This window comes from Girardinichthys multiradiatus, chromosome 7 (genome assembly GCF_021462225.1).
Source record: "Girardinichthys multiradiatus isolate DD_20200921_A chromosome 7, DD_fGirMul_XY1, whole genome shotgun sequence".
Lineage (NCBI taxonomy): Eukaryota > Metazoa > Chordata > Actinopteri > Cyprinodontiformes > Goodeidae > Girardinichthys > Girardinichthys multiradiatus.
The window spans coordinates 24,026,643-24,170,821 of NC_061800.1; the positions used below are offsets into that span (position 1 = coordinate 24,026,643).

Here is a 144,179-nt window from a genome sequence, read left to right on the forward strand (position 1 = left end):
ATTTTAAGAGTGAATATGACTTGTAATGTAAAGGCATTTTGAGTGGTCAGTAAGTCTGTGAAAGCCCAATATATATCAGGTGTATTTACCTTCCTAATTTGTCTCTGGTGTGGTGGCTGTGGACCCTGATTATGAACAAATGCTCTCCATATGTATCACATATCTCCATTGTTTAGATGCACTAGGCCTACATGCATGATTGATGTATGATGACGTGTTACCTAGCCGAGTCCAAATACACTCCCAATAAGAATTGTATCTCTAAAGCCTTGAATAAGTTGTTTTTTATTCTCCTTAAACTATTTTCAGTCTGTAAATTTACAACTAAAACCCTAAGTATATCTTATTATGATTTTACGTGACAGAACAATACATAGTAGCACATAACTGGAAAGCGGAAACACCGTCCCCTTGGTGAAACACAGTAGTGGCAGCATCATGCTGTGGGGATGCTTTTCTTCAGCAGGGACCGGGAGGCTGTTCAGAGTTGATGGAAAGATGGATGAAGCTAAATACCAGGTGACCCTGGTATAAAACTCCTTAAAGGCTGAGACTTGACATTTTACCTTACATAAATTTCATTTGAGCAAATTTCACATCAAGCAAAATCTATCAGATAGTCACCACAGTGTCATTTAAAGTGGAACACACCTTTCATTTGTTTAACCTATTTTTTGCCTGAAGAAGGCTTCTTTATGTGCTCTCTAATTTTGCATGAATCTATGGGGAAAAAAACCCTCTAATGTTTAGGTTCTCTCTGTGAGATGGAGTGTTTCTGTATGTGAAGGCAAGCATGGCAGCCAAGTCTTCTAATTGTTTATTTGTGTCTGTTTAGCTCAATGGTAGTATGTCACTTCGGTTTCTCTGATCTGTCTGTGAGGGAATGATTCATGCAGACAGCACTGCAGATTGTGCTGGAGATTAATCAGTAGACGCATGTTGCATTGTGCATGTTCATTCATGTGTAGATGCCTGAGAGAGGACTACATGTAAATGTTTATGTCCGTGAGCACATTGCTAGAATGGAATCTGGCATGGCTTTCTCCACCCATGGTGGGCCCCTCTCAGCCAGATGGATGGTCTCACCCAGTGTCAGTGAGGTGACAGCTGACTGGCCTGGTCTTTCCTGGCTGCAGGTCTGGATCCTGTCCTCTGACGGCTCCTGACAGCTTCTGGGTCTCCCCCTTACCTCCTTCTCATAACCTTGCATCATGGAAACACCCAGTTTACCAGAGAAATCAATTATGTCTCGCATGGCAGTTTTTATGAAATGTAAATGATATGAGCCACTCACTGGAGGAACGACACCTGCACCCATAACAGTTCTAAAGGAAGAAGCCAACGGACATGTGATTGAATAATTAAGCTGTAAAACATTCTTCACAGAGGGAACAAGTAATAGCCTCAGTAAGATAACATGTCACGCTTCAGATTGAGAAGCAATGAGAAGTTATGTACCATGTTGAAAACCTCATTAGGTAAGCTACAAACACTGTCACAACATTTCTCATGAAAGTTATAAATTAGACTTATCCAGGCTACTCCTGTCACTTCTCATATCAACCCAGCTTTCCCTCCTGACTCCTTCGTACTCTCTGGTTCTTCAGCAACCTCTGTTTCAGAGCCCAATGGTCTGCGCCGCAGCAAACTGGGGACTCTGTGGGGACTTGTCAGTCCACGCGAGTCATTATTTTTAGGTCTCCATGCAGCAGGGCAGCAGGTTTCAGTAGGACGGAGATGGGGGGCTATGATAAACCAAACTCATGCTAATGAGACAGCTCCACGGGGATGAGAAGAACACACACGGAGCAGCTCAGGAGACGTCTGCTGGCCTCCCAAAGGTAATTCCCTTAAATGAAAAGCAGACCACGCGCTAGTCATTGCTGCATCGAGGGGGTAAGGATGAATAGTGATGGGGTAGTGTTTCAACACACCTCCTTGCGCTCTTGTTACAGGGCTGAGATGAGAGGAGGCAGAGGTACAGTGTTCATGAACTCCCTGCTGATGCTCCTTTTTTTTACCCAATTATCCTTGACTAGAATGACTTGTGTTACACTGGCCGTGTCACGCAGCTTTGGAATGGGTACTTTATCCTATCAAGGCTCTTTCATTTTTCAAATTAGGTGCTGCTTTTTGCTTCCAACAAAGGACGCCAGCAGGACTGAATTCTCTACATCTGGGAGACATTAGGGACACATTGAAGAGGCTCATTTGGGGCTCTTGTTAGCTCACCTGGTGCTTTAAGTAGGACCATTAATCCCAAGATACTTAAAGCACGATCTGCTCTTCACATGTGCATGTTCGATGAGAAAGATGCAGCAACCCTGCTCCAGCCATTACTATCAAAGTGTCCGAAAAATGTGGACCTAATACACTTTCCAGATGTTCTCCCCCTACATTTCATTTAATCCAATACTTCTGCAGGCCACTGTCCAGCCATAAATCACTGCATGCGACAGGAGGAGTGTAAGGGGATGTGGCCTCGATGCGAGGGCTACATGCTTGATTCATGAGCTCACAGCAAATATCTTCAGAGCACAAGTGAAACAATTAGCTGTTACCTTAACCCTCGAGGCACCACAGCCTCTTCAAGGGCTTTGACATCAGTTATAAGCTCCAAAGGCCCAGCTCAAAGCCACAGGGACAGCAGGACTTTATAAGACTGATTTGGTTTTATGTGGTATTTTGGATGACAGTCTACCACAAGCCGCTGCACAGTATTGGTAACAGTTCATGGCTTGATTTGGTCTGACCAGTGTCTGAGACAGCACGTTGAACAGATGTCCGAAAAAATGCGATTCTTTCATCCATCTAATGTAGATGTGCTATGTGTCAAAGACAGCTATTAATCTCTGTAAAGCACTGGGGCAGCAGGATAACAACCCTAAACATACAGCTAGAGCTAGGTTTAGATCAAAACGTATTGATATGTTAGAGTGGCCCAGACATGGTTCAGACCTAAATCCAAGTTTTAATCCAAACCTTTAAAATTAATGTTCACAGATTATATCCTCCCGTGCTGACTGGTCTTGAGCTGTTTTAGAATGGAGAATGAACAGCATGATGCTACCACCACTATGTTTAATCATAGGGATGGTGTGTGAAGGCTGTTGTGCAAGGTTAAGTATCCACTACACATTGATATTTTTCCTTCTGATTTACAACTGTGCAAAACTTTGCTTGCTCCATCAAATAAAATCTAAATAATTAAGGTTTGCAGTTTTATCACAACAAAATGTGAAAAGATTTAAAGAGTATGAACCTTTTGCAAAACACTGTATATTAAGAGTAAACATGCTGAATGAAGCATTGATTTTTAAACACATGATTTTCTTCCTGTGAACGCAATCTGATTACCCAACGTATAATTTGTTGATCCTCTTCAGCCAAGCTGTGAGAACTCCAACCCGGACTTACTTTGTGTTCCTCTTTCACAGACCAAAATCCAGATCCAGAACAAATCATACAAGGTCAAGATGGATATATTAGACTCTAAGTTTCCTCTCCAACTGTGATTCAGTTACAGAGGCCGTAGGGAAATTGTTTCATTCTAAATCTCTCTCCTTCCTGAAAGACTGTCACCTCCATCCTACCTTCTTTTCCAGCTCTTATAAACGGCCACTGGCAGGTCTGAGATCTTTTAATGCTCAATCCATCTGTTCCCTGCCTTGTGTGCGAGAAATGAGCCAATCCATAATCTGTAGCTTCGCTGGGAAAGGTGGTCCGATGTAGTGGTGAGAACGATCGAGCTGGTTGTAAGGTTTTATTTCTCTTGAACAGTTCTGTCTGGCGCTGATATCTCACTAAAACAGGAGGGAAAAAAGGGCATAAAAGCAGTTTGTTTTCCAGTGATCCGTTACTCACACCTTATTAGTCATTTCCTAACTAGCTCCCTGCCCTCTATATGTAATGATGTGTGAATTGGAAGTTTAACTGTGTGAGTGTTTTCACACCCTGCTCTTAACCCCCAGCACAACAAAGGAGCTCTGAATCATGTTTTCCTGCCACTCAGGTCAATAAATATGACTTGGGAGGTGATAGCTGACCTAAAGTTAGCAGGTCAGAAAATTAATAACAACCAATTCCAGTGTTTAAGCTGTTACAGAGATTATCTCTCAAAGTTCGTAAAGTATAATGAAGTTTGAAAGCTGGTGCAAGCAACACTGGATCTCTTTAGCGACAATAAGAGGCCTGACACTGTTGTCTCCAGAGAGCCATCTCCTCTGTGCCAATAATATACCCCAGAGCGGCTGCACGTATTGTCTTAAGATCATCCTGTTATTTATTCTAAAGAGATGACTTGCATATGTCCCCACTGCAATGCCGTCAAGGTTAAAGCTCTCATCTGCACCAGAGGAGAGATGGAGAGAGTTGGCAAGAGTGATAGATATCCTCCCAGCTGCAGTCACTAAATGGTGTCTCTCGTTTCCATCTCACACCTCACGGCAAGGTACAAACACCCACAGCAAATGACTTCCAGAGACCCTCATGTGAGAGGTTTTGCTCCCTCTCGTCCTGTTTGGGTTCGCACCTTGGATGAAAGTATAATAAGAGGTAACTCGAGGGAACACCGTCGCACAGCAAACGGTTACAGTCAGCATCAATGGGAAGCAAATGTGGTGATGAATAGAATATTTTCCATATCAAAGAAAGACATCAGTCTCTGGGATCACTGTACCTTACCGGCGTGCAGTGAAGGGTCTGACTGATAAATGAGGAAACTAATTAGAGGAAGTAGTCTTGTGGTTCTACAAGGAAGCTGGACATCAAGGTCTGGGTCTCATGTCACCAGGTTTGTAACATGGATCAGTAGGGATGCACGGCGGCACTGACCCCACACTGACAGACAGTAAGCAATTCTCAGCGCCCTCTACATGTGAGAAGAAGCCCATTACAGCTTCTCACATTCATCATGTGCCCAGTAAATGTCAGCACAGGATCTGTTGCAGACCTGGCATGTAAACGAAGGTGAAACCAAACAAAAATAGGTCATAACCTAAATGCTATCACCAGCTTCCTGCCTCACATTCAGTTTAGCTTCTGACCCCTTGTGCTCCAAACTGCTTCAGCTATCACTGACGGTCTATTTGTAACAGGTTCTAAAAGATGTCTGCAAGATACAGTGCCTTGCACAAACACCCAGACCCCATGAACCTTTTTATCATGGTACAACCATAATTCAATTTATGTTTATTAAGATCGTGTGAGACAAACAAAGAAAATAGGGAAGGTTAAGAAAAATGTTGCATGCATTCTAATTTGTTTTCAAATAAAAATCCAAAAAAGTGGTGAGCATTTGATTTCATGTACCTTGAGGCAATATTTAGAATAACCACAACTCTTTTTGGCTTGTCTCTACCAGCTTTCACATCTTTATACTGACATTTTGCCCTTTCTTCTTTGCAAAACAGCTCAGACTTAGTTAAACTGGATGGAGACCATCTGTGAACAGCAATTCCCAAACCTTTTTCAGGTCAAGATGATGACAAGTTACTATGGGACTCTTGGCTGCTCCCCTTTTAAGACCTGGATTTGTTCACTAATACTCTCCAAGTTCTAGTTCTCTGACTTCTGAAGGCGGTATGTTGTACTAGATTTCTTTTAGAGTGTCAGAATAAAAAAGACTGAAGGCAAACTCATGCCACACCTTAAATGTTTTCATTGTTAAAATACGTTAAAAACCGTGTATAATTTTACTTAAACTGTACTTTGTACAATGCTTTCTGTTGCTCCTATTTTTCAGAGTCCTGTCCAGCAGAGTAACACTCAGAATTGTTATCTGAGTGCCAGTAAGAAGCCCAACAGATTTACTTTCACAAGTGGAGCATTACGGCTTTCTCTATAATGCTCCGCTTGATATAAATATATAAACTTTATTAGACATTGCTTTGGGATTATTTCAAATGCAATGGACACAGAGACGGAAATGAAAGGGAAACAAAGAAGAAAGACGGAGAGAGAGGTGGGGCATGAGTTAAAAGGGAAGAATAGAGGAGAGAAAGAAGGATAAGGAGAATACAAGATAACACCCTAGAAGTGTGCTTCTACACCTGCAGAACAAGGCGAAGAAAGAAGATATGTATGTGTATCTGTAAACACCTGAATCCAAACGCCTCCCAGGACCCAAAGGCAGACACAGAAGAGATTGGAGCCACAAGACATCCAAAGGCCCGCCAGAGCCCAGGAGCCCAATAAAATACACTGGTTTGTGGTCGTGACATAAAAAAAATTGTGAAAAGGTTTAAGCGGCATGAAAACTTTTTTAAAAGAACAATATGCAGTAAATCATGTTCATAACTTTGGTTTGGTACCACTTCAGAGGTAGCAATAACACATTTTAAAAATAGCACAGACACAAAACAGGCACCAAGAATCGCTTTTATACTACTTCTGAGTTGTATTTCAGGAACATTTTTATTACATTTCAGGTCACTGGCACAGTTTGTTAGTGAACTGTTCATATTTAATTAAATATATAAATTGCAAAAGCCATTTAGAGGGAAAGAATGGAGCACATTTGTCTCTTAAAGTCTGGACACTTCCACTGGGAATAGCATATATCCACTTTCCCTTCACTGACATTTTCTTTTACTTTTTAACAAGCTTGCAGAGACACATAAAGCTAGGTTTGTCCAGAAGAAGGTTGATGTAAAGCTTTGGACTTTCTACTGATTCTCAGAGAAATTTCTCCAAGAAAAAAACATATTGAGAACTAATCAATGTAACATGTACAATGACCTGAAGTTCTTTTTTTCTCCCTAAATACTTCCTAAGTCGTGCTCTCTTTTGCTGGTATTATTACACCCTAATGTTTCCTTTGTTTTTTTCATTTCATCAAGCGTATTTCCTCATTGTATCATCTTTCATAAACATTGTGTTTTTGTAATAAATAAAATAAATACTTTGAGGGTTTGCAATGACTTAGAAATATGGATCTATTACAAATGGGCTCCTGATAAATAAACATGTGCCTGCGAGATCCTCAGAGACTCGGAAAGCTCAGAGAGAAACAAAGCCATGGCAGTGACAAAAGAAAGAACAAAATCCTCCACACGTCATGTGGTCTCACCGTATCCATCAACTTGAAAAGGGCGCTTTACAAAAGGTGGATGAAATATATGTATTTGGTTCATGGATTTGACATGGAATTACTTGAACCCATGCCGAGGCATAAATCCATCCTTTCCTAATCCTGTGGTAACACATAAACGGTCTCCTTCTCAGATGACACACAGTGAAGTGTTTTTTAGTTTTCTCCTTTGTCTTGCAGTGTCCTATGCTTTGAATACCTGCCTTTGTGTAATTTTGATGTAAAGTCATTGAAAGTTTTTTTTTAATTTATTCTGCAAAGTAGGTTGTTCTTTCTCTTGCTGCGGTAATGCTGGAGGGAATGGTACAGCACATTTTCTGGACTCCTGCTGGCCTATTGGTTTGCTGCCATTAGAAGGTTACACTCAATATAATTGATTGCTTTAAATATCTAATGGCAGGTTACTGATACCAAGGTAGACAAGGCTTTTAAAAAGCTTTGGATTAAAACATTTTAAGTCATGCTTTTACATCCTAAGGTTTCAAGTCCTTTTATAAGATACAAGTGTAACTGGAGCTTTCTCTTCGCGAGTGAAGCATGAGAAAACTCCAGGGTTAGGTGTTTGTGTTTTGAGTTTTGTGTCTCTCTCTTTCTCTGTTTCTCTGCACTTCCCTGTTCAGTTGCTGTTAATTTTATTAGATTAGTTTCATAGTTTATTCTGGTGTTTTAATATTGCTGTTACTCCTTTGTGTTCCCACTCATCTGTGTTTATTAGCCTCCCTCCTTCAGTTGCTCTGCATTGTCCCAGCCACCAGCTGCTCCACATGTCTCCTGATTAGCCCTTCTAGTTCATGGGTCAGTTCTCCACCCTGCCTCTGTATTTAAACTCACTGGTTTTCATTGCTTGCCACTGGAACCTACTGTTTATTATGCCCAGTATGTCCATGACTGTTTGCCATCCCCTGTATGCCTTACCTGGTCCATGTCTGTAACGCTGCCCATGTTTTGTGTTCTTACGTCTCCTGTAAGTTTACCTGTTCAGTTGTGTCATTAATAAATACTAAATAGTGGCTTCAATGCTCCTGCTTGCACATTGGTCCTGCTGAACACCTCCATAATATGACACCTGATTCTGCACACTGCAGGAAAGCTGGCTAAAATAAATTGTACATTTTGATTTAGTTGATCACTGAACAGTTTTTACCAATGTCATGATGATCCTTGTCTTTCTTCTTATGTAGTGCACATACCTGTATTTCATATTGTTCTTTATTGTTTTTTACATCTTTATGTCACTGGTGTGTTTTTATGTGTTTTCAGAAGCTGAGACATCTGCCCATATTTACTTCTTGTGTCAAATCATCCCCAGGGTATGACATTATTCCTCTTTAAGGTCATAGACAGTCACCTCCAGCATATTGTGGCTTTTTAATTACAACTTTTGTGTTGCTCTATTTAACTATGTGATTCTGAAGTGGATCATTTTTAAATACATACCATAATATTTTTGAGTTGAAAATTTGTATATGTTATCGTACCATTTGATAAAGATGGATGAGGTGACTTCAGAACTCCAACCCTCCTTGACTTTATGTTTGTGTTAGTACTGTTTGTGATTTATGCTTCTTGTCTCTAAATACCCTTAAAATATATTAATGACATTAATAATAAATTTCACCTTACATCAAGTAGTAGCTCCTGGTGATTTTTCTCAAAGGCTGTTGACATTTAGTTGTCATGATTCTTGAGTGCTAGATTTGTTTTGTTTTTTTCCATTATTGTTTCTTATTTTTGTTATGTTCAGTGTTTATCATCTCCTCCTTGAACCGCCACCTTAACATGGTGGAGGGGTTTGAGTGCTCAAATGATCCTAGAGGCTATGTTGTCTGGGTCCTAAATGCCCCTGGTAGGGTCTCCCATGGCAAACAGGCTCTAGGTCAGGGGTCAGACAAAGAGCGGTTGAAGAATCCCTCATGAGGACGAAAACATCGAGGCACGTGACGTCGCCCGGTACGGCGGAGCCGGGGTCCCACCCTGGAGCCAGCCCTGGGGTCGGGACGTGCTGGAGAGCGCCTGGTGGCCGGGTTGCCCACCACCTTCAGGGGGAACCGTGAGGGACCGGGCAAAGAGGATTGGGTGGCGGACAAAGGTGGAGACCTCAGCGGCCCGATCTCCGGATGTTTAGGCTGGCTCTAGGGACGTGGAATGTCACCTCGCTGGGGGGGAAGGAGCCTGAGCTTGAGCGGGAGGTCGAGAGATATCGACTAGAAATAGTCGGGCTCACCTGGCCGCGGAACACTGGACCAGCTCTATACCCTCTACAGGGTGCTCGAGGATTCATGGGAGTTTGCCCAACCGGTTCACATGTGTTTTGTTGACCTGGAGAAGGCATTCGACTGTGTCCCTCGTGATGCCCTGTGGGGGGTGCTCCAGGAGTATGGAATCGGGGGCCTTTTATTAGGGGCCATCTGGTCCCTGTACGAGCGGAGCAGCAGTTTGGTCCGCATTGCAGGCACTAAGTCGGACCTGTTCCCGGTGCAGGTTGGACTCCGGCAGGGCTGCCCCTTTTCACCGGTCCTGTTCATAACTTTTATGGACAGGATTTCTAGACGCAGCCAAGGGCCGGAGGGGGTCTGGTTTGGGGACCAGTGGATTTTGTCTCTTCTTTTTGCAGATGACGTGGTCTTGCTGGCCCCCTCTAGCCAAGACCTACAGCATGCGCTGGGGCGGTTCGCAGCCGAGTGTGAAGCGGCTGGGATGAAGATCAGCTCCTCCAAGTCCGAGGCCATGGTACTCGACCGGAAAATGGTGGCTTGTCCTCTTCAGGTTGGAGGGGATTTCCTGCCTCAAGTGGAGGAGTTTAAGTATCTCGGGGTCTTGTTCACGAGTGAGGGATAAATGGAGCGGGAGATCGACAGACGGATCGGTGCGGCTGCCGCAGTAATGGGGGCACTGTGCCGGTCTGTTGTGGTGAAGAGAGAGCTGAGCCGAAAAGCAAAGCTCTCAATTTACCGGTTGGTCTACGTTCCTACCCTCACCTATAGCCATGAACTTTGGGTCATGACTGAAAGAACAAGATCCCGGATACAAGCGGCTGAAATGAGCTTCCTCCGTAGGGTGGCTGGACACTCCCTTAGAGATAGGGTGAGGAGCTCAGCCATCCGGGAGGGGCTCGGAGTAGAGCCGCTGCTCCTCCACATCGAGAGGAGCCAGTTGAGGTGGCTCGGGCATCTATGCCGGATGCCTCCTGGACGCCTTCCTCGGGAGGTGTTCCAGGCACGTCCCACTGGGAGGAGGCCCAGGGGACGGCCCAGAACACGCTGGAGGGACTATGTCTCTCGGCTGGCCTGGGAACGCCTTGGGCTCCCCCCGGAGGAGCTGGAGGAGGTGTCTGGGGAGAGGGACGTCTGGGCGTCTCTCCTGAGTCTGCTGCCCCCGCGACCCGGTCCCGGATAAGCGGAAGATGACGAGTACGAGTACGAGTGTTTATCATCAGTTAGATGTTCTCTTATTTATTATTTGCTTCGTTTTTTAGTTTATTCCATGTAGATTGTAGTTTATTTTCCCTTCTTTATTTTGTGTTCTGTATGTTTGTTTAGTCCCAGGATCTACCTTCACCTGTGTTTGCCATGCCTCTCTCTTCCCCTGTATATAGCCCCCTGCTGCTCATAGTTTATTTCTGGATTCTACTGTTTGCCTGCCTGCTCCACGCCTATACTTTTGCCCATGCTTCACGTCCTGTTTCCTTCTGTGAAACACCTGTGACAGGAGAATGTGCGATCCCTCACGCAAACTCTGACCTATGCATAGGTCGTTTTGGAGACGGGAAAGTGGCAATGCAGCTGGTGAGGTGGGGAATTGAAGTCATGATTCCTCTCAGACATTCAATATCACTCCATACCAAACTTTAATCATAGTTCAACGTTATCATAAGCATTCAAAACTGCAGTGTTATTAATGCTTGTGCTGGTGAGCCGTAACTATACATAAGGACCTTTTACATAAATATAAAATGGCCTATAGGCCGACTTAAATCTTAAAACAAAGTTTTCTCTACCATCATTTTCCCCTCCCTGAGGGTGATGTGTACCTCAGATTAACACAGAAGAAATTGTGAGGTGTGAGGCCATAACACTGAGTGCTGTAAACATTTAAATACCGTGGTGACACTTGAGAGTAATGCTGCGTGATGGATGCATTGGCGTATGATGCTAACTGTCTAATATGCCAATTTAGACTCCCTAGGTGTTGCTCTTGGATCTATGTGCTGATCTGGGTCCAGTATTGGAGAGACTGACCTCCTGGAACCACGCCATCCCTGTTCAATTACAGGTGTTAACCAGTCACACCAGCACGTATTAGCCGACAGCTATGTGTTTAATTTCAACTCTGTGTTAAGCCACTTTTAAGAACAACATAATTCTGTAAAATTGTCCATAGGTCTGGGATAACACATCCAGAAAATATTCTTTTGACTTTCCATCTCACTTGCCAACACCTCGATTTCTGCATTGGTGAAATTGCGTTTCTTTTTTCTTTTCTTGGTGGTTGCCATTTTTAACCATGAAATAACATTGGTCAGCAGGCTCATTTAAATACTCATTGATCTTCATGGGGTGCTTTGCATTTACCATTTATGTACGAATGTGGGTGTGTAGAGGGCAGAACATGAGGCGGAACCTTGTACGCAAACTTTGAGGTGCAGCTGATTTATAAAGGGAAAACTTTTTGCTGGTGTGCGTGCACGTTGTTTTGAAAATCTGAATTTTCTTTTTTGGCTTTTGGGCGTACATACACTTTTAGTATCGATCCTACACAATGTTTTGTAAAAGAGACCCCAGATATGTTAAGTATGTTACACTGTGAATTAAATGTGTGTTTCCATACTTTGTAACTTATTGCATTCATATCAAGTAATTTTGGATTTGGGGATGCAGATTACATGTAAATGTTTTATAGATACACCAAAAGATTATGCAAAAATGTCAAAATTTAACACATTTGCTTCATATTTAAATAAATTATAAACAGAGATGCAATAAAATCACAGACAGCGACAATATTAAAACCATTTGGTTAATTTGTTGTCGGCGTATGCTGAGTCTTTGTTAGAAATTATAACTCCATATTTCATCCGGTACAGAAAACAGTGTTTAGAGGTCTTTCAAGAGATGATTTCATGCTTCTTGATGTCAAAACACTTTGTCCCATATTGCACCTCCATTCATTCAAGTCAGAAAGAGCTTTTTTGCTGAATGCTGCTGTAAACACAAAGTAGCTGAACTCAACTCACCTCTCAGTTTCTTTGGACTTTTCTTTAACTCTGCCTCAGAGGGCAGATATTTTTCTTTGACGCAAATCTTGTATAGGTGTGCACAGCAGTAAATAATTATTTTACTGCTGTTATTATTTCTCATATGGAACTAAAGAAAATGTAGAGTGGAGACCAATCATGAAGCTATTCACTAAAAGCAATGGATTACTTTTATTGTCTTATATATTGATGTTATCGTCTCAGTGCCTAACAGTAATTTTAGTTTATTTTCAGCTCTATTAAACTGCATGTGTGTTGATTCACCTCAGAAAACAGGTCCATCAACCAGGAAAATGCAGTCATTTCAGACAAACCCTTGTCCAAAGTCAGAGACTCAGATTGGCTACTTTGTATGTGCCTTTTTTTGTATATTGTACAGCAGTGACAGAAAGGACCCCTTTACCCTCGTAAATACATCCAGAAGGAAATGATTAGTTCTCAAGATGTAAAGATAGACGACTTGCCAATTTAAACCTCTTTATGAATATTTTGTCTGTTCCTTTTTATTGTTAGAAGAGATGCTTGTCCAATTCACCTAGAGAGCCAAGCATGCATGTCACCTTGAGCCCAGCAAATTGTCCCACAAAGACATGGCATGTGAAAAGATGTGGCTTTTTAGTGTTTGTCTGCCTTTCAAGAAAATGCACCATATCAAGTGTCCCCAAATTAGTAACAGTATTGCAGGTCGCAAAACATGGCATCTCCTTTAATGTGCAGTGACATGATCGTGCCCACACTCTCTCATGTTGCAACATCAGGAATGCATTTTCGACTAATATGGGGCTTCTCAGCCATGTTCGTGCATTTTTGAGGAGACCAATTTGTAAACCCAGATTGTGAAATTCGGAGAAGTAATAAATCAGGACATTCAGCAGGGATGTAATGAGTGGTTGAAGTGTGGGCTTTGGAGAGAGATTAAAAAAATATGTGCTTAGTCATAGCAAGTATTTTTCTTATTTTCCTTTTCTTGAAAAGGAGCTTCGGGCAAATGCCAAGCAGAAAGTTAGTCATTAAAAAGCACATGTAAGCTTTGATGAGTCGGTTATCTGGGAATCTACAGTCCTTCTTTATCTTTTTACTTTTCCGTCTTCATTTAAACTGTAATTGGCCTAATGCTTCCTACTGTCAAGATTAAAAAAGGACATTTGCCCACAATGAAATTCTTGTTTACCTTTATTTCTGGTGGATTGTACTTTTGTTTTATGCAAAACCTATTTGGGCAGGTATGTAACATGGTCAGGTTTGCATACATCTGACACTAAATACCATAACATTAGGCATGGGCTGGTTTTAGGTTTTATAGCTGTGTTAAGGTTTTGAAACCTTTGCAATTACATACAGTTGATATGACTAAAGCCTTTTTTATCTAAATATCAGCAACATTGCAAGGTTTTCTCTGGGGTTTAGAGTGACACTCCCCCTCCCCCCCCTGTTGCTGCAAGCTGATTATTAAACAAGAATTTACCAGTTTTCCTGAAGTAAAAAATATCCACTCAAAGCTTGGAGCTGTTCAGTTCCTGACCACAACAGATGTAAACTTTCACCCACGAGAACTACTTTTCTTCAAGCATCTCAAAAATATCCTTGAAGGAACTTATAGATCAGAAAAAAACTCTATTTCTTGCCGATAGTTTCTCTTATGTGAATGCTCCTATTTTAGAAATTTAGAAAAAGCCTTAAAATAATCCACGATAACTTCACATTTAGAGGTGAATAATGTGGTGAGCTCGACTTTTCATTTATTCAGTAGCATGAATGATGTTGGTAACTGTCAGGATCTGGGTTTGTGTTTTTGTTTTTGTGCTTGCTACATGTGCTCATTCTCAGGTGGTGCTGGAGTTCTCAGGTGTGCTGGGTGACAGGTGCGACTTATTCCACTGATTGCCAGGAGGAGTACCTAAGCGGGAGGCTGCCAGCACTTCAATGCGAGAGTGTTTTGCCACAGTGGTACAATCTCGAGCCACACTCTGAGGCTATGCTATTCATTCTTCAACCTCGTTTAACTTTGTTTTTTGCTCCTCTGCAGATTTTAAAAGCCTAAGCTTTGGATCTATGTCACTAAGTTTTTTGGACTGTGTTTCTGAAAGTTACTCTGGAAGATCAAGCCTGTCTTCGTTCTAAGGATTCCAATCCTGTGATCTACCTTCGTTTGGATTTGCATCAAGCTGGCAGCTTCCTGTCCTCTTCATCTCCTGAGCCAACCCACAAGCATACCCTGTCCACCCTCCAACGTAAGCCACCGCACATCGAACTTGTTTACGGTAATCTTAGGTCCACAGAACAACACCAAGTGAACTCTTTACGGATATACTTGCTTAAGACCTGGATCCTGAATCTCCTTCCCCCTGGCGACCTGACCATCATAACTCAGTAAGCCAATCTCTGTATCAAAATAACTATTTGCTCTTGGTTTTGTTTTTCCCTCCTTTACCCGTACTCATCCATTCTCTTCACTTCTCTCCTTACAGTGAGATATTTCGTCCGTTCCGTTCCTGACTATATCTTCAATAAACAACCTTTATTTTACTTCCTCCTCCTGAGTGTTCTCTGTATGTGGGTCTGAGCTATTTTCGAACATAATGACAGAACACTCTCGCCAACAAGACCCAGCAGAAGCACTCAGGAGGACTCTCTCTGAACGGGCTAACCAGATCCAATTTCATGATTCCTCTCTTTGTTCCCTTACAGAACAGATACGTAAAACCAACCTACAGATAGAACAGATCACCACCATGTTACAACAAACGCTAGGTACTTCATTCACCACTCCTCCAGATGGCGCTTCTGCGTTTCCGGAATCCTTTCAGTCACCCCATTTTTGTGACGTCACATCCCCTAGTCCGGAGAAATTCTCTGGTGAGGTAGGAAATTGTGGGGGTTTTTTGCTTCAGTGTTCTTTGGTGTTTAACTGGTCCCCCCACTCTTTTCCTCATGATAATGTAAAGATATCATATATAATTGGATTACTGACAGTAATCCAATTAGACCACTGTAGTGGTCTGAAGCCAGTTTCCCTGATTGCAGGGAGTTTGGTTGTACAGGTCCTTCTCAAAATATTAGCATATTGTGATAAAGTTCATTATTTTCCATAATGTAATGATGAAAATTTAACATTCATATATTTTAGATTCATTGCACACTAACTGAAATATTTCAGGTCTTTTTATTGTCTTAATACGGATGATTTTGGCATACAGCTCATGAAAACCCAAAATTCCTATCTCACAAAATTTCATCCGACCAATAAAATAAAAGTGTTTTTAATACAAAAAACGTCAACCTTCAAATAATGTACAGTTATGCACTCAATACTTGGTCGGGAATCCTTTGGCAGAAATGACTGCTTCAATGCGTCGTGGCATGGAGGCAATCAGCCTGTGGCACTGCTGAGGTCTTATGGAGGCCCAGGATGCTTCAATAGCGGCCTTTAGCTCATCCAGAGTGTTGGGTCTTGAGTCTCTCAACGTTCTCTTCACAATATCCCACAGATTCTCTATGGGGTTCAGGTCAGGAGAGTTGGCAGGCCAATTGAGCACAGTGATACCATGGTCAGTAAACCATTTACCAGTGGTTTTGGCACTGTGAGCAGGTGCCAGGTCGTGCTGAAAAATGAAATCTTCATCTCCATAAAGCTTTTCAGCAGATGGAAGCATGAAGTGCTCCAAAATCTCCTGATAGCTAGCTGCATTGACCCTGCCCTTGATAAAACACAGTGGACCAACACCAGCAGCTGACACGGCACCCCAGACCATCACTGACTGTGGGTACTTGACACTGGACTTCTGGCATTTTGGCATTTCCTTCTCCCCAGTCTTCCTCCAGACTCTGGCACCTTGATTTCCGAATGACATGGAGAATTTGCTTTCATCAAAAAAAGTACTTTGGACCACTGAGCAACAGTCCTGTGCTGCTTCTCTGTAGCCCAGGTCTGGGGAATGCGCCACCTGTAGCCCATTTCCTGCACACGCCTGTGCACGGTGGCTCTGGATGTTTCTACTCCAGACTCAGTCCACTGCTTCCACAGGTCCCCCAAGGTCTGGAATCGGCCCTTCTCCACAATCTTCCTCAGGGTCCGGTCACCTCTTCTCATTGTGCAGCGTTTTCTGCCACACTTTTTCCTTCCCACAGACTTCCCACTGAGGTGCCTTGATACAGCACTCTGGGAACAGCCTATTCGTTCAGAAATTTCTTTCTGTGTCTTACCCTCTTGCTTGAGGGTGTCAATAGTGGCCTTCTGGACAGCAGTCTGGTTGGCAGTCTTACCCATGATTGGGGTTTTGAGTGATGAACCAGGCTGGGAGTTTTAAAGGCCTCAGGAATCTTTTGCAGGTGTTTAGAGTTAACTCGTTGATTCAGATGATTAGGTTCATAGCTCGTTTAGAGACCCTTTTAATGATATGCTAATTTTGTGAGATAGGAATTTTGGGTTTTCATGAGCTGTATGCCAAAATCATCTGTATTAAGACAATAAAAGACCTGAAATATTTCAGTTAGTGTGCAATGAATCTAAAATATATGAATGTTAAATTTTCATCATGACATTATGGAAAATAATTAACTTTATCACAATATGCTAATATTTTGAGAAGGACCTGTACATGCCTGGTTCCCACCGTGAAGCATGGAGGAGGAGGTGTGATGGCGTGGGGGTGCTTTGCTGGTGACATTGTTTGAGATTTATTCAAAATTGAAGGCATACTGAACCAGCATGGCTACCACAGCATCTTGCAGCAGCATGCTATTCCATTCGGTTTGCGTTTAGTTGGACCATCATTTATTTTTCAACAGGACAATGACCCCAAACACACCTCCAGGCTGTGTAAGGGCTATTTGACCAAGAATGAGAGTGATGGGGTGCTGCCCCAGATGACCTGGCCTCCACAGTCACCGGACCTGAACCCAATCGAGATGGTTTGGGGTGAGCTGGACCGCAGAGTGAAGGCAAAAGGGCCAACAAGTGCTAAGCATCTCTGGGAACTCCTTCAAGACTGTTGGAAAACCATTTCAGGTGACTACCTCTTGAAGCTCATCAACAGAATACCAAGAGTGTGTGGAGCAGTAATCAAAGCAAAAGGTGGCTACTTTGAAGAACCTAGAATATAAGACATATTTTCAGTTGTTTCACACTTTTTTGTTCAGTATATAATTCTGCATGTGTTAATTCATAGTTTTGATGCCTTCAGTGTGAAGCTACAATATTCATAGTCATGAAAATAAAGACAACTCTTTGAATGAGGTGTGTCCAAACTTTTGGTCTGTACTGTAGATGTTCACTATTTACCTATTTACAGCTGTTTAAAGTTTTTAAATCAGCTAGCTGGCAGCCTGTTTTACTTAATTGTTGATATTGTAGCATAAATGTTTATGAAACACAACTAGGTTTTTCCCACTGTTATGTGTAGGATTAACAATCATATTGACCTTAGTCATAGTCAAATATACTGTATTCTTAAGTCATTAAAGGATGCAGATATTTTAAACATGTGGCCTCAGAGTATGTATCTCCAAAGATGTTGTTTGCTAAGAAATCTGTTTTCTTCTGCAAGGCCTGGCAGATCTGTACAGACAAAACATGGGAATAACCTGGGAGCCTCTGCCATTAAAGAAACAAGAATCTGCCTGTTCATTTCAACCTAAAACTGTTTTGTACCCAAAGAAATTAGCAAAATTCACACCCCAGATTGAAAAAAAGGAGGATCAGGAATCAACAGCAATTCAAAGATACTGATCATTTGGATGACTACAAAAAGAGGTGAACTTCGCCTGGATTAGGGAGACCGGGGCACCTCATGGAGGCAGGCCTCCTGGAGGCAAGTGCCTGGTGGTCAAGCTTTGGCTCCTGGGCCGGTGGAGTTTAAGTATCATGGTGTCTTGTTCACAAGTGATGGTAGGATGGAGCGGGAGATGGACAAACAAATAGGAGCTTCGTCTGCAGTAATATGGGCGCTGCTCCAGTTAGTTGTGAAGTAAAAGCTGAGCCAAAAAACAAAACTCTTCATTTACTCATCCATCTATATTCCAACACTCACCTAAGGTCATGAAATGGATCATGATCGGAAGAACGAGATCCCGGATACAAGCGGATGAAATGAACATCCTTCAGAGGGTGGTTGGACTTAGTCTTCGAGCCTCAGTGAGAGCCTCCTTCATCAGGAGAGAGCTCAAAGTAGCCGCTGCTTCTGCACATTGAAAGGATCCAGCTGAGGGGGTTCAGGTATCAGACCAGGTTTTCCGTGCATGTCCCACTAGGAGAGCCCGGGAAAGACACAGAACTCACTTGAGTGACAATGTATATTTATTTGGCTGCCATCATTTTACAATATTTGCAAAGAAAAACCTACAAATATGAATGATCACTAACTTTTATACCTATAAAATCTTTACTAACAATTTACTTAGATGTTCTTTTTTCTCAATAAATGTCAATACCAGGGTTTAGTGAATGATGGAAATAATTTAGTTTCACTTCTCCACACACTGGTCATCAAATTGAGTTTAATCCACTAAAAATTAGAAATGATTTTTTTTTTTCACTGTTCTTAAGATGAATTGATGCATATTTCTTACATTGTTTACTTTATACAGCAAGAGACAAGGACAAGCATGCAGAACCTTCTGATTTCACCTTTAGTCTCACTTTAGTTGCTCTTTTTTTATTTGTTCTTTGGTTATTAATAATTTCCAGAGGCACTTGATACTTTTAAGGTAGTTGAAGACCTGATCAGTGTTAGAGGATAAGAAAGTTTGGTTTTAAAAAAAGCCCTCACTGAACCAGCACGTTTTCAAAATCCATTACTGTGGGCTTCTTGGACCGTGGAGTGTAAACACACAGGATAAAATGTAATTTAATCAAAAGTCAAATGGAAATATCTAATTTGTTTAGTTTATTTTCTTACAATGTACCTCAGACTTTAGAACATAATCATTAGCACTGAAAGTCTTTGGGAAGTTGAATGCTTGATTATCTATTTATCATCTTGAAGAAAAACACAAGGTTGGATCAAAAGTGTGCAAGAAACACATCAAAATTTCATTTTAGGGTTAAATTGCACATGGAACATATTCTGTGTGTTTTGTTATTTATATTATCTGCAGTGTATTTATTAATGTTCCCTGACGTTTATGTAACTGATTAATTAAATCATCGCTACTCCTCACAGAACAACTGTGAGTACCTATCAGTTTAATTACACTGGAGAGCGGACTCTGCTGCCAGAACTATATGAGTAGAATCAGTCGCACAAGACTGAGCTTGGGAAATGTTTATTTTTCCCAAATACTAAATGGTACCCTGGGGATATTAGCCTTCACATACCACTTTGTCTCCCACTTCAAAGCTGCTGCTGACAATCAACTGACATGTTTCTCTGAGCTAACTTGTCATCTAAGCAACTGCTTGAAACTGAGAGGGCCATGTTTTATATAAGCAGGTTTTCAGGGCATCATTTGAGTTTAATTACAAAAGAAATAACTCTTGGAGACACAGAAATCAGAGAAATAAAAAAGCTCCACAATTGCTTATGTGTGGATCTTTTTGTTGCCCATAGTCAAACCTTAAATTTGTCTTCACAAACCTTACTGATAGAAAGACAAACTGTGCATAATTACATTAACTTTGCTGACAGAAATATAAGATGTTTATTTAACAGGCTTCTGTTTGATTCTTGGGGTTTTTATGACCAAGTTTGTACTGTTCTTCTGCTTTTTAGTACTTCGCAAACAAATTCTCACATTCCTTTAATTAAAGCCTCCTTCAAAAAATGTGTTTGTAGGAAGGAAAGGTTATATTCTGTGTGGGAAAACATTTCTACGGGCAATTCAAGACTGTTTGTTTACCCAAAGATCCGTCCTCCCGGTCACTCTAAACTAAGATTGTGTTTGCAGGCTTAAAAGTAGCACAGTTTTACTTCCAGGAGCCTTTTTTATTTGGTTTCTCTATCTTCCAAGGCTGCTGCTGGAGTTTTACATGCAGTAAGCTGACAATCAAACGAGACCTTGGGTCAAATGAGCAATTAAAATTGTTCATGGCAGCCAGGATTTTCACACCTGACAAGGTGCAGAGGTTTTTACAAAGCTAATGAGGCATCCTTCTTACTCTAGTCAGGAGGTGTTTGCCTGGAACTGCTTTCATGGTTTATTGGAAGCTTTCGCCACCTCTAATGACTCACATATTCAGGATGGTTGTTTTTAAATATGGAGGATGAAGTCTGGAATTTTAACACTTTTTTTTTTCTTCATCTTGAAAACCTTAGAATGAAAAGACATCTGCAGGTTATTCACTTTTGACCTGATGGACAATTCTGCTTGATCTTATTTTTTTACATCTTTAATCCCTTCTGTTTAGCTTATGCCATTGTCCACCTTAGTTTACATTTTGTGATCAGAGTGCTTTTAAAAACGAACTGTTAACAGAGGAGTGACAATGCTTCCAGCCATGATATTGGGTTCACGAGAATGAAATTAGATGAGATTTTAGCCATTTTTTCATAGAAACTAAACATCCCCCTTTTTCAGAAATAGAGTAAATATTTCACATTTCAAAATCTGTGCATTAAAGAAATTATAATTAGGTTAGAATATTTTCTAGACAATGTTGGACTGGTAAATATATTGTGTTCTGAGGGTCAAATGAAAATAAAAGCATTGTTAATTCACCATTTTTGTGTTTCCACAAACAGAATAAAAGTTTTCATAAACCTTACACTTTAAACCCTCATATACCTTACACTTAATCTCATTAAAAATATTGTTCAGTGCCATTATCCAGTTCAGACTCTTCCAAATCTGCAAAAAGTGTGAAATTGCCCTTTAGTTTAGTGCAGCAATAAGAAGCTACAAAGCAGATGCTAACCTTAGTGTTAGCATCTAACAGTTAGACAGCTGTCATATTTCCAGGGCTTAAAAATTGTATCTTGCTAATCAGTTAAAATTTTGTTGACTTTTTTTGTTCAACAAAACAAATATGGCATTGGAACTGAACATATACTAAAGCTCATTGTAATAGACATTTAATCATCGATATTTGTTTGTACTCATCTGTGGCAAAAGGAGTATATAAACACGTTGTGTTTTATTTTACTTTGAGTGACGCATAAGCCTCATGGATCATTAACAGGTTTTGAGGAGACGAGTTGCCGCTGCTGCTCTATTTGTTTATGCTTCCATATGGGTTTATTTATTAAATATGTAGGAATGTTACAATTTCCCTCTGACTGTTCGGGATTATGTTACAGTCTCACACCGCCGAGTCCCTAAAATGTTCCCTAAAATTTGGCAATGGGTGTGTCCAGCAATGCAACACCATGAGCAAGGCTGCTGTTGCAATTAATCGGATCTGTTCAATGTTGCTGCTTAGGATGGTGTTCACTGTTAATATAATTGTGGACTGATTGTAGGAAGGTTTATGAAACACTGGATTCATACTGAAAATGACTATGTTTCTTGTTGTCTTAGTGTTACTGCATTTCAAATTTATTGTTAATTTAGCAGGGATTTTTATGTTATTGTGGGCCATAAATTACTTTAAGCAACAAAAGTATTAAGAGCTGTTTGGAGCCAAAAGAGCTGGCTCTTTTAAGTAAGCCGAGTATAAAGAAATGGTTCTCTAAAAGAAGCTAGAGTTCACATCTCTAGCATACAGCTTAAAATCGGGGGATCATAATAATACCTTTCCCTTAAGTAACTGGACAGCGAGTGCATGTTGCACTGTGACAAGAAACACGTCGTTTGAACATTGAAAAACCTGTGCCACAAAATCCTTACACTCCTAGTAGTTCATGCCTTGAATGCCATCAAGGCGGCCAGTCATTTCACTTCTTCAACAATTTGTACTTTTGCAATTTTGGTTGTTTTGTACTGGAGTTTTTCGAGGGTAGGAAAACCAATCTGGCATTAGATGTTTTGTACCAACACCCAATGTAAGAAAATATAATTATGGGAAAATAATATACATAATTTATGTATTTTAGTATTATCTATATCAATAATTCAGCAAAATACTTTACTACTTAAAGAAATAAACTGATATGTAATTGTTAAGTACATGCATAAAAATGGCTTCATAACTGGTGATGTTAACGTGTGGGTGCGAATTGTAAAAGGGACAAATTAAACTGGAGGTACCATCAAATGCTGATTTGGGGTGAAATTGGTTAAAAATACTTGACATTTGTTTTGTACTATATTGGTTGGGGAATTGTTTCCGGCCTGATATTAAATCATAGATAATGTTGCTTTCTCGCATCTGCTTTCGGAATATTTTTGGCACAACTAACAGGATCCATGACAACATTTCATGGGGGACATGTTTGCATGCTAGAAGTAATATTTCTGTTGCAAACAATATTTTTGGCACTTTCAGTCCATGCAGGAAAAAGAAAAGTGAAACTCAATATAATACAATGTCATTTATGTCTCTGACAATTTTTATGCATCAAAATAATGTAATGACAGGAAATGTGTCTGTTAATTACATATTTTGAGGCTTCTCGTAACAGATCAAATAGTCTGGAGCAAAGTGCAGGAATGCACACAAGGATGGTAGCTCTGAAGGCGTACTTACTGTAATGAGAAGCAGACAGGCGAAACTCTGAGGCACATTGTTGTGCACAGGTTGGCTCTGGATTCCCGTCTCATCCCTGCAGGCTATAGACCCATGAATATTTAAATGGGAATGGGACTTCCTCTAAACATCAATCAAAAGCCCATTTATTCAATTACTGGCCCCAGATCTGAGATGTTCAACCAACAGCAGCTTCTGATGAGATGGGGGCTGCCCGTGGCACTCCCTGGGAATAATATTCCAACCATGTGGACAGTCAGTCAATTAAAAACAGTTCCTCCATGGGCTGGCAAGGCTTCAAAAGAGGAAAGTCACTGGATATTTATCCAGTGACGCTACTCTTGGAAGAAACTTTATGTTCATTGAAATTGGATCGGGATGCAGCAATGTCATCTTTCTAAAGAAATATTACCCCTCCTCTCTTGAAAAACAGTTGCACTCAGCGTGAAAATGTTTTCTCGTAAAGGATCAAATTTAAGGTACTTTCTTATCCTAAAAATATTTCGTCCATAATCAGTTCCAGAGGCTGACATTATTTCTTTTTTATTTGAAAAGTAAAGGCGAAAGAATTGGAGAGGTACATAATATTTTTGCATACTTTGAAAAAATGAGAGAAATAAACCATGAGGGAAAAAAAGAGGTCTATTGGACACCTGTTCAAAGGAGTCCTGTCAGGTTTCCGCCACGACAAGATAAAAGTTTCACCCTGGCAGAGGATCAGTTAATTGAAGGTGTGTCGTTTATAGTCATCCTGAAGTCTCTGCCGGTGAACAATTGCACAATATTTGCCGTCTTTTAACTGCAGCAAAGAGCGGTTTAGTCTGCAGAGAGGCTGTGCTTGACACAAATCTATCCCGTGTTAATAAGAGCTAGAGTGCTATTGTTTGCAGGCAGCGGCGGCCTGCACATCACATGGAGAGGCTGAAGGACTGCTGAGCAATTTAAAGAACACAACAAGTTGTTCCTCAATAGGAGCTGGTGCTTTTGTATCATCTTAGTCCATTTTTGCTTCCTGCTCTTGATCCGGTAATACTAATCAGGTTAATGAAGCTCACAGCATTGTATCCTGCAGCAAATTTTGATTTAGTTATGCGAACATGAAAGCCTGTATAAAAGGTTTAAAACTGCAAATAGGAGGGTCGTGGTGAAATATTGCATTAAATACAGTATGCTGATTAAAGGAATAGTTGATGCTTTGGAAAGCATACATAATGGGTTCGTATAGAGAAAAACGTACTGAAGAAAAAACATTTGATATGATCCCCATATCTGAGCTAATTGATCATCAAATAGGGTCTGTTCTTCATCAAGATCATAAATAAGACAAACACTATTAGATTACATTAATCAAAAGCAAACAGGTGTGACCTTAATTTCCTATTTGAAAACATTGATGATTCATACTGCTAATTATAAAGGGAAGTAGCACAGAGCTTCATCCAAGCTTCTAATGTGCATCAGTTGCAGACTTAATGTATAGTATGAGTTATAGAAATCCCATCGTCTTTATTAACGCTACATAAAGACTGCTCTTCTTGAGGCATTCCTTTGCAGAAATTGAAAAATCTGCAAAATGCTAGAAAAGAAACATACAAACTTTTCTGTGTATCACTTTAATTAATGTACAACATCTGATGTTCAAACTCAATAAAAACAGTTGGTCAGAAAAGGATAAAAAGGAAAGCCAATGAATGCCAAGTATGGCATGTAGAGGAATCTTTGCAAAATGCTAAATGTGCTTTGTGTACATCTATGGCTTGAAAAATCTGATGTGCAAAGATCAGTGCACTGAGTAAAGAAAATAATCATGTGAACCAAAGTGGCAAAAAAATAAATAAAGCCACAAAAGTCCTGTTTGCAGTCTGCTTCAAGCCATATAGAAGATACAGCAAATGTGGAAGAAGGTGCTCTTGTCTGATGAAAGCTTTTTGTCCATGGAAAACAATGATCATGAACAAACCAACCCCACTGTGAACTATGGTGGTGGCAGCATTATAATTTGGGGATACCTCCCTTTAGTGTGGACATGGAAGCTGCTCAACTCAGTGTTGATGGGAATAGGGATGGAGCCAGATACAGTGAATCTTTGGGGAAAATCTCAAAAGACTTGAGACAGGGATTACGTTCCATCTTCAAGCAGGACAATCTCACTAAAGATTCCGGAAGAGCATTTTCTGTAATGGTCCAGTCAAAGTCCAGACCTAAGTTTAGTTAGGCCAGTTGGCAAAAGTGGCAAAATCTCACAATGTTGGAAAAACGTTGTGAGCAGTTTACAGTATATTCACAGTGAAATATGGTTCAAATTGTTGATTTATGGGGACTGAATGCGAGCATACATCACACTTTTTAATTTATATTTGGATATCTATCTATCTATCTATCTATCTATCTATCTATCTATCTATCTATCTATCTATCTATCTATCTATCTATCTATCTATCTATCTATCTATCTATCTATCTATCTATCTATCTATCTATCTATCTATCTATCTATCTATCTATCTATCTATCTATCTATCTAAGGGTGGTCAAACCAAATATTGATTTGATTTAGATTTATCTTCTGTTCATTCACTGCATTTTGTTGATTTATTTTTGAAAGTATTCTTTGTTTACACCATTTTTACACACCTGCACAGTACTGCATATATATATATATATATATATATATATATATGGAGAAGGCATTTGACTGTGTCCCTCGTGATGCCCTGTGGGGGGTGCTCCAGGAGTATGGAATCGGGGGCCCTTTACTAGGGGCCATCCGGTCCCTGTACGAGCGGAGCAGGAGTTTGGTCCGCATTGCCGGCACTAAGTCGGACCTGTTCCCGGTGCATGTTGGACTCCGGCAGGGCTGCCCTTTGTCACTGGTCCTGTTCATAACTTTTATGGACAGGATTTCTAGACGCAGCCAAGGGCCGGAGGGGGTCTGGTTTGGGGACCAGAGGATTTTGTCTCTTCTTTTTGCGGATGACGTGGTCCTGCTGGCCCCATCTAGCCAAGACCTGCAACATGCGCTGTGGCGGTTCGCAGCCGAGTGTGAAGCGGCTGGGATGAAGATCAGCTCCTCCAAGTCCGAGGCCATGGTTCTCGACCGGAAAAGGGTGGCTTGTCCTCTTCAGGTTGGAGGGGAGTTCCTGCCTCAAGTGGAGGAGTTTAAGTATCTCGGGGTCTTGTTCACGAGTGAAGGAAGAATGGAGCGGGAGATTGACAGACGGATCGGTGCGGCTGCCACAGTAATGGGGGCGCTGTGCCGGTCCGTTGTGGTGAAGAGAGAGCTGAGCCAAAAAGCAAAGCTCTCAATTTACCGGTCGGTCTACGTTCCTACCCTCACCTATGGCCATGAACTTTGGGTCAGAACTTTGGAAAGAACGAGATCCCAGATACAAGCGGCTGAAATGAGCTTCCTCCGTAGGATGGCCGGGCACTCCCTTAGAGATAGGGTGAGGAGCTCGGTCATCCGGGAGGGGCTCGGAGTAGAGCCGCTGCTTCTCCACATCGAGAGGAGCCAGTTGAGGTGGCTCGGGCATCTATGCCGGATGCCTCCTGGACGCCTTCCTCGGGAGGTGTTCCAGGCACGTCCCACCGGGGGGAGGCCCAGGGGACGGCCCAGGACACGCTGGAGCTCCCTTGGGCTCCCCCTAGAGGAACTGGAGGAGGTGTCTGGAGAGAGGGACGTCTGGGCGTCCCTGCTGAGTCTGCTGCCCCCGCGACCCGGTCCCGGATAAGCGGAAGACGACGAGTACGAGTATATATATATATATATATATATATATATATATATACAGTATATCTGACATGATTTTTATTCCCGTTCGTGTGACATTCAGTGTAATCTGGCAGAATCTAGAAAGGTTCAAAGGGCATTCATATTTTTGAAAGGCCTTATGATGAACCTTAAGATAAAGTGGCAAATCCACATATTGGATTAGAAAGAAACCAACCTGAAGCTCAAGTTTCAATCTACTCAAGAAGCTCATTGGGAAGAGCATAAGCTAAATGTGAACACAAAAAAGCTAAAAAGAACGTGAAATGTTCTGAAACTGGCTTTGGGTTAAGACTCTTAATTGACTAATAATATCCATGAGGTTTGGTGGTAATGTCTGTGCTCCTTGTTATTTTAAGATTGTAGATTCTTTTTTTTTTTTTTTACCAGAAATTAGGATTTAGGGGAACAACTGCAGCTTGTTCCTGATGAGTAAAACAGAAATGCTCTCTTCTGAGATTACCTTCATGTTTGAAGGTGCGCAGCAATAGGTGATGGAGCAGCATCGCTGCCTTGGTCTGTGCTACATACAGCTGTGAGAAAGCTCCGGTCATTAAAAGAACTTTGCATCGTAGGAACAGTATGATGGAAAATGTTTGTGGTTATAAACCTTTTTCACAACCTTTGTTTACCTTAATACCGGGAACTTGCCCAGAGACAAAATGTGTTTGGTCAGACAGTTTGCAACACAGTTGGAGGGTACAACACAGTAATCACAATTTCCACTGTCTCTTCTTCATATAGCTCCTACTAAAATGTAACAGTAAACCTGACTTTATCAGTGAATAAATGTAGATAATTAAAAATACCTTCGAGGTAATTTGTAAAGCAATTATATTTTTCTCCTTGTATTAAATATTACAAGTTAAGAGAGTTCACGTTCAAGTCTTATTCTTGGCCAGGCACCCAAACTTTTAGGAGTGACTTCTATCTTCACATCTTCATAAATATAACACAAAGTGACAGTGGTATTAATCTTCTTATCTCACTGTCAGCCAGAAAATGAACATGAAAGTGCTAAAGATGTTTTTTGTCATTGCTGAGGTTTTATTTTGGCTTTGCATTTCTTTGTAACGGCGTGGTTCACAGATTTCTTTTTTTAGTATCTCAACAAACTGAAGTAGTAGACATACTTTATATACATGTTTTCTCATCTTGTTAAGTGTATAAAATCTATAGTTAGCTGACGCAAATAAAATGTGGTACATAACTTGTAATAGTTTTACATCATGATCACGGAGTTAAGTACAATGTTGAATTTCTTAACAAAAAAGGACAGAAATGAGTTTGGTTTCACATGAGATTAATTGAAATGCATTGCAGACATCCTTTAAAAGGATGATGGTAAAAGACTGTCAGAGCCCAAAGAATCTGCAATGCATTAAGAGCCTCGCTCAAAAGAGCGGATGAAAGGCGCTGCCCTCGTATTAAAAGGGACTGCTGAGGAGGTGAAGGATTCTCCTCGAGAGAAATCAGAAACACTCTTTTCCCACTGGCACACTGACAGTAACTCACAGGGCTGTCAATCCATTTTAATCAAATTACCGTGAAGTTTCAAACGTTCTATTTTAAAGGCGGAATGACATAAGTCTGAGAGATTGCCCAGCTCACATGATGGGGGTCTGTTTTCAATCAGATCTGCACAATATTTCATTGTCTATTGAGTTTTGCTTGAAAGGATTGCGAACATGAGCACGGACGGTTCCAGAGATGAAGTGAGTTCAGCGAGATCATTGGCATGTTGCATAATGGAGCAACGTGTGAGGAGAGATGAAGGGTAAACAGGGCACAAATCAGATGAGGCAGTAAATCTTAATATAAAATGAGCTTTAGTTCGCATGACTGTTAGAGGACCTATTGGGACAAAAGCTCCATGTTCATATGTCAACTGCAGGTCAAACTTCAAAGTTGATTCCATGGCTTTGCTTTTGTTTCTTCCATCTTTTTGCAGGTGTTTAACCAAATACATTAGCTTGTGTGACTGTAAGAATTACACATGAAGCAATTAAAAATCACACAATGCGTTGCCTCTGGGATCAGATGTACTTTTAGAAGTCTTTTGATGTCAAAATTCTATATTTTTTAGACCAAGATTTCCAGGGTTTTTAGTCATTTTTAGTCTGTTTTGTAAAGTATAATAAATAAAGTTTACTTTGAATGACAGGCAGATATTTTTATGGATGGATGGATGGATGGACAGACAAATCCATATATGGATGGAGAGAGTGGTGAATACAACTTTTACAAAACAAATATGAAAAGACGTGAAAGAAAAGTGTGGAAATCCAGATATTTATAAGGGTGTTTGAATTGAGCTGAAGCTGGAAAATAGTGGATGCTCCAGAGTTCCACCACATAAAATAAATAAATTGTCCAAAAACCCATCAGACAGCTGATAATGTAACTTTCCCAAAGGTGGATGTAGTTAACAACCACTTACCATCAAAGCGTGGAAAAAGGATGATTGTTCCTAGTTAAGCTGTGTTGCAAAAGCCTTTTTTGAACACTTTTTCCATATGTTTTTCTGCCTCTCAGGAGTGTCATAAACATGTTACAGGCGTGCACGGGCACAGTGCAGCCTGTCCTGACACTGAATCACAGGATTCCCTCAACTCACCTAAATCTTTGCTCCACTCAACACCTCAATGTGAGCGGAAGTGTTTATGTTGCAAACTGGGTTGGAAAAGCACGGTCGCAATGGTGCGTTTAGACAAGAGATTTATTGTCAGGATGTCACAGGTCTTCTTTGTTTTCCCAATTCACTCGGTGCAGGTTGGACGGAGACTCTTCCAGCATCTTTGCATCTGCACATTTCAGTCTGGTAATTATTTAGTAAATTAAGCACTTCACAAAGCTTCAAGGGCAGATTTATCATATTGCTCTGCCCACTGTGTTCTTCCAAGTATGCTGAGGAAACAGAATGCCAGTATTATGATCATAAATTAAAGAAATTAAAGTATTGAATGTTGTTCACAATTAGCATGCTTCATTAATAAGAGTTTGTGAAGGTCTTATAAGTTACATCTAACCTCCTTATGTGTATAGAATGGATCCTTTCCATCTGTGTATTCTGTATTTGAAGGACATCATTTATAAGGTTGTTTATGTCTAGACGCTTAGTGTGGATTAAGGTCATTCAGACTTCAAAATACTCTAGATCCTCCCTCAGTCTTAAAAGAAAACATGTAAAAAATGCAACACAAAATGCTGGCTATATTTCAATCTTGAATCTATCCCAAAACTGTAAAAATGGATTAAATATTTATTAGTGTTTTGTGGATAAAAGTGATTATTAGGAAGGAGGGGAAAAATTAGCTGTAGGTGTGTCTTAAAGTGTTGTGCTTGGGCCACTTTTTTTAACACGCTACTTGACTCATTTGCCCACTCAGATGTATGCAGACCATATCGTGATTTTTACATCAGCTTAAAGCTTTCCCTTGGTGTAGTTATTGATTCCACTCTTATATTTAGGAGCCAGATCAAAGAGGTAGTTTAGTTCAATCTGCTAAATTTAAGAAAGATTAGTAATAGCATGTCGGAGAAAGCTGCCAGTGTCGGGGTTGGAGTTCTCTGTGTTTTTTTTTTTTGGTATTGTTTTGTTTGGTTTTCTAGAGGGCGTTGGAGAGCAGAAGCGGTGAGGCAGGTGTTCTCTATTCACCGGTGTTGAGGCTCCAGGAGTATTTAATCAGGAGGCAGCCAGCATGTCAGCGCTCGAGTGTTAGCCTTTAGTGGTACCATTCAAGCCGACTTTGAGCCGCTTCTCGTATTGCTTGCTTCGACTTTGTTAACCTATTTTGTCTTTTCAGTATACCATGTTGGTGACTACCTGGATGTTACCCAGGCTGGCCACCAATGGATTTTGCTTATGAGACCTCGTTCCAAGTTTCCCACGGATGGATCTACAAACTGGTGTCTCGCTAACGCTGTGCTGCTGGATTTCCTCCTGCTGATCTTTTCCTGGATTCGACCTCCGATCCTGCCTCCACGAAACCTGTCCACCCTCCACCGCTCCACTCGTGCCCACCATACAATCCTCCAAACACCGTTAACGTCCCAGGGACTAAGTATCTTGGCAGAACTCACCTCCGTAGTCCCACGCTCTTTCCTCCGCCCCGACTCCCTCTCCTGGCGGTTTGTCAACAACCAACTAGTAAGAAACAGAACACCATTAGTTTCCCATCTTAGTTACTGTCTTAACTTACCTATGCTTTCTTCCTTACAGCTTTGCCTACTGTGCCAAGACCGTACTTACTTCTGTGCTTTCAATAAATCCGTAAAACACTTCCTGGTTTCCTTTGAGCGTTTACTGCATTTGGGTCAGAACTATCCGTAAAACGATGACAGCCAGGCCATTCCTGTCTCCATTGATCTATTCCCATATAGATTATTATATGAAGTACCTGAATTAGGAAGTAAATTCCTATACAAAAGACGACAAAAAAATTGGCAAGAAACCACAATCCTATTACAAGTTCGATATTTTTGAAAAGCATAGCCTTTTAAGCTATAAAAACCTAATTGCTTTGAAAAGATATTTAGTGTAAACAGTATCAAATTAGTCCAAGGAAGTTGTGGGTAAAAGACTGGATTCCTATTTAATCTGTTGTATATATTTTCATCTGTAGTAGTAAACAATCTCATTATTTGGAGACTTTGTTATTAGGCAAACATGATCAACCATATATTCATCAAATAGCATAATTTGACACAAAAAACAAAGTTTTTCAATTCAAATAAATGTTGTTGTATGACTGAGTCAATAAACAGACATGTACAATCCATAATATAATGATGCATAGCAATTTCTACCTTGACTTAGTGAAAGCTGGAATGTTATGCTTATGCTTTTAAGTTTGGGTTCATTCAAAATGTCTTAATGTAAGTAAACCAGCAACTTAACACCTTACACTTTTCTAAATCATTCATCCAAGTAAGGAAATTAAATTTAGTGATACAAAGCTTTCACAAAAGAAATTTAACTTAGTACAGTCATTAGAGCTAGTGCATTTTAATGGAAATTTGACTTTACAAGATTACATACTCTACATGAAATGTATTTTCTTAACATGTCTCTCTACCTAGTCCAATTGCTGCATAATTGCCTAAAAGGCCAAAAAACAAAACAAATCAGATATTCTATGGGTTTATGTTTTAAATGTGGCTGTGTAGTAACATTTACCTATATAGTTCACTCTCAAAAGTGAACAACTTTACAGCTTTGTAACTATGTCCCTGCTTGTGTGACTGGATACAGCAAAACAAAACAGATTATGTTTATTACAAGTTCTTTTCAAACAAAAAACAACAAAATCATGCTGTTACCTTTGATTTAGAGGTGTTTCCTATGTATCCCACTGGTGTTTATTTCCCATAACCGGCAATAATCTGTGCATTATTATGAAGCACTTGAGTAGAGTTAGAAATGAGAAAACAGCTGTCTACTCCGAGGCACTGCTTAGTTCTGTCCACAGTGAACATGATATAGTTTTTTTAATGTTTATTGGTTTTTTGCCTCAGCACACATTCAGACTAAGAGCTAAAATTAAGGTCCGTCATAACATTATGCTGTTGTTTCTGGCAAAGAAATAGTCATCATTCAAGGCAGAAATTACATCAGATAGAAAAACCTTTATTTTACATTACTTAGAACAAGCATTTCCATTTAGATATCTCAGACAATAACTGTTTCACTTTTGATGAAATACAAGGTATTATTAGTGTAAACAAGATAATTATTAGCACTTTTAAACCTTGAATCGCAGCAGACAAAAAACATTTCCTAAGTAGGTATTTTTGGAACAGCACATTTTTTCTACTAACAAATATGTCGTTATAGTCATATGAAACTAACATCATAAACTCACAAACCAAAATCGTATTATATGCTTCTGTAATATGTTCTTTACAACCAAATCTTTTAATATTAGGGAAGAATCTTAAATCTGTGTACTCAGAACAAAGGTGATTTATATTTAAGTGTGCAATAATGACTTTGTCCATTTTTAAACTAATCAGATATTCACAGCAGGACCCATTGCACTCCCGATAGGTCTGTCAAAAGATACAATGACCAGATCAGGAGCGAGAGTAGTTGACTTTTACCAGGCAGGTACTCTATTTGACATCGTGTTTTCTTAATGAGAGCCAGCTGTCTGCAGCATCAATGTTCAGCTTCATACTGCAATGAAACATGAATGTTAGAGCCCTAAACAAGTCCAGATTCACAGTACACCACAGACTGAACCTACATTCCCCTCAGTGTTACAATCAATGGTGTCTGTGATCATCAGGGGTGGAAATGAGCTCTTAGCCTTTGAACACACACACACACATGCATATACAAGATGAAATGCGTCAGATTCATTATATAAACTTTGCGGTTTATGTGCCTGGTGCTAGCTTTTTTTAGATCCACATCTCTTACAAAATGAAATTAAAAAAATGTTTTTATTCTGGTGTTAATTTAGTTTGGGAGAAGCATTTGCCTTTGTGGCCACTGATTGCTGATATAAGCTGTTCTTTTACAGTCTAATCAATTTCATGCTCCCTTCACAGCACATTTCTAATTTATGATTTATATGAGATGTTGAAACACTTCCCAATGCTTTTATTCTGAGCAACAATAAACTTTGATGCCATCTTACCATGGAGCACACAAACGTTTATCATTTGAGGTATCAAGCATATTTAGATACTCAGGAGTTCTTTCATGTAATGTGAAAACATAGAAGACAGATGGTTGCTGTTTTTCTAAAGGGGGTTTTTATATCTCGGCCAATCAAGGAGACCGAGCATTGTCGTCTGATACGAAGAACCAGGTGTTTGTTTACCATAAAAATGTGCGGCGTAAAGTTTGGGGATGAACGGCACTTCAGAAATCATTTTCACTACTTTTTCTCTTCTGTCACTCTGTCATTTTAAGAGAAAGCAGAGGCGTTGGAGCATAAAATTACACCTGTCACAATATCCTCTTACTATAATAAACACTTTGGGTTGCATATTATTTACACGTCTGGGTCAAAGCAAAGAGTTGGGGATGTGTTTGAAAATGTGTGACTCGATGCCTGCCAGGAGGAAGCTCTGTTCTCCCATGACGATCTCTTTTTTAACATCCTCTGTGTGGATCCAAGCTGAACTCAACCCCCTGACCCCTTCCTTGTCCCCGCGCCCGGGTCTTGCCCTTATGCTGCTGTCCATCCTCCTGGGTACAGCTGACCTGTGAACTCTGCCTTGCCTCCAAGGAACAGCTACCGACCCCTGAAACAAAGACTTCACAGGAAATAAAAAGAACACAAGACGGAAAGTTTCCTTTCGCTGCTGGTCAGACCTGGGGGGGAGTGAATTACATTGTGAAAAGATGACACCAGACTGTGATGCCAATTTAGAAGTGTCAGCTGTTGTACTTTGAGTCCTTACCCTTAAATATATAATTAAGAGTTAAGCTTCTCTTAGAGTGGCCTGGCCATGTTGAAAAGATTCTTTCACCATACTTCCTTACTTCATTAATTAGGAGGAGGTCACTTGGGTCAGCATGTGTTTATTCTCAGGAAGGAGCATAAAGGGATTAGAAGTAATCAGAGGGGATTAAAAACAGCTATTAGCCAGATGGATGGTACATTCCTGCCTGATCTTTTCACTTCTGCTGAGAGGGATTCTTGGTTCAAAAAGGTTTGCACAGATAAGGATTCCTCTAGCTACACTTTCTTTATAAACACAAACACACTGGATTTCTTTCTTACCTCTGGTAAAGTCTGTATATTCACTTCTGAAGTTAGAATTGTTATAGAAAAGAGAATCTAGAGCCTCTAGGTGTCATACATTGTTGACAAGGAGTGGGCCTAAGTGCAAAGATGACAACAGATGTCTCATGATGCAGATGATCGGGAATGGTGAACAAAAGAATAGAGAGCCTGACTGGCTTTTAACTACTGCGAAGGTGGGTGAGTGACATGAGAATCGGGTATGATTAATTAGATGAATTCAATTGCAGCTATGAAAGGACCTGAGCAGGAAAACTGAGAGAAGGTGACTAATAAACACAGAAACAAACACAGAGGGAATACAAGGGGAAACAAAAGGATCTTACTGACCAAAAGCTAAAGACAACACTAAAATAACAATCTGAATCAATATAAAGAGCAGAACACATAAAGAACTAAGAAACTCAACCCAAAGAAAGTGACTATGTATGGAACACCCTTAGTTACAATAATACACAACCAAAAAAGACTAAACAGAGAACCAAAAACAGAAAGATCCATACATGATGATGCTAGAGCTCACTGTTCAAAGGATTAGTTATAAAATAAAATATAAACATAATGAACAAGAGTCTTCTTTAGATCCACTGCAACACACATTGCTACAGTAGATCCTTCCAGTTCATAGCTACAAGAGCTACAACAATTGTCTAATTGCCATTAAGGATTACTAAAGTATTAGTGAATTTAATTAAACTGGATTAAAATGAGTTAAACTGAGTAAATAAAGGTCTTCGAAAGTGGGTGCTGGTCATTTCACCTTGTATTTTTTGTATGTTTAAGAATTTGTTCTTTCCTTACGTGACTTTTGTGTGAAAAAGAGGTCATCTGTCAGAAGATATTTGGTACCGACCAAGCATGTATTCTGAAACATCATGTCAGCGTTCTGTACCCACTTTGACAATAAGTTTCATAGTGCAACCTTCTATTGTCTTCAACTTATTCCAGCTTAAAGGAGAGCTGTTGAAATGAGCTCCATTTCATTGCACATCAGTGCTTCATAAGCAGGAAGGTTTGTTTATTTTGAAAACAGAGTACGGTAACTGCTCAACACCTTCTTCTGTGTACTCCAAGTCACAGAAACTCTGTTCCCTGTGGAGGCAGAGAGCCAAATAAATTGTTTGCTACAATAAAAAACAGAAAAAGAATCTGAGTCTTTAGAGGTGGCAGCGGTTTTACGGTGCTATCCTGGTAATGACACTTTTTTAATCACGTCGCTGACATAGTTGTTGAGCTTTTACACTTTGTCAGGCCTTTAAAGAGCGGGAAAAGAATGCTGTGCTTGTCAGCAGCATTGTAGCTCTTTTGCTTGTATAATGTGTGGTATGCATGTTCTCGGTTCTGTCCGCGCGCTCTGGTCTTCATTAGACTTCCACTGAACATCTCTCCGGACTGACACACAGATCCTTTCATGTGTCCTCGGCCTGGTCGCGCACACCAGAGCCTAACCAGAAACATGCCACTGCCTGGGGCAAGGTCAGATTTCTCACCGTACCACAGCATTAAAGCAGCAACGCTCCTCCTAATAGAGGGGGGAAAACACACTCTGGTTATTTTTCACCAATCCCAAAGACGATATATTCCATCTCATCATACTGAAGAAGCAGCAGCATAGGAGGCCATGTGGTAATGATTTTAGAGCGAATGCCCTGTGCTGCTCGATGATCTCACTGACCTGAAACGTGCATGAGAGTGGAATCTGGACTTTTCAAATCATCCAGGTTACGACTGGTGTCATGTCGATAAACACATTCTTTATTCTCATACTTTAGAAGTCAGTCCATCATCAAAACCAGAATTCCAGCCATGCTTTAAAGAGAATTGTTTCAGCTGTTGTGTCAGGTACTGCACCACCATGCATGCCTGGAACTTATTTTGTTTCTTTTTAGATGAACCGATCATGTTTTCCTTTTCAATACCGATATTTTGTTTTCTCTGAGATCTGACATGTTTTTGTTTTTTTTTGCAAAGACAATAGCGCATAAAAGATGAGCTTCAGCTTCTTTTTAGATGTCAAATAACGCATGAAATATAATTTCCTTTTATTTAAGCCTTTAGCTGATTTTTTTTATTCAACTCCAAAAAGTGAATTATCGAAGTTGTTTGTTTTGATGCATTTAATGAATAGGAAAAAGAATATTCGATGCCGATATTAATGGAGTGTTAATCTCTAAGCCTGTTGATCGTCAAACATGGAAGAACTAAATAATTTCAGATGGTGACATTATGGTAAAACTAATGGACACTGGCACTACATTTTACACTTTTGATCCCAATAAACAAACAGTATACAGAAAGAGGGTCCATCAAAAGCAACACACATACAAAATGTGACGGGACTTGATATTTTATAAAATGCACTTCATTTCCACGTGTTGACCCATTACACATGTTTGGTAAGATAGGAAACTTTGTGACAGCAGCTTTAGAAGGTCAAGAAAGTTGGAAATTTTGCAGTAGCTCCTCTTTCTCCCAGGATAGTCTGTTTTTCATTTGTTTCTATCCCTTTTCGTTTGTTCTGTTTTAGAATAATCTTGACATGAGTTTTCATAGGTCAGAGGAAATGTGTGAAAGAGCTGACCTAACCTTGCGCTCAGCTCAAATGATTTTCTGTCATAATTAAACAGGTTCTAATGTCAGTAAGAAGACGGGTAAATATTTATTGACTCGGATAATTCAAAGGGCTAAAAGGACAATGTTTTCTGGAATATGTATTTGAATTTGAAAGCAATATCCCCTCTCTGACTGGCACAATAGGGATGTAATGTCATGCAAAACATATAAGCCCTAACAGACCTTGTATCATGAGAGACAATGCTTTTGTACTTACAGCAGGCACATTATTTAGTTGTTGCATTTTCTTAGCCTTTCTTTCATGCCCACTGGGACTTGGACGTCTTGCAACATGCCTCAAAGAAGGCTGGAGGTCTTTTTTGTTTTTAGGTTTTCACACTTGAGGGCCGTGGTATTTTCTGTGTGTACAGAAAAAGAGAGTCTGACAGCTTGAAAAGAGAGAAGGGCCGGGCTGGCTGACACAAATAGAAAGGAGCCTTTGCTACACACTTGCCCGGCATCATGAAAAGGGAGAGGGATTAGCGTGCACAGACCGAGCAACTAATCTCTTCCAACATAATGGGACTGTACACAAACAACATCCCTGAGAAGTGAGAGGCTGAGGCACAGGCTGACTGAAGAGGCTGAATGTGTGAACACGAGCGCTCTGAGCAATTTCTCAGCGGTGGTAAGATTGGAGAGCTGAACATCTGGGCGGTGTCATCCTTTTGAGAACATGCACCTAAAAAATGCAAGCATATGCCCACACAGTCTGCCAGCACCGCAGCCATTTTATAAAGAAGCATACAGTGTGACACTGAGCCTGGTGTTGACTTTTCATGGAGTTCGGTCGCACATGAAGAGTTGATACGTTTTAAGAATAAAGTGTATCTCTGTCCTTTAATTAATGAAATTAATGAATTTAAGACTAGCTTTAGGCTGAAACTTGAGGTTTTGCTCTAAATACAAAATGAAGTGTTTTGATTCTTCTAAAAATGTGAAAATAGTTAGCTTTAGGTGATATGTTTCACCAAAGAACAAAAATACCCCACTATCATGTCAAAAGCTGGAGACACTTCAACTATGGAGAACAAATATTCCTTACTTCATCTTCTGGAAGCAAAATTATTGTAATAAAAACATAATTTACAGTAAATATCAAAAATATTCGTACCCACGGCCGAGCTTTGATTACAAGTGAATTCTTAAATGATTAATGTTTCCATTGAAATCATGTTTTTATTTGCAATCACAGCAATCAAGTGGTTCTTATAATTGCAAACAGTCATAACATTTATTAAAGCTAATTATCTGTGAGGCCAGATTTTGCATTCTTCCCATTACTCTTATCTTGAGTTCTCTCCACAGGATTCAGGTCGAGACTCACTGTCTCCAAGATGTTGATATCACTCTCTATTAATCATTCTTTAGCTGCTTTGGCTGTATGTTTTAGATCATTGTTTTGTTTTTTTCTGCAAAGTGCCTGATGTGTTTTTGCAGAATTCAAGGCCCAGTTCCAGTTTCCCCCCTTGGCCTCTTGACTTGGCCCCTTTGTTCTGTGTTGCATTCTGCCAAGAAGGGTATGGTGCCTTTGTTGGGTATCAAGGACTAGTCATTATTTATCTCTTCAGCTGGAACAACAGAGAACACTTTGTTGGTTAAATGAGCTTTTTTGTTTGGATCCCCAGAAGAACTCTGGGATCTCTACATTTTTTTTTTTTTTTTGCATAAATGCTGAAAGGTTGGGATTGGCCTTGCAAAGTTATGACTTAAACTTCTTTTTATATTTTCATCTTACAATTAAAAATTTCTGTGTATTCTTTTGTGATTTTTATGTGATAAGCTAACAAAGAACAGTACATAATTATGAAGTGTAAAAAAGAAAAAATAAGCAAGGACTTTCTACAGTTAAATATTTCAATTGCAAGTATGGCTGTAGGTCTAATTATAGGCCTAATGGCTGCTTGACTTGAGTAATGCTCTACTTGACCGGCCTATCAGATTAAGTGAACAGCCATGTCTTGGTGGATTTGCAGTTGTGCCAAATCGTTATATTTTCAGATGATGGACTGAAAGGCGTAGTGAGATGTTCAAAGCTTGAGAGTTGGTTTAATAACCTAAATCTGCTTCTCCACAGCTTTCTTCTCCACCTGTCTGCTGTGTTCACTGGTCTTCATGATGCTGTTTTTTTTACTATTGTCCTTTAACAAACCTCTGAGATCTTCACAGAACAGCTCGAGTTTTACTCAGATGAAATTACACACCATGGAACTCTGTTATTAATTAACTTTGTAAGGTAATTGGCTGAAATGGACCTTGTTTAGGGGTATCACAGTAAGGGAGGGTCAGTACAAACATGTTTTGCCTTCCACTACTTTGAGTTGGTCTATTACATATTCCCAATAAAACACACAGAAGACCAAACGTGAAAAGAGGTTTAGTGACTATAAACACCTTAGCAAAGTGCTGTACTCTAGTTCAGTTTTCACCCACGTCTCAGTAAAGTGGCCTACACCAGTGGTAAAAAACGAAGAATAAAATTAGAAAACCTGCTGAGAAAATAAGCCATGGATAATTTTTCCCCAGTGATCACTGATTTTCAGCACCAAAGTCGTAAGGTGAATTTCAATAGAGAACAATAGCATCCTATACAATTGTGTTATAAATTAAAACTTCCACTCAAAGAAGAGTAGTCCAATCTCAAAGCAGTTTAGCAAAAGGGCTTTTAGGAAAGTTGTCCCAAAGATTGTCAAAGCAATTCTGTCCACATATTTGAAAAGTAAATCATTTTCATTGACATCTTTCACAATAGCCTACCCTGTCACATATTTTCTCTCCAGCTAGAGGAATGCTTTTCACAAATCCTTGTATCTACAGGAACATACCAAGACAGTTTAAAACTATTTGAGATAGGCTGCATTTAGGTCCCAAATATCTGCAGCATACCACATTAAAACCTCCACAAATATTCACTTACACTTGGCCCAACTCTCACGGTGACACTCCTGCATGTAGTTTTGTATAAACATTTCCCTTTCCCGTTTTATGAGGGTGAAAAGCTGCAGAGCAGAGGAGGCATTTATCGGTTTTCAAACACACAAGCGCTTTTAGAGGCTGAGCATTATGTTGACGAATGCCCGGGCTCAGGGGCGGTAAATCCACTAGATGACCTGTTTATTTGGACGAGTAGAGTGTATGTCCTGGGCTCCTGGACCAATCTGTGAATATGCTACACACAGAGCCTGCCATGATAGACTTTGCAGCCAAAATAAGCAACTGTAGCTTCCAAACGGCCGAGAGACGGGAGCAACAGCGGGAGCGTTCGGCTCTCGAGGCGGATTCAATGAAACAAGCAGCAACAGGGAACAGGTTAGGAGTTATTTTATTACTTAGCAGTTTGTACAGGTTCTAGCATGGAAAAATAACATGTAACATAAGACTGTATTTACAAATCCTTTTTTACAAAATGTCTTTACAAGATTTTTTTTGTCAATATTTTTTATCACTTTTAAAAAACTGAGACTACAGCACACAAACAAAACCAAACACATTCACACATCAAAAAGCAAACGTAATACTCACATAAATAAATATAGACACTGACTGACTGCTCCAAGACAAATATTTCTACAGCCAAGAACATGTACAATTCATCTCCACACGTTATAATTTCATTAATAAACATGAAATATTACTTTCAGTATAATTATTTGTTAATCTGTTAATGAAATATTGCTAACATACTGAAAAGAGGTAACACAGAGACATTATTTCATGCCAACAGGATGCTAACAGTTGTCATGCAAAAAAAAAAAAAAAAACATTATGAGCTTTCAATTTGAAGCAAGTAATTCATTTACAGCTCAATCAAAATCAAATGGACTACATGCAACATACTACGTGAGATATTCTGGGTTAGACAATAAGGACTTTAGTTACATCATCCATCAGTACAGACTGCATGTCTAAGCGCCTCTTTAATGGGTAAAAATAAAATAAATAGATTAAGTTCTACGTTTTCTTTCTTCATGGATAAGCAAATATTCTGACATTTCCCAACCATCCAATTCTCATCAGGCTAAGTCCCAGAGAAATTGTGTTGCTTTCAACCACATGTTTATCAAATCCAATCAAAGGTCGCTTTTTTTGTGCACAGTGACAGCTGGATCAAAAACTAATTTTGGTAAATATTTAACCGGGAATTTCATCACTTCCTTTTAAGTCTGAAATGAGCTGAGATGAGGAAGGAGGGGTTGTGCTTTAACCAGCATAGAATATGAAACCTTGTAGTTTAAAATGTCACTGTACACACACAAACCCATCCGGTAACATCTAAGTGAAGAGAGGGGGGGGGGGGAGCTGATGCGTTGTTGGAGCCTGGAGCCTGGAGAAGATAGACTCATTTTTCATGAGCTGAGGGAGTGCAGGGGGGTGGTCCACTTCATGGTCCGGTGCGCTGAGTTTCTGTTAGGTTCCACACATTCCTTTCCTAGCTGACAGGAACAGAGACTCACAGGTACTTCTCCTGGACAAGTTGGGTTTGCCTTGATGTGCAAACTTAGTGTTTGTCTAATGGTGGCTTCTGGTGATGAGAGTGGTGCTGCCGGAGTCTGGGTCCTTTGAAGGCACAAATATTTGCATATGTATTAGTTACTACTTCAAATTAGACCTATTTTTGGCATACAATCTGAATGTGCTGATGTTGCTATTTGGTGTAAATTGCTTTTTCAGCACTGTAAACATTAAATTGTTTCATCCAGAGCTGTATTAATTTCTAAATGGTGTAACTAACTGTGTTTGAAATCTTTTCAAAATCTTTTCAAAAGACACTGGATGTCCCAGTTGTCTTTAGCTCCAGTTTTGAGAAGGAGGATCTGTTAGCATCCTCGCTAACATTTTTGCTAGCAAGGATGCTAGCAAAAAATTTTAGCAGCTACACAGTTATAATGGAGAGAAATAAAATGAAATGTGAAAATAGAATATCTTAGTGTGTCCACACAGCACTGTGCTACATAAAGTTCGAACAGTAGCAGCTTAAAATAGAGGTGCATCCTAACATCGGTTGGTGACAGGAATTGGACGATTTTCCAGCTTGATCGTTCCTGACCAACTGGAAGTTCAAACATCTGATCGTCTTTCGATCAGTGAACCCACCATACCTACGTGCTATAAAGGGCATCAGTGACAACTGGTAGCGTCAAATGAAACAAAACACAAATTTCTTTAAATTCTATGTGATAGCATGGCTGACAGTAACTTACGGTGTTGTGCCACTGGTTGTATATTTGGGGTCTGAAAGGTCTTGACAGTGGCAGGTCCTTCTCCTCCAGTTGTTATGACCTGCACCTCCAGTCTGTAGTAGGTAGACGGCCGCAAGTTGGATACAACAAGCAGATTATGGTCCTGCAAAAGCAAGGAGAAGAAGCTATCAACTGAGATACAACAACCACTCCCTATGAATATGACCGTGCTTTAACTTAAGCTGTAAAACAGAGATTTATAGTTGTCTTTGCAGAAGCCAGAGACAAAACAAAGCCTTTGTTTTCATAAGGCTGCTGCCAGCGTGACAAAGTGTGCAGTAGGTGGTTTTATTTATAGCCATGCTCAGGAGGCTGGGAGGTGCAGATAGGCAGAATATGTTGTTGATGAAGCAGATTATACCAAAGAGTGGCTGTTTAAGAAGCCTAAAGAGAATAAAAGAAAACTACATGAAGGTAGATGAAGAGGTATGAGAGGAAAACCTCCAGCAGGATGCAATGCTGCCTCAGATCGATCTACGTGCCTGTCTGCATCACAGGATTCATGCAAAGAGTCTAGAGAACGTTATCTGAAAACCACTGTCACCTCTGCCAGATGCTCTAAACTTTAAGATGGAGGATAGAACGTCTGTTCCGAACACAGACCATAATTTTCTGAATATGTATGACAAAGTAACATCTGCTACGGCATATAAGAACCTACAAAAATAAATATTAATAACACAGTGAAGAAAAAAAATGTGTTTTGTTCCACTAGGATTAAACATACTGGAGGCAGGATCTGAGACTGGGATATGATGCTATTGGGCAGACTGTTTTGCCGGCTCTCAGTGTTGATCTCCGCCCAGGTGACCTGGAAGCCTGTGATCCGCTGGTGAGGAGCCACCCTGGACACACGCCACAGGAAGCTGCCGGTAATGTTTCCGTCATTCATTGAGAAGGAGGCCGTCAGATTTTCTGGCTTAGCCAGAACCTTTGGAAGCACTGAAGCTGGAAAGAAGAAAGTGACAGCAATAAATGGAAATGTAAAAACTCACATTTATTCCAGGCTAGAAACCACCACATCATTGCCAAGAAAATGTTTAATATGTTGACTTGTTCTTTCAACCCGGTATAGATTTTCTCCATCATCATGCTGATACCACAACACACAAAGGTATCTAATTACTGTGTCTCTGCTAATGTGGATTGATTTTTAAATGCCCTTCACGTGTCAGACAGCTGAATCCTCACCTCCCTCCCCTGGGCAGGGGATGTGTTTGTGGGTCTTGCTCCGGATGGTAGCACAGGATGGGGTGAAGAAGGTGGTGCTTTCGTCCTTGGAGCGCCTCTTGGACTTTAGCAAATGAACGTTAACTTTGTACTTGCAGGAGAACAGCAGACCGGGGAGGTTGATGTAGTTTTCCTGAGCAAAGAAACAGATTTTTCAGCCCTGATGACTCTGACGTGTCACCTGGGTCAGCTCCCATGTGGAGCTTCAGAGATAATTAAATACACAGCACTGAAGGAGATCAAGTTCCTGCTCAGGCCTCTGAAATATGTCTCACATTTTGGTGCTTCTTTAAACACATACGCGAAAGAGGTTAGGCCAACATTTTACAATTTAAAATGTGAAATTTATTTTTGCATAGCTTCTGCAGGTGCATCTCAAAAAATTTGACTATCATCAAAAACTTGATTTATTTAAGTAATTAAATTCAAAAACTAAAGCTCAAATACAATATACAGTAAATTCATTACACAAAAAGTGATTTCAAGTGTTGATTTCAAGTGTACAGTGAATTGCCCCAGTGCTTGTTCTGAGCTCCTTATGCATAAATTACTTTGCAGTGTGGCATCGAGGCCATCAGCATCTGGGTTTGCTTGGGTGTTATGGAAGCTCAGGTTGCTTTAATGGCGGCCATTAACTTGTCTGCATTGTTGGGTCAGGTGTCTCATCTTCCTCTTGAGTATCTACCACAGCCTCTGTATGAGTCTAGGAAAGATGGATATGCTGGCAGTTAAGAAAGAGGTAACATACTAGTCTTGGAAGGGCCCAGATCCTACTGGAAAATAAATTAATCATCTCTATAAAACTCATCAACAGAAGGAAGGATTAGGTGCTCTAACGTTTCCTAGTGGAACTACTTTAGATTTGATAAAACACAATAGACCAACATATTCAGATGACATGGCTCACTAAATCATGACCGACTGTGGAAATGTTTTACTGGACCTCAAGGTACTTGCATTTTGTGCCTTTCTATTCCATTTAGTGAACTTTTTTCTACCACAGTTTCTCCTTCCACTCATTTTTCCATTAGTATGTTTAGATACAGCACTGCAGCCAGTTTCTTTACCATGACCTGTTGTGGTGTCGTTGACAGTGTGTTGACAAGTGTCACATTAGCAGTTTTCCCATTGAATGTGGAGGCCATTACATAACATTTCCTTATTGAAAATTCCTTTTTATTGTGTTTTTGTTCTGAGAAACAGAATTTTGAGTTTTTATTAGCTGGAGCCATAATCAAAATGAACTGTAATAAACCCATGAAATTAAGTGAGATGCACCTGTAAATAAGGCCTAAACATAAGAACATGAGGACATAAATAAGAAGCAGCAACCACAATGCTACTATGGCCTGTAAATCCATGTAAATGAATTCAGAGCACCATCTTTTCATTGTAAACCTCTTTCAAGATTTAATCATCTATTGATCTTGACAAAAAAAAGAAAAGCTTACACTTTTCCAATTTCTCTGAGGGAACAAAGAAATCTTGCTGACTTGTGGATTTAGACCTCGTAGTAATAAAGTCTCCCTTAGGAGAGGGTGTATATTCTCTCTGATATGAAACAGCTTTGATTAAAAGTGAATGAGGCGCTGCGCTCACATAAAAGCACAAGTCTGGACTCCTCCTTGGTGATATATGGAAAATGCATATTCCCAAGCAACCAAAGAGCCGCTTCCCAAAGAATGTGTTGATTGAATGGCTCTGACACCCTCGATTAGCTTGAGACACCCGTTCCCGAGTCCCCACCTTGTCTACACGCACACAACTCGGACAAAAATACACGCAGTAGCACATCTGAGGCCTTTGGAGTACTATAACCCCTACCATTACTGGAAACAATGTTTAAGTATAAGTGTTTGATTGGCTAACAAACCACATGCCTGACCATAATTACTGACTCATAGAACTCAAAACAACAGCTAGTGCAAACGCAACTTAACAGGTCTTTGGGTTCACTTAGGGTCTCTTTTCTTTGATGAGGCGGCCTATTCTCAATGTCGGCTGGGAAAGGCACGTGCTCTGGATCGGCTTTAGCAGCTGATTAGGTCGTAGCTGCACGAGCTGTGCTTTGTGGGGCAACTTCAGTTGGACTAACCTGTGTGACTGATTTCTCTGGGCCTCGGGTCTCGTTGTGGCTGCAGTACTCAGGCATCCACTGGACATGGTAGCGACTCACCGTGGGGTCTGCAATAAATGAAGAACCAGGGGGAAGAGTGGAATGTTAAAAAGAATTCTGATTTATTTATTTCATATGGGCAATACAAACACAATGGTATAATCCAGATGCATTGTTTTTAAGCATCATAGCATAATTTTTATTTTTGGAACTGCAGAGTCCCCTCTGAATGAGGCTCGGGTGGTAGATCAGAGAGCTTTGAGCTGGAGGTGAGAGCAGAAAACACTGATGACACATGAGTATTTATCATGTGTCATCAGTGATCATCCTCAGTATGCAGAACCTTGACTTCAGTCTTAATCATTAAAACCTGCTCCATCATAAGGTCGGGTCCTGCCTTCAGCAAGCTGCATAAATCAAAATATCTCTCATAATCAAATATCTCTATTAAACAAAAATTACTTCTTAAGTAAGAAGCCATTAAAGCCATTAAACTAAATAATGAATCAACTTTTTAACCCCTAAAATGCTGGAAGTTTTATTTTTTATTTTTGCATCAGTTGTATCTCTGGACACTTAAATGTTTTAAAAACTCCTGAAAAGCAGGCGCCACAAGTCATTTTCAGCGCTCCATGTTGAAATGAAGGAATACGAACACAGCCGAATCAGAACTCAAACTAAAATTTCAATTTTAAATGTATGAAAAATGTATGATTTTACTAAAAATGGTGGTACAGGCCTTGGAGAGAGAGTGGTGTCCTAGATCGATTTTTTTGTGAAATTGCACAATATAACTAGCTGAACATAGATGATAATAGTTTTTCTAATTTCAAATTTTATGCCGTATCTGCAGTAATATTACCTTTTTCTCTATTATATACATGATATGATTACAACTTTCTACAAGAATCAGAATCCTTTTCATCAACAAATTGCCATATAGGTAATAATGAACATGTTAGGAGTCATTCAAGAGACCAACCTTTGCAAATGCACAGCAGACTTTAAAGGATGTTAGATACCATATTTGAGTTATTTTTTCATGGCAAACTGAAGACTAAATTAGTTCACATGTTTGACTCGGATACATTAGCTGACTGGATTTATTAGAATATTTGATTCTAAGAAAAATCACAGTAAATGAAGTGGAAATGGCCAGAATACCAGTGTTACTGTCTATACTGAAGCCGGTTTATTTTTGCCATGGACTGAGAGATTTAGTTTTTCCAGAAAGAAGCTCCTGCCACTGCAGTTGCCCAAATGGACAAGCCGGATACATCCCTGAGAACCGTTTTATGGCCAGACAAACCAAAGAATGAGCTGCCTGGGTGCAGTAACAACAAGTATAACATGAAGGTATCAAGGTGAGGCTTTCAACTCTAAGAAAAGCATCATAGTGTGGGCTCTTTCACTTGAAGTGCAGGGACTAATGAAAGAGGAGGAAGACAACCTCCAAATACTTCATCTTCACCTAAATTATATGCATGCAAAAAAACTAATACTCTTTACAACATGACGCCACTGAAATGATCAATAAATTAGGTGAACTACAGGGAAAACAATGAACAGGTGTCCCTCTGTGTGAAAGAAATCTGGAAAATCTATAAATCTCAGACTAAACATTCTCGCATCTTCAGAGCAACAAGTCATCAAGACCTTCACATTAACCTTTCAGCAGTGTTTATTTTTCCATCTCCCTCATCTTGGTCCACAAGGGTTATAATTAATTCAACTGCGTTGCTCAGATTTTCTTTCAATAACTTCCACGATTAATAATTGAGTTGTGCTACGTTCAGCCCTCAGCGGGAGCCTGCGTTGTACTAGGGGAGATAAAAGGGGGTCCTTTGAAGGCTTAGACACGGGTCTGGCACTTGGAGCCCCTGAGCTCTTTGGAAGCAGAAGAGAGGAATTACAGAGAACCAGTAAAATCGGGAAAAAATAAACAAGATAGGCTTAGCCAGGACTGGCGGAGAGGAGAAGTGGCATGTAAAACAAGAAATGGGATGTGGAAATCAGGTAGTAAACAGAAACTCAGCGGTATTTGATAAATCATGACAAGAGGTGAACTTTAGAAGTACCGCCACCGCAGAACTGCTGTGTATTGTCTGAGCACTGAGAAGACAGCAGACACTTTATCAGAGCAGGAGAACAATATTGTTCCCTTTTGTCCGCTGGAAACAATCCAGAGGCCAGGCTGCTTTGGATCACAGACACAATGAGTGAGAGTTTAATCATGGTTCAGTTAACCTGTCCCCTCTGTCCATCACACAAACCAGATGTCCAGAGGCTCTCGGACTCTCTGGGCCATCTGTGTGTTTACATTAGCTGAGAGCAAGGCCATCCTTTGGACTGATAAACAGCAGCGACAGATACTCACCGCAAACTGGGACCACAATACAAGAAACAGGTCCTGGATTAACTCTGCTCTGCAACGCAGCGATTCCCCAGCCACGCTTGATCCTTGTCAGCATCACTCAGCTCACGGAGTCCAGGCCAAGCTCGCTAACAGCTCTGCGCCAGCCCTGCTCCCCTGCTCTCCTCGCTCTGATTCAGCAGTTGGTGTCTCACCAGGCCTCTCCTACAGCCAGGCTTCGCATTCCTGACTCAAGGATGTGGAGTTTGGCTCGGGTGATGACATATATTTGCAACATGACATAGAGCAGTGAATGGGACTTGACAGGTTACCCTTAGACCATGGCTTTCAGGGTTTCCATAATTTTACTCTTGTATTAGCTGAAGATTTTTGGGAGAATGGATGCCACTGGGAGAGGCATGCTTTAACCCCTCGTTGTGCTGGAACTCGCCACCGTGTCTACTCCCTATGACATCAGGTTTTTGTAAAAAAGAAATAAGCCTAATGTGAGAATCTATTAAATACAGCTGAGCTCGGGTTCTGTGTGTTTATTGTTCTTTGCTAAACGGTGGCTCCTTCCTAACTGTCCATGTGAAGGTTTTAACCACTTTACCAAGAGCTCATATTACAAATGCCCTCACAAAGACACGTTGTTTTACTTACATCACCTGACACCGCATTTATAAGCGCAATCCGCCATTGTTTAAGCGAGTGAAGATCAGTCAAAACATCTTAATGCGGTGCACATGAGTCATAGTGATTGATGGGCATGATGGGGTGCTAATTCAGTGGGAGCAAAGCCCAAAAACAGAACGCTTACCTCCCCGTTTCTTCCAGTAGACTCGGACCTGGAGCTGACCATCCTGGTAGAAGGGTGTGCCCACTTCCAGAGGCCCAGAGGGGCGTTTGGTCAGTGTTGAGCCCAGAGGGGAGATCTCCTCCTTCTTGGACTTGAGTGTAGATTTTGCTGGGAACAGAAGAGAAAAGTGTTTGCTGCGGTAGCTAAGATACAGCTGTGACTTTGTTATGGCACACTCTTCAGCATGGTAACAGACTCAATTATGTCTTTGGACGATCACGGCAGTGAACAATACGAGAAAAACCCTTTCTTTATGCATGGGCTCTCTGTAACTGCAAAGGTTGGAAGTTCCCACGTGCAAAACAAGGAGCTCACACTCACTTAGGCTTGATGTCTACATGAATACAAGCTACAGATGAATGTGGACCTGCTGACAGTATACCTTGGCACGTCCAAGGTATACTGTGATTATTATTATGATTGTTTGCCCTTTCAGTCATTTTAGAAAATTCAACTTTAATAAAGAAGTACAACAAATCAAGAAAGAAACAAACCGGGGATTTTACCAGCCAAGTTTCAACAAATGCACTGCCCACTATATCCAGGATTTGAATTTAGTTTTAATTTGTTTCATCACCAGTTTGTGCAGCTAAATTGTACCAATCAGCACTGAGAAGTGTGTTCCAACAGACCATGCAACCCTAACAGGTTTCTTTATGCATGTTTTTTTTTCATTTTGGGATGTTGAGTTGTAATATTATTTTATTTTTTCCATTTTTAAAGCCCCAATGCTGCACCTGATGACAACTTGGAAATAAAATGTCTAATCTTTACCAAAGTAAACTTAAACAAAAGGCCACAGAAAGATGGATTTCAAGGCGATAACTCAAAAAAGGTTTCTCATCTCCAACCTGTACTTAATTACAAAATCACTTAAGATGCACCGAGAAATTAGCTGGTTGGAAGCCAAACATCTGATACTAAGTGCAACCAGGTTGCATTGATAAGTTGGCTGAACAACATCTGAAAAACATGTAATGGTTACATCATTGCTGAAGATTTTCATAAGGGTGTCGATTACTATTAACCCACATATTTTGCTGTCTGTTTCAGTTATTGTACTCACAGATATTGTGATTGTGATTCAGTAAATCACATTGAGCTAACTGACAACAATAGTCTTTGGTTTGTAAGCTGTTAGTTAAGGATCCACACTTGAAGAGAACAATGTAAGGTATCAGTGTGATATTTAAAGATGAAGGGCATGGAAAAACAGAGGTGTAATAGTTATATAAAAGGGAACTTTTATTTCTATGACATGTCAGACATAACTGCTGTTCATTCAGGCTGCAAGCTGCAAGTATGTCATGGAACATCTTAGATTCGAAATTCCTGGCCGCCTTTTGGAAATCTCTTGGAGTTAAAGTAAGGGCCTTACATTTTCATGAATATGCACATAAAGACTGCTCTTTTTGTTATGCTAGCCACACTAACCATGCTAACTGAGCCACCTGCTAATATAAGTGCTAAAGTCATTTAAATACAAATCTACTGCAGAGAGAGAGAGTTTTTGAAGCCTGACAAAAGCAGTGGTCCACAGCACTGTTGCAATGGATTCATGTTTGCAGTGGGCTTCTAAATGGCATCTAAATGAAAAATAGCATAGCAGCCTCGCTGTTTACCTGATTCATTATTCTGAGAGGTACTGAAGTGGAGAGATGCCTTGGAGCTCTTCAGGCGCACCTGTCCCCAGTATGTGACAGCCTGCAGCTCGACAGTATAACTGCTGTTTTGTTGCAGTCCCTCCAGATCCACCCAGTTTTGAGCCTGCAACAAGAAAAACACTTTTAGATTTATTTTGTTTACTAAACGTCAGTTTTAGAGGCCTTTCACAGTCCTGTCACTGTACCAGTCACAGCTCAGATTTGGCCAGGCCACAGCCAGTGTCAGCCTGTGGGAAAGTCCAGCATGTTAGGAACACATCTGGAGCTGAGGAAGGTACCGTGACCAGGGATAAAGTCTCTGGGGGTTCCTGTGTGAGAGCCGTGTTATCAGAACCTCCCAGGGCTTCTTCACTGTTCTGGACTTCCAGCATTCCACCGTCAACATGAACCTGATGAGTTCCACTTATTGACTGCGTGTGTTTTGACATTCTTCAAGCAGCAGGCTGCTTTCAAAGCTCCCGAGGTGCCAAAGTGGAAACCAGTAGTACATGTGTCAACAGTGTCTGGTGTCTCCCACCTCTATCTCCTCTGTGCCACATCTGCTATGCGTTTTAAAAACTAATTCAGGAGAAAAATCTATAGGTATGTGTGTGTGTATGTGTGTATGTATGTGTGTGTGTGTGGACTGTCTAGACAATCTGTCTTCCTGCTCGGGTCTGTCATCAAATACTCTTCAGAGATAGTGAGCCACATGTGCCATTTGATCAAGTGCTGCCACAGACAGTTTCACAGATTAAAAAAATAAAACAGAGCCTTTAGGAAAAAATAGCAACTAGTTTTGCAAATGAATATATTCTTTATTACATGAACACATACGAAAAGTAAAACGTTTGCGTTGACCTTCTTGCTGATATAAATTTCAATAGTTCAAACTGCATTACTCCATTATTAAAGACCGAGTTGTTCCTTCACTTTGCCAGGTTCCTACTGTTTGCTCTCTTCTAGTGAGGTTTGTTCGACTGTGGTGTTGTTCAGCCATGTGCAAAAGGTTTCAGTTTGTGCTACTGCTGTGATCAAACACGTTCTAGGAGAGGTCAAAAGGGGTTTTAGTGTAAGTGAGCACAGCTGAGGGCTGCACGGTGGCGCAGTTGGTAGCACTGTTGCCTTGCAGCAAGAAGGTCCTGGGTTCAATTCCAGTGCCAGTTTGCATGTTCTCCCCGTGCATGCGTGGGTTCTCACTCCGGCTTTCTCCAACAGTCCAAGGACATGCTGTTAGGTTAATCGGTCTCTCTAAATTGCCCTTAGGTGTATGAATGAGTGTGTGCATGGTTGTTTGTGTGTTGCCCTGTGATGGACTGGCGACCTGTCCAGGGTGAACCCTGCCTCCCGCCCATAGACTGCTGGAGATAGGCACCAGGTTCCCCGCGACCCACTATGGAAGAAGCGGTAGAAAATGACTGACTGAGTACAGCTCAACTTAGGATAGTTGCAACTACTTTTTATTTGACTGGACTTGGGATCCCATCTCAATCAAGATCTTTCCCTCCCAATGTTTAGAAATCAGGCAATTTTTGTATGCACGGTTTCCAAAACTGATGAACTTTTTTTTGGCTAGGAGTGTTTTTCGCCCTGTACAATAATGTTCACAATGAAAGAAGACCAACAGGGAATATGTTTTGTCTTTATCAATCGCACACATTAATATAATATGTTGCTTTGTTTAATATGTTGGCACTGGTTAATAACAAAGTAGCAGATTGGCACGCTGCATCGCCAACTGCGTAATCCAGAATGACTCAGATTGGTATCTGAGACAAAATGTTCGCTTGGGACATCCATACTTATCTTTGAGGAGTTCCTTTTTACAGATTTACCCTATGATGAAGATGTTAAAATGTGTAAGAAGAATAAAACTGTATTTCTGTAGATATACCTTCTAAAAGGTCGAATAATAGGTTATTCTGTTACCTAAATTAATCTTAGTAGGTTGTTTAAACCTGCTTGAAGCTTTAAGAGTCTAACTTTAAGGTCCCTTGAACATACATGAAAACTACTTTTGGTAAATCATTATTTTTGTGTTTGTGTCAACTCTTGAGGTAAAAACCTTGAGCTCTGGCATTTCAGAGAAAAGACCAAGTATCCCTTCTTTCTGGCAGGATGAAAATAGTTGGTACGGTTCCAACATGCAAAAACATTTCCCAGGAGTAGCAAAGGTATTGATAGAAATCACTGGTACTTGGTTTTAAACATTATACTTATGCAACAATTACAGACTGACCACACACTGATTTAATCAATTAAATTCTAATAACAATTTGAAGTACATCTCTGAAAACTGTATTTTGTAAGCTGCTCAGATCAATGTTAAAAGTACAAAATAATTTATCAAATAAATCAAATCAAATAAAGCCTTGCACAAAAAGCAAATTACTCGATCAGTCATGGCTAATGGCTTCAGAATGCCAACATTAAGCCCCAAACAATGCAGATTGAGATATTTAGGAAACACAGACATGGTAATCATGATTTATCACTTTAAACATGGTTGTTCATCAGACTTAATATGCTGCCCTTCAAATTTTAACATCGTTTAAGGGTTCTTTCATTAGGATAAAAAAATTAAAACAAAGCAACATATTATATTAATGTGTGCAATTGATAAAGACAAAACATATTCCCTGTTGGTCTTTTTTTCCACTCCATGCTGGAATAGTGGAGAGAGAGGATAAAGAGAGGGACCGTGACAACACTGAGAAACAAGGGGAAAGAATTACCCCATTGGTGGTCTTCCTCCTCTTCTTCTTGGATGGAACCATCGACTTTGAGGGCACAGTCCAGCTCCAGAACACTTTGTAGTGATGAATGGGAATATCAGGCTCCTCAGGCAAGCTCCAGTTGAGATGAACCGTCACCAGGCCTTCGTCAGTCAAAGTCACGTTGGTGACACGCAGATTAGTTGGGCTGGGAGGTGCTGAAGGGTCTGGGGCACACGTAACAATGAGACAGTTAATGGGTTAATGGAAACAGGTTTTATTACCTGAACATTAGATTGGTAATATATAAAGATATTTAAAGGCCACAATATGCGGCCTGTCTTGTAAAGTGCTCTCTAGCTCCTGTTTTAGTTATAATGTGAACCAGCCTTTACATTATGACCATTTTTTATGGTCATAATTTATGGTTGCACCAAAGTAAGCATCTTTGTCATAAAAAAAACTAATTCTGACCTTCCGGTCACGGTTGTTGTACCATATTGCTTATAGAATAAGACCATTATTGTGACTAAGGCAAATAAAGTCCTTTATTTTCAAAAACTCTATACCACTAGACTTTCTTCCAATGTTCAAGGAGTCATAGAAACTATTGGAACCATGTAGTTCAGTGTAGTTCCATGTAGTTAAAACACTTAGACTTATCAAAGCCAAACTGCATAATTCCAAATAAATTAAGATTCCTTACAACACAGGTTTACATTTGTGAAACGTTTTTTGTAGAACACAAAAAGTGAAAATTTTTATTGCTGTTTTGGTATTAGCGCCACCATTAGAGATAAGCATGAAAAACCACAACATATGGGCTAGACGGATGTGGGATGGATCGTTTCACACAAATTCCTAAAAACAAATTCCTAAAAACAGTGTGATTATTGAAATGTTACTTATTTGGGAAAAAGAGTTTTCTTTTGTTTTTCAAAAACCCTCGTCTTGTCTCATTCACATGACCGCACACACTTATGAAATTAGACAAGAGGACATTTGAGACAAATCCTTTGCCAAAGCAGTAATCTTGATTTCAGGTAGAGTATAATAGGCCATGAAGGGTTTCACTGCTGAACGCTGCACTGTAGGCGATGGGGGGAGGGCAACTAGTTTGACTCTGTAAAGGAATGAGCTCCACTGACAATCTGCCCTGCAATGTTATGACAGGTGTCATGTCATGTCTAGGACAGCGTTCAGTGCCATTGAGAGCACAGGTCGGGGGTTAACAAACACATGCTGCTCCCTTTGGCTCCACGTCCAGCATTAATGTGCTCCAACGCATGAACATTGCACGGAACGAGGCTGGCCCCAAACTTATCCATATGTGTGCCGGATGTTAGTCCGGTGGAGGAGCACCAGCAGAGCCCTATGCCAGATGAGAGGGAGCGATCCTTTAATGAGAGAATGATTCATGCCACAACCTGCTTGGCTCCCATCTCCACAGCCCTCTCCCACCTGAAACGCATTTAATCAGGTCCAAAAACACCAACCGGACACATCGGGTCTCTAAACCCGCTTCATGTCAGCTGCGCAAGATAAATAAGCAGTCAGTTCTTACAAATTGCCCTTACAAAGGACGGTTGTGCAAAATTGCATTCAGATGATATGGTTGCATTATACAAATAACAGTTGCAAGACAGAATGGCCGGCACTTCATCAAATCCCTGACAAGTCTCATCAATCTATCAACATTCTGGCACTGATTGGCCTGATTGGAGATTGGTTTCCATCCCTGCAGCGCAGTCCTTCCCCCACCTGGTGTCTGCCTCTCCGTCTGACGTCCATCCATGATGAACCGAGGAGCAAATGTATGACAAAGGACTGACAGCACAGGTCAACATGCAGCCAAATACACTAATGGCTTTTATATGTGGTAACTGATCTAGTATTTGGCAGAACGTGGTGAGTCATAGTGAACACGTTTTGCTATGAATGTTATTGCCATGATATATATGAGTGAACTCAGTGGTACTCCAGGCATAACTGGGGGCATATTGGTTTGCTTCTACATGGAAAGGAAAACCATAAATCACATAAACTAGTATGTTCACAAATCTAGAATGTGATAACAAAATGATTTAACACTAACTTTAACAAATGCCATCTGCTAGACTATATAGAAAGTTGTCAGAAAGTAACATAAGATGATATCAGAATTTACTCAGTTACAGATTTTAGGAAGCAAAATTACATTCATTTTAGACTAGAGATGCCCTAAGAAATCGGATGGTGACCAGAATTAGACATTCTTCAGCTTGACTTAACTGGTAACCGGCTAGAAGCACTTTTTTCAATCTGTGTAAATGCTGTACCAAAGTGCTGCCAGGTTACACTTACAACAACACACTTTGGTGTGGAAGTTGTTACTGAGGGAGTAAAATGTAAAGCTGGCTGTTTTTAATATTGGTAAGGTGTTTAATACTGAAGACAGAGAAGGCAGATATAAAAAGCTATTTGAAAGGAGATTATTTTCCACTGATCCACAATGGCTGTTCATTCAGGCTCCTACAACTCAAATCTTGTCATTCTTGTCATTTGACTACTGTCTTTTTTTTTGTAATAAAAAGGAACCATCTGCCTGAGGATGTCAGCTACATACCCTTTGAACCTTTTCCACTTGTTACAACCACAAATTTCAATCTATTTTGGGTGGATTGTATGCAACATAAAAATAAATATAAAAATCTGAAAATTGTGGCCTGTATTTCTACTGAGTCTCCTTTACTCTGATACCCCTAGATAAAATCCAGTGCAACCAATCCCAAAGTCATCTAATTAGTAAATGTAACAAACCTGTTTCTAATCTCAGCATATACTCAGCAATGCTGCTAAGGCCTCAGATATTTGTTGCAGCACATTGGTGAACAATAACTCTGGGGGAGCTGCAGAAATCCACAGCTCAGGTGTTAAAATGGTCAAATGAAATTAAAGTTTAACATTCTGGCCCAAATACAACATGCTATGTTCAGCAGAAAGTGACTTATGCACCCTTAGCACAGCATCCCTATGGTGAAACACAGTGGTGGCAGCATCAAGCTGTGGGGATGCTTTTCTCCAGCACTGACAGGGAAGCTGGTCAGAGTTAAAGTTCAGATGAAAGGAACTAAATCCAGGGCATTGAGCAATAAAAGCTGATACTTCACTAAGCCATTTTAGCCATTTTGTAAAGAATGTGCAAACATCTAATTCTGGTAATGTGTAAAACTGTTAAAACATACCTCAAATTTATGGAAGCAAATCGTTACCATATTTCAAATGAAAAAGCATTTTCAGAAATGCTTTTTCATTTTAAGAATGTGGCTGCATTGTTTGACTCATAAATGAAATTAGTTATCAATAATCCTATTTGCATTTTAATTTTCTTCTTCAAGACTGCTCATTCTTTCACTTAATTAAAATGAAAAAGAAAAAGACATTTGAGATTTATTTTTCAAAATGTACCCCAGCAAATAGATACCAGAATTCAATTTGAAATGTAAAATTTGAAAATGAAAAAGCATTTCCAGAAATGCTTTTTCATTTTAAGAATGTGGCTGCATTATTTGACCCATAAATAAAATTAGTAATCGATCATCCTATTTGCATTTTCTTCTTCACGACTGCACATTTTATGCCATAATCAAAAAGAAAACAAAGCAGACATTGCTTTTTCGTTTTCGTGGTCTGCCCGCAAAGTACTGCCCAGAACTAGAAAACGAAAAAGCATTCCGAGCGGCGGGCGCAGAAGAGTGACGTCAGCAGCCACTTTTCCTCAGCTCCCTGCTGACTGAGCTACCCATCTTGTTCAGTAGGGGGCACTGTGCACGTCTGTACTGCATTACATTGCAAACGTGCCGAGAAATTGATTGAATTGCAGCAGAGCCGAGCTCAATTTGTGGCAGTGGCAGGCAGAACTGGTAGTTCCGGTGGCAGCCTTGTGGCCTGGGACATCCAGCGTGTTTTTAAGCATTTATTTATAATTTTCTGTGAGTGACAATTCAGAATAGCCACTCATGCTCTATAATAAACCGGCTGTTTGTGCAATAAATCTTCGTCATCCTTTCAACACGTCACACATACACATAGTGCTATTTATTTTCCATGTCAAGTAAATACAATCACCTTATGTTATGGTTCTAAAGCTGTTTATTAAATAATAATCAATAATGAAATCATTATGTAAAGGTAACAGGCTATAACAATAATGCCGATCATCAGCTTCCACAAAAACAGCGGCAACCGCATTGGCAAGCTTTTACGGCCGGTCTGGCACCTTCTGGCATCCTCGCGGAATCCCCTGCCACCCTGCGGCAGGCTGTGGCAGCTTCGGTGGCAGGCTGTGGCGGAACTACCAGTTCTGCCTGCCACTGCCACAAATTGAGCTCGGCCCTGCTGCAATTCAATCAATTTCTCGGCACGTTTGCAATGTAATGCAGTACAGACGTGCACAGCGCCCCTTACTGAACAAGATGGGTAGCTCAGTCAGCAGGGAGCTGAGGAAGAGCGGCTGCTGACGTCACTCTGCTGCGCCCGCAGCTCGGAATGCTTTTTTGTTTTCGAGTTCTGGGCAGTACTTTGCGGGCAGACCACGAAAACGAAAACGCAATGTCTGCTTTGTTTTCTTTTTGATTATGGCATAAAATGTGCAGTCGTGAAGAAGAAAATTAAAATGCAAATAGGATGATTGATTACTAATTTTATTTATGGGTCAAATAATGCAGCCACATTCTTAAAATGAAAAAGCATTTCTGGAAATGCTTTTTCATTTTCAAATTTTACATTTCAAATTGAATTTTGGTATCTATTTGCTGGGGTACATTTTGAAAAATAAATCTCAAATGTATTTTTCTTTTTCTTTTTAATTAAGTGAAAGAATGAGCAGTCTTGAAGAAGAAAATTAAAATGCAAATAGGATTATTGATAACTAATTTCATTTATGAGTCAAACAATGCAGCCACATTCTTAAAATGAAAAAGCATTTCTGAAAATGCTTTTTCATTTGAAATATGGTAACGATTTGCTTCCATACAAACGACCTGCAGTATAACATGGTTCTGAAAACTATTGACTCATAGGGTCTGAATAAAAGTGCATGCCGCACTTCTCAGGTTTTTATTAGTAACAATTTTAAATACCCTGCATCCGTTTTTCCTTCTGCTTCACAACTATGTGCCACTTTGTGTTTGTCCATTACTAGAAATCCCAGTAAAATACACTGAAATTGTTAGTGGTGATTTGAACTGCACAGTATCTGGCGAATATATCATCATCGCAATATCACTCTATGCAATTTTCATATTGCAAAGGACTGTTTGGAGTGCAATAATTCTTGGTTAATTTATTGCAAGTGTTGTTAATGTGCATTTTACATGCTAATGTAACATTTATCCAGTTGGACAGAGTCTCACTGCAGCAAATGCTCACACCAGACACTAATGACTTCGCCCAAAATGCTAAATGGTCACAGAGTGATTTAAGCACAAATGAGGAAAAGTGGAAAGAACAAAATGGGCATTTATACTGATATCGCCATTGCAAGATTATCTATTATAATCCAGCGCTACTTGATGTGACAAAATGTGAAAAGTTTCAAGAGGTGTAAATACTTTGCGAAGCGCTTTAAATGAGCTACAGGCCCAAAAGGGCTTAGAAGACAACACAACCTACTTTGTTATTAATCCTCTAAAGACAGAATTAAAGTAGAATTTTTTCAAAATAGTTAGGTTAACGTTTGCCTTAGATTTCAAAACTCCTTCCAAAAGCTTACACCTGTTCCAAGCCCCTAAACATAAAAAATGAAGGGCGGTGGGTGTCAAACATGAACTGGCCACACACATAAAGATGCATACATACCTCTGGAAGAGCGGAAGTGTTTGCTGGGCGCCGTGAAGCCGCGGGTCCCGTGCACGTTGACGGCTGCAACTCTGAACTGGTACCATCTGCTGGCTCTGATGTCGGCCAGTTGGATGCGCTCCTCTGCGGTCTGAGGGACAGATGGGGGGAAGCGGGGAGGGAGAGCAAACCACAGGGGTCAGGGTTTACGCAGGGTCACAGCCCCAATGTGAGCCTGCTGCCACATCAGTCATCTGTGTGTTTCTCCCTGCCAAACTTTCAAAGACCCTGTGGCTGTGAGGAATGTGCATCGGTGTGCAAAAGTCTGCTGGCGCGCTGCAGCTTCACAGCTGTAGCATGACACATGCAAGGATAAGCGAAGCTGTATCTTCAGTGTGAGGGATATCTGATTACAAGAATCAACAACCAAAGTGAGTTTATTGGATCCACTTACACAGACCTCACTGAAATGTTGTGTTTGTTGGTTCCTACCTGAGCCACTGTTTGCCATTCGGTGGCATCATCCTCGCTGGGATGGATGCCGTAGTTCCAGCGGCGCTGCACAACGTAGAGGACCGGCTCGACTGAGATATTAAACTTGGACGACCAGCGGATCTCTAGCTGACCCGAAGGCTGCTCCAGGAACACCAGATCCTTCCTTGGTTTCAGAGGGACTCCTAAAAGTACAGGATGAGATAAAATCCCACGTGTGTGAAACATCATAGCTCAAATTCAACATCATTTTTTTTTTTTCTCTTTTCCCCTCTCGGGTGAACGGAGGCTGAAAAAGAAAAAGACAACATTTGAGCTGGAGGAGATACAGATCTGAAAATGAGACATGACCTCAGAGCAATAGATTTAATACATGCTGAGGGTTAACAGCAACATCTCTCTCTGTTGTGACAGGTTGTAATATTTCCTGGCCGGCCCTTTAATGTTTTAGTAGCTGTGCTTCTCAGTGATGATACACATAGTTTGCTTTCAGGTATGCAAGATGGAGCGCAAAACATTTCTCTCCTCTCCATCTCTTACAGGTGCAACACACACCAATGCAAACAGGCACACATGCACGAGATGTTAATTTGCATTTGTGAAATTCACTTCCAGCCCTTCAGACAAGTTGACATGGCCATGTGCAATAAATATAAAGATAAGAGATTTATAAAGCACAACACTGAGCCAAACCCTCAGCCAAGTCCGGCTGAAGCCTTTCAAGCAGATTTATGGCTGTGGAGATATAGTGAGTTGTTGACTGAGCGTTGGGCACAGTGATAATGAGATGGAGATTGGAAAAACAAGGCTGAAAGTACAGCAGAGGGCTGAACACATGACACTGTTCCTAATAAATCACCTGTTCTCCTCAGGCTGTTATGCTGGACCTCTGTCAATGTTCATTGGCTCAATGCTGCTTCACATTTATGAACGGCATCAGTGCTCAAGGCCACCCTGCTGCGCGCTTGTAAACAACATTATCAAGGCTGTTTCCATGCACAGCATTAGCGTCTGGTAATATTGCTATTGAGTCATTACATCCAGCTTGGAAACATGCTTTACCAATGCACAAAGCTCATGACCTGAAAGACCTCAGTTGTTACCAGGGAGTTAAACGAACACCTTTTTAGAGTGGTGCAAACGTTCAGAGACAACTTTGAAACACATTCAGGAATGGCTGTGTCTCACAAAGTGATTTTGCTACTTAAGCTACAATTGAGTTTGTTTCCTAAGGTTTTTGATGGAAATTAGGATAACCTTTGGTGATGTTTGGAAGATGATAGATGGTTTGTTAGGAAGGAGAAGCTGCATGGCCAACTGCTGCCTCCCCCTGATAACAGGATCATTTACTACAGCATACACAGTATGTACAGAGGCAAGCAATATACTGCTGTGTTTTTAATTTTCAAGCATATCCATATCAACTGTTCTGAATACAACTGTATGTACAGTTAAGCCCAAAATTATTCATACCCCTAGAAAACAATCTAATTTGTCTCTGATAGGAAATGAGATAGGCATCTCAAACCAATGTAAAAAGAATAGCCATTTAAAAAAATATCATGGCAACAATTATTTCTACTGTTTTTATAATCAATAGGATAACCTTAAGTCTTTTGCATGCCTCGACTGGTATTTTCATGAGTTGTCTTTGGTAATAAGATGCCTTTGATGTCAGAAAGCCTCTGTGCCATCACCCTAATCTTTAGTTCCCTCCAAAAATTATTTATCAGATTTAAATAATTTAAAGATTACTTTGAACGTAAATCTTCTAGGCCAAGGGTATGAATAATTAACTGTAACTGTATGCTAACGTCTTTTCATCCAAACCACAAAAATTAGGCCTGCTGCAACATGTATATATATATCCTGTTCCAGTGGTGAATATCTAAGTAAAAACCACAAGCTGCAATGGAACTGGTAGAAACTACCACCTATCAGTCATTACAGATGGTTGCTGTGGAGACTGAGGTAGCCTGTGGACAGATATTGCTGACTCAAGGATTGCACTAATTTTGTAGTCTAGTCATCCTTCTACTTGGGCTTTTTAAATGTGGCTGGTCGGCAACAAAACAAAATCTTTTCAACTTTTCGAATCAGCGAAAGCATCATCACTAAGAGCTACCAGGTCGCAGCGATAACAACGTCCTTTGGTGTGCACACTGTTATTGAGTGAAGGAGACTCAAAGTTAGCCAATTTAAGTATCACTGTGGTGCTTAAAAATAAAAATGGAGGAAGCACATACATGTAAGAAACTATTTAAAAGGAAATCATGTTAAAATTGACAACAGGAATGCTGAGTGATTTACACCAACGCTGCTCTATTATCTTTTAAGGCGCTCAACCTCTGTTGTGAAACATACTGGATTTAGAAATGCTGGTAGCCTTTTACAAATCTTTAAGTTAAGGATCGACATTCAAAGGGAGTATGTACAGAGACTCATGTTTAGTTAGTAATGCTAGCCCAGCTAACCTTGCTAATCACTTATTTGAGATATCGGACAGCTTTCAATGTTAACTAATACTTTTACCTTTGTTTTAAATTGTAAATCCCCTCTGCCCTGTTTCAAATAATTTACGACCGTTCATGGCAGGCAGGCTAAAGAAGAACAATTTTGAATGTTTTTCTTATATATTGTTAACAACAATTGCTTTGCAAAATATGAAGATTAAAAATTTGCTACAAGATTCAGATCAGAGCATCTCCACAAACATCTGTTCATTTCTATGTAAATAATCATCTAATGCAAAGGTGATAAATTACCATTTATGAATTGTTTTGTTATTTCAAGATGGCATGAATCCACTTTAGACTAGCTCAGGTCTGCCTACCAATTAGCTGGAGTTTCTAGTGAAAATAAATTGTCTACAACAACTCCAAAGAACCCAACTTCTAAAGATCTTCATTATCCCTCTAATTTGCACGGTTAAAAAGTCTGAACTTTGTTTTGTCCCACTGATAGCAAATCTCTGCAAATTACCAGCTGGGGGTCGTTGTGCTGCGGTTTCACAGCTCCACAGCAGTTTCTGCGTGTGTCCCTGTACGTGCGAACAAACGTGTCACATTTCCTGCACAATAACCAGCACGGAGCTAACCACAGCATTTTTCTTCGCCTCCCACTGCCGTTGCTCATCCTCCATCAAAGTCACACAAGCCCAAACACACATGCACAAAATAGAAAAATAAAAGAAATATCTACAGACACACACCAACACTCTCTTCCGCTGGATGTGGGAGGACGAAGAATACACTTTCACTCAAGTTGCTCTCTCCAAAGACAACTTCTTCGTCAAGTTTGTTCCAAACATCATGCAGCGTTCATTTATGAGGGGCCACACGCGTATTTCAAACCATGATGTAACTCCTGCCGAGGAACAATCAAGAGTACGCTGTTCATTTGTGCCTATATCATGCCAAAGATTACACTTTGGGAATATAATTTTCATTCCTCACGCACACACTGTCATGAAGACTGCTCTAATTACAGAGGCACAGGAAAACCCTGCGAAAACAGCTTGTTTCACAATTCTTTCTAATGAAGTCAGATATGAATAAGACATCACTGATGGATTTGCAGCGATGGGGTCAACATGACTCACTTAATTTTATCTTAATCTGACATCCACACTCTGTGTATTTAATGTGGAGCTGCTTTTGATCAGAACGCATGCAAAACAAGCTGGGTTGCGTCACATGTGGTGCCGCATCTTCAAAGGAGAGGAGAAAGTCAGAAACTAGATAGAGACTACATGGAAATGCGGGAGCCATAGGCGGCTCATAAAATTGCCATTTCTATTCTTGAACAGTATATTTTATCTAAGCCCTGTTTCCTCGCATAAAACGTTGAGCAGTGAAAGAAGATGACGCTTTACTGCAGATCAAAAGCTCAGCGGGGGCCCAGTGTCTCTGAGATCTTGACGTTTGTCTGTCAAGCGGCGTACGCATGAGCTGGGGGGACACTAATCTGAACATAGACATACACATCTGAGAGTAATCTCAGTGGGGGAAACGCTCCATTTCTTCCCACTTGTGTTTGCTAATGGTTTCCAGCATTGTAGCTCATCACGGCGAAAACTACAAACACACGAAGAAACAATTATGCTCTTCAGACCATGAGCAGCTAATTAGACCTTTAACAACGCACTGAGGACCGGGACAGGAACTCCTTTCTGACTTTCACCACAAGGCTCAGTGTAATACAGCATAGGTGTAGTGCCAATGGCGGCCTGTCACAGACTCTGCGTTGTTTGAGATTTATCGGCAGGGATGCCATTGAGCCCAAGGTCTCAGAGTGCGGCGAGAGGTTCACTTTACTGGGTCACTGTGTTGGTGCTGTTGATGTTATTGCACCTCGGAAAAGTATACCAACAACTTGAACTTTTTCAAATGTTGTTGCATTACAAAACATTTAAACTTCTCCACAACTTTCTCCTTGAGCTTCCTGTTGTGTGACTTGGTCTGCATGGTGCTGTTTGTTCACTAATGTTCTCTAACAAACCCCTGAAGCCCTCACAGAATGCCTCTATTTAAACTGAGGATAAACTACATAAGGGTGGATTCTCCTCACTTCTCAGATTTTTGTCAAAAAAATTAGTTCCACTCCATTATCATGCGCTGCTTTATGTTTATATAGCACAAGAAGCACAGCAAAACATGCTTAGTGTGATTGAAAGCATTCTCCCCTACAGCCTATCACTGCAGCAGTTCAAAGCTCGGTTTCAACTCATCTCTGTTCTGTCTCCTCAACTCTGTTATAGCCCTAGGCTACTAGTATAATGTTGATCCCGCTACCAATCTCCAGGTTCAGGGGGCCTTTCGGCTTTTTCTCACATAACTACTCAGCACCCTCAGAAAAATCCAGTCGCCTTGGGCAGCGCTATTAAAACTATTTTCAATGGAGCTAAGATTCCTAGGTACATCTGCGTCTGTAAAAGCTCTTTTCAGCTTACCCTTCAATTTCAATACAGGAGATATTTTCCCATTTGCAGCAGAAGCGGTGTGACGAATGTGTGGGTGAAGTGCAACATAAAGAGATGAAATAAAAGATTTATGATTCTGAGCACACCTTTGAAAAAAAGATGTAAAATTATCTGGCTCTAATTTACTGAGATTTCCCTCTGATGGTTAGCAGAGAAGGATGCAAACTGCAGCAATTAATCACATTAAAATCCTGACAGCCCATCATCACCTATGATAAAAAATCTAGTTAATAAAAAAGAAGAGAGGGGGGTGTAGCTCTTATTTTAGCTGATGTGTCTTGTCACTGTAATCTGCTTCCTTTTGAAAACAGTACAGAGCAATAATTAAACGATGAGTGATGACTATTAAGCATTAGAGGACATAGCTATATGTGTGACACTTTGCATCACAGTCTGCTCACTCGGGAACTCTGTTTTTGTGATAAACACATAAACTCTGATCTAATATTGAATAAATTACCTGCAGAGCTTTCTATTTTTTTCCACTTGTGATTTAATCCCCATCACTCTTGAGTTATTCTATGTTTCATAACTAGACAAGCTGTGTGTGAATATTTCTTTTAAATCCTGTTAAAAGTTACAGCAGGTTCATCTATTTGCAGAGTCAAAACTAATGTGACAGTCTAGAGATACGAATCTCAAGTTGTATTAAGATCTAAATTGTGACCTGAATCGGACAATTTTCTGTTTCACCAGTCCTGAATGCTCACTGACTGGTTGGAGACTAAAACGTCCAATTATTTTCAGATCAGTGAACACACCATACTATGTTGACAACACTCCTTGGGGTGGAGGCTGTTACTGAGTGAAGAAGAATTAAATTGAGCAATTTTCACTATTAATCAGATGTTTAAAATGAGGTCAGAGAAAGTACAGAGATGTAAGAAACTGTCTTAGGTAAAAACTAAAATAAAATGCTAAAGAGTTTAAAATGTCAGCTCTGTAATAAATTTGTGTTTTAAAATAATAGTAAAATAATAGTGTAAATCAGTTTCTACAACTCTAATACAGCGGCCCGATTTTGCCCCTGCACACAACATAGATAATTATTGACCACTCACAGTGGGAAACTTTACTGGACTGCAGTGCACGAACAAATCCATTAAATCATTCATCATGAATTACCAGGACATTACAAAGAACAATTTAGTGGTCTCTGGAAGTGAACTGAATATGGGTTGTCATCTTTAAACAGGATCAGGATCTAAAACATATGAACAAATCAACTCAGGAATGGTTTACCAGACACAAAATTATATTTTTACCACGTTCAACTCAGCCCCCAGACTTAAATCCTATAGAAAATCTGTGTGGTGACCTGAAGAACAGGCATCATTAGAGAGGACCTGGGACTTTGCTAGATCCAGAGAGACTGCACACAGACAATTTGTCAAAGATTCCTCTATCTGTATGCTCCAGCCTTGTGAGATGTTAGAGAAGACTTGAGTGGTGTCCTACTGACAAAACTTAGGTTGTACAAGGGACCGACAGCAGGGGTGCCTATAATTGTTGCATCACTGTTTTAAATTATAATTTATAATGTGGGAGTTTTTTTACCCCACTGAATAAACGTACTCAAATTTAATGGATCTTTTAGGATTGAGATTATATGGGCGCGGCGCTGGAGGTGTAGAGGTTCAGCACGCCACCATGTGCAGAGGCTATAGTCCTCGATGAGGTTCGAGTCCTGGACCTGGCGACCTTCGCCGAATGTCTCCCCCTCTCTTTGCCCTCTTTCCTGTCTACCTACTGTCGAAAAATAAAGGCCTCTAGTGCCACAAAAAAAAGATTTAAAAAAAAAAGGATTGAGATTATGCTACTCCTACTAATTTGGAGAGCACTGCATGTACTAAATAATTTGTTGTCAACATCTGCAATAGATCTTGGTGCAAAATATGAACCTGATAGAGAATTGTACAATATATCCAAATATTGCTAAAAACAACAATTAAACCAGATAATATTAACACAAACTATCAAACCTTGCATGCATTCATGACTACCATTTTATCTCATTGGGAACAACTGCTTAAAAAACGTTTTGATGATTTATTTGTCTCTGTCTTAATAAAAACGTTCAAGTAAGGGAACACGGTTTCTTTTCCCTATAAAGAAGTCACTAAGAAAGCAATTTGTCTTTACCAACAAAATTGCCATCTACTATTTATCCAAAAAGCAGCTACAGAGCAATGCACTGGCATGTTTTCTTTGTCCACGGATCAGCCTTTAAATACTCCCATCGTTGGATGAGAAAGGGGGGGGGGGTCACAGGCAACATGTTGCAAACCTCCAGCTCCTCAGCAGCCTTCTCAATATGCCCCTCTGTGGTTGGAAAACTACTTCTGCCATGTGAAGGATGAAGTCAGCTCAAGTAAAATGGCTTTATTGGTTGCAGTGTAAACTGATACAACACTTGTTCCTTCAGTTGTGTTTGTAACAAAGCAGCTGCTCATTGTTTGCCATCCAGTTCCTTAAACCACCAGTAACCAAGAGTGCTGCCAAAACAACCACCACTGAATTTTTCAAAGATTTTAACTCTGGCTGCCAATATAGATGCAGAAGATTGTTATTTATTGTGATTTATTGCTTTTTTCTGTTACCTTTGCAGACATTCTTGGGCTCCTTCATATACATTTTTTTACTTGTCCAGGAACTGTTAATAAGTAACCAATAACACACCGTTTCATAGGGGTTTAACTACGACGTGACACAGTGCCCAGTTTTTCTTGGCACTCTTCAGTGTTGGAAAGAAAACAATACATTTAAGCAATACAAAGTCAAGAAAAGGCTGAGAAAACAGCTGATAATAAACAAATGCAACACTTGTTGCTTCTGTTGTATTGGTAATTAAGCAGCTGCTCAGTGTTTGCTATCCAATTCATTAAACCACCAGTAACACACCAGTTCTAATGGTGTGCACCATTGTAAACAGGCATTTCTTATATCCCTTTAGACCAGTGGTGTCCAAAGTCCGTCCTTAAGGGACAGTGTTCTTCATGTTTTAGATGCCCCCCCTGATTAAACACAACAAAATTAAATAAATAGTGCATTAACAGGCCTCTGCAGGGCAAGGTGACATGAAGGAAGTAATTCTGCCATATGAATCAGCTGTGATGGAGCAAGTAAACATCCAAAACCTGCAGGGTTCCAGCCCCTGAGGACTGAACCTGGACATGCCTGCTTTAGACAGAGATATGAGAAATCTCAGTTCAAAAGAGACTGCTACAGAATACAGAGTTTTTCATAAAACACAGACCTAAGTATTTATTTAGGAAGTTAAACTGCTGTGGTCAGAGGTATTATCATGCATTATAACTTTAATTATCAGGTTGAATAAAATATGAAACCTCATCAGTTTTACAGCTGAAGTACTTTAAATACAGCAATGTGTTTCCCTTCAACATCTCTGTTCAAAATGAATTTTTTTTAAGATACTACAATTAGATGTATTTTTTCATTTCTGGTGTTGAAGTCTAATGTTTAATTGTTTTTCATGGTAGTAAAGGGTTCATCAGAGTTCATCCAATGGGCCAAATGTATCATTATTATGCAGATCATGAATGCATAAGACATGAAGTACAGTATTTTGCCAAATATTGTGTCCAAGCTCTCCTTTGAGATTGTGATATTGCACATATTGATAGTGCGGTGACGATTGTGATTCCATCTAATGTGAACCCTGCTGCCAATCTCCAGGTGCGGTTTTCTCTCACATATCGATGCTGCTAAATCCTGCCAAAAAAGGTTGAATCACTAAAACTGGCATTTATGGTTTACAATTTCAGACAACCCATGAAATATGTGTTGTGTATGGTGAGGCCTGATGCTAATTTCATAAAAATAAACTAGAACAAATATAGTATACATATGTTTGCTAAAGCAGTCATTTTTGTGTTTTCAATAGCCACAGCTTGAGCAGAACATGAATGGACCGCAAACAGTTATGTTATAATAATAAAGTTTCAGTTGTTAGTATAATTCAGCTCTTAATAACAGCTATTGATTATAGTTACAGTACATTTACTTATGTAGCCATTTGGGGATAATATTTGTCCCCCCTTATTAATTGTGATGCAAGTTATTTCTATTACCTTTGTAGAGATTCTTGGGCACCTGGCAGGTGTGACCACAGCCGTTGCTACAGCACCTTTTGACCGTTGAGCACTCTCCATCTTCCTCACAGCTCTCTACACAGGCTGCGGCAAAGCCACTGGCCTTCTCGGGGGCAGGGCAGTCGCCTTGCTTCACCCCCTCAACGGACTTCAAGAACTCACAGCTTGTAAGACACTCGTAGTGCTTCTTGGGGAAAAGGGGCTAAGAGGGAGGAAAGAGAGGGAAGGAGAGGGAAAGTTTATGTCAGATTACTTTTTAAAGGACTGGCTACAAACAAGCAGCTCTTTGACTTAACAGTGACTGTCCTGTTTAGGTTTTAGCCTATGACTCACTGAAACGGTGAGTACATTAAATGGCTCTGATTCAGTCTCTCTGAGGGTGTCGTTACAGCACAGAAAGAGTTACTTCACACCCCTTTCAGACTTTCCCCTCGGTGAAATTTCACCGCTGGGTCTAAAAAAGCTCAAACACTGGAATCCTGAGGTAAGCTCAGTTATTCGTGGTAGTAACATACCTCGCATAAATCTTGGCACTGGTTTTCCTTCAGGTCCCAGGATTCCTTGCAGGGCTCCAGACACTGTGGAAAAAAGGAAAAGAGTGTAAGTTCCTCAAAAGACACAGCCACATCAAAGACCAGCTGCTGTGGAGCACGGACCAGCATCCTACTGACACCTCACTGAGACGCCTCCTCCGGCACAATCACAACAGCTAGTCACACTGCATTTTGGTACAGATGCCAGGCATGTCTTCAAAGGACACTCACCATCTACTACTAAAGCAAATCAGGGTCTGCAGACAGAATCAAGGCTGTGGAAATGTATTCATGCTTGGCTTGGTATAGTGTCAAACCTGACAGATCTTGTCTTGAAATCTTAAACAAAACCTAGCCAAAACATCCACTGTCTTTCAAAAGCATTCACACACCTTAAACTTTGCACATTGTCACGTTAAAACCACAAATCTCAATGTATTTTAGTAGGATTTTACACAACGTGTATAATTGTGAGTTAGAAAGAAAAGGATACATGGCCTTCAGATTTTTACAGATCTCCCTTAATCTCAAACCACTGCATAAAAACATAGTCTCACCTACTGGCTCCAGATGTCATCTTAATTAGTAAGTAGATATCATCTGTGTGCAATTTAATGTCAGAAAATTAGGCCTCCATGCAAAATGCTGATCACCATCCCCATGTTGAAACATGGCAGTGGCAGCATCATGCTGTGTGGACGCTTTTGTTCAACACGGACAAAGAAGGAGGTCAAAGTAGATGGGATGAAATGAAATACAGGGCAATCCTGCAAAAAAAACTGTTGCAGAATGTTACTTTACTTTGTTACTTTAGCAAGGCACTTTATGAATCTAAATACATAATAAACCAATTATTAGGCATGATGTATGGCACTATGGCTAATCAAATTAAGTTATTAATAATAATTTGTAACATAGGTCCTGCTCAGTGAGAGTCACAGAGAAGCTTTCAGAATATCACCTGCAAGGCAGATTTATGCTGTTTTTCAAGCTGGCGTCAAGCTCAAACGATTGCAAATAGGGATGAAGGTCATCACATGAGATATCACATACTGCTAGGTAGAACATCTACCACGTAGGCTGCTATAACAGGGGGATTACTAACCCTGTGTGGTTGAATATAGTTGAACACAGCACTTCAGACTTTATTTACTCAGCTTTGTGTTGATCGATCACAGGGTTGCCCAAGTCCAGTACTCGAGAGCTACCATAGTTCAACATCTAGATGCATCCCTTCTCTAACACACCTGAAGCAATTAAATGGCTCATCACCAGGCATCTGCTGAGCTGGATGACTGAATGTTGAGGGGATTCAGCCATTTGATTCAGGTGCGTTGGAGCAGAGATGCATCCAAAGGTTGCAGGTAGTAGTTTTCGAGGACTGGACTTGGACACCCCTGGTTCTAATATAATGCATTGAAGTTAGTGGTTGTAAAGTGACAAGATATGAAAAACGTCTATGTGCCAAGGCTCTGTACTGTATGCTTTACTCTGGCAGCAGGAATGAACTCATCTTTAAAGTGTTTAAAACTTGTTACACTTGGTTTAGAGTTCATGGGATTCTGATTTTTTCAACACAGGGAACGTATTTACTAAACGCTCAAAACAGGCACAGGACAAGAGAAAAACCTCAAGATGAGTGAAGCTCCAACTCAATTTGCCAAACATAATGAGATGATACAATTTAAAAACAAAGCTCTGCCATACAAGTCAAGCGTTCTTGCTTTGGACACGACAGCGGACAGCAAATCAAACTCGATAAACAGCCTAGTACCTCTAGATTGTTATGCAGACGGGGCTCAGATGCAGAGGAGTAGGGCTTTTTATGTTCTCCCACAGCTGGTGTGAAAAGAAGAGCAAGATCAGGAAAAACAACTGCCAGGCTGCATCTGCACAGCACTGGGAGCGGCCCAAACCGCACCACCCGACAACCTGCCAAAGTCCCTCATTCAAGCCTATTTAATTTTGCCTCTTTCATCGACTACAGCACTAAAGGTAAATTGAATAATGGACTTTCAAGACGTCTCCTTTATTCCTCATCTAGTCCAACATGTGAGAAGGACTTGCAGAGTTATGTAAGGTACAGTGCTGCAGAGAGCCTAAATGAGGGTATTTATCGTATAGTGGGGATAGCATTAAACACAGACGTTGATGTAAGGAATATCACATCTCAGTCAGGCCAGATTTGTATTTATTGCTCTTTAATTCGCTCATTAGGCAGCTCTGTCATTATTTTACCATCCCTGGTGTAAAGTTTATTTGCTTTTTATGGAGTGTGGTGGATGGGTGCATGATGAAACATAAACCTTGCTTCTGAAGGACAAGCTGCAATCAAGGGAAGACGCACAAGCCTGCCAGCACTCCATTGCACTCAGCCTGTCGCTGCTTTGCCCGGTGTTGTTTCCGGCGGGAATAAGCTCGGGTGCGAACCACGTGACGAGTCTCTTATTGCCTGCTGGAGACTGTCAGGAGGGGAGGTATTTTCCTAATGACTTCAGAGCAATGCAGATATCACTTCTGTAATTTTAGGCATACAAATGTAAAGTGAAGTAATAATTAGGGGAAGATGAAAGCTTGAAAAATAGCTAATGTGGTTTTAGACAGAGCCAGTTAGGTGAAAACTCTGCAGCACCTCAGGGATTTGAGATGACATTTGAGCTCGGCTGAAATGTCAAAAGCAGCTTCAGTCTATTCAGTTTGAAAAATATCTGCTATGAATAATATGTTAACTTTATCATTATTCTGATCTCAGCTCTGTGCAGGAGCTGCATCTCAAGCCCAAATAATAAGGTGTTGGACCAGTGACTACAGGCTGCACAAAAGCCTAAAGGACATTCCACCAGTAGACGCATATGTCTGCAAATCCCCTCTACAAATCACTAAACATACACACATAAGCATGGGGATCAAGCTCATTCTGCCCACTGAATGTTCTTCAAGCACAGACTGAAGGCATTCCTCTGGCTTTTCTTACAGAGCGATCCTTCTCGGGTTCACAACACTCCCAGCTAAACTTGAAACGATGCAGCCAGCATCGCCTCGAGATGCTCTAAGCTTGTGTGCCAATCTGCATGAATTAACACAGCACATTGCATGCCAGAGATATTGCAACACAGATCTGAATGCTGGCTGCAAGTTTAGTGTTTTCTCACCCACACAGAACAACTCGGTTTTTTTAAGAAGTTTCCTTCTAAATGGAAAAAAAATAAACTGACTCCTTCAAGGAACTTATTCAGAAAGTGGGCTTTATCGTAAATGACACTCTTAATAAAAGATAAGCATCTGCGTTGAGACGGGTAGCTCCCTTCAGGTGTGCTGAAAACTGCCAATCTGTCAGCAATCCTGGTCGACCACACCCACAAACCTGACGTTTTGGGCGGGAAGAGGAGGGCCGGCAACAGATGTCTTGCCAAAGCAAATAGGACGGCTGGATATAATCACAAAGGTGCTATCATCAATCAAGATTCTGATTCTTATTTACACAGTTTGGGCTCAATCTAAACCATGTTACCGATGCAGTCAAGGGAAGAAAAGGCTTGAAAAAGAGCCAGAAACGTTTTTTTGTTTCTATTCCAAGTTGTGCAACTTGGTCTTCAGACATAAAGATTTCAGCTTCAGTGCTTTCGTAAAGTAGATACACCTTCTTGACCTTTTCCACATTTTGTTGCTTTGTGGCAACCACATATTTTAGCAAAATTTATTGGGATTTTATGTGATAGCCAAAAAGAAAAGGAGGTGTTGGGACCCACAGCCATGGATTTCAACATTAAACTCCGGTACGGACATTTCTGGAACTTTCAAAATAAATTGCATTTAACACACTTTCAGCACAACTTCAGAAGGGGAAGGGGGGTAGCAGAGGACTTCCCATGATGCCACTGCCTGCATAACCCCCCCCCCCCTTTCCCACAAGTCGCCCTCTTCCACACCGATGACCATCGGGATAGGAGGGAAACAAAGTGCGCTGATGTCTTTTGCTGGCAAAAAGACATAAATTCAACTGGATCCAAGGAAGCCATAAGATCATCGATCATATGCAAAGTTAAGTAGAATGAAATACTGTCTGTGTATCCGGTATTTTCATTCATGAACGGGGATAATTAAGGTACAAGCATTGCTGACTGTCTCTCCGAGGCCCCGCAGACGCAAACGGTGTTCGAGAAAAGCCCCGGCAAAGACACAGTCTCCCAGCTTGAAGGAAGACGGCAGAGACCGCAGCGGACAGGACGAGCCGCCATCTCTCCGGAGCTAACCCTTTTGTTCACAGAGCGAACGCAGAGGTTAGCTGAAAGCTAACCGCTTGTTGACTGTGGACGTTTCTTCAAGCTTCGCCCCTTGGACAACATTCCTCACCACAATTCATGAGGTTAAGTGTTTGGGCAGAATAATATAGAGATTAACAGTTAGGATGAAATAATCTGAACGTTTTCATTCTATGAAGTTTTGTTTTTGTGAAACCTGGCTATCTAAGTGCTAGTAGGCTAGCTACAGCACGTGCCGGTTTGTGTTCTTTGTATGTTTTAAAGTTAAGATAAACTTTATTTAAAGGGTGGTTTTAAACAAAACATTGCTCATAACGCGCCGTCCGCGCTTATGCATTTTAACCCTTATATTAACCGAGGTATTTTAAAGGTATGTGTTGATTCTGGTGCTAAGCTATCCGCTTCTTTGTTAGCTCAACTGCTAGCATCTAAGAACACGTGCTTGCTGCTAAAGACTATTCAACAGAAAGGTTGTTGGTTTTAGTGAATAATAGTTCCTAAACATCATTTACTAGATTTGATAACTAAGTAAACACCATTAAGCCCCATTTCTCCAGAAAGATTTGTCTCTTTTCCAAAATACTCCCTTAATAATATTTCTTCAAATATTATTTCAATAACTAAAGGCAGTTAATTAGACACCGTTGAGAAATGGTCATCCGGGAGCTTGGTTTTATTGAGCAGATCATTATTTAAAACATTATTTTATTAAAATAATATTTTATCTGATCTTGCATTGTGAATGGTTGTCTAAATGTTGCTGATTATTGCCTAGGTTAGTTCCAAGACTAACTTAACTTCACTTCCAGATTCTTCAAGATAATCCTTGGTTCTCAAACATAAACATTGCATGGTAATGTTGCATCACTCTTTTTGGTCATGATTTCCAATCTTTAATCAACTTGTTTATATTGTACATAGCCCATTAGTCTTTGTTATTCTTTAATTCTGATTGGTAGTTTAGTTGGATTGTTTTAGCAAAGTAAAGAGTTTGTTGATTGAAATATGTTTGACTTTGAGTTGACTTATTTTTGTTAATAAATTCTTGTATTTTAAGAAATTGTGTGAATTCATTCCATATATGTGCAGAGTTTATGCTGTTCAATAATGTCAGAGCTCGTCTCACACCTTTCTATTTTTCCTAATACCATCGCCTTACTGGGCTGGTATTCACAGGACAACCCTTAACAGACCGAAATATTATTTGATAAAATATTAAAATATTAATATTAAATATTAAATAATATTCTCAGATTCATAATTACAACAGAGGGTAGTATTATAAAGTGGAAGGAAACAATAATCTCTCTCTTATGGTCAGTCAGATTGGGTGGCGTGTCTGTAAAAGTAAATTTCCGAAATTTCTGATTGCCAATATAAAACTCAAATGGAGGAACTAGTTGCCAAAAAAAATACAAATTCACATATTTGCTATTACTTTGGCTTTAAACCTGATGAAAGAGGTAAACCACAGGATGTAACTACAGCGGTGTGTCGCCTGTGCAGACATATAGTGCCAGCACGCCGCATCCCGTTATTTACGGATTAGAACAACGAGTCAATATACAGATGATTTTTTAACCTTTTTGTCTTGCCATGGGAGTCGTGTAGGCTATGTCCGTCTATGTTTTGCCCTTATCCCGTGGCCCAAAATAAACATGACACTGCTTTTAAAAAAACGACCGTTGAAGGGCTCAGCCTATCGTCGATGGGCGATAAATTCGTCCAATCACCCAACCTTACACCAGATGGCCAACTCCAGTACTCGAGAGTCGGTGTCCTGCATGTTTTAGATGTATCCCGTCTCCAGCACAGCTGAATTAATTGCTGAATAACCTCCTCGGTGTATCTTTAAATTCTTCAGAAGCCTCATAATGAACCAGTCATTTCATTGAGGAGTTTTGAACCAGGGGAACATCTAAAACATATAGGACATTGGCTCTTGAGGACTGGAGTTGGCCACCCTTGATCTACACTATTACATTGTAGCCCCTGCTCAATTTTTAGGGTTATTGTCTTGCTGGAAGATGGACCTTAGTCTCAGGTCTTTTTGCTGCACCTTACATGTTTTTATGCAGGACTGTCCTATATTTAGCTCAGTCCTTCTTTCCATCAACTCTTGACAAGTGTCCCTGGCCCTGCTGAGCATAAGCATTCACATAAATTGCTGCCACCCATGTGTTTCTGTGGTAGAAATTTATCCCACATGTTTCATTTTGCACGTGTGTCACAAAATCATCTGACTGGGTCACCTTCTATATGTCAGTTGTATCCCCTACATGGCTTGTGGCAAACTGCAAAATGGACATCTTATAGCTTTCTTTTGAATTGCTTTCTTCTTCCCGATCTTCCATATAGCCCAGATTATTGTAGTGAACAACTAACAGTTAACTAACAAACCTCAGAGACCTTCACAGAACACCTGTATTTATGCTGATTATTCAATTGCACGCAGATGGACCTAATTAGGTATTTTCTAAAGGCAATTGGTACCCATGGATTTTATTTAGGGGAATCACCCTAAAGTGGGCTCTAAAAAAATCCAAATCTCACATTTCTGAATAAAAAAAAGTTGGAAACCTTTTTCCACTTCACAGTTTAGCAGAACGTTGATATAAAAGAAATCCTAACAATAAAAACAAACAAAAAGAAACTAAAAACAACATGTGAAAAAATTTAAGGGGTATGACTACTTTTAAAAGTCACTTTATCACTTTATGTTTAGGCTTTAAAATGTGCAAGATTGGTCTTCGGTACAAATCCTAATGGTAAATGTTAATATCTACAAATTAAAATGTCCAAAATATCAAATAAAAGGATCACTACTTCATCAAGGAACCCGACACACATTTTATTATCCCTCTGTGTTAATAGCTTAGTGCTCGACTTTTGGCACTTAATTTAGGAAAATGTACTGAGGAACTCGAGCAGAGGACATAACTCAGCTGGACGCGGCGCATGTGCATGGTGGGGGTACCGGCGTCGGGTCTCCCTCAAGCACATTTCTCCGGCTGGCAACACAGCTACCATCTGTTTAAGTCACACAAGGAATGCGTGTAATTGTGTTATGTGATGTTAACATATTTGTGGACTAATTTTCACCCAAAGAGGCATAAATGCTCTTATTTAAAACACATAAGAGACCAGCGGGCTGCTTCTCCTTATTGGAACTTCAGCAGAAGCATTTATTTGGGCGTCTGATTCCCTCTTTGTCCTCTTTTCGTCCTGCCTGACGGTGACACATTCTGCATGGTTAAGTAGGAGCATCCATAGCAGTCTTTCACTCCCCATTTCACGGTGTAATAAAATGCAGCAGTTGTTACTCTGGGGGGAAGCCTGAAAGGCATTCTGTGGGGTCGCTGAGAGAGTCAGGCTGAATGGCAGCCAACACCACAGCACATCTTCACTTTTTCATGCTGGAGACAAGGTGAGGAGAGGAGGCAGGGGGAGCCTGAAGGTGGGTGGAGTGGGTAGCGCTGAGGCAGGGGGATTTCTGGTTGTGGTGCATGCATAGGACTGCCTTTCTCCATCACAGCGTCTCCACCCGTCATAAAAACACTCGGTGCCCCAAGTCCGTGAATGAAATAACAAAGTATGGAAAGTGTCCACATGTAAAACGTCATGCGAGGTTTTGCTTTAGTTTATGAAGCATGAACAGCTACCAGCTAAGGTTACCCTAAGGGATAACAATAAACAATGTATGCATAACAATATATGGACCATTATTCATGCCGATGGAGATGACATTTTTCCATTTTCACCTGAGTGTATTTGCACACACATCTGGGGTGTATGAGACAGCTGTTCTCTGATTTTCTGAATTAAATTCAGCATAAAAATTCAGTTTCTCAAGGCTTAGAGTTTAACTTATTGATCCTAGCACTGATGGTCAGCATCAGGCTCCACCGGTGCCAAAGATTATTTACAAGGTGCCTTTGCAGTCCCGCAGCTTCCTGCCCCCTCAGAAAGTCCCAGATATGGGGGAATCACCGATGTTTATCACAAGTTGTAAATCTCACCTCCAGTCAAATCAAGTTATGACTCTTTGCTACCCTGGTGCTTTTCACACTTTTCAGTCACTAGACTCAATTTTTGCAGCAGCTCTCTGCTCATATCCATCGACCCACTGATCAGAAGATTCCTACTCTCTTTTTTTTGGGGGGGTCAGACACCATCTAAATATATTCACTTCTCACCCTTTTTCCCTTTTACATGGGTGTTCATGTCTACACACTGTACCCAGTCTCTTGTTGGGTATTATAACATCTACTTATTTCATCCATCTTTAATTGGACTTCTTTCTGCACCTACTCAACTGATGTAGTATGTTGGATGTTTGCCTTTATAAGGGATTTTTAAAAAGACAACACAGATTAACATAATATCTTCCTAAAAAACAACAAATTTCTGTTCCGGAAATCTACAGAGATAGCATGCTGCTGTTTTTAAATTGGACAAATAAGAATTAGATTGCGATCGGCTGGTTAGAAACAAAACAAGTAAAGTCTTTTCTCAGTCAGTATACTCATCATATTAAGCACTACCAGGTCACACTGATACACACTTCGGTGTGGAGAATGTTACTAAGCGAAGAAGACTCAAGTTAGCTATTTTCTGTATGAGTAAGGTGTTTAAAATGAAATCAGACAAAGCGAAGACATTTAAGAAACTATTTAAAAGGAAACAATTTTTTATGATATCTTGAGACATTTCTAGGGTTAATTCAGGCTGTCAGAGATCAAGAGAGAGCAACACTTTCAAAATATAACAGGAAGGTTGTGAAAGTAAAGCAAAATTGCTCGGTTTAGTATCACTAACATTGGTAATTGCATCAAACTAATCAATTTGTCTTCGTTTTAAATATTAGCAAAATACTTTTTTACATTGATTGCTCTCTTGCACAGTGGTGGAATGTTGCCTCTGTTCTTAATATAAATACTTAATGAATGCTTCTGGCAAGAAGGCTAGAAAAAGAATATCTGCAATGCTGTTGCTATATCATCTTATACAATAGTTCGTAAAGAGAAATAGGAATAAGCTAAAATCCGTAACGTCAAGTAAAAACGTTACAGAAACTGGAGAACAAAAATCAGCCACACAATTCTGATTTTTGAGAAACTTTTCCCAGAATAGATAAAGCAAATGGTCAACAATTTAACAGTCACAGCCCCCACCACCCCTCAACAAAAAATAAAATCTGACTATGCTTAAAATTGTTGTGTTATTAGATGATAAAGTTATGATCTGAGTTTGTCATGGAAATCCCCAAGGTTGGAATGCTCTAAGGATGTGCTCAATTTTTGTATGCAATCATTTCAAACTTGTTATTTCTGAGCAACCTACAAACAGACGTTGAGAGATCTACTGTAATTACTCTGACAGATATGTCATTTACAACCTAGAAAGAATGTTTAAGACGGTCTCTTCTTACGTTTCCTATACAGCTGAAGTTCCATATTATTCCAAAAGAGCAAGTTGCTCTCAAACTGCAGGTTTTCTTGTGGTTCCTGAAGTTTAAAGTAGAATCGGATACAGAACAATCAGTTGTTAAAACATCCTGTGAACAGTTGATTAGGTTTCCTTACTGTATTATCTAATTTATTTTCTCTTCATACATGTTTATATTATTGCAGCAATTAACCACTTTCCTTCACAATTATTCAATGTCTGATGTTTCTCTGCTTGTTTGTTTCCCCTTCCTGCCTTCTCATCCCCCAGCCGGTTGAGGCAGATGGCCGCCTCTTCCTGAGGCTGGTCCTGCTCAATGTCTCTTCCTGTTACAAGGGAGGTCTCATCTACAATGTCACCCGTTGCCCAGGGCAGCATCAGGACAAAGCACTGTATTAAAAGAAGAATCAATATGATCCATACAATCTTTTAGATGGATGAAACTTGTCAACATGCAATACTAATATAGTAACTAAATTACATTGATGTGTAAATGAATTAGATTGAATTTAATTTAACTTCTTTAGAGAAAATATAATTATTTTTACATGGAGGTTGTTGACTTTTTTTAAGATAGTCCCTGAAGATAATATGTGCTTTGAATTTGTCCTACACTTATAAACTGAACTAAATAAAAAAACAGTATCTTTTCCTGAAAAAGGCTTTGAATGCTCCACTCTATATAGCTTCATACTTGATGAGAAGAGCCTTGCTGAAAGTGATTGATTTGGTATATAGGAGCACAGTAGCACAAACCTCCTTTGCACAGCATCAGTTAGGGTCTAAGGCTAAGTAACGCTTATCCAACCAGTCTGCTGCTACAAAAATTCCTGGTTTGTGTCACACTTAAGAATTAGGCAGCCCTTCTCCGGTGTAATCAATCAGTTGTCTGGGCAGTTTAATTAATATAAGCTTGTGGTTACAGAAGATAAAACTATTCTGTTATGTTATGGGATTAAAGTTTCTGGGGTGAACTTTTAATCATGAACAGACCTTGGCCACTTTCTTAGAAGTCATATTAAAATATTAGTTTGGCAATTTTCTTCCAAGATCTTTAACTATATTATTCATCTAGATCTGCAATGCAATGGTTTGCTTTTTCCAAGCAGATACCTATTTTCTTTGAGGTCTAACCTGTCCATTCCTATTTTAAATGACTCAGATTGGTTTTCTAGTAACAGTGGCATATAAAGAAGGAAATAATTGCTGCAGGGTCTTTAATAGAGGCAGCAGTTTTGAATGCAACGGTTGCAATAAACTAGCATTATCCTTACTGTCGTCTTTTCAATGATCTCAATGCCACAACTCTTCATAATCTTTAGCATCTTGGTCTCTAAGTTGTACAGTACTGTGCAAAAGTTTTAGGTAGGTGTGAAAAAATGCTGTAAACAAAGAATGTTTTCAGAAATATAAATGATGATAGTTTATTTTATCAATTTACGAAAGTGAGCAAACCCAGACATACAGCAAAAGCCATTAAGAACTATCTTCAGCGTAAAGAAGAACAAAACTTACTGGAAGTGATGGTATGGCCTCCACAGAGCCCTGAACTCAACATCATGGAGTGTGTCTGGGATTACATGAAGAGACAGAAGGATGTAAGAAAGTCTACATCTACAGAAGATCTGTGGTTAGTTCTCCAAGATGTTTGGAACAACCTACCAGCCGAGTTCCTTCAAAAACTGTGTGCAAGTGTACCTAGAATTGATGCTGTTTAGAAGGCAAAGGGTGGCATTACTGCACACACAGATACTGCAATGATGACTTCAACTCAACATATTGCATTGTGATTTCGGTACATTTCTATACTCTTGGTTTACGTCTGACAACCCGAAGAGCTCCATTGTTATTCAACTAGATAGTGGAACCTATTATCAGAGAAGTGAAGGCAAAGAAGCAAAATGCTGATACATTTTTGTGGAGGAATGCACATTAAGATGCATTCAGAAATGTGCTGTTTATTGTGTTCTTTTCCAAATGAACAAATGCAAAAACCTACATTCATTGAGAGCTTTATGGTGCAGAAAACTCAAGGACCCACAGCCTTCCAATCATGATTATCAAGGGGAATCCATGGCTCCTGAGGCCTGTCAGAAATTCTCTTAGAAGGGGTCACTATCATTTTCTCACTTTCTGAGCCTCAAAAACAGCACCCCCTGTACAAGAAAAAACAGTTAAAGCTATCTAAGCAGTTGTAGTCTGGTAAAAAAAAAGTTCCTGATAGTTGATAAAATAAATAAATGTTTGATACAAAACTTCTGTCAATGGACATATTACCAAAGAACACAAATATTTTATAAAGTTATGCTAAAAAACTCCAAAAAAAAATGTTCATCATACTTTTTCAAGGGTTTAAACTCTAGTGTCAAAGAAAGCACCAAAGTGAACAGTTTTCTCCAGAACTATAGAGCATGCCCCTCCCCTACATGCTGCTGCTTATTGCTCAATCAGCCAGTAAGTCCCCTACACTTTTCCTTACTTACAAGAGAAACTTATGTATTTGGAAATGTTTCCAGTCACAAAAGCTGTATATAGTCACAGTGTGGAATTGCATTACAGCAGCTGATAGCCTGACTAATTAACCAGCTAATAATCAGCTTGTTAAACTTGTTTTACTCGGTTAGAAGCAGAGTGAAAAGAAGGCATAATATTCTGTGCAATAAGCTGTATTATTTGAAAAGTAATACTTAATTTATTGGGTGTGTTTTTAGAAGAGTGGCTTTAGTTTAATAATGAAAATCAAAAGAATAAATATAAGCAACACACATCATTAATATAAATAACAATTAATATGTTGTACTGGTTTAGCAGCAGAAGAAAGTAAGTTCCTTCTTTTAAGAAACAATCAAACTTAGCATTGATTGTGGCTCTGACTTCCTATTACCTCAGGGAGTTGATTTATCAAAATATCTTTGAAATGCAATGAGGACTAAATTTGATGTTTGTTTTAATTAAATTATTGTGTTCAATAATTCACACAGGACTGTTTGGATGCAATATTTGGTAGGAAACTATTTTTAAGTGTCAGGTATTAAGCGTCAGCATATTGACACTAATCTTAACCAGTTGGTTGGACTCTACTTGCCCTGAAGGCCCACAGCTGATGTTAATCTTTAGTAGCGTTGATGCTAATACTCATAGAGATAGGTGGAAAGATTGTATACTAGTAAAGAATTAAGTGTCAAGAAAATGTGGGTTAATCATAATAGATATTGTCATTGCAATTTTCAGATATCGTATGTGAATTAAATATTTTCTTGATATTGTAGAGCCCTAATTTTAACTTTCTTCTTGACATGAATCCCACAGTTTGCCGACCACTGCACTGCAATCGCACAGATTTTTGGATACGCAATAAGCCTTTTTATATTTTTCCAAGGACATGCTTATCAGTGCAGTGATTAGTCCAGTCTAGTGAATATTTCAGAAGAGTATGTTCTAAGGCTGAACACAGAATTGCAGTACATCAGCCTCTTGAGATATGCCAAAAAATTAAATGAGTCAACCACGACCAAATAAGGAATGTTGTTCTCACAACTTCCAGGTCTCTCCTGTGATCTCGAGGATGAGTTTGGTGTTTGGTTTTCCTGTTTTCTTCTGCTGTATTTTCCATCGTGGCACTGAAAAACTTTACAGACTAACCAGGACCAAGCATATTTCATCAAACTCTTGAGCCGTGATCTGATTGAGTATAAAATCATATGCCTGTGATGTGCAGTGAAACTCCTGCAAAATAATTAGAAGAAGCTGCTATAAAGTCTAGACCATATTTTTAACCTAATGTGACCTTAAAGCATGTCAAGTCTGAGATATTCAGTGCTTAGTTACTGCCCGATGGTAAATCAGCAAAGGTATATGCTGAGCAGACAGTGGGTTGGATCAGCTTGATCAAAAAGATTAACAACATGCTCTCTTCAGATGTGAGGGTGTAATTCCACCCTCGATGAGCTCAAATGAATTTTCCATTAGCAGGAGTGTGCTTATCTAAATTCAAGATTTTGTTTGGGAGCAGGGGGAAAAATATGAGTGGGAAGGTAATTTAGTAAGCGTCTCAAAGCTGAATCTCATTCAAAAATAAATAAGCGATTGGAATATTAAATACTCTGTGGATTTTTAATATTAATAGAAGGTTTTTGGTCTGTTTTATCAAGGAAAAACATAAAATGGATCACTGCTAGAAGTATTTTGTAGTTAGATCATCCAGTTTCAGGTTATGTTTCTAAAGCTTTTGTTTTGTAATTATATTGAGAAAAATGGTTTGTTTACACACACCATGGAAAAATGCATTTCTGATTTAGCTGATCGGAAGTTACACCCATAGATCATGCAAGCTGTCTTGGATACAAGGAATAAGGCGGATAAACAAATGAACAGGAAACCAACAGGGGCAGGGAAGGATGTTGTGAGACAATACAGAAAAGTCAACAATAAGAGCATGTACAGGATGGTAGCTGCCTGTTTAGCTCAGTTAATCCAAACCTGCACACAAACCACACAAACTTTGCAATATCTATACATGATAAAAAAGAAAGTAATCTAGTTTGTACCAAGCTGAATTATTGAATTATTGTCCTGTAAATGGACCAAATTCAGTAAAGCTGTAGCTGTTGGACAGATGGCCTTGCATTTGACTCTAGAATACTTTACAGATTAGTATGCTTTGGACAAATAAAATTAACATAGAGATTTATGACCACAATACAATTTGGAGAAAATCAAATGCCGCACATCAGTGCAAAACCCTTATACCTATTGCCAAACATGGTGGTGGAGGGCTACGATTTGGGCTTGTGCTGCAGTCACTGGACCTGGGCATCTTGCTGTTATTGAGGCGACGATGGCCATACTTGTTCAGTGCTTTTCTAACTTTACAGTTGTGAACATTAACATAATTTGCAAGCTGTCAATGTTGAGTCTGTTAGTTCTTTGTAATTTCTCTGAGCAATGTACAGTCTAACTTTGGGGGGAATTTTGTGGACGTCCACTTCTAGGAAGACTGGAAAAAAAAATTATTTTCTACTTGTGAATAATCTTTCTTACTGTACAATTATCGACTACAAACTGTTTGGACAGGGTCTTATAACCCTTACAAGATTGATTTACAGCAACAAATGCTTCTTAAAGGTCATCACAGAAGTCTTCCTTCCTTAGCAATGTATCAACAGTGACCTGTCCAACAAAAAACCAATGCCCCTGCTTTAATAGAGAAGGTCGCACTTGCTGATGATCAATTAATGAAGTCCTTTATTGAATTGAACGTGCTGCTACTTTCCTTCATCAATCCAACCAAGGGTGTACTTGAGAGAAACTCAGCTTCTCTATTTTGGCTTTTTATTTTTTTTCATAAATAATTAAAGTATGAAATCTCTTGTGTGTTATTGCACACTGGATAATTATTTTATGAACTTAAAAACATGGTAAAGACCAAATCATTTTGATGCCTGGATACATAAAACCCTAGAATTGAAAGGGCATAACTGTGTGTGGATTCATTTTGGGTTTTTTGTGTCACACTCCTGTTGTCTTTTAAAAAACAGCTAAATAGCAGGATTTCTCCATTTTCAGTGGGACTGAATGCAATTTAAAATGTTAGGACCCTGTTTTTATTTTTCTTGTTTAGGAAATCAGCTGAAAAGGCCGAAAGGAAACCAGCAGGTGGTATCGCTGACATTCTTTGAGCTTCTCTTTAATTATTAATTTAAATGCAGTTGAGGGTGCAGACAACAAAGAGCTGAAAAAGAAAAGCTTGGCAGAAAGTGAGAAGACAGAGAGGAGGAGCAGGAGGGGCAGTGCATGAATTATACATTTACCCCACAATCAGAGGTGCTTGCCTTATTTATGAGTTAAAAAGGCCCACACAGCTAAGCCTGAATTATGCTTAGTCTTCTACAAAAGGAATTGCAGTTCATTTAATACTTAATGACTCAAGCTTTACAAACACGCAGCACAGGGGCTCCTTTTCTTACAGGTCCTCTGCAATCTTGTCATGTGTTCTATGGTGACAAGGAGTCAAAATTACAGTGGTTGTAACTAGAACCTCAGTTATCACCTACTTCTGAGCTCAGTTTACATTTTATCACAATTAGACTCAACAGGATGCATCCATCACGTGGGGTCAGATCAGTGATAAGGAGGCCAGCAGGACCTTAACTGTGACGTGGCATGAGAAAACCGAACCCTCTCTACTGCTCTGTGAAAAACATCAACGAGACTCGCTCTGTTTGCTTTCAAACCATCATACCGACTGGGCATGGGTCAGTTACTGGTATCAGGTTATGCTAAGTTTAAAAAAAGTTTAAAGTCCTTTTACATAGACAACAGAGAAAGTTCTGGAGTTTTCTCCACCTGCATGGAGCATAGAGTAACAGTGCAGTTCCTTCACTACTTGTTGATGATCTCTACTACTAACTTTTCCCTGTCGTACAAAAAACACTAATTCAGCTGTTTAGAAACATTTCCAGTCGCAAAAACATAAACACTCAGGATGAGAAAACTAAAGGTGCCAGGATGATAATTGTTATAAAATAAAAGCAATTTAATCATGAGCTATAAGAAAACATTGAACAGCCATCAGAATCAAAGTATATAAAATCTAAAAAATGGTCTTTAATCAAATTTGTCAGACAGAAAATGGAAAGAGACAGCATCGAGGTGCCCACTCTACCACTACGCCATGGGTTATCCCTTAAAACGTTTTCATAAGAGACTAGAGAAAGTGTCAGATTGACCGGCGTTTCTCTCAGTACGGCAGTGATGCCTCTCCTTCATCTGTTACTGTGCAATGCTTGTCAGCTGGCTGAAAGGTGGCTTCTAATCTTTTCTCTTGACTACAAGAACAAATTTAGATGTTTGGCCCATTTTTAAACAGAGCAGAGTTTGCTTCCTTGGATAGTCGTTTAGCTAATTGCATTTCGTGGTCTCGCTGTCTCCACTTTCTTTTTCAGTACTGCTGCAATCAACTCATGTATTAAGAGCGACATGCCGGATAGCTCACTGATTTTAAAAGTGCAGTTTCTGCTTTCCTCGCCAAAGTGAACAGAGACCCGAGACTGTCCTGGTGTGAAAGTGCCATAAAAGCGCACCACCCATCGCTCTAATTAAGGTAACGCTGCTTTTCTGTTTTAAATAAATGCAGTTCAATAATGAGTTATCAGGCATGGGATTAATGAATCATGTGATGAAAGAATAAATTTAAACAATTTAATATAAAAGAAAACATAATTACAAAAGTATAGTGATTTTCTACCTATCTGACTCACCTAATAACTTGTCAATTTGTAATCTGCCTTTTTCCTTTTCTTTTGACAACAACCAATATTTTGTCGGCTGTTATTTCTTGTTCTTAATTCAGCTTGTAACACTTTCTTATTGGTTTCAGTTATGCCTGTGGGAACAAATCGTACAACCACTCTTCCACCGTGAACATCAACATACTGCGTAGACCGACACTTCAGATTACTGGGAAAGCACAGATTTGTGGTTTAAATACACAAATGAACTAATTCTACGACTAGCAGCTAACATTTTACAGATTGTCCACGTTTTCTACATCACAGAAATCATAGGGTTCAACATCATTAATATTGATTAATGCTATAACATCACATATGAAGAAAAGGCTTCCTTGACAAAGTGATTTGAATTAAAAAATGTCAATATGATTGATTTACATCAACAACAATGATCTTACAATTTCCCTACAGGGAATGAAAAACACATTTTGTCAAGTCGAAGTGAGTCTCTGGAGATTAAAATGATAAACAAGATGAATGTTTGTCCTTGCAGTGACCATTCAAGCTGTTTAAATCCTCCTGCCTTCTGCCTCAGATCAAATGAGACCAGACTTTGAGATTCTGTCCCAAAGTAGGCCAACAACACGAAAAAAGCCGTCCTAATCCCATGCTTCGGTCAAATTCCAACACCATCTCCTCTAATTTGCTTTTTCCAAAGTTTCAAAAACACTAATCCTACTTGCCACTCTGCAGCTCCCGATTTGGATTCTGTCTGTGAGCGGTGTTACTTCCAGATTGAGGAGTCCTGTGCAGGCTTCAAAACAGAAACATAATACATTCTGCACTCTTTAAGGAGTGAATGGATTCTCTTTTATTTGTGTTTCTAGGTGCAGAACAAAAAGGGCAAACCCGAGCATGTTGAGCGGGAAAACGTTTCAGTTTGCTCAGCTGGAGAACACAAACAGAAGCTCTGTAAAAATTAATAGTTCTTTATTCCTCATGCTTGTTCAGTCAGGAAAGTATAAAATCAGTTTGCTCAAGCAATCTTTCCCAAGGTGGAGGTTAAGGAAGCTGTTGATCAGTCAGTTTTTGGCAAACATTCTGGCTTCCCATCATCCTGAAACTGTCACACACAATCTTTGTGATTTATCTGTGGGATGCAGCGGCTTTGAGCAGAGCTGGAATGATGATAAGCCCCCCCCCCTCCCCATCTTCCAAGTACATCAGCTATAAGATACTTACATCCTAATCTTCCTTTCACCAATGTGACTCTTGGGAGAATGGAAGCAAAATATTAATGACTACAAACAAAGCTGCCAAATAGTCTGTTTTTTTTTTGGGGGGGGGGGGGGTTTGCATTAGCACCTCTCAAATAAGTGAGATCAAGAAAAACAAGGAAGCAAACTCAATGACACATGCAATCCAGCCAATACATCGACAGATTGAGAGTAAACACTTGGACGACAGCAGATTGTGTCGGTATGACTGGTCATTATTCCCGAAAGAGGATTTTGCAACAGCTTTGATTGCATTAATCCTTCAAGAGAATGAAATCCTGTCTGACAGAGAGAACATTGAAAATCAGGCTATCTGTGAAGGTTGGATTATCTCAAAAAATAAATTACCACTATTTCAAAACCATACATGCTCTACCTGATAAGGAAAGGCACAAAGATGAAGGGTGCATTTCTTTCTGTGTGTGTCATGTTGGATTTGAGATTTCACCAGAGAGTTTCCGCTGCAGTTCAGCGAGCTTTTTTGCTTTAAGCACAGGATAGTCACAGGTGTCTTGGCATGTATGGGATTTTAAAAGCCACTTAGATTTTCCATCATAATGTGGATATGGTTTTAAAGTCTTTTTTTTCTTGCCTACAAGAAACACAACTTTTTGGAAATATTTCAAGGCACAAAAAACACAGACACACATGATGTGGAAAATAAAGGAGTGCCACCCAGCATTCTTACTAAGGTAGCAACAGTTTGGTGGCAAGCTCCAAGTGGCACTTCTGTTAAGCATTTGTTTGCGGTCAGGCTACTTGAGCAGATAGCCCCACTAATATAAACTTGTTATACTCACAGTGTAAAGCTGCTTTTTTCTATATTGCCGTGTGTGCTGGCGTATTGAAAAATATGTTACGCAGGACTAAATGTGAGGAAATTAAGGTGATTGTATGGGACATCGGGTCCTAGTCCTCATTGTGAAAAGCCCATGCATATGGGATCACGGGTGTGGAAGTCAGTTATCTGCTGTGTCTTTACTTCGGACATTACGTCCAGGTTTTTTATGTCAGTCTTTCATATTTAGAGCTTAATGACGGAATTAAATTTAAATACACTGTATGTGCTCCCAATTTTTAGAGAATAATTAGCTGAACTGATCAGAAATTAGGTAAAACCATCAGTTTCACTTTAGGTTTCAAACATCCAATATGTTTGAAACTACAATAGTGCAGATAGTGCAGCATTAAGGTCCCTAACTAAACTAATGTTATTGGGGGTCATTGCTACGAGATTTGAGTCGTTGTTGCATCAGGTCTGTGGCAGTGCAGCACATGTGCAGTGTGAGAACTGCAACAGTGATGCCACAGGATATGTTTTTTCATCTAATACAATCTGTGGCAGCCTGGCCAAGCTGGTGGTCAAATTACAGTGCCTTGCGAAAGTATTCGGCCCCCTTTAACTAGTTAACCTCTTGCCACATTTCAGGCTTCAAACAGATATAAAATTCTAATTTTTTGTGAAGAATCAACAACAAGTGGGACACAATCATGAAGTGGAATAAAATGTATTGGTTGTGTCAAACGTTTTTAACAAATAAAAAACTGAAAAGTGTGGCGTGCAATATTATTCGGCCCCCTTGCGTTAATACTTTGTAGCGCCTCCCTTTGCTGCAATTACAGCTGCAAGTCTCTTGGGGTTTGTCTCTATCAGTTTTGCACATCGAGAGACTGAAATTCTTGCCCATTCTTCCTTGCAAAACAGCTGGAGCTCAGTGAGGTTGGATGGAGAGCGTTCGTGAACAGCAGTCTTCAGCTCTTTCCACAGATTCTCGATTGGATTCAGGTCTGGACTTTGACTTGGCCATTCCAACACCTGGATACGTTTATTTGTGAACCATTCCATTGTAGATTTGGCTTTATGTTTTGGATCATTGTCTTGTTGGAAGATAAATCTCCGTCCCAGTCTCAGGTCTCTTGCAGACTCCAACAGGTTTTCTTCCAGAATGGTCCTGTATTTGGCCCCATCCATCTTCCCATCAATTTTGACCATCTTCCCTGTCCCTGCTGATGAAAAGCAGGCCCAAACCATGATGCTGCCACCACCATGTTTGACAGTGGGGATGGTGTGTTCAGGGTGATGAGCTGTGTTGCTTTTACACCAAACATATCGTTTTGCATTGTGGCCAAACAGTTCGATTTTGGTTTCATCTGACCAGAGCACCTTCTTCCACATGTTTGGTGTGTCTCCCAGGTGGCTTGTGGCAAACTTTAAACAAGACTTTTTATGGATATCTTTGAGAAATGGCTTTCTTCTTGCCACTCTTCCATAAAGGCCAGATTTGTGCAGGGAACGACTGATTGTTGTCCTATGGACAGACTCTCCCACCTCAGCTGTAGATCTCTGAAGTTCATCCAGAGTGATCATGGGCCTCTTGGCTGCATCTCTGATCAGTCTTCTCCTTGTTCGAGATGAAAGTTTAGAGGAACGGCCGGGTCTTGGTAGATTTGCAGTGGTCTGATACTCCTTCCATTTCAATATGATTGCTTGCACAGTGCTCCTTGGGATGTTTAAAGCTTGGGAAATCTTTTTGTATCCAAATCCGGCTTTAAACTTCTCCACAACAGTATCTCGGACCTGCCTGGTGTGTTCCTTGGTCTTCATGATTCTCTCTGCGCTTTGAACAGAACCCTGAGACTATCACAGAGCAGGTGCATTTATACGGAGACTTGATTACACACAGGTGGATTCTATTTATCATCATCAGTCATTTGGGACAACATTGGATCATTCAGAGATCCTCACTGAACTTCTGGAGTGAGTTTGCTGCACTGAAAGTAAAGGGGCCGAATAATATTGCACGCCCCACTTTTCTGTTTTTTATTTGTTAAAAATGTTTGACACATCCAATAAATTTCATTCCACTTCACGATTGTGTCCCACTTGTTGATTCTTCACAAACCATTAAAATTTTATATCTTTATGTTTGAAGCCTGAAATGTGGCAAAAGGTTGAAAAGTTCAAGGGGGCCGAATACTTTCACAAGGCACTGTGTAGTTTCTAGTTTCAAATGCATAGTTAGGTGATGCTGGAGTGTTCTATGGTGTCTTCCTACACTGTTGAAAAGAAAGGCAGATGTGCAAATGTGTGACAAATATAACTCTGTACAGACCAGAACGGATAAAAGGTATATATTATTTTGCTAAAGTCTACGTATAAACTCCAAGTAAATACAAATACATGTTATGGATAACATTATGAAGATCATAATAACTGTTATGTTTTAAGGGCTGCTTGATTGTGGGAAAAAAAACTTTTTTGGGTATTGATAGCATCATTAAAAGTTTGGAATGTAATGCATTTATTGGACATAAAGAAGTTTTTACTGTAATTTCACCTATTCTGTTTATATATTTTTGAATGATTTGTTTTCCAATATAGGCAATTTGTGTTGACAATTGATTTTAATAACAATTTTTGTTCGCCTTTTAATTGCTTGGAACAAAATTGAAAAACTGAAAAACAAATTTGATTAATATTACAACAGTCACTTTAGCAAGGAGTAACTGTTCCCTTTCATCATTCTTCATCATTTATTGAAATTTGCATACTAACCCATGCCTACTTTGCTTCATCTCTCTCCTGTGGCCATTTTTTTCTGCTGTGGGGGGTTTTCATTCCCTGGTGCCACCCACCATGTGAATAATGAGCTGCACAGATAGCAGCCAATGAAGCGACCCCCCCCCCCGGTTAGCCAATGAAACTTAACAACCATGTCCAGATCAGGCCTTCCTGCTGGGACTGACCAGCCCTGCTTCACACTCCTGTGCCACCCACCCACACACACCACACTCTCTCTGACACTCTGCCTCCTCTTAGATAAAGAAAAAATAACAAGTGGAATTTGTTCAGAGAAACTACAGAGTTGCATCTTTATGTGATCACCAACTGAAAGTCAAATAATCTACAAAAATATTGGCTAGGAACACTTCTACACACACAAGGGCAAGCCGATCCAGCCACAGTCAACATGACAGATTGATTTTCAAGCCTAGCTTGCTCCGAGGCGTTGGTGCTGGTAATGTGACTAACACAGTGAGTTGCTATGAATGTCTGGCCTCAACATGACCAAAAGGTTGCTTTGAAGTCCGTCCAAGCACCTAACAATCCCAGTCATGCCCCAGTTGTAAAACTACCAACCGCCGCCCACTTCATCACATCTTTTCAGCACACCTCAAAATAAACTTTCAAACCGAGAAGGATATAGATGAACACAAAAGGGTTTCAGTGACTCACTGCAGAACCTCCAAAGGGAAAGTGTTTGCCTTTCCTACACTCGCAAATAACCTTCAGAAGACCCTGAAAAGCAGAACAAAAGACGAGAAAGGTTGATCATTTTATTTTGGCGTGAGAAAATGTGGGGGGCTGGTAAGGAAGGGGTTTCGGTGGGGGAAGTCTGACAGTGGGCTTTGAAAGACACTTTGAATGTGACATAGTAGCATTCCGATTATTGTTATTCAGGAAAACCGCTCCAAAGCCTCGAAGATGTGGAAACGAAGGCCACATGTAATCAAAAGAGTAAACACTTGTTATTCTGATGCTGGAATCTGAGGCTTAGGGTTCCACAGTTTGTAGAGAACGCCTAAACGAGAGACATCTAGAAAGGACGTCTCATTTGCTATCAAATTGTGACTTAGACAATGCTGAATTTCAAAGCTTTTTTTTGAAAACATATTTTAGACATAAATGGCAAATGGGAAAAAAAAAACAATATCTTGATTTTGATTCTTTTGAATTTATTGAGATTTTTAAACATGTTCTGGTTATTCATGCAAGAAAAGTACAACTCTCCTCTTTGGATATCCTCACTGATGGACACTGTTGGCCATCTTACATCCACACAATGTCCTTTCCACAGGTCCTTTTCTAAGAGAGGTTTGAGTAGTGAAGCGTGCCACATTGTTGCAGACCAGCATTTTGCTGCCTTAAGTCAGTCGTAGCATTTGATGTGGAGCCAGGATCACAAAGCAAACCCTCAGTTATCAGTTATTTTCTCATTTAATTATGCATTTTAATGCATTTTAATTTAGTTGGCTTTGTTTACCAGGGTGGAATGATCACACATCTTAAAACTTGAATGGTTTGCAAAATGAATTGGGATTAGAATCATGGATTTATTGTGGATTTTATTTCTCATGGAAGTTAAACAGCAGGCTCAAATTGAAACTTACACCCCTACAATCTAAACTGATCAATTCCCTTTAAGCAAGTTAGAGAGAAACTGCAATCTTTGTATAGCTTTCTAATATGCCACCACCAAATGTCTGGCTTCATTCTGGCTGGATATTGAAAAGGTCTTTTTAACAGAATTTTTCCATTTTATTTGGTTAATTTAACATAGATCAATACTGGTTTTGGAATGTATAAATGAGACTAAGATTGAGCTTTTGAAAAACTTTCACCTTTGTCCTCTTGGAAGTGTATGACCTACCAACAAAATCTCTTACCATATGTATGCTGATGCCACACAACTTAAAAGTGTGGTTGCCGAATGACTACATCCCACTACAGTCACCGAGTCAGTGTGTCCATAGTATCAGGTAGTGGATGGATCAGAAATACATTTCTGAGTCGCTTATCAAACACCTTCGGTCATCTGACCCTCTCAGTGTTCTCATGATGAGAACTAAATAAGAGGAGGCAGCATTTCGTTTCTATGCTCCTCAGGTCCGGAAAAAAACTGACCTGTGTAGAAACGTTCGGTTACTTTAAACCAGGACTGAAATTATTATTGATAACATTTTGGACATTTGTTCCTTTTAATGCAATGCTTTTAAGTGTGTAAAACACGAAGATCTTTTCAAGCTTAGCTTAAAGGTTTGGTTATTTTGTCTTTCATTTAAATGTATGTAAAGCACTTTGGTTTTCCTTGCATAGGAATGGTGGTATGTAAATAAACTTGTCTTCTCTCACACTTAAAAGTCAGGTCCTGGTCAAAGAATATCCAATTTAAATGAATTCTGCCACTTCTGATAAAAAGAGGGCTAGAAAATCCTCTCAGAACAAGGTGTGGTTGTGGTCCAACTTGCGGGTACATTTAACAAAGATTAGTGACAATGTGCAAGCAGTTATTGCTTTAAAAAATTATAAAAAATGTATGCTGTAAAACAATTCCAATGTGAAACAATTTAAATTTCTTTATTTAAAGCCCCAAGTTAATACATTCGTGTCCACAATGAGTGCAAGCATCCCACTGAACCAGAAGGCTCTAAAAGTAGAAAGCCTCTTGGTCATAGGTGCATGCATGAAATCAAGTTATACTTTCTTTGCCACAGCAGGAAAAGAAAACAATGAGATGGTTTTAAAACTTTTAAGGAGTACATCCAAACTCCTTAAGTTTTGAACTCAATCAGTCGGTCGAATAAATGATAATAGCTCATAGAAATGCCTGCTGTGTACTTCCTTGACCTTCACCTGTGGAGTGCAGCTTGTTTGCTAGTCCGGTGGTGCGGCATGGTAATGACGCCTCAAATGCCACCTCGCTCTGCTTTGGAGAGAGGGGCAAGCAGGTTAATTATCATGACAATGGGGGAGCCTGAAAACAGGAGCCGACTCTAGATTCTGCATACGAGATAGCCAAAATGACTCTCTAATCACAAATGGAAACAAAGGTTTTGATTTCCTAAAATGCAGGCACGATGTAGAGGGTCACAATATCTTTGTTTTGTCACTTTTGTTGCGTTTTCCCTCACAGCTCTGGGGCTCTTTAAACCCCCCTGACTATACGAACCTTCTGCTCTAACGCATTCACCCTGAGATACCGTCTTTGTTTCTCTGTTTAACTGTGAGCTGTTCATGAAGTCAAGAGGCTAATCAGCAGCTGTAGAGCCATTCACAGGGGGTACCACTGTAGTACAGCATTGGCCCATTTGGTAGAACTGTTAGAGTGGCAACAAGGGCTCTGTTTTGACACACTACACACAAGCTCTGCAAGTGTGTACTCCAGTCATTGATTTGGAGCTGAAGTGTGGTTGATGTTTGCTCCCCAAACATTGACTTCTTTCTCCAAATTAAACTTAAGCACCGTGCCCTGGCCGGCCTCCCAAATAGCTGAACCAAAACCTTGGATGCGATTAAACTAATTTAATCTGGAGAGCCCTCCAAACTGGACTGGCAGCGCAGCAGAGCGTCGCAGCTGTAGAGCAGCAGCACAAGCATGTCATTATTTTTAAGGGCTTACATCAAAATCCAGCCTCATGTATTTAAAGTTTAGACGTGGAATGAAGAAGTGCTAACTGGCACGCTGTTTACAACAGAGAGAATTTTAGACAGTCGCAGAGTTTCGTTAATATTAGCTGGTTGATAATGAAAACAGTGTGCTGTTCCGAAGCTTGCAGCCAGGAAATCACTTTTTAGACACTGAGGAATGACTTGGAGAATGACTAGGAGCTGATGTTGGCTATCGAAGTGAACAGGAGGGAGACTGCCTGTCACATAAGTTTCAAAATATGATAAATTAGTGAGTTTGTGTTAACAACGGTCAGAGAAACTTTACTTGCACATTTTTCTTAAAAATCTTAAAGAAGAGCATCTCACTAAGTGATATAGAGCATTGCATACTCTGTGGAACCACCTTTTACAGCAATCAGAGCTGCAAGTCTTCTGGGGTATGTCTCTTTTGCGTCTCTTTGCAGATCTAGAGACTGTACACTTTGCTTATACTTCTTTGTAAAAAACAAAAAAGCTCAAGCTCAATCAATCTGGATGGAGAGCGTCTGTGAAGATCAGTGTTCAAGTCTTCCCACTGATTCTCATTTGGATTTATATCTGGACTTTGACTGGGCCTGCTTTGATCAATTCCACAGTTGCTCTGGAAGTATGTTTAGGTTGTTGTCCTGCAGGAAAGTAAACCTCTGCCCCAGTCTCAAATCTTTTTTCAGCCTCTAACAAGTTTTCTTCCAAGGTTGTACTTCTGGCTATATTCAGCTGTGCACATAATTGTGAAAATGAACATGCTTTCAGAGTTTGCCTTGCTGCTTCTGTCTGGTGGTCACCATTCACGCTGTGCACAGACTGTAACAAATTGACATGTGCACAAACATCCAAAACAACAGGATATGCCCACTGAAAACAGTGCGGACACACGTGTGCTTCTGTCTCGAGACGATGTGCGGGACGACAGAAATGGAGAGTATAAACCAGGTTAAACTCTGCTATAAACTCCTTCACAACCTTATCCTTTACCTCTCTGGTGTGTTCTTTCATCTTGATGATGCTGTTTCTTCACTAATGTTCTCTCACAAACCTCTAAGGCTTTCACAGAAAAGCTGTAGTTATACAGAAACCAAATTACACACGAGTAGACAAATTATCTGACTTTTTAAAGCAATTGAGTGCGCTGGGTTTTATTTCAAGCTATCAGATAGAGGGGTGAACATGCAAGCATTTATTTTGTAAAAAAATTGAAAATCGTGTATCATTTTCCCTTCACTTCACAATCGGGCACTACTTAGTGTCAGTCTATCACATACAGTTTCAAGAAAATACACCGGTTGTAATGTGACAAAATGTAAAAGGTTTCCAGTCACTGTTGCGAGGCGCTGTAGCTCCATTTTAACCATTAAGAGGGATGGTGGAAGTAAGTGTAAAAAAAAAAAATCTTCACATTTCAACATGCAGCAGAAAGCACAAAGCACAATAGCTCTGCTGTACCCGAGCCAGATGTAAATTGCGTAGGAAACCATTTGAAATTCAAAAAGGGAATCTACAAATTGAGCACAGAGCGTGAATATTTCAAGGCAGTTGATATCGGACACTGATTGTGATTAATATTAGCAGCACACATGAAGGAATGTTAGGCAACCATGTAAAACTGCACCCACTCCGTATTTTTCAACAACTATCCAATTAATAACAATCAGTTTGCGCTAATTCGCAGTGTGCATTCCTCGGTAACTTATGTCTTTGGATGGAGGAGTTGATGAACACACTGAGGGTCCACATGTGATTTGTCACAACCGCTACAAAAACATTTGTCCTTATAGGTTAGGTTGATATGTTTAGGAGCAGATGCAAGCAGAAACAGATACAGTGCCTTGCAAAAATATTAATATCCTTGGTACTTTCTTACATTTTGTGTTGTTGCAACCACAAACTTTAATGCATTTTATTTGAATGCTATGTGACCGACACAACGTTGTTCATTACAGAGAAATGGAAGGGAAATTATAAAATTTATTTTATAATTAACACCCAAGAAGTGTGGCACGAATTAGCATTCTGTCTCTTTTACTCTAATATCTACAAAACTAAATGTAGTACATGAATAAATAGTAGGGTTGGGACACGATCTTGTAGCACAACGGAGGGAGATTTCAAGCTTAAAACCTTGTATGTGTGGTTGAGACACTTAGTTTGAAGATAGAAAGGGAGATCTTCTTGCTTTGCTGACTAGTATTGACACAGTCTGCTCACAATGCTCATCGGGTGGCTGAAAGCTCTCTTCACAACAACGCTACCCCACCAGTAGGTCCCATCACTTTTAGATTGTTTGTCTGGTAGGATTTAAGGGTAAAAAAAAAAGAAACGTTGATGAAGTAACAAACAAGGTCCAAAATACCCAGTGATCATTGCAATCTGCCAACTGTGAACTGCTAAGACGCTAAAGCTGGTGTGGGAGAGTATCGACACTATAGTAAAGTGCTATTACATGATTTTTTTAATAAGACAGAACTGCATTTGATCCTCTGTAGCTCAATCTCTACAACAGTTACTGATCAAATCTGAACTGGATAATTCAACACTGAACATGGATTTCTTTAAAACATAATTTTATATAAATAGAACACAAAACGGAGCATTTTCAATACTTTTCTGGCATGAGGACAAACAAACTTCAATATACAATGAAAAGACTTGTCAAAACTGGACAATCGTTGTACACCGATTACAAAGTCTTAACAAAAACTTTGTAAGACCCTTTGATGCACACAAAAAATTTGGAGATTCTTTGTTTTACCAAGTACATAGTTAAAATCTCATCTCGTTCTGGTGATCCCAGTATCGTGTATCATCAAGTCTCTTGAGCTGGATGCATAGTTACACCCTAGTAAATAGTCCACCTGTGTGTTTGTATGGGGACACAGCAAACACGGGGGATGCTGCTCTGGTAAGATCAGACCAAGCTGAACTTTTTGGTGTAAATGCAAAATGATTTGTGTGGCAGAAAAAGAGCACAGTGCATCACCCTGATTACATTGGTCCAACATTGACAAACGGTGTTGGCAGCTTCATGCTGTGGGGATGCTTTTCTTCATCAAGGAAAAAAAAGATGGTCAGAGTTAAGAGGTAGATGGGGATTACTAAGTACAGGTCAGTCCTAGAAGAAAACCTGCAAGAGAGTGTAAAAGACTTGAGAACAGCCAGAGCTACAACAGAATAGTAATGGTTGAAGCATATTACTGTCTCAGAATGATCCAATCAAAATCAAACAATCTAATGAGAAATTGTAGCAAAAAGTGATGTTAAAGTGATGTATACATATGCAACGCATCCAGTCTGATGGAGACTGAGCAATTCTGCAAAGAAGAATGGACAGAAATTCAGTCCCTAGATGTGCTAAGCTGATAGAAACATACCCTAAAACACTTGCAGCTGTGACAACAGCAAAAGTATTGTATCTGGGGGCTAAATACCGATGCAGGCCAGACATTTTATAAAGAATTGGAAATAAATGCACCATTTTTCTTCTGGTTCACAATTATTTACTACTATGTGTTTGCCTGTCATATAAAACATAATAAAACACATTAAAGCTTGTGGTTGTAACATGGCAAATGTGAAATATTTATAGGGGAATGAACACACAATATAGTATGCTATATTAGAAAGGCAAACTCAGATTTTACTGCTTGCGTAAGGAGATGAAAGTGTCTTAACCGCTATAGAGAGCCCTGCTGAGATAACTGCATGGATCAGGTTCTGCTGGTGCATCCATCCTTGCTTTCAGCCTACGGTCTTTACCCCGCATTTCCGAGGGCCCTGTCAACAGCTCCGGGAGAGTCTGATGAAGCATGTCAGCGCCGACTATTCAGAAGAGCTGTCAACGCCAGATTTGTATTAACCATCTTTCAAACGGGGCACAAAACACAAACAAGCCGTGTGGGACACATGTCATAATAATGTATCTGCCTTGAATTCCAGACGACAACAACAAGAAAAAAAGAGAAGCGATAACACCTTGCTTTTATACTTTTTCAGTCTCTTCAGATTTTCCTATAGTTGTATTCCAATTAGGAGCAAATAGGCATAAACAAAAGCAGAAGCAATTTAGTTAAATGCTCTTCTTCTCTCACGATAGTCTATATCAACGGTTCATGATGTTTGCCTTGGAGGCATGAAAGACTGGTCCTGTCATGACTCGTACGCTTCATGTCGTATTATACTCTGATAATGAGCCATGTACGTGGCATGCATCTCATTCATGAAAGAAATAAAACCACATTACCTTGGAGCACTGCTTGTGATTCTGGCACCACACCAAGGAGCCATTATTCTGCAAAGAAGGGAAAAATATCATTATTCATCAGGAGATACTATTGAAAATACATTTTCAACAATCAATCCATCAAAATGCAAAACACAAGTCAGACCCTCTATTCTCCTGTCATGATATATGTCCTCACACTGCTTAGCCTGAGGCACGGCCCTCTTGGTGATTGATTAGAGTAATGTGCAAGTCTGAGTCAGAACGTCTCCACCCAAAGAAGTGGAACGGGCTGCAGCACACCTCTGGTCAGTTTCAGGAGAGCGCGGTGACCTCTGCATTTCTGAGGACTTGTTTACTCTCTCAACACACGTTCCTGAAGTCAGCGAGGGCAAGGCTGATGTAAGCAGTCCTTGGTACAATGCACACATTTCCTCTAATTGCTGTGAAAGTAGCACCTTTTGCCCTCCAACAAACCAAACATTTGGTTCACATAGTTACGTCTATTCTTAAAGCATAAGCACATAAAGATGTAAGATTATCAAGTCAGGGTTCTCGCCAGCAGTTGTCACCGCTACGCTAATTTTTCATGAGCATGGCGGCCCTTTGACTGACATCTGGCCTCCCTCTCCGTGTGGTTTTTATGTCGGCTGTAGCGCATGAGCTGACTCTGCTCCCGCTTCCTTTCACCCTATTCAACCGCTAACGGTAAAGGTTTCTAAAATGATGTCAACTTCGAAGGGCGTCATATCATGACGGGCCTGCAGAAGAAAATCGCTACCCTTATAAAAATTCCTGGTGAGAACTCTGCAAGTGAAGGATCAGTAGAGCTATGGTGAATTGCTTTGTTACTCTTTGTCAAACAAAACAGTGTCTGGCCTGTTAGTCCAAGATGTTTCCACACGTGCACTGGTCATTTCGCCCTAACCCTACCCGTTTCACATACATAAATGTGCTGAATGCCATAGGTCGTTTGGTGCAGACCTTGCATTAATTCATACCCCCCAGGCGGATGATTCAAAATTAAAATGTCATTTTCTATTTCAGTCATACCGAAATGTGGCTATATCATTTCAATAAATAATATGTACCTTTGAGTAGGCTCTAAATTATTATAGTTTAATGGAGGGTCCTAATCTGTCACGACTCTGAACATGAGCAGGTTTTATAAACTATTAATAGCCACGAACATTACTGTCTGATAATCAAGCACCTTTTCACTGGAAAAATGTGCATATCACCTGTAAGAGGGGCAGTCATGATTTATATGCCAGCTTGCTTTCACTCTTGATTACATAAAAGATTGTTAATGAGACTCAATTCCCTGACCACACGTCCAAGTCAAGTCCCAAGTCTTTACGGTACGAGTCTAAGTCAAGTCTGAAGGTCTTTGCTTTAAGGTGTGACTCAGGCCTGAGTCTGAAACTTGAGTCACTATCTCTTGTGGACATGAATATGTACCCTGCACAAAATAAGCAGGAGTGATTTTTAAAAGTTTCAATCATTGATTAATTTTTAAATATAGGATCGATCATGGGTAACTTACACCCAATGAGAATTATTTGTTGAATAGACATCGAACAGATGATGTCGCCTCTCATCTAAACAACATGAAATTAAAGGTTGAAAAGTGTCCACAAGAAGGTCTATTTATTACGTTAAACAGTGTTTCTGAATGATCGAACCGGCTAACCAAGCATGACCTGCAGTGTCTTTTCTTGGGCTACTTTTGGACATAGGCAAAAATAGTCTAGTTTTCAACATATTTTCTAGGCTAAATAAAGACTGACCCACTTTGAATAGCTCTAAGATATACATGAACATTAAGGGTTTGAAGGATTAAAGTTTCTTTAGCAGCTACAATTTAAACGATGTTTAAGAGTTTGCTAAAGAACCAAAAACTAATTTCATCACCAAAAGACTACACATTTTAAACATTAATAGAACATATGATTCAACAGTACAATCATAATGCTGATTATAGCCTCTCTGCTCCCCGTTTTAATTCCTCTAAAAGACTGATGAGTGAAGAAATGCATATATTCCGAACAAAGTTTGCTCTAGTCAATGACCTGGAACAGGGTTTGGGATTTGGATGTTGCCTGTTCTCTCCATAAAATGAAGCTGTGAAAAGACAAACTTCAGGGATCTGAAAGCAAAGGTTCTGCTTAGGTTCAATGTCAAGTTCAAAGCCTTTTCTCACAATGTAATCCAGAAGAAATTTCCCATGAGACCCTGGCAGGGAAGTAATCATTACAGGGGTTTAATTTGACATCCAGTGCCAGTAAGTGTTGTGCTTTTAAAGTCAAGGACAGCGGTCAAATGGCTTCAAAAGGATCCATGATTGGACAGTTATGTCTTGAGAGAATCTCCCTCACAAAAGGCAGCAGATAAGGATGAAATATTGTAAAAGTCTGAGCACTAATGAGGGTTGGGATTGTTGTTTTTGTTACCAAATGAAGCTGAAATAGGAGCTCACTTGGCTGAAGGGTTTGTTGTGCACCTGTACGTTTTCAGTACTTTTGGTGACATAAAACACCTGTGCTCTGGTGGGCCAAACGTAGATAAAATCATGGTTTATTACGCACGAGTGCATCATATTGATCAGCATAGTGCGAGCGAAGGGCTTGTGGAGTTCACAACAAAATCTTTAAATTTTCAATGAAGAGACCCACTGAGCCAAACCCCACTCGTGACACAACATAAATAAAACTTAGACATTTACACTGGCAAGCAATGCCTTTGGATAATTTATATAGATTGTCACAACTGTAGACCGCATCCTAAATCATCACTGTGACGCCTCTCTTTGCCCATCCATCAGCAAAGACAGGGCCAGATCCACAAAGGAACTAATTTTGCTGTGTGACAGCATGCCCGTTACAGAGAGCCTCAGCAGGATGTTGCCCCAGCTGTCCAGACCTGACCCCACCATTTCAGGGACCATCGAGAGAATAATTATAGGTCAGACCTTCATCCCTCTGACTCACCACGACATTCCTCCGCTCTTCGAACATTATGCAGAGCTGAGGACTGTCAAGGACTTCAGCGAATGAATTCTTTCCAGATATTCTACGCTGGGTGGGGTCAAGGGGACGTGGCTGAGCAGGGGGTCTAAGAACATTCAAAGGTGAACTAAGCTGTATTGGTGACAGTAGAGTGACTCGAGGAGTATGTAAAGAGGACATGTATCACAGAGATTCATTATGGGTGTTGTCAGCGGACGAGTCGGAGCAGGTGGCCAGAGGCGTGCTGCATTGTCTAGAACACTGAGAGGAACTGAGAGGACAAAACTCCTTTCATCTTTGAGGATATCAGTCCTCCTTTTGAAAATGTAATTATTATTTTCTTCTGGGCTTTTCACTAGGATTATATGCATCCCCTTCTTTCATTTGGTCTTGCCTTTATCATTTCCCACCTTTAAATATTGGAAAGCACCCTGTGGTCTATAGGACCTTGTTGAGTTTTGGCCAGGTTGAAAGGAGACATAGCTTCAAAGGAGAGCCAATCTGTCTATTAAAATCTAACGAGTCCTTAGATAACTTTAGCTCCATCACTTTACCAGAACTAAGATAAAAGGCCTAAACTTAAAAGACATTTCCACTAATATCAAACAAATCAAAAAAATAGTTAGACGCCATTTAGAAGGCAATGTAATTAATTAGATTTGTAGTTAATTTAATTTGATTAATTGCAGTTTAAGTACAGTTTTATGAAATAGCAATATTTGACACAACAGAGAAAGTTTACCATCCATCCATCCATCCATCGTCTATACCTGCTTTTCCTTACAGTGTGGGATGGGGGGGTCTATCCCCGGCACTCAATCGCAACAGGTGGGGTACACCCTTGACAAGTCGCCACTCCCTTGAAGGGCATTGCACAAAGAGTGGACAAACAAGGATACACCCACACACTCACTCCAAAGAGCAATTTAGAGAGACCAATTAACCTAATATATGTATGTTTCTGGACTGTGGGAGAGCACGCACATGCATGGTGATTACATGCAAGCTACATACAGAAAGAACCCTAACTCTAACCCAGGCACAGATTGGAACCTGGGGCCTTTTAACTGTGCCACCTTGCAGCCAGCAAAGTTTCTCTTATTTTGGGAATTTTTTTTTACCAACTGAATCAAATGAGATGTGAGGAGCTTTTTAAAAAGAAACTGTATTTTCTATGGCACATCTGTGGTGAATTCAACTGGTGAAAGAGTGACAGAGAGCAAGACGTTCAGGAGATAACAGGAAGGCTCAACCAAGTATACCTCTGTCTTTTATAAAACATGTTGGACTTGGAAACAGTGGCAGCCTTTTGAAAATCTCAGAGACAAGGTAAGAATTTACCTTTTTGACTGTATTTTTAGTAATGTTAGCCAATGCTACAGTGCCAGTCACTTAAAGGGGACATATCATGCAAAATCCACTTTTTTATCCTTTAAATTTATTTTGCTGTGTACTGTATTTTCTGCACTCTGTAGGAGTGCAGAAAATTTGAATTTAGTCCTTCCAGGTGCTGCGTAGATATCTTTATATTCTGTTTAGGTCATAATTTTCAGTCTGTTCAGTTTTCTCTATCATTGGTTATGTTATGGTTAATCACAGTATTTACTGCTGAACAGCTGAATAAGGTCATGGATGTCCAGCTGATTAATTTCGTGTATGCGCCATATTTAATACTAGCTGCGATTTTGTATTCCAAGTATGCCTATGCTGAAAGAGGATATGTTCAGTTCAGTTGTTGGGTGTATTAAGCCTCACAATTCATTAAAGTGTTCCCCAGCATCAGAACCTCTTCAAAGTGCCTGGTTAAATGTTATTTTTCATGGAAATATAGCACTTCAGTGAGGAAATTTCTCTTTGTCTGCGTGAAGCACGTCAACGACGAGTACCTTCAGCAACCTCTGCCAGTTTTAAGGATTTGCTTAAAGATTTCATCTGATTAAATCAGTTCCTTCTGTCTATGGAAACGATGGGCACAGCAAAGCAGTGAGCTGCAAATAATGCTAAAATGACAGCAAACTTTATTTTAGACATGAATTTATTGTGTGCTGATATGACGTCCTGGCCATTGTTTTAATAACAGTAGCATTGTGCCTTCTGCTTATGTTAGTGATGTGTGCTGCTTTTAGTTCCTTGAGGACAGAACCGTCCTGCGTGTTTTGAATAGTATTATTACATTAACGGTTGTCCATTGTCTTTGCCGTTTTGTCTTGCTTCTGCAGTGCTAGATAATTGCTATCAAACTACAAAAATGGCAAAACGGGTTCAAGTTGAGCGCTCTTTGACCTCGAGGGGGACGGGAGGTGAAGTGCCTCAGCAGCATTTAAGAGACCGCAGCAAAACGAGTTGCTATAAGATCCACCTCAGAAGATTTAAAAGAGGAGCCTATGGAGCTACAATAACAAGGAATTCAGATCGGAGCATTGCAGTTTCACTTCATATAGACCACAACTGAATGGTTTAAATGTAAAGAGGAAGGAAGCATGATATGTTTAAAGACAGTTTAATCATTTTGAATCTCCCAAACAAACTCTGTTGCCTCTGCTCCTAAAATAAATAAAAAACTACCACTTATGGCACGAAGGGTTGAAACATTTTCAATGCTGTTTTTATATCTTTTTTACATTATAGTTCATAAAGAGAAATCAGGATTGGCCAAAATCGGTAACGACAGGGTAAAACTTTACAAAAACTGAAAATCCGAAAGTGGCCACAAAAATTTGCAGGTGAATCAGTACATCTGTCATTTAATCATCACCGCAATAAATATTACAAATTATTGTGATAAAATTTTCGTAAGATTAACATCCCTACCACAAGATGGCAGTAATGTACCAAGCTGTTTGCCAACAGATACTGAGACCAAAACTTCGCTGATGAAAGTTAAGACTACAGAACAGGTAAGTAGGGAACGGGGACCCGCTCCATACGGATACACTAAACTGGCAGAAATAAAGGACTTAACGAAAGCATACATGCTACCTCTTCTTTTGAATCATAGAAGATGTTTCTGCAGCAGGGTAAACACACACTTAATCCCTATCAGATACACAGCTAATAGCTCTTAAACATAAAGCTTTAGTTAAGAGTACCTCTAATTAAGATAAACATGATAAATTAATGCTCAAATTCATATTGAGCTATTCGCTTATAATTTTTTTTTTATCGAAACAAGTCAATCCCCCAAAGATAAGAGATAACGTAGGTGTGAACGATGTGTTGAGTCCTTCCACTAAGTTTTCAACTAATAGTAATTATTTCTCACGACCGGACCTTCTGAATGTGAGGTAATACGAGTTAACATACAAAGGAGCTTCTCAAACTACTGATTTAAAGTTGTCTCCACATTGGAATGAGGGCAATTTGTCAGCTGATGTAGGTTGCTTGTAGCAGCGCTGAGATTTAGAGACAGGACCGTCATGTTCCTAGAGCATACACACAGAGAGGTTAAGCCAAGCTACATAGACCTCTATTCATCTGCTGTCTTCACTGATGAAAAACGCCACGCATGAGACGAGCATGTGAGACGAGGGATGTTGTTTGACCAGGTTGTTTAATATCAAACAACTGGACGTGGAAAAAAACTACTTTCCAGTTGCTCTTTTTTTTGCTTCCTCTCAGCCTGAAACACAAATCCATCCAGCGAGATGCTCAGATTTTGACTGTGCCTATTGGAAATGAATGAGTGAATTTAAATTGTGTGAGATTTTTATTGCTTTGAATGTAATAACAAGAGCTCACGGACACACCTTGTTTTTGGCTTCACACATCCCCACATAAATAATCCACTACAAGGCCGATGCTTTCAGAATACATTATTGCACGGGGCTCCCAGCTCGCTCTTAATATTTAAAAGTGTCCGAGAGCTAATATTTATGGTTGGGTGTTCCCCCTCTCTGTCTATTGTACTGGGGGTGACAAGTTCCCCAAAAGTGGAGTAAAATGTCAATAAATCTGTGTTTGGAAATGCTATTACATCAATAAATCTCCAGTTGCTATAAATCTGACATGCAATAGACTACCCGTGAGTTTCCCAACTCTGCAGCTTCATGCTTGTTTCCATTTCGCACTAATTCAGAAATGTGGCAATTAAAACAAAGTCTCGCATTTTCATCCTGAATCAAGACGTGTGGGTGCTCATAACATCTGTAACAACATCTAAATCCTCCAGTGTTCAGAGAATGATTAAATCAAAGCTAATATAAAGAAAAACTAAATCCAGCTGCTAAATGTGTTAAAGGAAGCAAATTATCTTTTGTTTCTGAGACCAAAACTAGTAGCAGCTCATATAGATTGCTAGATGCTGAGCAGAGACAGTAAAATATCAGGAAACACGGGAAAAGGGGCTCTGTTTTGACATACAACCGAGACATTTCATTTCCATTAAAATGGAAAGCATTGTGTGTCTTGGTTTGCTCAGTGAGTATTAAATGACCCCCCCGAAGGATGTCTGAGTTGAATTAGGAGGTCTGTCGTCTCAATCACTGGAGTGGAGCTCCGAGCTGCCTGCTGGGCTCGTCACTGTAATAAGACCTGAGAGGAAGCAGATCCACCTGTAGGTCTGTGCTGACTAAGCGTGGTTGGCTGTAGTGGTAACACTACATTCAGGCTTACTGCATTTTGCCTAAAGGTGCACCAATAAATCAGCCCTAGATTGGAAATGGCCACATGTCCCTTGTTCTGCTCCTATTTGTGAACAGCAGGTCAAACACTGAAAAATATCATTTTATTTTCTATTCTTTAAATGAATTAAAACGGACGATGCCCGCCATTTTCGGGTAACAAATGCATCAACCACTTAACAGCTTTTCTATTAGCATAAACATAGCAAAAAATGTCAGGGATGTATTCTGTAATGCTTAAAATATTTCCTTTTGTGCTTCCTCATTTTTTTTCAATAGAGATGCACCAATGAGGGTTTCCAAGCTGATGCCGATTTCTGCATTTCTTTGAGGTTTGATCCACCTATTCCATTTTTTAAAGCAACCCCCCCACCCCCAAAAAAATTTTTTACATACATTCTTCTCTTTTTTATATAGTGGCTTTAGTGTCTAAACTGAAAGGATTGCAAGATTTGTACCAGTTATGCATCAAGGCACATGCCCTAAACATTTGTCTGATTTTTAATTTGTTAAACAAAATCCGTTACAGATCAAATAAAATTGGCCAATTCTGATATCGGGAGGATTTATTATGTGCCCCTAAACTCTATTTGATTTTCAAAAAAGTGTATCAAAATACTTGTTGATTAGTTTGTACACTGAAAATATAGTTCTGATGCATTCAATGAAAAAGAAATGCAGTTTTTTATTGTCTGTCATTCCAATCTACTGCCTGTGACACAATTTTTCTCTTTTATGTTATAGTCCTGGACATAGAAATTACTTTTGTCAAAATAAGGATCTGCAAGACAAACCTAAAAAAAAAAAAAAAACAGAAAAATGGTATAGGCTAGGAAAAGCCTGATTGGAGCATCTCTAACTTAGCCAGATTGCCTTTAGCAGGAAGGTGACCTCAGCAAAGCAGCATCAGTAAAGCAGTGTGTCTCCTACAGAAGCTTTTCTGGTGTAAAGCTGGCATTTACTGGCAGAGCCAGGGGGTAGAGGGCAGGAAAGGGGGTGGCCATATGTTTTCGCAGCTGACCAGACCCCTCATTCTGACATGAAAGCACTATTAAAACCACATTGCAAAAGACAATACTCACAGATAAGTCTATTCTTGCTTAAACCGCCTTACTTATCACCAACCAGCCCCTCTTTAGACAAATGCCTTCCCTCTTATTTTCCCTCCTAACTGAGGACCACCTCAGACTCTCAGACTCTGGACTCAATTATGCTGACTATTAGCTGTTCATTAGAGGTGAGGCTCCAACAGTTATTTGACTTTTTAGCTGATGACTAATTTAATTCCCCAACTTTGCAACCTTGGGCTGCATTGCTCTCCGGGAATCTGGTCAAATCTAATCCCTGCAACTGCTTGCCAAGTTGCACTTTTAAAAAACCCTGCTTTTAATCTGTTTCTGCAGAATGCCTCTTCATTTCTATTTCTATCATACCAGGATGTTCAATACAGCCAATCTCTTCATAAATACTGCTATGATTAACCACAGCATGTTGCTGTATGGTAGGCATGGTACCGGTGTACCAAAGTTTTAAAAAAGTTGTTTCAAAACCATGAAAATTTTGCATCATGTTGTCCCTACAATTTAAAGTATTTTAATGAGATGCCAGAGGGAGGGACCCAGGTTTTGACTGGAGTAGCGTAGTGCTGCCCCTCCCCAAATTGTTGCTGCACACTACCAATCAGCTGGCTAAAGGATGGCAAATATTTTTTTCTCATTGTTTTATAGCAACACAAATTTGGCTGTTTGGAAATATTTCCGGTCACAAAAACCAAAACTGGTCATTATTCGGTAACGAAAGGCGCCCCACCCTTCGCTCTCGTTAAGGTAACTGTGTTTAAGACAAGCTATGATCTGCAGGTCTGTTAAGCAGCCATTAAGATAGTCTTACTAATTAAGCAGCTGATATCATCTTGTTATACTTGTGTAACTTTATGAAGAACAGAAAGGTTATGTTGCAAAATCCAAGCAATAATAAATAAATGCTACAGATTGCATTATTAATAATGTAAGTTAAGGTTAATATATTGTAATTACAACTGCAGTAAGCAATCTAGTATATTATTTCGCAGCATTGGAACAGCAGCAGCTTTCTGTTTTATAATCGCAGCATACAGATCACGTTACACATATTTTATTTCAAATCTCTCTGTGAAACGATGGTATTTTCACTCAAGTTTATATTTTTGAGAATCTTCCACCGACCCGTGCCTAGTGTTTGCAGGAAGCTACACAGAAGTGTTATAAAAAGTAAAATGAATTTGTGACAAACATGGATTGTGCTCATTGTTCTGTCCTAGTTACTAGAGATGTAACGATCAACCAGCCGAAAAGGAGAATCAGATTTTTTTTGTTTTGGCCTGGCTGAGTCTGACAATCACTGAGCTGCTCACCCTTGATCAGCACTGATCTGTGATCAACAGAACACTGAGAAAAATCAGATTCATTAAAACTAAGGACTTCCACTATTGTCACTCTCTAAACACATGCATGTACCTCGATATGCTTTGTGCAGAATTTCATGAAAATCCAATAAAGCTTGGGGACCTTTGCTTTGATGCATACATAATCTTGTAATTCCTTTATCCTTCATTGGATTGAAGGCTACAACCTCTATCAAAGAATCTGCATAGTTTCCCTTTTGTATGTTATGGTCCATAGGGCAAACAAATCTGCATCTGTTAAAATTTAAATCTGCAGGTAAGACAAAAAACAAACGGAAAAAATCGGTATCAGCCAGGAAAAGTCTGATCGGTGCATCTCTAACTAATGAAACATCTAACCAGCTCCAAGGTGTTTCCAAACAATTAGGGATTCATTAATACACCTTGTAAAAAAGACATGCCTTGAAAATGCTAATGGGTGAGAGTAAAGGCAGGCAGATAGAGCACAAAATAGGAGCAAAAGAAGGGGAGGAGGGTTGGGGGGGAGATCAGTGTCCAGCTCTTTTCTCTAAGGGTCCTGGGAGAGAACAGTGCATTCAGCGGAGGGTGAAAAACAACTTCTGACACCACGTACCAAAATCAACCAAAACACACAGCTAATTTATACTGGATCCAAGCCAGGACTGCATCACAACACCGTATAAATATTCCCACTGAGCAAGGTGGGGACCACATTTGTACTCAAAAAAGATGATCTCTCATTTTCCAGTAATTAGCGAGTAATGAATGGAAACTAATGGAAATTAATCATCTCCAAGTCTCTAAAAACAGAACAATGTGTTAATTAGGCTTGTAAAGCGTCCTGTTTTACAGAGATAACAGTTATCCATCCCTCTGTTGGTGGCATCAACTTTGCAAGCAACTCGGCGACTTTTTTTTTTTTTTTTTTTTCATTTACTTAAAACTCATCAATTTGCTTGAGCCACAATAAATAGATAATAATTAGTGTCCTGCTCCTGTTTTCCCCAGAGTGGAGCTCAGGAGAGAACAGGTTTTATCTATGATGAGAGGCATCGACTCCTCCTAACACACACACACACACAGACCGTGGGTCTGAACCGCGACCACCCCGCTCGTCGTACCTGGGAGTGCTTGAAGAACGCGGAGATGCGAGTGATGTGCAGGCTGAGGCACCTCGAGGCGCATCTCGCTCGGTAAACACTGGCGGTGAAGAAGGAGTCGTCCTGCTTCCTAGCAGAGACGCTCGTCAGCACCGTAATCCACAAACACAGCGTCACACATGCGCTCGTGCTCCCGGTAAACATCGTCGCTGCTGTCGCTGCTGCTGCTGCCTTTTTAATGCCTCCACGAGCTCAGACAACACTGCTGCGCGAGCTCCGCCGGAGAAACTAAAGAAACTTCCAATTATACGCCGGGGAGGAGCCACAGAGCTCGTGTGTCTCGCGATTGGTTGATCCCACGGTGAGTGACGTACGCCGGGAAGCGTTGAAGCAGGTAAAGATTGCTTCACAACGTTTATACCACAGACTGGATGGAAAGGGAGGGAAAAGCAAGATTCCTAAAATCTAATCCATTAGAATAAATATTTATGATAACTTTATTTTTTTCACTTAACCACAGTGAAGCATGATTTGCACTCACTGACCATTCTAGGTACACCTGTTAAACAGTTTCTTAAGTCAATTAGGAATCAGCCTATCACATGGCACCAACTGAAAGCATTGAGGCATCTAGACATATGGTATGGTTGTTGCTGAGGCTGCACGTTGCGCAGTTGGTAGCACAATTTAGCTGCAAGAAGGTCCTGGGTTCGACTCCCAGCCAGGGGTCTTTCTGCATGTTCTCCCTGTGCATGCTCGGATTCTTTCCGCCTGCTCTGGTTAGACTCTTAGGTTAATTGGTCTATCTCAAATGCGCTTAGGTGTGAATGGGTGTGTGCATGGTTGTTTGTCATGTGTGTCTCTGTGTTGCCTTGCGATGGACTGGTGACCTGTCCAGGGTGTACACCGCCTCTCACCCATAGAGTGGCACCAGCTCCCCTGCGACCCTGTACAGAAGAAGCGGGCATAGAAAATGGATGGTGGTTGTTGGGTCAGGAAACCTAGGATCCAACTGGACAACAAAAGATTGGAAAAGTATTTAGTCTTGTGACTTGATTTTAGCTGCAACGTTCAGTATGGTCAGTGGTGTAAACATTATGAAAACATGGTTCAATCTTGTCTTGTATCAACCATTCAGATTTGTGGGAGCATATTTGGTTGTCCCAATAGTACCAACCAAGCCTCATTTAAACTCAAAAGGTTACCTTAACTGACTCCAGATCGCAACTCAATAGAAAACCTTTGGGATGTGATGGACTGGGAGATTCACATCATGGATCTGCAGCATCTGCATGGAGCTATCATGTCAATTCGCACCAAAATTCTCTGAAGAATGTTTCGGACACCTTGTTGAATCTCTGCCACAAAGAAAAGCATTCTAATTTCAAAAGGGAGTTATAATGAGCAAATAAATATCTGAATATTCAATGACAAATTAGGGAGCTCAAATACTAGGCAACTATCAGTAAAGAATTACAATGCAACTTAATTTTTAAAATACAATTTTCCCATCTCACTCGTTCATTTTCATCGATTAAAACAAGAATAATATTTACATCAAAATCAAACGTTTCTGACATTTCAAAAACAACAATCAGTAAAGCCTATAACCACCATTCATTTAGTCTGTTGATGTTTTATCTCTTGTGAATCTCCCATTTAAGAATAAAGCATCTTCTAAAGACTAGCAGAGGATCTAGGAGTTATGTTTGAGTCCCTCTTTAACCCACAAAGGTCAAACTGGGCCACATTTGACACTATCAGGCCACATACTGGTAACCCACCACCGGATGGTGTTTAATTAATATTGAAGAACATGCGGAAGCTATTAAAATGCCTGATGTTTTAAGGTTAAAAAAACGGTTCACTTAATTAATCTACAATTAAGACAAAAAGACAACTATCACTTCTGGCAGTAAAGAAGCAACATCAAGCAAATATGTAAATATGCAACAAATAAGAAATTAGATTAAGAAAGATGGAGAAAACAATCCAAAAATAGATTCTTAGAAATAGCTTGATACCAAAAAAAAAATAAACTACAAACTGTAACTGAGGAAAAACATCACAATATTCATAAGTATTTGCCTGAAGTTAACATTTAAAAATATTACGTCTGCGTTCCGGGCTGCACGGTGGCGCAGTTGGTAGCACTGTTGCCTTGCAGCAAGAAGGTCCTGGGTTCAATTCCCAGCCTGCGGTCTTTCTGCATGGAGTTTGCATGTTCTCCCCGTGCATGCATGGGTTCTCTCTGGGTACTCCGGCCTCCTCCCACAATCCAAAGACATGCCTGTTAGGTTAATTGGTCACTCTAAAAATTGCCCTTAGGTGTATGAATGAGTGTGTGCATGGTGGTTTGTGTGTTGCCCTGCGATGGACTGGCGACTTGTCCAGGGTGTGCCTCTCGCCCATAGACTGCTGGAGATAGGCACCAGCTCCCCCGCAACCCACTATGGAATAAGCGGTAGAAAATGACTGACTGACTGACGTCTGCGTTCCGTTTACAATATCTGAAAATCTAACATAAAATACCCAAACACTATGTAGAAGACACCTGTCTTTGCTAACATTCATGTCAAGAGTCAGTTGTTAATGTAAACTGTGGCAGGTTTTCTGCATCAAACCCCCACATTCGGCCTTGGAGACGCTTGCCAACATCCCAGGGAAGCCCCCTTTCCCCCCAAGCCCTCTCCTCCTCCTTTCACAGTAGCTTGGAAAAACAATTCTACATGGAAAACCATTAAAATCCATCCTGAGTAAATTCCTCAAGATGGACTCCCAACTTCTGGCACCATTTCCTCGCCTAAGGTATGGAGAAAATATGACATGTTGGAAAAGCTTGAAATCCTCCCTGTTTACGGGAGTTAAGGAGCGGGTGTTTAATTAGAAAGTTTCCTTGAGGGTTTACGAGACTCCCCCGCTCTTGTGAGCTCCTGGATTATTTTCCTGTACCCCATTACACCAGCAGCAGCAGCAACAGCAGCAAATAATGGAGTTTTATAGGTCTTGCTCTTAAACCGTATGCAGAGTGGGGGAACACGGACTTGCACACCATCATTATATTTGGCTTGAGTCATGGTCTCGCCTTGGGCTGCTTATGTATTGAACCTAATAGTTTGACCCATGTCTCTCCGCTGAAACAGGAAATATGCCTTTATTACCACATCCCAAACTATTTCTAGCAATGATTTGGGCATCAGGGAATATGCCTGAAAATTCCCATCAGACACACAAACACTGGGTTGCCATTAGGAAGCAAAGAGGAGAACAAGTAGATCGCAACTGGACTGTTCTGCAGCTGCAACACATCGCCTGATGGCTCCCTAATGATAAGAATGATGTGCACTCATTTCCCTGGTGGTCCCAGACATACAATGGAACTTTTTGGTGAGATATCCCTTGTTACTCTTAAAACAGTTAAACGCGGATGTCTGTGTACCTTAAAAACCTGTGTAATGGCTTAATTTGTTGCCTTATTACAGCCAAGTGTGGTGGTGGTGGGGGGGTTTTATGGTGTGCAGTGAAGGAAATACACTGCCTGTGTGCGGTCCTGATGTCTCCTGCAGCCTGTGGGACATGTATCTCTCGGACGCCTTGTTTTCATTGACTGGGAAAGGCCTCCCCCCCTAGGTGTTGCCTCTTTAGGGCTGCCTAAAGAGGCAAACTGAGTTCATTTGAGCTTCATCTTTTTTATAAGCTTTTTTTTCTTCTATAAATAAACCGGAATATGGATCCCCGATGGGTCAAATATTGCTAAACATAACATTTCCAGGGCCTTGCAAAAATATTCATAGAGGTTGAACCTTTTTACATTTAGCCACATTACCACCACAGAATTCAATGTATGAGGCAGGAAAACACAATGGAGAAAATACACATCTGAAAAGTGTGGTATTAATAGATCATCTTACACTGCTTTTGCTCAGGAGAATTGTAGAGAGAGAAGCTGGAAACAGCCATTTTCAAGTCTTGTCACAAAGTCTATTTTTTCGTTTTCTTTCAAGATTGCCCTTTAATTAGTTCCATCTATCTTCCTGTCAACTCTGACCAGCTTCGCTGTCCCTGCTAAAGAAAAACACCCCCCACAGCATGATGCTGCCACTGGTATGTTTCACTATATGGTTTTCTCAGGGTGAAGTGCAATGTCTGTTTTTAACCACACATGCAATTTTCCAGTAAGGCCAAAATGTTCAGTTCTGGTCTCGTCTAACGTGAGCATCTTCTTCCACATGTTTGCTTTGTCTCCTAAATGGCTTGTGTCAAACTGTAAATAGAACTTGTTTTGGTTTTTCTTTCAACAATAGCTTTCTTTTTGCCACTCTCAGATACTACTACCACTAACATATACCGTGCCGCAACTTTTACTACCGGCTCAGAGCTTATCTGTGTTCTCTCCTAGATAAAGCCACTAAAAGAGCTACGACTGCCATTAACATAAAAGTATAGAAGGTAGCTTCGAACCAGAGCATCCATGTTCTTCACGTGTCTTCTCAAATCCCCAGTCAGTCACAGCAGATCGCCACTCATGCTAAACCAGGTTCCCCATATTGAGAGAGAGTTTTCTTTTCCACTGTTTCCATATGCATGCGCAATATGAGAAGTCCTGCAAGTTATTGACTCAAACTCAACTGCCTCCTTTGCTACAGGCTTTCTCAGGAGGGGGGACTGCAGCAAAGTCAGCATCTTGATGCTGAAAACTTTAGCTAACCAACTGGCATAATAAACTGAACTTGCTTCACACAGTTTTATTACAAGTATGATCAAACTGGAATGTATGTAACTGAGTTTGAATTTGTCTATATATGGCTGGATTGAATTGACTATACTGGATCTCCTTGTCTTGTAAAGTGCCTTAAGATTACATTTGTTGTGAATTAGCGCTTTATAAATAAATCAAATTGAAATAGGCAGGGCAAGTCAAGTTTATTCTTTTAACACAATTCAGGAACAAGCCAATTCAAAGTACTTTGCACTGACATTAAAGGAAAGTAAAACAAAGTAAAGAAAATTTGGACTACAGACTAAAATAAATGTATTTTTAAATATTGTTTTGCGGCACTAGAGGCCTTTATTTTTCAATTTTTCCGACAGTAGGCAGACAGGAAATAGGAGCAGAGAGAGGAGGAAGACATTCGGTAAAGGTCTCCGGGTCCGGGACTTGAACCCAGGACGGCCGTTTTGAGGACTGCAGCCTCTATACATGGGTTGCATGCTTAACACCTACACCACCAGTGCGGCACTTGTGAATTTTAATATTTTAGGCCTAAGTGAGCCCTAAAATATTTTTTCCCAACATAAAATCAAACGTTTCTCCCTGAGGAGGAGGCAATTCCTTAGAACTGTTGTGACTCATTATGTTACTGGGTAATGGGGGAATGTTCCTTTAAAATGTGTCCACGCCTGGACTAAGTGTCAGAGGCTTCCTGGTGCTCTCTACCTTCTTCCTAACTTCTTCTAGGAGAGCCCCGCTCAATCACAGTCTGTTGGGGAGGGGTCTTTTGCAGTGAACTGCTGAACTGTGGACAATGAGGTCCTTTAGCTGTATGTTCCAAGGTGAAAAATCTTAATTAACCTTTATCCCCAGTAGAAAGTTTTACCATTATGTTTTAGTTAATAGTTGAAATAGAACAATCAAAAGCAAATCTAAACAAATGGGGTTTTAACCTTGATCAAATCAAGAATTCAGCATTTTTGCATTTTGGAGGTTTGTTCCAGATTATTGGAGCATAAGAACTAAATGCTGCTTCTCAACGTTTTGTTCTGGTTCTGGGAATGCAGAGTAGACTTGAACCAGAAAATATGAGAGGTCTTGAAGGTTCATGCAACAACAACAAATCTTTAATGCATTTTTGTGCTAAAACATCCAGTGACTTATAATCTAAGGTATTTTAAAGTTTATTCTCTTAGATACAGGGAGCCAGTGTAGGGACATCAGAACTGGGGTGATGTGCTCTACTTTCTTAGTTTTAGTGAGGATGTGGGCAGTAGCGTTCTGAATCAAATGCAGCTGTCTGATCACTTTTTTTAGGCAGACCTGTGAAGACACACAGTAATCAATTTGACTAAAGATAAATGCATGGGTGAGTTTTACGAGATCCTGTTGGGACATCCGTCCTTGAATCCTGAAAATATTGTTGGAGCATTCTTGGGAGCATGTAGATATTGTATAGGAGGGATCCCAGGATGGAACCTTGGGGAACCCTGCAGTTTCATTTTTGTGGTCTTCGACGAAAAGCCACTGTCCTTTAAACCAGCGAAGTGCTGTACTGCTGGACCCAGTTCTCCAGATGCTCTTGCAATGTACTGTAATCAACAATGTTGAATGCTGCACTGAGGTCCAATAATACGAGAACTGTGGTTCTTCCACACTCTGCATTTATGCTGATGTCATTGAACACCTTGACAAGAGCTGTCGCGGTATTTTGGTGAGCATGTAAACCTGATTGGAAGATGTCAAAGCGGATGTTGAAACACAGCTTTTTCAAAAACCCTACTAATAAATGGGAAGTTTGAGATGGGTCTGTAATTCTGCAAAAGCAACTTGTATAGATTATTCTTTTTCAACAGTAGTTCAGTAATTGCTGTTTTTAGATTCTGGGGCAAAACACCTGACAACACGGATGGATTTATTGTTTAAAATGAACTGAATCATTTCTTCACCCCCATTATGCTGTTTGTTTACCAATTTTCTCTAACAAAACTCTGAAGCCTTTACATGTGAATGTATGTTGAGATTAAATAACACTGAGATGTATCCTATTCACTAATTAGATGACTTCATAAGGCAGTTGTTTGCATTGGGTTTTATTTGGGTGTATCGCGGTAAAGAAGCCTGAATGCAAAGCCGCAATTTTCTCATATTTATTTGTAGGAAACTGAAAACCATATATCTTTTTTTCTCAATTATGTTACTATTTTTTGGCGATCTAGTTCATAAATTAAAAACATGCAATGATGTTTGTGGTTGTAACATATAAAGTTGAAGCAATCTAAATACTTTTCCAAGGCACTGTATCCAGACTTCTTCTCAGATGTGTTAAATCTACTGTTTAAAACTCACATTTCAGTTAATCCACCATTACATTTTCCCCTCTAACCAATTATTTTAATGAAGAACCATCTTTCTGTTCTCCCCTTCAGGCTCAGTCTGTCCTTTCTACTAAAATAACATCAGCATTATCAGAAGTGCGGAGCCAGTCGATATCCTTAGGCTCAGAACTACAAAACAGGCTTTGACTGAATATTTTTGGTTCACATCCAATCCAATTACCTCACAATGCAATTCATCTGTTTTCTGCTAAGCTGTTTGTTCAGAAACATGCTGGGCAACAAAGAGAATTCACTGCTCCCACTTCAGATATAACTCAGAGAGAAGACTGGATGTGCCAGTGTGGTGGCCGACTGCATACACTCCTAGAACTGGGGGGGCTTTCTGTCACATGATCACATGAAAGCATTTCAAAAGATAACACACTGGTATCAGATTTCAGCCTGCATACCCCTGACAAAGAAGATACAAGATGATCAAACACTCATGCATTTTTTATGCTTAAAGGTGCAGGTGGACTCCCACTTTGATGAGGGGACCACTAGGATCAGATCAGACCACCGTGTTTTGCTGGGAGCTCTGAGAAAAACAAAGAAAAATAGAGATTAGTTCAGATTAAGGTGTTATTTGAAGATAAAGCCAAAGTGCTGTGACGCTATAGGTGTTAGCATACCTTTACATCAAACTGGTCTGTGTGTTCTGTGTGAATCAAACTAAAAACATTTTTCTATTTTCTTGAAGCATATTGAGGTTGTTTAACTTATAACTTTAAAAGGACATTTATGACAAAATGGAGGAAAAAATCTTCAGGAGTACCGAGTCCGGGACCTTTTATTAGGGACCATCCGCCCTCTGTACAAGAGGAGCAGGAGTCTGGTTCACAGTGCTGGCATTGGTGGAGTTGTTCCCTGTGCATTGTTGGACTCCAGTAGGGCTGCCCTCTGTCACCGGTCCTGTGCATAACTTTTATAGACAGGATTTCTAGGCACAGCCATGGCCGGAGGGGGTCTGGTTTGAAGACTCCCAGAAGCAGGAGATTGACAGACAGATTGGTCTGGTGACTAAGATGGCGAGTTCAAGTACAGGAGAAAAGTTACTTTTCTAATTAACTGTGTGAGAAGATATTACAGAAAAAGCCTCCAGTTTAATCAAAGCCAAAAAGATATGAGTTTAGTTTCCACACTGAAATGGTCACTTCTTTCTCTGTGTAGATTAGACAATCATGCAAAATGAAATATAGCAACAAATCTGCAAGAACAGTGACATCACTGCAACAAATGTTATCAAACATATCATCTGACTGGCAGAAAACACTGACAGATGATCGCAATGTACCAATTGTCTAAACTCTTCCTAATGTGTAAGATTCAGTAACTTGCAATAGTATTCAGACCCAATGAGCTTTTTTGAATTTTGTGACATTACAACCAAATACTTTAATGTATTTAGTGGGATTTTCTGCAACAGAACAAAACAAATTAGTACATAGAAGGTGGGTAGATGTAAAATTATAGATAATGTTAAAACGTGCTGCGTATAAAAATCTGAAAAGAATATTTAGCCCCCTTTACGCTTATACCCCTGAATAAAATCCAGTACACTCCTTCAAGACTTGCCTAATTACTACAGTTCACCTATGTGTAGTTTAATATCAGTATTAATCCAGTTGCTCTGTGAAGGCCTCAGAGGTTTGTCAGAAAACATTAGAGAACAAACAGCATCATTAAGACAAGGGAACACAGCAGACAGAGCAGGGATTTGGTTGTGGAAAAGTTAAAGAAGGGATGGGTTATAAAAAAAAAATGTAGAGGCTTGGACATCTCATGGACCACTGCTCAGTCAATTATCTGAAAATAGAGTATGGCGCAACGCAGAACTACCTAGATGTAACGTTTAAAAGGGCAGGTCAGGCAGGAGAGCAGTAATCAGAAAAGCAATATAGTAAATCTGGAAAAGCTGCAGAAATCCACGGCTCAGGTGGGAGAATCTGTTGGCAGGACAACTCTTGGTCCCTCACTCCACAAATCTGGCTTTTATGAAAGAGTGAAAGAAAGAAAGCTGCTTTTGTTTATAAAGTACAATTTGCAGTTTGTTGAAAACCAAGTAAGTCCCACAGCAAACATTTGGCACAATAGGTTCCGGTCAGAAAAAACAACAATTGAAGTTTCTGTCTACATCCAAAAAAAGATTTTGGCAGAAAACTAGCCCAGCACACCCCATTTCAGAAGTGAAACATGGTGGTGGCAGCATCATGCTGTGGGAATGCTTTCTTTGAATCAGGACAGAGAAGCTGCTCACAGTTGATGGCAATACAGATTGGACTATAAATACAGAGCAATCCTGGAAGAAAATCTGGAGCTGAGGTTCACCTTTGAAACAGGACAATAACCCTAAACATACAGCAAGCGCTGCAATGGAATAGTTAGATTAGGGAAAATTCACGTGTTAGAATGGTCCAGTCAAACTGCAGCCCTGATTCCAATTGAGAGTCTGTGAAAAGAATAGGAAATAGTTTATCACAAATGATCTCAATTCAATCTGACTGAGTTTAAACATTTTGCAAACAGGAATTGGAAGAAATGTCAGCCTATCTGTACAAAGTTGGTATAGACATCCCCCAAAATACTTTCAGCTCTAATTGCAATGAAAGTTTGATGCAGGTGTAGTAAATACAGACACACAGCACACTTTTCATATTGTTATTTGTAACAAATTCTGAAAATGATTTATCAGACTACCTCAACCTCACAATTATGCAACACTTTGTAGCTGGATTTCCAAACGAAATCACAGTAACATGTACTGAAGTTATTGGTTGCAATGCAGCAAAATGGGAAAAGCGTTAAGGTGTGTGATTATGTTTGCAAGCCACTGTAAACAAGTTATTTGTAATATACTCTGAGCACTGAGATCTAAATAGAATTTATTTCGTTAACTAACCCTTTTTTCTTCAGTCAAAAAACATGTATTTTAATACTTTTATTTCATTACATTGATAGGAATTTATGCCAAGGGCATATCTTGGAGATATGATCGGGCCAATATTGGTAAAAACATCTGGCAAAAGTTAATTCAGATGCAAACGTCTCAGAGCAGCAGATCCATTCAATAGTTTGCACTTATATTCTTTCAGGTGAACCACGAGTGGATGGTAATGCTGTGGATGGAAAGCGATAAAATTTATTAGGTGAAAAACATCTCTCTCAAACAAGGCTTTCTCACTTCAGCTGTACAGTCAACCTTTTGTCTATTCATCGGTGTGTTTCAGACAATTTCTGACATTCACTGTGAAATTATTAGTCTTGTATGTGCGATTTAAAAAAACTAAATCTAAACACAAGCTTGAATCTAACATTTTCCTTTTCTCTTACCATATTCCACAACAATGCAGTGCTGAGCAAAGAAAGGGTGTTAAAGAGACACACTGTTTTTTCACATAAAACACCACCCACACAAAGCTAAAGATACTTGGATACTGATGGATGACTGGCTGCTGACTCTCCCTCTGTGGCTGTTAGCAGGCTGGATAAGAATGCGGGTGATAAATAAGCTTCTATATATTCAATTCAGTGTGAAAATTAACAAGAAAAGAAGGGAGGAAGACAGCGTCCTGAAGCTGGACTGGTATTTAAAGGTTTTTCTAGAGTACTGTTCCACTACTGTACCACTAGATGGTAATGTGGCCACAGATAAGTTTCAGGAGTAGACAGCAGCTCTGTTTCTTTCTCTCTCTGAGTCTCTCTCTCTTTCACATAATATTTTCCAGGAGATGATCCAGACTTAATATCCAGCTATGGGGAATTTATCTGGGAAGATTTTCTTCTCTTGACTGAGTCAAACAATCTTCAGATGTTACACATTTTGATATATCTCTTACACTTTCTCTGTCCAATGCTTTGACACAAACGCAAGCATACAGCTAATACAGATTGTGGAGGGATTTATCCAAGTTTAACAACGTAATTTGGAAGGGAAATATTAATTGATGGTTGTGGTCTCTGTGCTTATTTTAATTTCCTTATCAGCTCCCAAGGTGCCCGACATCTCCACATCAATGATTTTCATCAGGATGAGTGATAACTGCTTCCTTTGTGTTTATCACAAAGCTGTCACTCTCACCCAGCATGTAAATCTCTCTGCTACTCATTCTGATCGTATCCAAAGGGGGGAAATGCAAAAAGACTGCAACCATATTTGCCTGTAACCCCTCACAACTGTTAGCCAGGAAGGTAGTAATGGAGTGGGACAAGTCACAAGGCTGTGAGGAGCGTTCTTACTGGATTCATTATTATCATGCAATGTCAAAGCATTCAAAGCCTATCCATTCACAAGCTTCAATAGAGCGTTTTTTGGAACTTCTCCAGAACTTCCCATGGGCGTCCTGCATTCTTTTCTGATTAATGCTCTCTGCCTGGCTAGTCAAGTCTAGGTGGAGCTCTGTGTCTTGGTAGGTTTGCAGTTGTTCCAAACTCTTAAGATGATTGACTCAGGAGATGATAATTTAACCCAGCATTAAAGTTCTCAGCAACTTTATCCATTACCTGTCTGATCTATTCCTTGGTCTTCACAATGCTATTTGTTCACCAGTTTTCCCTAAAAAAAAAAAAAACTCTTAGATGATCTTCAGAAAACAGAATAACAGACAGAAAAATTGAATCCCATATATCCTTTTTTCCTTTATATGGCTCAATGCATGAATTTTTGACTGACGAACAGCTAGTGTACTGATTTATATAATGTATTGTGAATATTTGCTGAAAGGAAGAGCAACATTAACCTCGTATTGACATAGAAGTTGAGCATAAACATTTGATGCTAGAAAGACAAAATGGAAAAAATAATAATACAGGTAAACCTTCTCTAATCAGGCTAAAGACAAAATTATACACAGTTTGGGTGCAGCCACTAAGTCCTGGAAAAATTTCCCTTTCTTCATTAAGAAATAGAAATACAACATAACGGTTTCTGTAAAACAACTCTGCACCCTCTATTGTTGGAGTCTGCAGTCCTAGTAGCTTATTTTCATAAGGTCAAAAACAGGTACAATATTTTTCATAAGCCATTTATTGTGTTAATTGTGAAAACAGGTATATTATAAACACCTAAATACAGACTGGATTATTTTTTTCCTCAGCCTAGCAATGAATATGTTTTTTTAAGGACCACAAAAAAAATTTTAATAGCTGCAATAATGAGAATTAGTTAATTCCATTTGTTTATGGAAGAGTAAAGAAGAGTGCAGTGTGTATTTTCACTCTGATTCCCCAAAATAAAATTGAGTGCAAAGAAATTGCTTCTAGAAGTTGCCTGATTACAGTGTTCAGAAGTCTGATTTTCCAAGTTTTACCATTACAGAGCAGTAGCTTAACCACAATTTGCATCCAAAATGGCTGTTGCACAAGTACAATGTAGAAATTAGCACTTCTGACAGTATCTCTTTAAATGAGTGGTGCAAACTGGTGCTGTAAAAAAAATCTAGGTCTGAACTTGTTCCTCTTCTGTTTTAAGAGGAAGGAAATAGAGGGCAATCCAATGTTATCTGCAAATTCTAGTGTTTTCTAATTAGAACACCCTGAAGTCAGTGTGATGTCATTCTGACTTCTGAAACAAACTGAACTCAGCATTAGTAAACAGCAGATTAAACCTGCATTTAAATCAGTCGCAGTATACATTCAGAGGTTTATTACAAAACATTAGAGAACAAGGAAGTGACATCTGAAAAAGGTCGGGTGCAATTTTATTCACCCCAATTACTCTGATACCATAAATAAAATCCAGTATAACTACCTTTACCACTTGTCTGGTAAATGGAGTCCACGTGTGTAATTTAATCTTAATGAAAACACGTATTTTCTGTAAAGCCTTGTTATGGAACAACAGTGAACAAACAGCATATTGAAGAACAAGGGACACAGCTGACTGGTCAGGGACAGAGTTGAAGAAACGTTTAGCGCAGTGTTAGGTTACAAAATTACATACAAAGCTTTGAACATTTTACTATATTGAAGTATTGAATCATGGAGGCTGGAAACAAATGCATGGCTCATCATTTGAGATTTTTATTTGTAAAGATTTTGGTTTTCCTTTTCCTTCCTCTTCACATACAAAACAATAATAATTATCTGATATTTATTAAGTACTGGATAGCTTGGTTAAGTATCAACATAGCAAAACTAAGACTTTGGACCAAAGTAAAATTGGATCCTGGGGGCCACCATCTTAAAAGGGCAGATTTAGACGTCACTGTAAGACAGGATGTAAAGTAATTCTGTCTGCTATTATGCAGGGGGGCATGAATGGCAGGTCTTCTGGTTGCCCAGGTCACCAACCCTTGACCTTTGTCCCCAACCCTTCAATCTCTGGCATCTGTTCTGCTTTCCCGCCTTCCCTGCCCCCCCCCTTGTTCCATAACAGGAATTTAGCCATGTCAAAGGGTAGAAATGTGGCTTCCTGGTGTACAATAGATATTTTACAAAGACCAGACGCCCTTGTCAAAACAATCATGGCTCAGTGTGATAAATACCCCACATCCATACACTGTATGGTTCATTAAGACTCCCCTTGTCTTATGTGAGTGGTCAAGGCATTTGTAGCTGAAAATAGACGTCTTTGTTTGTGTAGCCTGCTTTGTCTGAAAAATAGGTCTGTAGGCTATGACATAACAGTGCGCTACAGAGAGCCTTTTGCTTTTCAAGCTAGTGTAGATGGCTGCAGAGGGGGCGGGGAGGAAGATAGTGGGGGAGGTGTTACATAGTGTACTCACACACACAAAAGGCTTGCTTTTTTCTCATCAGATGCCACAAGGTTTATTTACACACAAGAAATCTCACTGAAGCGTTTTCTTCGTCTGGTCTCTATACTGCAGATTTACAAAAATAAAATAAAGATAAAAAACCTGACACCAGATACTCCACTGTATATCCCCCTGCTGTAGAGTGATCTATCCTTGTGGTAAATGACACAACAAGAGGCGTGTGACTAGCAGTGCCCTTCCCCCACCCCTACATATTACCAATGCTTCTCAGTGGTGTCTAGAAAGGTCATGTGACCCTCATCAGCTTCCCCAGTTGGGGGAGGGGAGGCAGATTGAACCTGTTCTTTGTTAGGGAGGTCAGTCCCAGCTGTATGGCAGGAAGCTACTCTACCACACTCCATGTAATAGAAGCACAAGGAGACAGAAATATTTGGTCATTTCAATAAAATTAAAACATTTTGGGATTATTTCACAGTAACAGACAGCAGAGTCCTTTTGCAGACGTTCTGCTTCCAGCTGTACCAGACAGTAATCTCTTTCTGTAGGGTGCAGGGTTGGAATGAGGCTATTGTTAAAGTGATGACTTTTTAGTGTCTCAGAGAACAGATGCTGTCAAAAAAAACATGGTGGTAGGGTGAAAAAAAAACAGCCTGAAGTGAAAAAATTTACTCTTCTGATTCAGGCGTGAAGACAATTTCAGGCAGCAGGAACAGGTTGTAGCTGGAAATAGTTTGTGATAGACCAAAAAATATGAATACAAGACAGAGATGACTGCACATGTCTTTTAGTTGCTCCAGAGAACCCATTTGACAGGAAAAACTGACTTATCTGCTTTTAATTTGGTTGTTTTTTTCAGGTGTAATGGTCCTTTTAGCGGCTCCTCATCCCTTTAGAGTCAAGGTTTAGATCATATTATTATTTCATATTTAATGTTGTTCCTTAAATTAAAACACTAATGGGATGGACCACCATAAAAACACCTATATATTTGTGGAGTAAAGTGCAAAGCTCCAATGTTTTGCATTATATCTCTATAGCTACATTTTAAAATTATCTGTAAATGTAACAAATCAGGAATAAATCAGGAAACCTCCTACATTTATTCCCACTTAAAATGGCACTAATCATACATGGATGTATGACACAATGTGCATATAATAAAAACCTCATTAGAAAACAGCATTAAGAAGAAGGTTAACCCTGTTTAAACCTCAGAGATTTAGTTTGGTGTGTTACTAACTGTTAAAGCGAGAGTGAACACCATGGAGCCAACAAATGAGCAGTTTGAGGCCTTCAGAAAGAAGATTGTAGCATCTTATGAGCCAGTTAAGGGATTTAGAGAAATCTTAAAATAATTTGGAATCAGTCTTTGTGTTGGATATCAGTCTGCAAATGAGAGACCTTCAACACAGCAGCCAACAAGCTAAATTGTGGCCATAGAAGCGGGTTCGCTCTTAGAGCAGACTGCAAGACGCTAAAAGAAGTCTTCAAAACCCATAAAATGACATCACTGAACCTGCAGCGGGCTCTCGCTAGTGTTGATGTAAATGTGTGTGCTTGTACAAACAGAAAGAGACTTCGTAAGTTTAACTTTTATGGTAGGTTTACGAAGCGAAGACCATTACTCTCTGAGATAAAGATGAAGCCCAGGTTAAAGTTTGCATGAAAGAACACAGATAAATACCAGGATTTTCAGAATGACTATCTCTAGACGGATGAGTCCAAAATTGAATCATTTGGCCATCAGAAAAAAGGCAATGTTTGGCTTAAACTAAATGCACCACTCTGGCAAAAGAACATCCCACCCACTGTAAAGCATAGCTGGTGGTGTCACTGCTTTTGTGAGGCTTTGCTGCAGCGGGACCTGGCGGGACCATCATAGAATTGTTCAGCAATTTTATAGTATATCAGATGTAAACCCGCTAAAAAATAAATTAGCCTAGATATTGATATGGGATATTGTAATAAAAAATGAACTATGTAACGTGGTTTCCTAATTCTTTCATGACTGCGAAGGCTGAAATCCATCTTTGACACTTTTTTGTTTTGACGTAATTTGCTCTCGCATGCCATTTGTATATAACACATCTGTCCCACTGCTACAGCCGTGTGGACACTTAAATACTTAGTAATGACCCTAAATTAACAGTACCTAATCTCATGCTACACTATGCAAATGCTCTATCTGTGTATATGAAGATTCACTTTTCTAGTAATTCCAGATTCTTCAATCCTAAAATAAAACTGACTACTTTATGATTATTTTGGTTAATGTTTATCTAACCACTTGAAGACACTCATAGACCATTGAAATGTAATTCCTGGATGGTCATTTGATCCATAGATATAGAAGAAAAATACATCATTAGCGTATTGTCAGAGCAAAAGTAATGGCTTTCCTGACTTCGTTGAACACTTTGAACGTGCCCTTGATCAGGGCTGGATTTAGGCGGATGTGGGCAACTGGGCTACCGCCACTTTTGATGCCCCACCCACACCAGTTTATTTTACACATTTAAAACAATTAATTGTTATGCACACATCAAGTTTAAGTTTTTTAATTTCTACAAATGTATTTAATTGAACAAAAAGGTGGCTCCCGGACCTGTGCTAGGCCTGTATTTTGATGGGGCAACATCACTGAAATATGGGCTTAAAGCTTGCTGTTGATACATCTGACATGCTTTGGGTTAAGTTAGAGGTGAAGATATGACGCCACTGTTTTTAAATAGTTTTGCACTGGTTTTGTACATACCAATTTTATTAACTGAAACACGTGATGAGGGCTTGAAAGCCAATACACTTCCAGTGCATCACAAGCAATTGTATTTTATTTACTTTATTTTAGAGAATCCTTGGAACCCATTATGTAATTTGCTCACACTTGGCTTGTTTTACGTTGTTTAAAGAAAAGCATGATTTATGGACAATATAGCGGCAGTAGCACAAAAATGTGCGTTGCGCAGCAACTGCGGCGTTTACGGTAACCGAAGGAATGTGTCACACTGATGTCAACTTGTTATTTACTTTCCAAATCTGAATGACTGAGCAAGGCGAAAGGAGAATTAATCAACCGCTGGTTGACCAGGCAGGCGAAAAGCAGCCGGGGAGTGGGGGAGGGGAACCGACTGAAAGCAGGCCCAGATAGGCAACACGCAGAACTGGATTCTGCCTACACTAAAATATCTGATAATAAAAGTAGTAATATGCTGAAGAAATATTTTGATGAAAAAGCTCAATTTGATTTTAAATAAATGCTGAAATGTAATCTGTGTTTATATAATAGGAACGTGTTTTTAAATCGACTCGCTATATGATGAGGCGAGACATTAAATTGGGTTTTGCTTTAGACATGTTAATAGACAATAATCGATTTTATCAGCTTAAATGTGTTTTTGAGTATTCAGGTTTAAGGTCAGGCAGCCCTCCCCCTTCCTCGGTGTCTACGTCTCTCCTACTCGCTGCTTGCTGTCTCTCTGCGCTCCTGTCTTTCAGTGAACGGTGAAACTCCAGCGGAGTAGTCAGCCTGCAGCCATAGCCTTGCACTGAAACTCGGGCTTGTTCCAACTTTTACCGCCAGACGAAAGAAGCTCCCCGGGTCGCTCCCCCCTGCCGAACCGGCCGCGTGTAACTGACTTAAAACGCGCCGAAATATGTGGGCAGTCGAGATGGGAGGAAAGTGTTTGCTCGCTCACTGAAGTTGTTGGAGGTTCTCCTTGTGGAAGAGGAAGAGAGAGGTGGCGGCGGACACCACGAGTTCACTCTCACAGCTAAAGGTGGGTAAAAGCTCAGGATGCGCTGACTGCTCGGTTCTTTCTGCCCGGCTCTTATAAGGACTCTTAAAAATAGATTATTGTGGCGTTTAAGCAGGAGCTTGCCGGTGTTTCGCGGCTTTTAGTCACCCCTGTGACTCCACACGTGTGTTGTGAAAGTCCTGTTTGCGTTTTTGAATTATTATTGCTTATCCAAAACAAGCCACGTCTATGGTTCTTCCCTATTTTGTTTGTTTTCTTGCTCTTATGTTATCATGATTATTTACAGTAAGTTTGAACGGGCTAAAGGTTGCATCATAATTTGTGACTAAATAACTATACCCCCCCCCCCCCCCTTCCTAATACAAACCCTCCCTCATATGGATGTACCCCCTCTGTTGCTATATCAAAGCTTATTTATCAGTGATATAATATTATATTGGCATTCACAGTTAGGAAGCGCACGTGTGGGGGAAGGGAAGACTTTCAACTGTACAAGAGACTGCCACCAGTTTCAAGGGGCAGTTTGTGTTACTGTATAACTACAGTCTAATTCTGCAGCTGCCAATCTACCGAAGTGCGACTGAAATATCAAAATGATAAACTCCGATTATCATCATTCTTGGAAGAGAAACAAAATGCAAAAATATGTCTGACCTGGCCTTAGAGTAAGAAGTGTTCATCAAGACATTAGAACACTCTATTATTGATTGCTTCAGGTCAGTGACCCAAATTTTAAGCTTCACTAAGCATGGTCAAGTTACTGGTGTTAAGGTTTACCAAGGTTTTAAAAAGTTACTCTTTTAAAAACCTCTAAAATATTCCATGATAACATTCCTATGCCTTAAAGTCCTTTATGGAAATGCCAGAGAAAGTGTCAGAGTGACCAGAGTTTTCACCAGCCGTGTGAAGTTGCGTGGTAGTGGCACATCTACCATCCCTCCACATGTTGCTATGCATTGCCAGTGAACTGGCTTTAATCCCCTGTAGGCCATTGTTGCAGATTCGCTTCAAACTAACTTCAGTCTTACTGCAGCCATGGTGACGCATGTGTCCCGCCAATGCTGGTTGATGCATATTCCACACGTTCTTAAGGTCTTATCAAAACAACTTTGTCAGATTTATGCCAAATGATATAAAAAACTTTGTAGTTTGTATACCAAATACCTAAATTTGTGAACAATCTGTACATTATTTAGCATCTGCCTGACAGCCAAAATATGACGATGACTACTGCACTTTTCACCTGCTTACACAAAAGATAGATTTGTCTTTTTGAAAATATTTCTGGTCAACAAAAAGAATCATGGCTTTGAAGCTAAATGAGGACCACATGTCATTGTTTTTATTCTATACAGTTGGTATGGTATGAGCTGCGTGTTTATTAAGCCTGCAGACTTGGCTACCAGAGCTGATAGCCCTAGTAATAAACCAGCCTACATTAGCTTTTTAGACTCATGTTACTCTGTGAAAAGCAGACAGAATAAAAGTATAATGTTCTGTGATGTGAGCATTAGAAAATGGTCTACTACTCTTTTGCGTATACCTGTGTATCAAAATTGAAATATTAACTTAATGCCATATATATAATCTTATAACTAAGAATTGTCTTTGCAGCAGGAGAAAATTTAGCTTTTCAGTTTCATATAAAACCAATTGGATTATTAAATACGCTATATTCCTGTTTTGAATATACACGAAGTACTGTGAAACTAATATTAATACTCAAGGTTATATCATGAGAATGTTATTCAAAGCCTTACAGTTATAATCCCTTTATTGAGAGACCAGGGGTTGGAATAATATTTCCTTTATTTTAATGGTTGTGGATCGTAACGAGATAGGAACTCACACCGTCCCTAAGTTATTTAGCAAACATTCAGCTCATATAACTGAAAAGCCATGTGTAATTTTTGAACTGATTTTGCTGTCTAACAAAACAGTTCATAATTTAACTAATTGAAATGAATGTATGTTTAATAGAACTGGCAACATGAATGGCTGAATTGGCTCTAACCTTAAGAGGTTACATGGTGACCTGTTCCTGTTTAAGCTTGAATTTTGGTGAGGGGAACAGAGATCTCAGTATTCCCCCATTTTATGTGTAAATGTGATTATGGTAAATGCATAAAATATAATAATGTGTGACATTAGTGTTTTATTTAAATGTAGGCTGCCGAAATTGTCTGGGAATACCCAAAAAATGACACCATACGCCCAACTTAACGTCAGTCTTTTCACACTTATTTCTTCTTAATTGTGTGCACCGCCTGCTTGAATGGAAGCAGATGAAATTTGTGGTTGAGATGACTGAGATGTCTGTCTAGGTGTCCTGTTTCAATTGCTCTAAGACAGAGTGGGAGCTGATAAATGCTTTTGCTACTCCTGAGTCATTTGACCCAGGTGTTATGCTGATAGTTCCATAATCAGTTAAAGTCAAATGGCCTTTAATAGGTCTTTCATCTAGTGACAAAGAAGCTGTAGTATATAAGGTATCATAAGTAGTTTTACTGTTTCTTCCAGTTTATTTAGAAAGTAGCTAATCCTCTGATTGTCTTGGTCCATGACGGTAATGCCATAAGCCCACTGTCTTTAATTTGAGTTAAATAAAGAACAAAAAACCTATTTTGCCTTGTCGTTCTTGTCCTGCCTGAAATCTATTTTGTAAGGCAAGATTCAGAACTATTGAGTGTGTGGCAACAGAGCTGAGTCCCTGGGGTGGGTTGAGTTTAAAGCAGAAAGGCATCCTCTGCTAAAAAGTAGGGCAAGGAAGTCCCCGAGAAGAGCTTTGTCAGTCTTGTGGTGCAACACTTCTCTGTTTCGAGCTATCCAAATATTTCTGTAGCAGTATTTATTTATGATAGGCAGTGGGGGAAGGTAAGTTATTCTCTACCCTAGAGAGAAATGCAATGTTCACTGGCTACCAACCCACTGGTTCACCAGTGGTTACTCTGAAATTACACCCATAGCAGTACTGGCGTACGAAGGTATTGGGTTGGATTCGAGATTTATTTTGGCACAGTTTATTATTGTTAAGTTTTGTGGTTGCTTTGTAGTTATTTGAATTAAAATGGGTCCATGTTCCTTTTACAGTGTATTAATGTTCAGCTGTTAGTGTTTTGCATGTTTTTGTTTTTCTCAAATTATATATTTAACATAGGTCAAGATTGCATTCGCGTTAGCCTATGTGCCAAGTGTTTAAAAATACATTTTCAGAAAGGAAAAGACGTGCACGGTGACTGATAATGCTCGTGGTAACTGTTCAGGAAATTGTGAAACAACGTGTATGCCAGATTGAGAAACCTCTTTAGTTATTGTAAATATTGTTCTTTTAGTGATTTCTAGCCTTTGAACACAACTTTTGATTCTGCCATCTTGTATACCTTGTATTGCACTTAAAACAAATCAAAAACCTGCTGCTACAGACTGTATTGGCCAGGGGTTGGTATGAGTGGTAAGAAATACCACACTTTGTATAATTACACAAAAACTCGTAACATGATGAAATGAATTTTCCCTAAAAGAGAAACCCATTTATTTTCCTACTACTGCAAAATGAATTATAGCCTTGACTAATGCAGTTACAACAATGCTATCTATAACATTTATTTAGGTATTTTAAATTCTGACACATGAACACAGGCAGAGCCACATCATACTGTGCTTCATACTGTAGGAATAACAGGTCTTTCTCTGTAATCACGTTAAAATAATAGACATTTTTGCAGTTTTGACATCAAGACCTTTTCCGTAACTTCGTCCAAATTTTTTTTAAACCTCTGTATACTTTGATACAGGAAACAGTCTTATGTCAACGCCGCACTGTAGAAATCTCTGTTGCACCGTCACTGTCTTTGCCTGAGAGAATTATAAATTCTCGGTTTCATTGACTTCACTTGCATTCACGACTCTTCGAAGAAACTTAGAGTTACTATAAGATCTTATTGCCTTTTGGGAGTAATAAAGTATGTTTTAAAATGTATCAAATAAAAAAGATACTGCTGGATTTATATTTGTATTTCAGTGAAGAGTGTAGTGATGCAGGCGTTAAGATGTGTTTGGACTTAATGGATTGATGTTAATGGCACAAAATATGTGTTGAATCTTCTTATCTTGCTGAGCAGTGTGAGGTTACCATAATGTGAACAAATTAATGACTTCAGTGAAAAATTGAGGGGACTTCCTTAATGGCATCATTTCAAAGCAATGCAGCTAAAAGTAAATGCTTTACTGTTCACATGGACAAGTTTCTCATGGTACAAACAAGACTGAAATAGATCTAAAAGGGAAATTATGAGGGTGATTGTTTTTATTTTGTTTTATAACCACAATAAATAAACATTTCTATAGACCAATGGAAGTCATTTTGACTCGGGTTGTTACGTTCCTTTTAAAGAAAAGAGGTATTTGAATGACATTCCTATAAAACAAACTGCTGCACATTCTTGCTTGAAGGCGACTTGTTAGCACTAGAACTGCCCAATTCGCCTTATGAGTTGTTGCTATGTTAGCCTAAACAATGTTACTGTAGCCTTTGAGCCTGTTCAAGCAATGTAGAGCATTGCTTGAACAGATGCCAGCTGTCGCAGTATGGAAATGTTAAAATCTATTTTATAGCACTTGAATATTTTGGCATGTCAACATAAATCTAACAGCTGAACTTACTGAGGTATGTGTGGTGATCTGTATTTCTATTTTACAACTCTGTGCCGAAAAGACGCAAAAGGCTCTTCGCACATAAATTATTATCAGGTCTCGCCCCATGTTGGAGCATGTACTCGGCACCCTGAAGAGTAGCTGTTTGGAACAACTGTAAACATGTTTTGTAGGGTGTGGGTGGTTCTGAGGTCATCAGGTGACATCTATAGAAAGTATTTAATTGCTTAAGTCACCAGTGGTGTTGCAATTCATCTTTTCTTTCTTCGCCAATCTGCAGATTCTTTTAATGGTGCAAGTGTGTAAACACAGTAAATTATTCAGTTAGTAATCTTAGCCTAAGTGTTGTTATGAACATAACTTGAGATGCACCAGGCAGAATTTCGGTGGCTACCTGCGATATCTGTTTTTTTGTGAACCTCTGACTTGCAAATACTGTTTTGAGCTGATTCTTATTTAAAAAAGATATATAAACAGTATTGAAGATATGTTTTTTCTAGCCTTTTTGCCATGGGGGGGTCATTAATTATTTGTTATGGCAGTAGAGGTAATGTCATGTCACTGTTGGAGAGCAGTCGCTGTAAAGCTGTTTTCGATTAATATTTTAAAACCAAAATAGAGACATTTTAAACTGTCTTTTAGCATCTCAAATCCAAGTGGTTAGCATGGTTAGCATTCCCAAAACAGCAGTCTTTGTGTATTTTTATGTAGAATACATAAGATAACCCTATTCTCAGAAATTTCCTAAGGGCTGACAACATGTCCACATCTAGCATGTCCCATGACAGAGTTTCTAAGATCAAAATGAAAATAACAACAGGTATGTTTTATTTCATTCAGGCTTCCAGTCATCTGCTGAAGTCTTGCTCTCTCACGCTCTCTCGCAGCCTCAATAATCTGGTGATATGCTGCAACATTTCCTTTAGATAGGTATTATGCATCACTGATACTGAAAGTAGCTATCTTTGACTTAATAACATCATCTACTCTGAAGAATGACGCTGTCAGCGTGGCCTAGGAACACTCGGCAGCTGATCAGGAAAAGATTGGATTTTCAAAGTTAAGACTAATCATTTGTCGCTATTAGTGCATTCTTGGGTTTTGAATATTTCTTTCAATTTGGTGCAAACAGTAATTGGTTTTGTCTTGGTTTATATGGATCACTGTCTACATCAAATTATTGTTGCTGTTAACGATGCGCTGATTAGTCTTTTATTGGCAGATACAAATTTCTATTTTGGGGAGATTAAGGACTAGTAACAAACAAATTCAGTTATAGTAACCTTTTCATTAACTTAACATTTAAATATAATTACTGATGTTAAAAAACCCTGCTCCAGGTTCATTGATAGAGGTAATAGTATTGAATTTAATTGAAAACGATATTATTAGATTATCCCCATACATGCATTGAAGCATATGTCCCTAAGCTTTATCTAGTTTCTTTGTTTTGCTACACCCAAAACGAATTGCATCAAATGACATGTTTGCTAGATTTCAGTTTTGATGTATTTTATTAGCTGGAAACAAAGTAAAACTTTTTAGCATTTTAGTTATTGACCATTTAATTAGTCAATCACCAATTAATATGCAAGGATACATTTGAATTTGTCTCCTTTTTCTCTTAGATTGGAGGACTTTACAAATGATTCTATCGCAGGTAAAACACAATGCCATCGATACTAAAAGGCTCAGATGGTTCCGTTTTTTGCTATGAAATAACGTACGTTACTACGCATGCTTATTTTATTTGATATGGACCGGGAAGAGGTGAGACAGTGCCCTGTAAAAAATATTTGTAAGCAATGGCATGAGATGTTGGTTTGAAACGTGGCTGAAATACAAACTCTGGGCAAGGTTTTCTTTATACTCTGTTCTGTTATTGCGTAACTGAGAAGCTCATAGCTACACCTTACTTGTCTCATTCCCACACATTAATAAACTATGGCCATACTATTATCTATCAATCTCACATCCTTAACATTCTGTAGCCCTACATCATTTTTCACACCATGTAGGTTGATGATTGGCTTATTGTTTTGCTATATGTCTGAATTGCCGCGTCTCTCAGGCAGCTAGAAAATTTTTCTTTTTTTCTTTTACTCATTGATTACTGGTCTGAACACCCTGCTGTGGAAAAAACAATGTTGATCATGGAAGTGGAAGTAAACGTTTCACCAGCTGCACCATTTTTTCTGCGTTGCTAGGTGTAAAAACTGATCCAAAAACACATTTACCCTAACCGTGCTAAGCTGGGGTGTAATGCATGAATGTAATCCTGGTATTAGAAAGATGGTTTTCAAAGAGATTACCAAGGCAACTATATTTTTGGTCCATTGTCTTTAAGCGTGCAGTATGACATTGAAGACATGTTTCTGTAGACATGGTCTGTAGTAATAGTCTAAAAAACAAGTGCACTTCAAAATACAGTCGTTGCTACACGATATGCACATGACTGCCCTCCTTTTAGCTGTAAAACAAACAACAAGAATAATCTTAAAAAATGTAAAGTGCTGTTATACAGCACACATGCACACTGCATATATTTCGTGTGGCGTTTATGCCACTGTGTGTAAATGCTGGCTGAAGACACGGCTAAGGAGTGACTCAGAATGAGGATCGGGGGTTCGTCGCACTTGTCTGTCTTGTTTGTTTGACCCTGATGTCAGATGGAGGGAAAGCGCCAGGAGATGAGTGTGGGGTATTTAAGGTGGCATGAGCAGCTGTTGATGGAAAAGCAAGATCTTCTGTTCACCATAGCAACCATTGTATTGCCCACACTGGTCTGACTGTGTGTACAGCTTATTTGTACAATTCTCATCTCACTTATGAAAGGAGGAACAAAAAGGGCCTCGCTAAAAAACACTGGATTTGTTTTTTCTTCCTGCTGAATAAATGTAGAAATATAACTTTGATTCTGCAAAAAAATATGCATTTAGTCTTTCAACACTCCACCTCCCACCTAATGATCTATCATTATTATTATTATTATTAGTTTATTATGAGAGCAAGCACAAGGCTTCAGATTAAAATGTCATATGGTATGTGTGTAATAGTTCAAGTTAAGCCTGAAGCCATGAATTATACAACCAACAATTTGGCAGTTTGACCTCTGTAGTAAACCACCAAGAAAGGCTCATATATTTGCGCCACCCTTGACCTAAAGACCAACCATGTTATTTGGAGAAACCAGATTGAGACATGTCTGATAAAGTGTTGACCCACTGATCTGTTTGATTGTAAAGCACCTCTACATTTAGCTTTTCATCCATCAGATCCATTCCCTGCAGTATTTTTAATCTGATTCTGCCATCTTATTGTTTTAGGAGGTGGAATAAATATTTCAAAAAGAGTTAATAGTTCGCTGCTTCCTGACAGAATGGCAGTCTCTATTCTGTCTCATGCAGATGTTTTTGTGACGTCTGTTTTTAAGGTCATCTGATGTTCAGACCTAAAACAAAATGTTTTTTACTTCCATCTGGGCAAGTTGCTTTACACACAGTTGGAAATGGGCATCCAGGAGGGTTAGTTTAAATAATTCATGAAACAGGAACCACCATGCAGTTAATAAATTTGTTGAGAGTTAGGGGGATTGTTCTAACTGCTGTGGCCCATCTTTGGCAGTAACTTTTCTTTAATGAACAGGGTCTTGCAAAAGTACAGTATTTAACTTTTTTACATTTTGTCATGTTACGACCACAAACGTCAAAGTGTTTTTGGGTTAACTGAGTGGAAAGCCTTGCATTAAAATAAATTCACTCATTATGGATGGGGAGTTTCTGTGAACATCAGTTTTCAAAATTGTGCCACAGATTCTCATTTGGGTTTAGGTCTGGACTTGGACTAGGCCATTCTAGTATATGGACATGCATTGGTGTAAAGCATTCTATTGTAGCTCAGGATGCATGTCCAGTGTTTTCCTTCAGCTGTGTATTTCTTATAGACTTTGACCAGCTTCTAGGGTTGTCACAATACTATCAAACGCAATACTGATACTAGGAAAAATACTGAATACATTTTCGATACTGCCACAAATTTTTTTGAAGGCACAAGTTATTTCTTGTTGAGAGCAGAATTGATTAATATAACAATATTTTAACCTTGTTAATCACATTAAAACAAAGAAGGAAGGGACAATTCAGCCCTCATTTAGAAAAATATATAATTTGAAGTACCTGGTATAAGTTTTAACTTCCTATATGAAAGTGTGTACCTTTGATTCAGTCGTTCAAAATTTTATTTTAATATATTGATTATCTTTAGCGTGCCAGTGTGTGCTTCTGTTTGCCTTGTAAATTTTATGTTGATACAAACAAGTTTTATTACTATAAAGGGACAAATAATGCATTATACAAAACCTAATTTTTACAGTGTAAACAAGATTTTGCCCTGTGCAGTTTTTGCCTTTCTGGTAATTTTTGCATTAGCTTGTGTCATTCAGGAGGTTTACCACTTCACTGTTGCAGATACAGTAGCTGTACTTCCCTTTATAATTTGCTTTCAGGCATCTAATTTAACAACCCCAGCATGGTGCTGCAACCACGTTTCAGTGTGTGTATTTTCATTGTAATTCTCCACCGCACATAAAGTGTTGTATGTGAACCAGAAATCTCAATTTTGGTCTCATCTTAGCTGAGCACCTTCTTCCACGTGTTTACTGTGTCCACTGTTTTGATGGATCACCGTCTGTCTTTTTTTGGATAATGGAATAACACATGCTTTGTAGAATGTTCAAAGCTTATACATTGTTTCGTGCATTTTTCAGGTTTTTATTTCTATAAAAACTGTGTATCTTTTCCTTCCAGTTATGTGCTACTTTGTGTTGGACTACATTGGTGCATAAAAGCCCAATAAAATGAAGAGGTTTGTAGTTGTGATGTAACAAAATGAGAAAAAGTTAAAGTCTGTGTGAACTATCTGTGCCCACATTAATGTAAACCATAGATTTATATGAATATTAACATCCACATGAGGAAGTAAAACCAGAGTTTCACTGTTTAAGCAGGAGGTGACTGCTGCTGTATTTTGGTTTCTACCTTGGCAACAATAGCCAAGTGGGAGTCAGCTGTTTAGTTGAGGTCAATGAGTTCAGCATGATAACATGAGATGTTTGACGTTTCAGACATGTCATTATTCTCAATCAGAGATAAATGCAAACTTGCTGGATTCACCTTTTTATAGTGGAGTTTTACCAAATAGATATATAACTGCTGAAGGATAGTTGTAAGTTAATGATGGAATTATTGTGATTAGTTTATTTTGTAGTAAAGGTGCATTTAAGGTGGCTATGCAGTCAGAAAACCAAAGAGGCTCTCTTGTGTAACAGGTATTTCTGTTGAGGCACAAATATCAGAGGTTTGACGTTTCAGTGTCATGTTTGCACACAATCTGTCAAGCGGCCATTTCTCTGAAGACAAAGTTTGCAGCTAACCAGCAGGAACCAAGATGCTCCTGTGAGGAAATGTCTGCTCTCTCCGTATTTGTATTCAAGTCTGGAAAAGTATGGAATTTGCTTTTATCCATTTCCAGGTCTGGATAAGTATGGACATAATTCAGTTATAATATAATGGAAATATATTATCTAAGAGATGAAGGTCAACATTTCTAAAAAAGAGAAAAAGAAAAATCTTAGAAAAAAGACTGATATTTCATTGAGAAATGTTATCTTAGATTCTCTACCTCCCAGCTCCTGTTATTTCACTGTTTTGGTGTAAAGAGCATGACTGAGAGCACACTCAAATCCAACGAACCCTACTTTTTAGGCCTCTAGACCCTCATAAATTAGGAATCTTTTAACTCTACTCTTGTGCTGCGTTCCATTAACTTCAGAAGTCGGAACTGGGAAGTCGGAGTTTACATCATCTCCGTGTTGTGACTTTCCAGTTTCCTCCTTGTTTTGGTTTGTATTGCTAGCAACTGTAACAGTAGTCTTACACAAATAACAATGACAACTAGAAACCTGCAAGCAGCTTTGAAGGCCCTCGCACCCCTCAGCGCAACTCGGGCTGTTGAGCGACCGCAGGAGCCTGGCATCGTCTCCTACACGCCACATACGATGACACCGTGTCACTTCAACACGTCGCCAGTAGGTGGCACTTTGAGCAACATGTCATATTATCTTCGGTCATGCAGAGTTTCAGTCTGGCAAAAAGCATTCAAAATTTCGAGTAAATCTGACCTTTCAGATGGAAGCTGCACTCACTTGTTTGTTTGTGGGTGGGGCTAAAACGACATCATCAATTGACTGTGTCAACATGTCCATCATTAAGTCATGATCATGTATACTACATTTCAAGTGGATCCGATGATGAATGAGGGAGATATAGCCCTTGAAGTGTCCTAGGGGGCGCTGTTGATCCAAATTTAAATGTAATCCAATAGAGCTGTTTGGGGGCTGACAAAGATCAAGCATATTCATTTTGGAGTGAATCGGACCATGCATGTGTAATTTAGAGGCAAACGTATGGCCGTGGCGTGACATCAGAATTCGCCACGCCATCATATTCAATCCCTCCAGCTAAAGCAGTAAGTCCTGGCGACTGTCTAAGACCATCATGTTATCTGTTACTTGGGACAGTTTCACATTGATTAGGTGAAGAAAATAAAAAAATTGACTCTGTAAAGGAAAACAGGACACTTCCTGTTCGCAGGGGGCGGGGTTTCGATGATGTCAGCATCTGACCAGTGAATATTGTTCAGGCCTAGAGGCAGATCAATCCCAGAAGGTTTAATTTGTCTGTGACTTTCCTTGTAGGAGCTATATCAATTTAGTGTTTTATGGCGAGAAGTCATATTTTGAGGCTTAGCCACGCCCACATACTTTCATGTAGCAAAACGTTTTTGATAACTTTTGATCCCCAATGCCTTAAGAGTATACTGAGTGATTTTCAAGTCTCTAAGTCAAAAGCTGTAGGAGGAGTTCGCTCAGATATGCGGGCTAAAAACGCCCAAAAGAGGGTCAAAATGGCAACTTCAATCCAAAATGGCCGACTTCCTGTTGTGTTTGGACCAATGCTCCAATAGAGTTTTTTGTAGGTCCTGAGAAGATACATATGTGTACCAAATTTCAGATTCCTCGGTCAAAGCATGGCTTGGGGCTGATTTTTTTCTAATATTGTAGGGGGCGCTGTGGACGAATTAGGTCACGCCCACCGAATATGTCATCAGATCTCTGTTGGGGACTGGACAAGGATCAATCACATTGAATTTGGTGCAGATCAGATGATCTATGTGGAAATTAGAGCCAAACGTATGGCCATGGCGTGACGTCTGACTTCGCGGCGCCGCCACGGCCACGCCCTTTTATGAAAAGTTACTGTGCTTCAAACAAAGTTAGACCCACTAGTTATCTGTGTTCTGACGCAGATTCAAGTTGATTGGGTGAAGAGGGTCAGAGAGGCACCTTTCCAAGTGAAAAAAGTGACTTCCGGTTCTGAGGGGGCGTGGCTTTGATGATGTCAGCATATGACCCCATAGGATCGTCGGGAAGCCGAAGGCCCTCCTTCATGCCAACTTTGGTGTGATTTGTATTTTTTTTTGGGAAAGTTATTGCAATTTTTCACTTTTGGCGCGAACGCCAAGTTTGTGCCCCGGCCACGCCCCCTAAACATGCTCAAAAACTCACGATTTTGATAACTTTTAATCCCCCATCCCTTATCTGCATATTGACCAAATATGAAGGCGATAGCTTAAAATCTCTAGGAGGAGTTCGTTAAAGTTCGAGGTGAGTAAAAGTGAAAAATGGGCAAAAATCGGCCTTTAATTCAAAATGGCCTACTTCCTGTACGTTTTAAGGCATACCCCCAAGATACTTTTTTTCTTGGTTTGAGGAGCTCTAGCAGTGTGCCAAATTTCAGATCTCCACGACTTACGGTTGGGCCTATCTCACGTTTGGGGGTGTGGCTAAGTGGTTTGGCCACGCCCACTGACAACGACATTATGGAACAAGAATTTTACGCGGGGGACAATTTTGGGTAAAAGCGTGTGCATCTAGGGGCTTGGTAAAGTCCCCATATTGCCCCGCAAAGACGCAATGGAATAATAATAAGAATTCGAGCGATTACAATAGGCCCTTGCAGTTTTCCTGCTCGGGCCTAATAAACACTGTTCTACGTGGTATTTCAGGTATATAAACAGCGTTGAAACATCTCGTCTTATAAGCACCGAAAAGTATTATTTTATTTTATTTTCCTTTGGAATTAATAAAGTATTATTGAATTGAAGTAGCACGTGTACTACTGACTAAATGTCACATAAATAATAATAAACAGTTACAGTAAGAACATTTTACTATTTTTGATGCGAGTAGCAACCATCTTCAATGCGGAAGTTTGGTATGGCCGTCTTATCCCAACTTTCCGACTCGTAATTTCAACTTTCCGAAATTTTGGTGGGGGGGGGTTCCAGTTAAATTTCCTACTTGCAGGTCTGAAATTCCAACTTCTGGGTACAAATGCAACATATCGTTGGTTCTGGAGCTGGTTTAGATGCCACACATCACTGAACTTGGGATGAGATAGGGCAGAAATTGTACTGTAAAGAATCTGTTAAATATAGTACTCCTCTTTTACTGGGAGCTGGTCATTTCGCTCTGTCACCATTTCATAACTTTGCGGTTTCATGCAGACTTTTACCAACCATGCACTAATTTGTACATGCCAGGCCGATGTTTGGTACCTGCTTTGACAACCAAAATTACTGTAATGTTTCATAATCTCTTATTTCTCTTAAGAGTCAATGGGTCCATGCAGCAGATGGAATCAAAACCAATAAAGTAGACCAATATACAATGTTTTTAAGACAGTATTAAGATACTAATAAGGTAAATTAGACATGTGACCTCAAATGTTTCTCCTTGATTCACAAAAATATTCAAATAGTTAAACCTTAAACAAAATCAACATTGTATTAGTGGTAGTCATTGAAGGACTACCTCTAATACAATATATTAGAGGTATTGTACCACACCGCCAAAACTTAAGGCAACTCAATCATTGTCTTGTTTAATAAATTCAGGGATGCAAAATTATTAAAATCCCACTTTGGTTTTGCTTAAATAGTGATTTTTAGGAAAACTGAAACATTTGTGTTGAGAATTATTCATTTTTAAATATAAGTGTAGGAATTAAGTTTTGTTTGAGTTAAAGCAGGGCTGTCTTAAAAACCACAAGATCTCTGTACATACGTTGCTTTTCTGTAGCTGTTGATAGAGCCAATAGATCGGCCCTGCAACTTCCAGTTTTACGCCATTCACTCGCCAGGTTTTAATATCGGCAGATTAACTAAACGGGTCATTTCATGTGTGAGTTACTGTACTCTGAAAGGAGATTGGTGTTTGGGTGGAGCTTTAGGTTGGAGTGAAAACCTGCAGACTATTGTATCTCTGGGGCACAGCTTGCCGCTGCTGGTAAACACTATGTGTTGCCACCCGAAGGAGCCATAGGAGAAGTGTTTCCCCCTCGCAACTGAAAAGGCTTCCCATCCCCCACTGCTTACTGACCTACATTGACTGTCACTTACTGCCTCACCCACAAAAACGGAGGACAACACACAAATAGTTGTTGTGATTACCTGTGTGGAAATCATTATTTATAACCTAGATTCCCCTAACCCACACCCACCGTCTGATTACCCTCCCCCACACTCACTCTTTCTCTCACACACACTTCCCTCCCCTCCTCCTCCTCAAGACTGCAGTCCAACCAGAGGCTTGAAAGGCGGGTTTTACTCAGCAGAGCAGTTCAAGAGAAAATGGCTGCTGTTTCCATGTCTTGTTTGCACATCTGTCAGGCGGTGACCGTTCAGGAGAAAATGGGGTCTGTGGTATGCAGGGTTTTTTATTTATTTTTTTATAACTTCATTGTACTCAAAACTGCATGCGTAGGAGACGACTGCTTGGTTGGTTCTCCTTGCTTGTGTGGTTTCTGCGCCCAAATGTTTGTATGCAGAAGGAATTTCGTATGGTTTTATGTAAGGGATAAATGTGTTCTATGATAAACCTTGCTTATCAGCTGTGGAAAGGGTTTTTAAACTGGTGTTTTAGGAATGTTGGGCTTATGGATTTGAGTTCTGAATCTAAAATTATCTTCAATGTGCATTATACATGATAGATATGAAGAGCAGATGTCTGTACTGGTTTGGCTTTCTTTCTTTCTTTCTCTCTTTCTCTTTCTTTCTTGCATATGTCCTGAACACGTCATTATCATGCGTTCTTTCAGACATTTTAATTTATTTAAACTACTTAATGTTACAGTATTCAAGTACAGTGTTAAACAAGGCTTCCTCTAGTTGTCAGAAAGCCGTATTTGATCTCAATCAAATGTCAGTTTTTTTTACCTTCACCCACCCCCAATTCAACCAGTTGTTCAGGACTGCTTAGTCGATTTGAACCAACGCATTGCCATGTCATTACTTTTACACTTAAACCATTGCATATCTGCGTAGGTTTCTTTGTAGTTAAGCATTTTTAATAAATTATAGGGAAATATAATTGTAAAATAGTGCAACTCTCGCGTATAGTTAAATGTGTGTATTGTTCATTAATGTCTGAAAACTCCCCATATTAAATTAGATTTGTTCTGATGCCTGTTTGGGTCAGTTGAAAAAGAAAATGACCAATTATTTTTGCACTCTTTGTGACTTGTCTGTCCAGTTTAACCCCAAAGTTCATAATGTGGTGAAAACAAGTCTTCCTAGGGAGCAGTTGTGGTATGAGCTAAAACAGTTCAAATTTACACTATTCAGTTTTTGTTGAGTTTAGTTGTAGAAAGATTTCTTTCCTTGAAATACAGTCCCAGTCCCTATTAACTTCAGTCTGAAGGCCTTTCTAATTTTGGCCATAAATGAACCTTGTTCTGGCAAGATGATGATTTAATGTTTCTTTCGCCACTCAAGCATACTGAATAATTCCTTTGTCTGTTTTTTAGAAATATTCTGTTAACCCTCAGTAAGGTGAGAGTGAAAACATACACAGTTACAGCCAAAGACAACTAAAACCTCCCAGAAGATGAGCTTTGTAACCCAAGAATACTCAAAGGTGGTGACATTACTCTGTGTTATAGAGGCTGTGTTGAAATCTTTTCTCTTAAGAATTACTGTATCCAAATATTGTTTTAGTTTAATATTTTATGACTAAAGAATAGCCCAGAACTGCTTTGTGACTTCTGCCCTTGATTGCTCAGAGGTGTAATGGCAGTAGGTCAACTTTGACCTCCCCCAAGTCAGTGTCTGTCATTGTGTAACATGCAGAGAGATGTGCAGAACACATCTAACTCCTGGTTTGAAAGTGGTTTCCTAAAGTGGTTTCATGTCTATAACCCGGTTGGCCTGGGACATGGTTATTTATTATTTCCATTTGCATGAATCTGTCTATTTGTGAGTATTTGGCCAACTAAAATGTGCACATAATACTGCAAAAAGCTAATGCTGTAAGGTTTGAGGAATGATACTTTAGGCACGACTAAAGCTAATTTGTTGAAAGTTAGCTTGGGATGCGAGGTGACATGAAAAACTCTTTTTCTGAGAAATGAATGAAGAAATTAGCTGTTGAAAGTTTGATCTTTTTCCCATAAATGGAAGTATTTTTTTCATTGTCACGATCAATTGTAAATCGTAAGTGCTACCAGGTTGCTCTGACGAAAACAATTTTCTGTGAGGTGAGTGTCACTGAGAGATCAATTCTCAGTGTGGATCATGTTTGTGGTTCTTCGGGCTGGTAAGAGAGAGCAAGACTTTTCCTTTTAGATGCTTCGTTTTAGAAATGTCAGAGTTAAGGTAAGGGCCTACATTCTCTAGGGAATACTCGAAGAAATCATGGTAGAAGTGCTATGTGTGTTACCTGCTAATATAGGATACAATAGACATCTGAAACACAGCTGCTCTCTCAACACATGGTGTGATGTTGCCTCTGCTCCTGAAGTAAAGACTGGTCACAACAGGAATGTTAGAGAAATTTATTTTGGATGCCGTTCTTTTAATATAATTAGGAGTTTGAATAATCTAACTCAAAATTAGCCAATCAAAGCTTAAAAAAAAGATTCTGATTCATGCATCTCTAG

The 144,179-nt window shown here is 39.7% G+C and overlaps 1 protein-coding gene across 1 annotated transcript; it reads right to left on the minus strand.

Moving 5' to 3' along the window:
• Positions 1-40,353: 40,353 nt before the first annotated feature.
• LOC124871809 (anosmin-1) lies at positions 40,354-110,201 on the minus strand. Its single transcript, XM_047371378.1, has 14 exons — positions 109,935-110,201; positions 98,804-98,851; positions 69,120-69,182; positions 68,584-68,806; positions 59,512-59,696; positions 59,041-59,170; positions 53,224-53,429; positions 50,468-50,612; positions 48,807-48,953; positions 45,613-45,701; positions 43,479-43,650; positions 43,015-43,235; positions 42,249-42,390; positions 40,354-41,604 (listed from the first exon to the last, which is right to left on the minus strand). The coding sequence occupies exons 1-14, from the start codon at positions 110,115-110,117 to the stop codon at positions 41,546-41,548; spliced, it is 2,013 nt and encodes a 670-aa protein (XP_047227334.1). The 5' UTR covers positions 110,118-110,201; the 3' UTR covers positions 40,354-41,545.
• Positions 110,202-144,179: the final 33,978 nt, after the last annotated feature.

Bases quoted from the DNA above. Each gene is read 5' to 3' on its own strand.
- LOC124871809 (XM_047371378.1), bottom strand. From the start codon at position 110,117: ATGTTTACCGGGAGCACGAGCGCATGTGTGACGCTGTGTTTGTGGATT. The intron at 69,183-98,803 runs GTAATGTGGTTT...TTTTTTCCACAG, and splicing joins ATCACAAGCAGTGCTCCAAG to TGTCTGGAGCCCTGCAAGGA. The intron at 50,613-53,223 runs GTAATTCTTTCC...TTCTTGTTGCAG, and splicing joins GGAGGAAGACCACCAATGGG to GCTCAAAACTGGGTGGATCT.